General features: G+C 41.9%; 3 protein-coding genes and 2 long non-coding RNA genes across 7 annotated transcripts; 2 read left to right on the top strand and 3 right to left on the bottom strand.

The window, feature by feature from the left end:
* Positions 1 to 1,447: 1,447 nt before the first annotated feature.
* Positions 1,448 to 3,897, bottom strand: LOC114830025. Its single transcript, XR_003777762.2, has 3 exons — positions 3,774 to 3,897; positions 2,520 to 2,620; positions 1,448 to 1,600 (listed from the first exon to the last, which is right to left on the bottom strand). It is a non-coding gene; the product is annotated as an uncharacterized LOC114830025 (long non-coding RNA).
* An 8,260-nt stretch (positions 3,898 to 12,157) lies between these two features.
* Positions 12,158 to 13,469, top strand: LOC109615448. Its single transcript, XR_002196443.2, has 3 exons — positions 12,158 to 12,444; positions 12,557 to 12,701; positions 12,866 to 13,469. It is a non-coding gene; the product is annotated as an uncharacterized LOC109615448 (long non-coding RNA).
* A 302-nt stretch (positions 13,470 to 13,771) lies between these two features.
* gart (phosphoribosylglycinamide formyltransferase) lies at positions 13,772 to 77,129 on the top strand. 2 transcript variants are annotated; one of them, XM_010867251.3, is made up of 21 exons: positions 13,772 to 14,076; positions 23,379 to 23,528; positions 23,868 to 23,963; positions 29,626 to 29,800; positions 30,263 to 30,374; positions 42,578 to 42,646; positions 43,053 to 43,178; positions 47,758 to 47,845; positions 48,054 to 48,139; positions 48,319 to 48,487; positions 52,195 to 52,426; positions 52,765 to 52,859; positions 54,163 to 54,272; positions 70,321 to 70,519; positions 70,780 to 71,031; positions 71,511 to 71,663; positions 71,798 to 72,001; positions 72,180 to 72,338; positions 72,883 to 73,155; positions 73,589 to 73,704; positions 76,370 to 77,129. In XM_010867251.3, exons 2-21 carry the CDS (start codon positions 23,384 to 23,386, stop codon positions 76,565 to 76,567), a joined length of 3,057 nt encoding a protein of 1,018 aa, XP_010865553.1. In that variant the 5' UTR covers positions 13,772 to 14,076; positions 23,379 to 23,383; the 3' UTR covers positions 76,568 to 77,129. The 2 variants fall into 2 exon arrangements, with proteins under 2 accessions (XP_010865553.1, XP_010865552.1); XM_010867250.4 differs by having other exon boundaries at positions 13,773 to 14,076; positions 23,371 to 23,528; positions 76,370 to 77,060.
* Positions 77,130 to 77,440: 311 nt separating this feature from the next.
* On the bottom strand, positions 77,441 to 111,120 carry n6amt1 (N-6 adenine-specific DNA methyltransferase 1). 2 transcript variants are annotated; one of them, XM_013133084.2, is made up of 8 exons: positions 111,045 to 111,101; positions 106,304 to 106,411; positions 81,408 to 81,547; positions 81,140 to 81,226; positions 79,810 to 79,900; positions 79,658 to 79,741; positions 78,954 to 79,095; positions 77,441 to 78,879 (listed from the first exon to the last, which is right to left on the bottom strand). In XM_013133084.2, the coding sequence occupies exons 3-8, from the start codon at positions 81,536 to 81,538 to the stop codon at positions 78,773 to 78,775; spliced, it is 642 nt and encodes a 213-aa protein (XP_012988538.1). In that variant the 5' UTR covers positions 81,539 to 81,547; positions 106,304 to 106,411; positions 111,045 to 111,101; the 3' UTR covers positions 77,441 to 78,772. The 2 variants fall into 2 exon arrangements, with proteins under 2 accessions (XP_012988538.1, XP_012988539.1); XM_013133085.2 differs by lacking the exon at positions 106,304 to 106,411 and having other exon boundaries at positions 111,045 to 111,120.
* Positions 111,121 to 122,050: 10,930 nt separating this feature from the next.
* Positions 122,051 to 123,341, bottom strand: LOC114830056. The gene is made up of 2 exons (XM_029116781.2): positions 123,194 to 123,341; positions 122,051 to 123,061 (listed from the first exon to the last, which is right to left on the bottom strand). The coding sequence occupies exons 1-2, from the start codon at positions 123,336 to 123,338 to the stop codon at positions 122,262 to 122,264; spliced, it is 945 nt and encodes a 314-aa protein (XP_028972614.2). The 5' UTR covers positions 123,339 to 123,341; the 3' UTR covers positions 122,051 to 122,261.
* Positions 123,342 to 134,168: the final 10,827 nt, after the last annotated feature.

The raw sequence follows: 134,168 nt of genomic DNA on the forward strand, positions 1-134,168 counted from the left end.
CCTCATTTGAGCCCTTGCAACAAAGCAGAAATCTCCACCATGTAATTTTTCAGGTAATACAATAATGGTATCGGATATAATATTCTGTCAAACACGCCATTTTTGGTGCAAAGGTTTATTAAACAAACAAACAAGGGACTGGTTCTGTACCTGTACCTGAAAACTACAGATAATTTAATTTAAATGTGTAACTTTTGTTCTATTGTATTTACCTTTGCTTGTAACTAGTGTATTTGTAGTACCTCACTTGTATTTAATAATGATTTAACTTTATATATTATAAACCATGAGTTGTGTGTGATTGCTACACCACTAATTAACAGTTACTTATCACTGAATTGGCAGTATACCTGGTCCATATTGTCATAATTAAGGGTATTCTCTATCCAGGTATGGACAATTAATTACCATCTACCATACCATACCATCTTCTTCCGCTTATCCGGGGCCGGGTCGCGGGGGCAGCAGTCTAAGCAGGGATGCCCAGACTTCCCTCTCCCCAGACACTTCCTCCAGCTCTTCCGGGGGGACACCGAGGCGTTCCCAGGCCAGCCGGGAGACATAGTCCCTCCAGCGTGTCCTAGGTCTTCCCCGGGGTCTCCTCCCGGTGGGACGGGACCGGAACACCTTCCCAGGAAGGCGTTCCGGAGGCATCCGAAAAAGATGCCCAAGCCACCTCAGCTGACCCCTCTCGATGTGGAGGAGCAGCGGCTCTACTCTGAGCTCCTCCCGGGTGACCGAGCTTCTCACCCTTTCTCTAAGGGACCGCCCGGCCACCCTGCGGAGAAAGCTCATTTCGGCCGCCTGTATCCGGGATCTTGTCCTTCCGGTCATGACCCAAAGCTCATGACCATAGGTGAGAGTAGGAACGTAGATTGACCGGTAAATCGAGAGCTTCGCCTTGCGGCTCAGCTCTTTCTTCACCACGACAGACCGATACATCGACTGCATTACTGCAGAAGCTGCACCGATCCGTCTGTCAATCTCCCGTTCCATCCATCCCTCACTCGTGAACAAGACCCCTAGATACTTAAACTCCTCCACTTGAGGCAGGCACTCTCCACCAACCTGAAGTGGGCAAGCCACCCTTTTCCGACTGAGGACCATGGTACTGATTTTCATCCCCACCGCTTCACACTCGGCTGCAAACCGTCCCAGCGCATGCTGAAGGTCCTGGTTAGAAGGGGCCAACACGACAACATCATCTGCAAAGAGCAGAGACGAAATTGTGTGGTCCCCAAACCTGACACCCTCCGGCCCCTGGCTGCGCCTAGAAATTCTGTCCATAAAAATTACGAACAGAACCGGTGACAAAGGGCAGCCCTGCCGGAGTCCAACATGCACTGGGAACAAGTCTGACTGCATTTGATTTATGAAGAACTCAACTCTACAAAATAACTTTTGTTTGCACATTAATATGTTAAACAGCGAGTAAACATACCATATACAACCTCAAACAGTTTGAGCCCCGAAACTCTCGCTTTCCATGGCGGCCAACAAAATTGTACTCTCTTGATAGGGAGTGGTCTAAAAGGAAGGCCATCATTCTTCTGGTGGCTTCATCCAATGTTCTTCCTCCAATTTCTGCCACCACGCCAACCTAAAGAAAAATAGATTATCATAATGGGAATTAATTCTGATTATCATCAGAAGTAGTAATCTACTATTTGTATAGTGTATCGAGTCCCTAAATACAACTCTATTTTTCATAATTCCCAGGGAACACTCCCATAATACATGCAGTTGCTTCTCTAACAGATGTTTTATACTTGTACTTAAGTTATTAGCAAAAAAGCTACAGTACTGTGCAAACGTCTAACGCCACCATTATTTTTGTTTTAGAAATGATATAATGACCATATGCTAATTGTGGGAAGTATTTAGTGTGACCTCCCCTTACACTTGAGCAATTGATGGGATCATGAATGTGGAAAAGTACAGACAGGTTTTAATTTATAATGCCATTCCTTCTGGAAAGTGCCATATTGGGAATGTTTTAATTTTTTTTTAGCATGATAATGATTCCAAGTACACTGCTAATACAGTGAAATCATATTTGAAGAGAAAAACAGCTTTCCTGAATATATAGAGGCAGTATGGGGTCACCTAGACAGAATTTCTTTTTAATACGGCCTAAATCTAAAGATGAACTCTGGGAAGTGCAGAAAGCAGCCGAGGTAAAATATGCCAGACAATTACTTCAAAAAACTTAAGGGCAGTCCCCCCAAAAGAGGTGTGAGATGTGCTCAGTGCAAAGAGAGATTATACAAAATACTGACTTTTGCCTGAAGAAGCCTTTTTGTTATTATTTTGTGTACAAATTTCCTGTACTTTCTGTACATATTTCCTGTACTTTCTGCATCTTAATAAAGAAACCGAAAAATAAATGTGGGTGGTAATTAATACTTTGCTAAAACAACTAAGCTTGTGGTGGCCTAAGACTTTTGTATAGTATTGTATGTGCAAAAACATTAACGATCAGCCCAGTAAATCTGCTAAATGGTCATATTAGAACATACCACTTGTTTGTGGAAGGTGGGGTCTGCCAATTTCTGCTCCATTGCAGCAACCTCCAAGAGCGTCCTCAGGGGGAAAACAATATCTTCTGGAAGTGCTGTAACTGAAAACAGTAGTCATCACTAACTAAGCATTATCTATCAATGACTTCATTATGTGTGTGGACCCTCAAATAAAATGCTGACTAGTTCCTTTGAAACACTGATGAACAATATGGTGGCATAACTGTAAACAAAGAATCATAATCATGCGTAATAAATCATATTTCATGATGATGTAATGATCTTAGTTAATGTTTTAATTAAGGTGTTGTTCATCCATGAAGTTGTAAATGAAAAACGTTGAACTCGTGTTAGGCTAGTTCCTGATGATTAATGGAATATTAATGCATAATGCATGCATGAATTTATACATGAATTCATGATAATTCATGTACCCTGACCGTTAAGTGTTATAATAATATTTTTAGTAAAACTTTAGAATACTCTTCCATCATCAATTAATAACTACACAGGAACAAATAAGTAACACACTATTAACATTCTACTAATATTAACTAACAAGGAACTCTGATTAATGAAATAGTAATAGCACTCAGTTGAATGTGGTAGTTCTATAACTAATCAATAACTGCTATGTTTTTCATACCTCCCAGAAAACTACTAAGAGAACTACTATATGAGTTCATAATGCATAAATTAGGAAGGAATTGGAACAGTATTCTAAAGTGTAACGTTAATTCGGTATATGTTGTGCCATTTGTTAATTGAATTAGCACTAACTTTAAATAAAAAAAGGAAAAAATAGCACAGGCCGTGGAGATGGTGTTAAAGCTTCTTGAATCTCGAATGTTCTGTGATGAAATAGACATTTGTTAAAGATTTATAAAAAAAATTACATTTGAGAAGGGGATTTTTTCATTAAATGCGCACACTTTTAAAATAACAGCTAGCTACTGAAATGGTCGCTGTATGGCTTTGTTCTGTGATCACAAAATAATCGGGAGCAGACACGATTAAACAGGCTTGTCTTGTAATTGCATTCGAAAAATTAATAAGGAAATGCTTTCATTTTGGCTGTTTGATGCGCACATCGATCTTATACAAATTCAAAAATGGCGCCAGAAATAAGGGAAAATATGGCGCGATTTGGGGGAATTCGAAATTCTAAACTGACAAGAAGCTTTTGGTCAACATCGTGTTTTGAAAACAATGTATTTTAATTAACATTTATATTGTGAAATGTAACTTTCTTACCTTGACTTAGCCTTGACTACGAAGACAGCGAGAATCTTCCAAATCTCCTCCCGAAAATTACAGCAGAGTGTGAGTGAGACTGAGAGAGTGAATGGTGTCGCGGCCTCGCGAGCGCGAAAAGGGCGAGGGGGATGGGAAGTGTTGAATGAAATCTCGCGAGATCTATCATGCAAAGCTTTTAGTTTTTTTTGTGTCACCGTTGTACATTGTCTGTACCTTTAGGTGTCTTTTTGTAACTGTTTAAATTATATTGTGAGTAAAAGTGTGCATACTTTTGACTGCACCACTGTGACAGTATCTGCAGGGTCTTGATCCTTTTAATTGGCCGAAAATTTGTTAAAAATGCAATTGTGTTGGCATTTGTATAGATAAAAGCAATTTCAAAGGTGCATATGTGTGTACTATCTGTAAAAAAAAAAATTGTGTTTGACTGTTTGCAATTCCTCTGTAAACTGAATTAGTCCCCAAGTGTAGCCCATTTTCAACCCATGCACTCATTTCCCATTAGTGAACCACCTAGGCCCCACAAAGGGAGCCCAACTGGGTTTGCCCATGTTGGACTTACTCAGTTGACCCAAGTGGGCCCCAGATAAGAAGCCCATTTTGAGCCCATGCCCACTCTGTACCCCTGTCGCCCATTTGTAACCCATATGGGCCCCACATAAACGTGTTGGCTGGGTCAGAACACCAATATTACACACTTGATCCCTGGTTTTAAGGGCCAGAGAATCCAGCTCTTTACTAATACTTATTCTTTTATTTTTGTTGCCAAACAATAATCTATTTATGTGCTCTATACAGTGAAACAGAGAGTCTATTGAGCTGTTGTCATAGGGTTCGAGAGCCATATATACTTGAATATCATTGGCATAGCTGTGGTAGTTAATGTTGTTGTTCTGTATAATTTGGCCTAGAAGTAGCATATAGAGATTGAACAGAAGCGGTCCGAGAACTGATCTCTGTGGAACTCCGCATGTCAGAGCCACCCTATTAGATTCATGATTACCAATGGTGACAAAGTAACTCCGGCCATCTAGATAAGATCTGAACCAATCAAGGACTGTCCCAGAGAGTCCTACCCAATTTTCCAGCCTATCTATAAGTGTTCTATGATCTACAGTGTAAAATGTTGCACTGAGATCCAATAGAACTAGAACTGTTATTTTATCTGAATCAATATTCAGCCCTATATGGTTTAAAACTTTAATCAGGGCCATTTCAGTACTGTAGTGAGGTCGGAAGCCTGACTGAAATTTGTCTAAGAGACCGCTTGAGGTCACACAATTGCTGAGTTGATTGAAGACAACCTTCTCAATGATCTTGCCTATAAAAGGGAGATTTGATACAGGTCGATAGTTGTTCATTATAGATGCATCCAGAGTTCTCTTTTTTAATAGGGGCTTAATGGCAGCTGTTTTTAGAGACGTTGGGAAAATGCCTGATTACAGAGAGCTATTAACTATTTGCTGCAGGTCCATTGTTATAAAGTTAAAAAATTGTAAAAAAGACTACATGTAGAAGCTTTAAGATGTCGAACTGTTTCTTCTAGGGATTTTTGATCAATTGTATAAAATTGCGACATAATAACCAAGTTATGTTGTGGTGGTCGTAGTGACGGTACAGAGTCCTTGTTAGACTGTGTAGTTCTGATGGTCCGTCTAATACTTTTTTCACAAAAGAAACTTAATTACAAATTAATTACATTTCACAGTGGACATGAGTTCTGATGCTATCTGCTTTATTGGGTTTGTAAGCTTGTCAACAATGAAAAATAAAGTGTGGGTATTATTGATATTTCGGTTGATCATTCCCGATAAATGTTGCTGTTGCTGTGTTGAAGCTACCAAGGCTTTGTTTAAAGATGTCATAATGAATTTGAAGTTTAGTTTTCCTCCACTTATGTTCCGCTTTCCTACATTCTCTTTTCAGGGCGCTTACCATCATGTTGGTTCTCCATGGTGTTTTCTGTTTGCTCATAGTTTTCTTTACCTTTATTGGTGCAACACGATCCATGACATTCAATATTTTGGTATTAAAATTATCCATCAACTGACCATCAACTGACTCAGCACATATTGTTGGAGAGATACCTATGGCTTCCATAAACTGAGCATTGGAACTCTCATAAATGTACCCTTTCTTAACAGAAACAGAGTTTACTGGAACATTTGGGGTGATAAGTGATTCAAAAGATACACAGAAATGATCAGACAGGGCTATGTCTTTTACCCTGACAGAGCAAATATCGAGACCTTTTGGAACAACCAGATCTAGAATGTGTCCTTGAGTGTGTGTACGCTCTTTCACATGTTGATAAGATCAAAAGTGTCAAGTAGTGCAAAACGTTATTTGGCATTATTGTCCGTAATATTATTTATGTGGATGTTAAAGTCCCCTGTATAATAAACAAGTTATAATCAACTGATATAACAGAGTAGTTCAGCAAAATCATCAAAACAATTTGCAGAATATCGTTGAGGTTTGTACATTTTGGGGGTACATTTTGGGGGTACCCTTCAATGTAAAACAGAAGTATTCAAAATAAATAAAATTACCTAGTGTATTTTCTTTGCACTGGAATGTATCTTTGAATAGGGCAGCCACTCCTCCTTTCCTTATTCACATATTCACATAGCCAAATTTATCAGGTGCTCACTCGTTAAATTAATACTAATTACAGTTAGCAGGCACAAACTGAACCTGTGATTGTACAAATGACATGAATAAACATGAATAGGGTAATTAGCCTCTGGGGGCCAGTTACCCCTTGTGGGGGGGGGGGGGGGGGGCAGTTACCCCCAACACACTCATCCAACATATTACTAATTTATTTAAAAAGTATTCAACATTTTCTCTCTAAACAAGTGGCTTTACCACTTGTACATTAAAATAACTGTATAGATCTAACCTAATTGAAACATTTCTGGAAATCTTTACATTTCAACTTACATCAAAATCGTTTTATGGAAATATGTCCAAAAGTTGTGATGACACAGAGAACATTTTAGTTAAGCAAGACCAGTGGCAGCCAGGGAAAGTGTTGGGCAAAATATTTGGTCACACCTTGTGGGATTTTTGTGAATTACATGGGGCCTATATAAGCTACACCAGGGCTGTCGCAATTATTACGTAATTGCTAGATGTAAATAATTTTTATAGACAACTATCTTTTTACACAATATTTTGATTACAAAATTATGTTTCCAATCGGAATAAGGGATTTTGAAGCCAATGAAATAGCCTACCATGCAAATTATGTACATTTTCATAGGATGTTAGAGCGTTTGACAGCTCTATGGAAAGATATAGGCGCAGATCTTTTACTGAAACTCGTTTCCTTCTAAATTTCAGTAGGCTATGTTTAAATCTAGTTTAGAATTGTTTGACAATATTATTACAAACGCGTTTCAGACGCTTATTTGTCGATAAGTGATGTCGTGCGGGATGTTGAGCAAGGACTGACGGGTGATGAGGATGGAGGGCACGATCCGGAAAGACAGGAAAGTTGCCTGGACGTAAACATCCAGCTCATCCAGCTCTAGCTGTTTCAAGAGATATTGTAACCAAATCTCTTGAAACATTGAACTTTGTCACTATACCGAATAAACATCAGTTGACAGATAAACCGTTTGTCAAGTCTCTTTTTATTTAATTCTTCCCCACTTCTCATGTAAAAAAGAATTCATAATAGGCTAATAGTAATTTCTAAATATCCCGTTTCAAATATGAGCCTCACAAAAATATGTTTTTTATTTATTTCGATTTATTAAATTGCAATTAAAAATCTCACCAAAACATTAACAGTAGTGTAAGTAATAGAAATAAATAGTAAATAATTATAAACAGTAATGTAAATACAATTGCACTTTGAATATAACATATTTTCAATAACATTTTTATAACTAAAATATCGAATGTTTACTACATTGGTCAAAAAATTTAAGTATCAAGACCACTTTGAACAGCAAATCGCAGATATTGATGTTGCAAATGCTAGTTTGCTTGATACAATATGCACTGTCGATCATCCTCAGATGAAAATGTTTGCTCAATTTAATATATGAACAGTTTTTGCTATGCTTTCCTTCAATACATTTCATAGTTGACAATGTTGAAGAACAGTCCACTTCTGTTACCAGTTTCTGTAGAATTTATACAGTTGTTATTCCTGCTAGTATCCTAATAATAACAATGAAAAAAAATGATGTGTCCTTTACAGCCTTGTCGATTACATTACTTATTTAAAATAAACACAGAAAAAAACAATTTGCTTGGCTTTCATTTTTATTTACTATACAAAACATACAGCATCTGTAGGCAAACTTCTAGAAGACATGCCAAAACCTAAAGCCTTGTTCACACCAGACATAGCATAAAATTACTGTACGGTAACTTAACGCAAACATCGCAATCAATCTACGCAAAAAACGCAATCAATCTTCCGCATCTTCATAACCAGTATCACAAAGATAGTTACGAGTGATAACCAGTATCGCTCGTTTTGCCAGTGCCTAGCCACCCTTGTTTATATGATTCTTAATTTGTTATAGCTAGCTCACCATGCTGGCAACAGTAGCTCTTGTTTTTCACGTTAACTCTTGCTAGCCATGTTGTGTGGTAGAGAGCTAGAGAAAGCATGAGTGCATAAGATAATGGATTTTTCCCCCACTATTAGATGAGTGTAGGAAGAAATGGAGAAACATCAAGGACAGATACATAAAAGAGAAAAGATCAGAGAAGGAGAAAAAGAGGAGTGGAGTTGCAGGCAGCAGCCACCGTCCTTGGCGTTTCTTGCCAATTTTGTCATTCCTAGACCCTTTCATTATGTCATGGCCCACAAGTGAAAACATGACTACCAGGGACAGCCATCTGTATGAAGTGGATAGGACAGGGGTGGAGAAAGGAAGACAAGAAAGAGAAAGGTAGAAGAGGGGGGTACAAGAGAGATGAGGGGAGGAGAGTGGAAGATGAGAGTAGATTAGAGAACATTGAGCTGGAAAATGTTACTGTCCACGAGGAGCCAGTGTCTGATGAAGACTCATCTTCAGCCACAAGCACTTCACAAGCTACCAGCAACCCCATACACAGAGGCATCTGACAGGACAAGCCACCCAAACATGATGCCATTTCAGCAGTGCCTCCTGACTGCCATTGAGGTAGAAGCCACCATTCCATCAAGACCCGATGATGAGGATGAGCTTTTTGCTAAAACCATCGTGCCCTCACTAAAAAGACTACTAACACAGAAGGCTTATGCAAAAATGCAAATTCTCCAGCTGCTTTATGATGCAGAATTTTATTGTAAGTTCTATACATTGACACACACAATATCAGAAATACAGCTCTGGGAAAAAATTAAGAGACCATGGCACATTTATTTGTGAGGAAGAGAGCGAGAAAAGCGGTCTCAAAAATTCTTTGCAGTGCTGTATTTTTTAATACTACAACTACAGAATATTATTCTCTGTCTGTACATGTTTTGTAGTGCAATGTAATTTCATAATTGTTTGTCATTGCAAAGATTAAATGAAAATATGATGTCCCAGGATTTCCTTCTGCATGGTGCAACTGTTCCAGCCCTGCATCACACACACACACACACACACATACACAGACATTGAACCACATCACACAAACTCACTCAATAAAGTGCTTTTTTATTGTTGAAATTACATTGCTATTCAGTTAATAATAGTTATAATTAATTTAGTACAAATAAATGGTTATTTAGTATGCCCCAAATAATTTGTGTGGTACTGTGGAGGAGGACGGTCACCACTTTGTGTTGCCATGGGACTGCACAAGTTGGAGGAAAGAAGTAGGTCGTCAGGGTCTCCCTCACTTTATTTGCCTCCCTGGTGGCGTTGTTGGATCCAGCATGAGTTCTCGCAAGCTTTCACTTGGAACACTAATCTCTGTCTGTGTCGACAGGTGGCATGTTCTTAGGAAGTTGTGGAAGATGCATGTAGCCTTCACACAGACCTTAACAGTCTCTGGCTTTAGTGCAAGCACCCGTCGGTACATCCGCCACTGGGCAGAGAGGGACCCAAACGCGCACTCCACCATCAACCTGGCCCGAATAAGCTGGTAATTGAAGATTCTCTGAGGACTCCCTGGGGTCCTGCATAGGGCCTCATGAGGTTGGGCTAGAGGGAAGGCTTCGTCTCCCACAAAGACAAAAGGGACAGGTCCCAAATGATCAGCACCTGGGAGTGTGACTGGGATCCCCAGAGTTCCATCCCAGAAGGCTTGGGCCAAATGCAGTCCCTAAGAGTCCCTCCATCACTTCCCCTGCCATAAGCCCCAACATCAATGACCCTGAAACAATAGTTTGCATCAACAACCGCCAAGATGACAATAGAATAGGTCCCTTTATAATTGAAAAATTGGGACCCAGAACACGGTGGAGCCTGGCAGCGAATGTTACACTTCTCCTGGAATTCTTCTGCAATTGTTCATTCACATCGTCAATTGCCCAGAGTGTAAACCTTTTGTTACCATCTATTTTAAATGAACTGGTAGACAGTTGTTGTGGAAACATTTATCTTTTGGCCAAAAAGGATGCAACAACTCAAAAGGATGCAATAACTCAGGAGTCTGTGGATTCAAATTAGACTTTTAATGAGCAATCATAAAACCCGAGTTGACCTGCAGGAACAACTGTCTTGCCAACTCAGGACACACACATTTATATAGTTTTATCTTGCATAACTTTTTTGGCCATCCCCTTATGCTAATTCCTGGGTGGATCTTTCTCCCCATCCGCCACCATTGTTTTTTGCAACGTTCCAAGATCCGTTCCTTGTTAAATATTGGTGGCACATACTTTAGAAACTTGTATAAAAATAATAGAGCCATTACGGCCCTTTATATTCATTGTTACTTGATTACTGTACTTATTACCCATACATCATTATACTGTTACCATATTGGTTATTATAACATTGATTATTGATGATTATACTGTTTCAGATGATTATACTGATACATTATAAAGAGTGAGAGTTCAGAAATACTCCTATGACAAACCTCTTAGATTCTCCTATGACAAACCTCTTATATTTTATACAGGTCATGTAGAATTACCAAGTTGTCATGAAGTGCTTATACATACACCCAATATGCTATATTGAGAAAGCAATGCAGATGTAGAATCTCAACTAACTGAAGACAAATGGCGAGCCGTTCAGCTGGACTAATGGGCGCGCGGTAGTTGGTCTCCATCCGTGCGATGCTAGCTCTGATCTTGCTGAGCAACAGGTCAAACAGGCCCCGATCCAGCCGAAAGTTGGTCTGGAACTCCACCCCAAACAATCGTAGTTCCATGACCAGCTGATGGTACTCTCCATGCGGCGTTGAGCCCTGTAGCAGTAGGTGGGCCCAGAATGATCTGGGGTGCCGCTGGACACAGCTGATGTCCTCTAACAAGACGATGAGCAGAAGCTTTCTCAATTTAGGTTTCATTGTAGTAGATTAAATGAAAATGTCATGCAGGCTATACATACATTGTCCCTCAAATATTTAATAACCAATCGGATCTATGAAATGTCCCACTCAAATATTTAGCATATCAAACTTTGATCTGTGGTTGTCTACAACAAATAATGAGCTGTCAAATATATTTTTGCAATCCCATAAACTTCTTCTTCATCTTCATCCGCTTATCCGGTATCGGGTCGCAGGGGCAGCAGCTCCAGCAGGGGACCCCAAACTTCCCTTTCCCAAGCCACATTTGCTAGCTTTTTTCAATGATTCCTTTGTTATTTCATTTTTCCTTTGTTGCCATGGTTAACAGCCACACACCTGTAAACAATAAAACAAATATTTTGGAACAACCTTTGTTGCACTTTCAAAATTATTTTAAAACAATATAATGTACTAAATATTTTTAATGTACTAAAAAATCATTTGATTGTATACATTTTAAAATAACTGTATACTACTTTTTGTCCAAAAGTACAACACTTTAAGTATACTGCTTTTTACTTAAGGTTGCCTGCTGAGTGTAAACTGTTTAAATTAGAATGAGAACAAAAGACAAGTGTTAAGAACTAATTTGCATGTGCAAAGGTTGAGGAGTTTTCAGAATTGTCATGAGCTGACTTCTTACAACTGGTTAAAATCATTTTATTTAGCAACTTCTCTGTACTGGCCTTTTACCTGTCACCATTACAAAGATCTATACTTTTATGGACACACTCTGAAATAGCCTTTTTCATGCAGTGTCAGTGCTTAAACTCTGACCACAGATGACCCCCTTAGTATCCCTTGCTCATACCAAAAAAAGTCTCAAACATACATTTACCCTGTCTTTGTATGTGCATGATCCTGCACAGGTATTATTTTTCCCTCAGTTGTGTTATATGTGCATGTAACCCCTCCCCTCTTTCTCTCCCCCTCCCCCAGGTGCGACTCACACACAAGTAATTGTTGGGGCAGAGCAGGACAGTGGTTGAATGCTGGATTGCCACTTCCCACTCTACCCTCGCCGGCGGTTGATGTTGGTGCCCTGGCTGGCACACAAGGATTCAGAGAGGGGCGGTGCCTGCGGCCACAATGAATATGCAGCAGGCAGTCCCCGAGGGAGAGGAGGGGCCGGATGCTTGGCACCACCAATTTATTTTCGGGGTCGGACCCAATGCTCTTTACATGACCAACCCACTGGATGTAGGTAAGTACCTTGTGTGCGTATGTGTGTGTATGTTTGGTTTGAGAGAGAGATAATATATACCTTTTTATATAGAGTATAGCATGTATATGACATTCTGCATTCTGGGTCACAGTAAACAAGGAGGAGTTGCATCAGTGACTCTGCAGTGAATCTGTGTTGCTGATTCATCGTGAGGATGTACTGCAGAGATTGACAGCTGACGCCTCTCTGTCTAGATAATCATGTCGATCCATGATGGAAAGCCCTGGATGAGGAGGGTGAGAGACATTTCACCACTTTTTGTCACAGTTTTTTTCACATTTTCTGTGCCTATGCTTTAGAACACATACAAACAATTTACTTCTGCCTTAGCAAGATGTCAATCCAGTGTGTGTGTGTGTGTATATTTGTTTGTGTGAACATTTGTCCTTTACTTACTTAGGTCAAGTGAAGCTGGTGATCTGTGAGGAAGACTGTGATGATGATCTGCCTAGGATGAGCCACGTTGTGATCCCCGCAGCGTATAGTTCTGGGGTGACGTTCTTCACCATCAGAGACTCAGACTCAGGGCAGGAGCTTCTCCATGCTCCTGAACTCCCTTTGCTTTGAATGACTGGACAGTAGAACAAATGTTGCAGGTTTTAGACAATGCATCACTGAACCTCCCTCTTCAGTGTCATGCATTCAGTGTAATAAAACATTCGCACAGTTGCAGATAGAAATACCATGAATATACCATGAATAAAACTTTCCACAGCGTTGGACCCAGCTAAATCTGTATTTGTCTAGGAAGATGTGTTGGTTTTCGCCAATGAATGTGATCTAAGTTGTGTTGGGTTGAAACCAGGCTTACTGCAGAAGGTCAGTCAAGCCTAATATAATACTCTGTCTGGTGTGCAAATACATGTTAGTTATTTTGAAGATGCTCTTCAAACCAGCAACCTCATTCTTACTCAATACTCTAAACACTAGAACCACCCTTAATGCCAGATGAGCCCAATCAATGTGTTGTTGTGCTTGGGAAAGTGTTGCTGTGCCCATCTAGCTATAATGATTAGGTGTATAGCTGGGATCAACATTTGCTCACAAATTTGGGCTATCAGGAGGCTTGATCAGTGTATAAGAAACCACCCAAATATTACATTAATTATAATAGGAATTATTACTAACATTTATAAGTGTAAATGTTAGTGAACATTGGTCATGTTCACCAACATTTATTTGACAACCTCTTTCAATAAATTACACATTTCATAACATTTGTCTACCCTTGATAAAAATATATAATTGGTGAAAACACTACAACTCCCAGAAGTCTCTATGGTGTAGAACAATCTACAGGAAGTTAAACCTCTTCCACAAAACAAACTGCACTTGAAACTTCACATTGAAAATGTGTTTAAGGCACAACATCTGTTCACATTCCTTTAATATAACTTATATATGTCTATAATTTAACTCGAGTTCATAGCCAAACAAACGGTGTATATGGTTCGGTCCACGTGGTTGGTTTGAGGAATCGATCCAGTCTCTGTCTTGCAGCGTGCAAACTCAGGCAGTCTTCTCTAGCTGTGGACCAGGAAAGCACACCTGGACGTGGGCTCCGACAGTGACACGGCTAACTAAGCCACTATCTAAAAACGATTCAAATTGGTGAGTTTCACTATTATATACTGTTTATCCAAGTACTTTAGGGAACCTCGAGGAAAGCGCTGAGGGATTTTCGTTTGGTCATTGTGGTGCTTACAACTTGGAATCAATGGGGGTTAGCTAACTAAGCATGTTTCTTTCGTGATTTCTATGAGAATGCAAATATACAGTGTAGTCCGGCCAATTTACGAGTTATCAAAAAGGTTCCGCTAACTAGTTGGCTACAACAATCTCTGGACCAATTTTTTAATTATTGATTAGCTACAGTTCGTTTCGTCGTTACTTACAATACGGCTATCAATCTGGGTGACAAAGTTGTCCGTTGTACCGAGTGTACATAGTGAATCAATTGTTCAGTTAAAATGAACACTGAGTTGTGGAAAACAATATTTATACTTGGTACATATTCCTCTTCCAACGTTTCTCTCAGTCACGGGTCATAATAGAATTAAGTTCTATTATGACCCGTGAGTCACATGAGCGAGTGATTCCAATCAAAGGAGCGAGTTGCTAGACTAATTGGGAACCACTGGTATCTTAGAACTCACATTATTTATCGCCTTGCATATCAGATACGGGTTTAAACTCTGACTCTTTTTTTGTTTGTCTTTAGAGCTGCATCGGTTGCAGACGCATCACAGACCGCTCTACTAACTTTACCTACTTTGTTAACTCTACTCTTTCTAAGTTAAATAATTAACGTCGAGGCTATAGACATTTTAATACCCTGCCTATTTCCGTTCTCATAAAAAAATACAAGTTGATTCATCATATAGCCCACAATGTATTTTAATGCAAATTCTGCATTACTTTTAATGGGTCGCTACGCAGAATGGCCTCTTGGACAATGACAATGTTTTTATGGGTGCTGGGGTCTACTTACGTGACATGCGTAAAACTGGGCAATTTGAGTGCTAGGCCCCACCAAAAGGTCACCAATCATTCAGAGCTGACTGATGAGAAGGCCCTGGGTTAGGTCCTAATTTGCTGACCATAGGTCAATTTTCACATGCAATTAAATTGCTTTCTTTATGGATTTTAAATTAAAGTAAATTGAACATTTGGCACCCAGGTTAGTGCTTGTGGACTAACCTGTGTTGGATTCAGAGGGATGTGATGAACTGAATGTTGAATATAGCTTTTCACATTTAGAATTTGTCATTTAGCTGACACTTTTATCCAGAGCGACGTATATATTGGTGAGTGTATACATTTTTATAGGAAAGCTGAGTATGACAAGTTGCTAATAAGTCTATTTTACATAGTAGAACTCAACTCAATTCAACTGATCTCTCGCACTACTCAATTATTTAATTTTTCTATCACAATGTTTGTTATGCACAAATATAAATGGTTTCCCCAATTTTGCATTTTTGTTGTTACAGAACATACATTTTTTCACGTAAGATGATTATTTTTTGTATTAAATCATGTTAGTGGGGTGAGAGCAATAACCAGATAATGCTGCACTAGTGCCAGCTCAACCCTGGTCTCCCTGATGGTTAAGCGCATACAGTAGACAGTCCAACAAATGCATGATATTTGCTGTTATTCCTCTTTGATGTTTTAAGGTACTGTTGAATTAAATAACTAACAAATAAGGAACCTAAAGATGGCTCTAGACAGTGTTTGAAATTGATGTCATCCCGAGGCCAATAGAAATATGTCTGGGACAGTTCAACACAGACTTTGGGATGATTGCGGGACGATAGGACAGAAAATTGCGGGTCGATAGGCGAGAGCATTCTGACTAACTGTGCCACAGTGTGGTTTGGAGGTTGCTGCGTTGACGACCAGAAGGCCCTGCAACGAGTGGTGACTCCCAGCACATCATGGGTACCCAGCTCCCAGACATTGTAGACCTCCAGTGTAAGCGGTGTCTGTGCAGGGTGCGTGGCATCACCAGGGACACACACATCCATGCCACAAACTATTTGCCCTCTTTGTATCAAGCAGGCGGTACAGGTCTCTCTGTTCTCACACCAGCAGGCTCAGGAAGTTTCTTTCCTTCTGCTGTAACCCTGCTAAACTCTGTGACATCCCATCACTAACTATGCCCACCCTTTGTACTGCTGGACTTTGTCTGATAAGGTTTTTCTGTTATCTACAGGTACGTGTCATTGCTGCTATTCCTGTATTTAATTTGCACATGCTGACTTGCACCTTAAACTTCCCCACATTGCACATTTAGAACTGCTACTGTATATGCATTTTCAATTGTTACAGACACACGTCTACCCCGACAACCTCATTGCTGCTATTCCTGCGTTTCAGTTGCACATGCTAGCCTACTCCTTCAATTTGCCTCAATTGCAAATTCAGAATGCCATTAAGAATTGTCACAACTATTTATCTCACTTGTACATGCATTATACTTAATACCTGTACATTTTCAGGAAGTTTTCCACTGTACATTTAGAATTTCCGTATGTAATGCATTAATTGCACACCTAATACATTCCACATATACTTAATACTTGTACATTTTTCTGCGCTCCTCTATTTGCACTTCTGGTTAGACGCACACTGCATTTCCTTGTACTGTACTTAAACTTTGTCATTGAACAGTACAAGTTCCATACGAACATGTTTAAACACAAGGCAGATTAAATCATCACGTTTAGCTTAATAGTTAATAAACTATGAATAATTTAATTCATTATTCAGGCTCTGCAATAAGTTCATCTGGTAGATGGCACTGCGTTGAACTATAACATTTACTTTTCACATGCTTTTAACTGTCAGATCCCGTTGGTGATTTGGATAAGAAGGTCAGGGATACAGTATGGCTACGTTTCGGATCCGATAAATATCTAAGATGAGGCTAACATATTGGTTTTCTACAATTATTTTTGAAATTATAGTTATTCAGTGGATTGTGAAATCAGCTCTGTGATTCTCTTGTGCAAAAGTGATTCACTGATTGAAAGAATCTTCTAGAGCAGTGATTCAGTACACACAGTTTACTGAAAAGAACAAATCGTTCATGATTCGCACATCACTAGCATGAAGCATAAAGTATTGTCAATCTCATCTTAATCCGCTTATGCGTATCGGGTCGCGGAGGCAGCAGCTCCAGCAGGGGAACCCAAACTTCCCTTTCCAGAGCCACATTTGCCAGCTCTGACTAGGGGATCCTGAGGCATTTCCAGGCCAGTGTCGAAATATAATCTCTCCACCTGGTCCTGGGCTTACCCCGAGGTCTCCTCCCAGCTGGACGTGCCTGGAACACCTCCCTAAGGAGATGTCCTGGGGGAATCCTTACCAGATGCCCGAACCACCTCAACTGGCTCCTTTTGACGCAAAGGAGCAGCGGCTCTACTCCGAGTTCCTCACGGATGGCTGAGGTTCTCACCTTATTCCTAAGGGAGAAGCCAGCCACCCTTCTGAGAACCCATTTCAGCCGCTTGTACTTGCGATCTTGTTCTTTCGGTCATGACCCAACCTTCATGACCATAGGTGAGGGTAGGAACGAAAATTGACCGGTATATCGAGAGCTTTGCCTTCCGGCTCAGCTCTCTTTTCGTCACAACGGTGCGGTAAGGCAAATGCAATACCGCCCCCGCTGCTCCGATTCTCCGGCCAATCTCCCACTCCATTGTCCCCTCACTAACGAACAAGACCTCGAGATACTTGAACTCCTTTACTTGGGGTAATGCCTCATTCCCTACCCGGAGGAGGCACTCCATCGGTATCCTGCTGAGAACCATGGCCTCAGAGTTAGAGGTGCTAATCCTCATCCCAACCGCTTTGCACTCTGCTGTGAACCAGTCCAGAGAGTCACTTGCCGATGATGCCATCAGAACCACATCATCCGCAAAAAGCAGCGATGAGATCGCCAGGACACCGAACTGGAACCCCTCCCCACCCCGGCTACACCTCGATATCCTGTCCATAAAAGTTAAACAGGATTGGTGACAAAGCGCAGCCCTGGCGGAGGCCAACCCCCACCTGGAACGAGTCTGACTTACTACCGAGAACCCAAACACAGCTCTCACTTTGGACGTACGGGGATTGGATAGCCCTCAAAAGGGACCTCCTCACCCCATACTCCCGCAGCATCTCCCACAGTATCTCCCGGGGGACCCGGTCATACGCCTTCTCCAGATCCACAAAACACATGTAGACAGGATGGGTATATTCCCAGGCCCCCTCCAGGATCCTTGCAAGAGTAAAGAGCTGGCCGGTTGTTCAGGACGGAATGTGCGGTATTGTCAATCCTTGATTAATATTAACCTGTCAACCGGCTTATAGCCTAATGTACTGTACAGTACAATCCAACAGGCAACTTGATCTTAGTTTTGCTAAGCACCTTTCAGTTGAAGCTGCTACTAATAATTGCTTGGAAAAACGAATTTTGCTACTATAGGAACCCACCTGGTCTCATGGAGCCAAATTGAGGTCAAGTGTATTGACTGGAAGAAAATAAAAATGTAACTGAAATATTTCATAGTATGAAAAAACTAAATTCAATCAAGCTAAATGTTTCCAGTTGTCTTCATTACTGCATCTCTGCTATAATTAAGATGTTTTTATAAAGAAACACTAATAGCTTCACAGATATAAATACTATTTGTTTAAACAATTGAATTATCTTAAGAAATATTATAATACAAAGCACAGCTATTTGCTTAGACCTTGGTTTTGAAATATAGTATGAAGAACATGTCTTATGGCAATTTGTGAATTGACTTTAAAACTGGCAGTAGGCTATACTGTATACTCTGCAAATTTGTCAGACTACCTTTCAGTTCCACTTCCTGTTTTTTTCTTTCTACTAAGCTGAATAAAGCTTGAGAGTGAGAGTTCAGTTGTTGGAGAAACCAAATTATTATATTAGTATGACTGGCTTTTCACTGTTGATTTGGGCAAACTATAAAACCAAAAAGGATACTGTATATTTTGCATTAACACCTCAACTATATTTTCCAAAAAACATTTAAACATATAACCAATACAGGATTTACACTAGTCTAGAACCGCCAGGCCTTTCAGACCCCCAGTATCCATGTGGTTTAACTTCGTTAGCATTCACTTGTCTAAAAAAGAATGAATTACCGGATTTGTTTTAAATGTCAAATACATTTGAGAAATACAATGTGTTTGTATTTCAGGTTTTATGATAGGAATACGAAGAAAAAAAACTTCAAAGAACACACTAGCATTTTCATTCGTTTATTAGGCTATAAAAACAAATTAAATAAAAAAAAACATGTAAAATCTTCAGAATGAATCCAATAGTGTTGTTTTGGTTTTAGCTTATTTTGATGTTCACAGGCAGTGCTAAGGGAGTGTTATCTTGATTCATCGAGGTGCTGACACGAATGGCTTTAATGAGCACTAATGCGAGCTCCGCAGCTTTCTTAAAACTCAATGCTACGACTCTTGCTACTTCTATAGGAGATAACAGAAAGAGTTTTCACAATCCCAAACATCTAGGCCTAATACTCAAGGACTCAAACAAATCAGCACCATTGACAGAAAACGTGGTTAAACGACTTAACCAGTTTAAAAGAGCCCGCACTCCAGTTGACCCCTATATAATCTATTCCATTACGAGAATTGTGAATGAATGTTTTCTCATCTCATCTGATAGTCATAAATGACTGCCTTTTGTTTTTTGCTACTGTATTCACACAACACTTGAATGATTAAACAACATAATAGTATAAAGAGTACAGACTGTACATAAAGTAGACATTTTCAACAACAACAAATAACTGAATTACATGAAGTCTAGGCTTATAGACGGTATTGGTAAAATTATTTATTAAATATGAGAGCAAAATATATAGCATTTCTGATAGCTACACATGGATTCAGGAGGAACAGTGTGGTTTTCGTCCAGGCCGTGGAACACTGGACCAGCTCTATACCCTGTACAGGGTGATGGAGGGTTCATGGGAGTTTGCCCAACCAATCCACATGTGTTTTGTGGATTTGGAGAAGGCATTCGACTGTGTCCCTCGCGGCATCTTGTGGAGGGTGCTTGGGGAATATGGGGTCCTGGGTCCTTTGCTAAGGGCGGTCAGGTCCCTGTACGACCGAAGCAGGAGCTTGGTCCGCATTGCCGGCAGTAAGTCAGACTTGTTTCCTGTGCATGTTGGACTCCGGCAGGGCTGCCCTTTGTCACCGGTTCTGTTTGTAATTTTTATGGTCAGAATTTCTAGGTGCAGCCAGGGGCCGGAGGGTGTCAGGTTTGGGGACCACACAATTTCGTCTCTGCTCTTTGTGGATGATGTTGTCGTGTTGGCCCCTTCAAGCCAGGACCTTCAGCATGCACTTGGACGGTTTGCAGCGGAGTGTGAAGCGGTGGGGATGAAAATCAGTACCTCCAAATCTGAGGCCATGGTCCTCAGTCGGAAAAGGATGGCTTGCCCACTTCAGGTTGGTGGAGAGTACCTGCCTCAAGTGGATGAGTTTAAGTATCTAGGGGTCCTGTTCACGAGTGAGGGAAGGATGGAACGGGAGATTGACAGACGGATCGGTGCAGCTTCTGCAGAAATGCGGTCAATGTATCGGTCTGTCGTGGTGAAGAAAGAGCTGAGCCGTAAGGCGAAGCTCTCGATTTACCGGTCAATCTACGTTCCTACTCTCACCTATGGTCATGAGCTTTGGGTCATGACCGAAAGGACAAGATCCCGGATACAGGCGGCCGAAATGAGCTTTCTCCGCAGGGTGGCTGGGTGATCCCTTAGAGAGAGGGTGAGAAGCTTTGTCACCCGGGAGGAGCTCAGAGTAGAGCCGCTGCTCCTCCACATCGAGAGGGGTCAGCTGAGGTGGCTTGGGCATCTATTTCGGATGCCTCCGGAACGCCTTCCTGGGAAGGTGTTCCGGTCCCGTCCCACCGGGAGGAGACCCCGGGGAAGACCTAGGACACGCTGGAGGGACTATGTCTCCCGGCTGGCCTGGGAACGCCTCGGTGTCCCCCCGGAAGAGCTGGTGGAAGTGTCTGGGGAGAGGGAAGTCTGGGCATCCCTGCTTAGACTGCTGCCCCCGCGACCCGGCCCCGGATAAGCAGAAGATGATGGATGGATTTGCATTTTAATGAATTAAATATTTAATCCCCATGAAGCGAGCATGCTTGTTTGAGTTGCTCATGAGTGATATATTTTCCGTCTTTGTTCGTCATGTCTTTAAGCAACAAAATACTGTTCTTGTAAATGTATTTCAAATCAAATTGGCTTATTATTAATTAATATATTTGAGTTTAGCCATATCATTTGGTGTAAGATTTGTTCATACTGTTCAGGGGATGGTATTGAAATTGTAACCATCTTTGTATAGATTCCTTCATAAAGGTTGATGTTTCAAATGTACCATTGTCTATCAGTTTAAAATGGCACACTTTAATTTTCAGCCTGGCAAAGAGCCCTTGAGAGCCCTCAAAGGAGTATTCCCCATTCATTCATTGATGTCATTCGACGAAGGGTGACCAGTGCCTGGGTACAGATTAACGCCTGTTGGTTTGATTTTGACAGATTAAGTAGGATTTGGGTGTAAAAAAAGAAACGGGTAAATAGTCTCTAAAGGTATTCAGTTTGAGTTTTAAGAAGTTTGTCTATTTGTATAGACCCAGAGACATTGCTAGGCCAATTTAATATTAATTTGCCCGCCTAAATAAATCAATATGAGTCAACATTTTGTGATTTATTTTTTCAGCAACCGTTCCATTGCATTTTAACCTTCTCACAAATTGTATAGAATCGTGTTAATTTGGCTGCATGTTCGGTTGAGTTTGATATTTTGAACATAACTCCCTCATCTTAAGGGGGCTCTTTTCAGTAAATAGTAGCTAACGTCTCCCTACTATCGGCTTACCCCATTATCAGCTGTTTCTAGTGGTCAGATATGTAAATCCTTTCAAGTTTAAAATGTAAATGCACTGGAAAACTGTACGTTTTGCTAATCAATAGCTTTCACTTCCCCTTTTTCTAGAAATGTATAGATGTTAAAAAAAAATCTTTCCCCCAGATATTGAAAATGTCGTATGGAAATTCTTTTAGACAAGTTGCAGTTTGTGAAATTAGACTTGCGTGACAGTTCAGACATCATGTGGGCCGATTGACTGTGTGATCAGTCTTTGTTTTTTCGGGGGGGTTTTCTTACCGGAAGCCAAGAAAGCTAGCTACAACTTCCTAGTAGACTCGGTACAAGATGTTTTTCAAAATTGCTGTTGGATATGCTGATAATAGGGGGTTCTACAAGATTAGTTACCCAAGATGTTTTTGCTTCACTCTAACTGACAAATATACAAATCTGACTACTGTATTTTCCATTGGTTTTTAATTATGGTAGAAGCACATGCAACTTAAAAACATCTTAAAGTTGACAAAAAATACTACCCAGGCAGGCGCAAATCACTCTTAATGGGCGATGCCCCCAGATAAAGAATCGTGCTCTTTGCGGTTGAATGCAAATTCATTTAACTATGAGAATGAAGTGTAATGTAATTCATCAAAGGTATCACAGTAATTAATTATTAGTGAAACAAAGACGATATCCTTGGCTGTTTTGTAACTCTTTGATATTAGGTTAGCTTTATTCAAATCTTTTTACCTGTATGGAACTAGTAATCAAAAATTCTGATGGATTTATCTATCAAGAATTTAAATAAGGTGGATTTTCATTTTATTTAAATAATTTTGGCAGGGGGAAAAAACATTTAATAGGCTACTTTATAAAAATTCTGACATCTTAATTACCATTCAGTAATGTCAGATTGCTTGACAGTTGGGAGTTTTATCTATGCCGCATGGCACTCTAACGTGCCACAGTATACTGCAGTATATCATGGCATGCCCCATCGCGGACCGTCAACATGGTGCTGTAATTAGATGAGTGACATCTGTATCTACAAGAATGGGAACTCTTTTTTGAACTGAAAGTAACCCAAAAATATCCAAACAAATGTACATGTACAATGTATTTTGCTAATTTATTTTTAATATTATTTTAACAAATATTTGTAAATGAACCTTGCTTTAATCCAGTCTAATCAGTCATATTCTCCGCAATTCGGTTCATAAACACAGTACCAAATTGGAAAAAAGTTTGATAGAAAATAGTCAAATTTTTTATTTATGTTGCACCATTTTTCTTAAAATGCTCTCCGCAATTACTAAATCTTAGTCAACCGACCACTTACTGTCGACTTGTCAACTGAATGGGATCAGCCCTACTGCATAGCAAAGAAGCATGTTTGTTCCACCGTATATATTTCTATTAGAGTATTCCATGATGTGTTGTGATGTAATTATTTGTCCATTTTATGTGAGGGTTACTTCAATCTGCCAGTCTTTCAGTTGCCATGGCCGAACGTGTTCTGGTGATTGGCAATGGTGGGCGTGAACATGCCCTAGCTTGGAAACTGGCACAATCGCCACACATCCAGAAGGTCTTAGTGGCACCGGGGAATGCAGGCACCGACAACTGTGGAAAGATCTACAACTCTGGTGAGAAGAGGGTAACATTACCCTTTGTTACTTTTATTTGTTAAGGGTTTGTATGGTCTAGCCAATTTTAAACCCATAGTAAAATTATATCTAGACCATATTTATGTAATTTTGTGTCTTATAGGAATTAGTAGGATTTCTGTTTTCGCAAGCAAAAGTAATGCTGCCTTGTTTACAACATGATTGAGTTTAGCAGTTCTTAGAAGGACTCTCCTGCTTCGCCCATTTTGACTAGTCAAGGGCTAGCTTAAGAACGTCCTTGCATGTACCCACTTGCATCTGACGTGTGTGTGTGTGTGTGTGTGTGTGGTTTTCTTTCCCCCCTTCAACACTGCGCAGAGGTGTCTGTGAGTAACCACTCTATTCTGGCTCAGTTCTGTAAGGAACATAGTGTGGGACTGGTGGTTGTTGGACCCGAGCTTCCTCTGGCAGCAGGTGAGTGGCACCCATACTTATATATTACCCCAATCCAAATTCATTGCCTTCTGAAAAGGAATTTCCCGTCCCTGCATAACGTATACAGTGCTTTTGGAAGGTATTTAGACCCCTTCACCCTTTCCATTTTTTTCTCTGTATTTTGTTCTTCCTTCCCTCAATCCTGACCAGTTTTCCACTCCATGCCACGGAAACGTTTCCCCATAGCAAGATGCTCCCACTACCATGCTTCATGTTAGGGATAGTGTTAGCCTGGGGATGAGGCACAAAGCAGTGCCTTGTTTTCACTGGGTGTAGTGACTGGAATTCAGTTCAATTTGCGTCTCATTAGACAACACTTATTTTCCTAATACTCTGCCCTTCATGCAGCATATCCTATACCTTTTACTCAGGATCATCTCTTCTGTCTAGCTGCTCTACCATAAATGCCTGATTGATGAAGTGCTGCGGGGAGATTGGTTGTCCGTCAGGTTCCTCAAACTCTACAGAGAAACTCTCTATCAAACAAAAGGCCACTGGGTTCTTGACCTCCTCTCTGACCAAGCCCTGTCTTGCCCAGTTATTTAGTTTAGCCAGATGGCCTGCTCTTGTTGGTTGCTAACTTCTTCCATGTCACAATGATTTAGTCCACTGTGCTCCTGGTAGCTTTCAATGCTGTAGCAATAATCTTCCCAAGGAAACCAGATTTATACAGCTTAAATAAATAATAAAAATGAATTATATTTCTATAGGGCTTTTCATGGACCCAAAGATGTTTACAAAATGAACATGGAATAGGAACAAACAGTAAAATACAATGAGAAAACAAAGGAAATTAAGAGAATGTGATTGAGTGTAATGTAACTAGCTTAATTTCCTGTCTTTTACTGAAGCTTATAGCAGATATACATTGATGAGACAAAACATTATGACCATCTGCTTAATTATGCTGTTGATCCTATACAATGCGCCAGAACTGCGCCAACCGTCTGAGGCATGGACTCTATAAGAACCTGGAAGGTGTCATGTCATATCTAGCCCCAAGACATTAGCAGCAGATCCTTCAAGTCCTGTAAGTTACTAGGTGGAGCCGCCATGGATTGGACTTTTTGGTCCAGCACATCCCACAAATGCTCAATCGGATTGAGATTTTGGGAATTTGGAGGCCAGGGAAATGCCTTGAACTCTTCATTTTCCTCAAACCATTCCTGAACAATGTGTGCAGTGTGGCCATGATGGGGTGTACTTGTTCTCCAATGGACCTTATTCACCGCGCCTCCATCTTGAAATCCAAAACGAGGCTGGGGGGTACACTCTAACCGAAAGTTCATTGACCGAGCGCAGCAGCGGGCGTCTATCATCATGAAAGATTTGATGTCCACAAAGGTCTTCCCAACATAACAGTGGACTATGTCGAAAAATGGGCCAATAAGGACTGCATGATTCCCCGGGCTGTTTTGCTTAAAGGATACAGCAACTGGATCGACGGATATGTGCACGACGTGGACGTGGATGCACGGACGATCACAGCTTTTTTTCTGAAATCAGCATTAGTTAACGTTACTGTTGAAGTTAGCTTGTTAGCTAGATAAAACAACAGGACGTGACAACATTACAAGCTGATGCAAAGCATTGTTAAGATATATTAACCACACCAGCCTGACTTATTTTGTGTTAACAATAAATTATTTTGCCGACAGTCAAGAGGAGCGAGACAGTCAGTGTGAGAGCTAAGTCTTTTCGCTCAATGCAAAAAAACGAGGCACCTTACAACATTCAGGTATCATGACTGTGGATAAACTGCTCAGTTTGCGGAGTGGTGCCACTGCTAGAACAAATAAGCTTGCTGTTTATCCACTGTTTATACGTAGTTGTGTGCTTAACATGGTCTAGATTAGCAATGGTTATTATCATAAACAGGCACAGATCACGTCTTGTTTATATTTTGCTATAAGACACGCTACCCACGGCAGGACGTTAGCTGACCAGGCTAGTAAAAAGAGCAACTACTTCCCCCGAATCAGCCCTTTGCTTGTTATAACTTAAAAAGGACCGGTTCGTGGCTAATCAAGTCATGTCTATTTAGCCAGAAGGTTTAGCTAGCTATCTCTATGACAGTTAACATAAATATGGCTAACGTTAGCATCGTAAACTAATGTTAATATCTTACCTTGAAATGGCGACCGGGATCTCTTCTTATATTATGAATCCATTCACGGCAAAGTACAGGATCTTTTGGGAAACGATGGAATGTTTGACTTGTATAGGATTTCTTTCTCTTTGAAGATGTACATTTGGGAACACAACAATGTGGCGGCATTGTAGGTAACATTATGACAGATGGGCAGGCCAACGTTACTTCCGTACCCCACAGCCTCGTTTTGGTTTAAAGGAAGTGACGTGGGTGAATAAGGCGAATAATGTTTAGGTAGGTCGAATTGACATCCGCATGAAAGCAGCAGAACGTTGCTCAGAGCATCACACTCCCTCCACTGGCTTGTCTTCCCACATTGCATCCTGTTGCCATCACTCCCCCATGTAAACGGCGCACGTACATGGCTGTCCAAATTATGTATAAGAAAACGGGATTCATTGGACCAGACAACCTTATTCCACTGCTCCAAGGTTCAGTTCCGACACTCATGCCCATTGTAGGCTCTTTTGATTAGTACAGGGGTCTCCATCGGCACTCTGACCAGGCAGGCTGCAATGCGCTGTGTGTTGTGACACATTCTTCTGTAACCATTATTAACATTTTCTGTGACTTTTGCCACAGTAGACCTTCTATCTGTTTGGATCAGATGGAATAGCTTTCGTTGCCCTTGCGCATGGATGAGTTGCCGGTTTGTGGTTTGTCCCTTGGACATCTGGTGGTAGGGACTCACCACTCCTGACCGGGATCACCCAACAAGCCTCATCGCTCCAGAGATGCTCTGACCCAATCATCTGGCCATAACAATTTGGCCCTTGTCAAAGTTGCTCTGTTCTTTACACCTGCCCATTTCTCCTGAATGCAACACGTTGACTATGAGAACTGATTGTTCACTTACCATTTCATCTACCTAGACTTTTACATGTGACCTTCTTGGGAGATGACCACCGTTTTTCGCTTTACCTGTGAGTGGTCATAATGTTTTGGCTCATCAGTGTATAAAGTACCAGTCAAGAGCCTGGACACAACCACCCATTCTAGTGAATGTGTAAGTCTGTCCATTCGTCCGACTGGCACCTTCATACAACTAGTTATGGCCAATGAAACTTCATTAGCATTATTTAAGAAGCAGGATATTATGCTCATCTTTTAATAAATAATTTCATACATTTCTTTTGACAGTGACGACTTAACACAAGTATATTTAACAGAAACACATACACAGCATAGATTGCCAATATTTAAGTACATTACATTTAAGTATATTTACGTTTTAATTTTTCTCGGTTGCTCTCTCGTTTTTGCTCGCTCAATTCAATTTTAATGGCTTTATTGGCTTGCAGTGTGTTACTACATACAGTACAGGCCAAAAGTTTGGACACGTTTTGACATGTTATAAGACATGTTTTCAGTTATTTCACACTTTTTGTTAAGTACATAATTCCACATGTTCATTCATAGTTTTGATGCCTTCAGTGAGAATCTACAATGTAAATAGTCATGAAAATAAAGGAAACTCATTGAATGAGAAGGTGTGTACAAACTTTTGGCCTGTACTGTACATTGCCAAAGCAAACATCAATATATATTACAATTGTAAATGTGAACTACAATCACAGTTACTTGTAAGTAGGGGAAAGGATACAGCTATTACTGTAGTTTCATTATCCTGATATATTGTTAAGTTGGTTATCTTTTCGGGTGTGGCAGGAAGCTACATATTTTACCGCTATTATAGCACAACTGGGTTTTTCTTCTAGAATAACCTGCATTTTCTCAGTTTCTGTTGTCCTTTCAAAGTATTCAATTTTGTTTTGGGGAAAATATTTATTGTATATCTGCATAGTTTTTGCAGTGTAGGAGAAAATGTTTCACTGTCTCTACCTCTCTCTCTCTGGGCAGAGGGAGCACAACCTGCCTCTCTGGGTAGATTTGTCTGTGATGACCTGTTTGTTGTCAGTTTGTGCTCACTGCGTCTGTACATAGTCAGTGGTGTGTTTCCAATAGGTGATATAATTTTCCTTTTGTTTTGTAATAATTTGATTGGGCCAGATGTTCTGAATGCTGTCCTGGTGATTTTATTGGGTTGGTATTGGTTTGTGAACTTAGTTTCAGAATCAACTGGCCAAGGGGGCTCTTCTCTATGGTTTCCTCCTCGCTTTGGAGGGCTTTGTAGTGGTAGGAGTGGAGGTGACTTGTTTTTAAATTCTGAAATTTGGTGGCTGTTTTTTAGATATTAATCAGAAGAGTGAATTGATCTAGTTCTGCTCTGCCTGCATTGTTTGGAGTTTTTCTCTGGACTCCAGATGCTCTAGGAGTTCTGCATGTAGTCTTTTAATTGGGTGTTTGTCCCATTAGTCAAATTCTTGTTTTGAAAGCGGGCCCTCACACTTCACTGCCTTATAGTGCAAATGGTTCAATTATAGATTTGAATATTTTGAGGCAGATCCTAATTGGTGTTTAATTTGATATATATATATTTTAATGGTGTAAAAATCTCTCCTTGCCTTATCTGTTTATTTACGGCCAGGTTGAAATTCCCAGTGGAGCTTTTTTTTAGTCCCAAATGTGTACGTGTGTGTATTTTCTATGTGAATGGAGCCTAATAAAGTAATTGTTTTCTTGGCAACTGGATCTTTTCTGAAATAACTAACTTTGTCTTTTTTAGACTGCAACAGTTCTGACAGACCTGGGCACTGACAGTCAATCTAAATGATGCTTTAGGCCCTCTTTTGTTGGTGACAGTAGAACCAGATAATTTGTGTACAGGAGGCATTTTATTTCTGTGTAATTTAGTGAGTCCTGGGGCTGTTTATTGCATTTGAATCAATTCATTAATATTGATGTTTAATAGGCTTGAGCTTAAGTTGTTTCATTGTTTTCACGTCCTTGAAAATAATTCTGTGTTTATCTCCAATTTTCCCTGCGCCTTTTGTTGTTTGTGTACATTGGTTTGATAATGTTTTTACCCCCACCTCACTCAATTAGTTTTAGTAAAATTCCTTCATTCCAAATTGAGTCAAATGCTTTTTCAAAATATATGAAGCACGAGAATATATTTTTGTTTTGATTTATGTGTTTATCAATGACGGTGTGAAGGGTATAAATATGGTCTGAGGTTTGGTGATTTGGTTAGGAATCCAATCTGATTATTGCTCAGGACATTGTGTTCACTAAGGTAATGGATTAATCTGCTGTTTATGATGGCATAGTATAGTTTGCCCAGGTTGCTGTTGACACACATGCCTCGGTAATTATGATTACATTTGTCTCGGTTCCTGATGTCTGCAAAATAGCCTAGACTCAGGACTTTAAAAGGTTTGGGTATGGCTGTGTTTTGATTTATAATCTGTGTATTTGATAATTTTGTTTGATATCCTGTCTGTTCAATTTGTGTTATTGAGTAAATCTGGTTTTCTTTGATTGCAGATTCAAGTTTTGTTTTGTTTTGAATTCGTTATGTTTCTATGTAGTTCTTCAATGTGGTTCTGTTTGCGCGTGTGCATCTCTTTCATTAATTCCCTCCCTCAGGTATGGTTGATGACCTGCAGGCGGCAGATGTTCCATGTTTTGGCCCGTCAGCAAAGGCTGCCCAGCTGGAGGCCAGTAAGAGTTTCTCCAAGGCTTTCATGGATCGCCACGGCATCCCAACTGCCCGCTGGGGCTCTTTCACTGACCCAGAGGAGGCCTGCAACTACATCCGCACGTCAGTTGGGGGGGGGGGGGGTGAATTAGGTCTCTCACTGTTAAGAGTATGTCAATTGTTTGTTTTCTAGTGGAAACAATTAGCCTCCCCTTGTTTGGCTTTGTCTTACTAGTCTTCTGAATTATGTGAATTTGATTGGACCTGACCCTCACCCATACACTTGAATAGACATCCCATCTCTGTGTGAGCGTTGAAAGTGTTGTTAAGGCCATTTCCATTTAAAGTTTTCCATTGACTCTTTGTATAAGTTGGTGGTTGAACACTACGGACGTCCCAGTTAAATGGTCCGGTTAATCCCTCCTAAACGCTAAATCCATTAAAGTCTCACCCAGTTTACTACATTAAAATGTTGTATGCCCCTTAAATGTTGTTGTCCATGCTTAATACTCCATCTTCTTGCTCCCACCTTGGTTCTGTGGCTGTTTGTCCTTTAACCTCTGTCCCCTGTGATATTCACCCCAGGGCCACCTTTCCTGCTCTTGTGGTGAAGGCCAGTGGCTTGGCAGCAGGAAAGGGTGTCATTGTGGCCAAGGACCAAAACGAGGCGTGCCAGGCTGTTGTCAACATCATGAAGGTAGAGTTATGTTATTTAACTCAAGGGGCTATCCTTTCAATACATCCCAAAAAATCTAAAGTAAACAGTGTAAAGAGTGATAAATCCCACTAGTTTCATGGATGTACATAGTATTATTAAAGCTGACAGTCTTTCATCTTTTAATAATTATTTCATTTGAAATCCACTTTTCTTGAGAACAGAGCAAAAACATCAAAACCTGTTCACAATCCATATACTTGTGGACTAAACTGTTTAAATAATTTAAAATAAAATTGCAGCCTTCATAATATATATATATTTTTTGTCTCAAATCTATTTAACCAATTTATAAATGTTTCTCTTTTCTTCTTGGACATTTCTTTAACATTATTGGACCTCATAGAAGACCAGATCCACTCTCCCACATTTACGACATTATCAGCACCTCTGCCATTCCTCTTCCTGTCTTAACAGGACTCAGTACTTTTCCATTTAGCCCAGTACTAGAATTAGTAATTATTTATTCCCCTATACATTTGTAGAATTCATTAATACCAACATTTCTATTACACAACACCTGAAGAACAATTCTAATACTGGTTTGGATTTTATTGATTCCTCCATCCTGTCAAGGTTGCTGAGCCGTGATGAGAGTTCTGTAGTCATGCAAAGATGTATCCACTTACTATTTCTTTTCCCTTTAACACGTTTATCTGCTGGTTACTTAGGCAATTCTGACGGGATTCCAATACAATTCCGAGTGTACTGTTACCTGTAATGTAATCTCTTAGTTGACTCTTACCTTGATTTGGACTAGCACAATTACTTGGACTGCCTTGAACTGTTGTCGTGTTTTCTGTAGCCATTTTCATGGCTTGGCGAGTTGAATAGTTATTGCTGGAATGCATTCTCAATGCTATACTGAAAGGTTAGATGTTGATAAATAAAATTACCAACAGGAAAATGCATTAACTTTAATGAAGTGAAATTTTTTCTGAGTTTAAAAATGAAGTGAAGTTGTAGTGATTTTCAATCAATGGTTGCTGTAGTTTGAGAGTACGCAGGTGCACTTTGGCTGCCACTTCTCTACCGGGACATTTTGAAGTCTGTTTTCTGTTTGTTTTCTGTTTCATACTGGAATTCCTACTAGGACCCTGCTCTTACTTGCCTTCCCTATTGTACTGGATTACTTGCGGCTGGCTCACAACCCACTATTGGCTCTTTCATCCACACATTGTTGTTTTGTTTTCATTTTCGTGTCTGTGACTCTGCTGATTTGTCTGCGTCCCATTTGGTTGTCCTACCGGAGGTATTTTCTCCTGTGTTCCCCGGAGGGATCTTTAGCTTGCCTGTATGCTGACTACGTACCGACCAAATGTACTGGCAGGCCATGCCTCCCAAGGGAGTTACTTTTGCTTTGCCGGATGGATTTGTTTTGTTGCTAGCTGGCTAGGCTACCTTAGCTCAGCCAGCCTAGCTACCTACCACCAGTATCTGCTTTGAACCTGCGTTTGTACGTTGCTTGCTTTTCGGGACTCATCACTCTGTGGACAGCATCATGGCGACTGTCAACCTCTCGATGCTGCAAGAACTGCAGTGTGTTAGGTGCTAACTTGAGTAACCTCAAGCGACTATTCCTGTCTCCACTTTCTTGGGCCGCCTGCTGCACATCATGACGTTCAGGGATACTAAGAACATCATGCCCACCAACTTCCTAAGTCTCACTATTGATACTGGAGGCTGCTCCCCTTCCGAGCTGGTGACCTCCTACAACAAAGCCCTATCAGCAACATTGGACACCTTGGCTCCCCCTAAGACTCGCACTGTCATTTCCCCTCACTCTACTCCCTCTTATACACCCGAGCTTTGCTCCATGAAGGCCTGTGGTCACCAGCTAGAAAGGCTTTCTAACAGGACTGGCCTAACTGTTCATGTACAGCTCTCTTCAACATCTTACCACCTACAGATCCGTCCCTACTTTTCACTCCTGATTTTCGAAGGAAAAGGAAACCCCAAAGCCCTCTTTTCCACCATAATCAACTTTTGCTCTGGACTTAATTACAAATTTAGTCTCTGGTTCTAGACCGTCCACCTGTCCCCTGGACCTCTTACCAAACCCTTGGTCAAGACCGGCCTGCCTGTCCTCTGCCTCCTCATGGTGGACATTATTAACACATCCTTTCAAGTGGTTAAGTCCCTGCTGAACTCAAAATCGCCATTGTTTCACCAATCCTCAAGAAGCACTACCTGTCAAACAAGGGGTCCCTTAGGGCTCGGCACTGGGCCCGTTACTGTTCATTATCTGTCTCCTCTACCTGGGTCAGATAATCCGGAACCATGGCCTATACTTCCGCACCTATGCGGATGACACACAAATTGACTTTCACACCAAACCCTCTGCTGCCCTCCCTCCCCGCTCTCTCACCTCCTGCCTCTCTGAAATTCAAGACTGGGTGACCAACCTTCTCAAACTCAACAGCAATAAAACAGGAATCATGTTCGTGGCACCTAAGGCCCTCCTTCACAAGACCCCTAATCCTGTCCTCACCATTGACGGTAGCTCTTTTGGCCCCTCTCTAAAGGTCAGGAAACTTGGGGTCTTACTTGACCAAACTTTCTTTTGAAGCCCATATGCACTCAGTCACCAAGTCTTCCATCTTAAAACCATCTTCCGCCTCCGCCCCATTCTCCAAAATCCCTGCCGAAACCCTCATTCATGCATTTGTCACCTCCCGCCTCGACTACAGTAATGGGGTCCTGGTTGGTGTCTCCAAGAAGGCCCTGAACTGGCTTCAATATGCACAAAACTCTGCCGCCAGGATCCTCACCTGCAGTCCAACTAATTTCAAACCATCTCAGTTGGGTCGTCTGATGCCAGTGGGGAACCGTAAGGGCCCTCTATGCCCTCAGAGAGGGCCTAAAGATAGATACATCTATATATCATTTTTCTATTCATTGATTTAACCTTTTCTCTTAATTGTAATTATCTTTCTATTGAATTTCTTGAGGATATGTTGGAACAAGTGTTAATATGCAAGAGAAAAAAGTATCCAATCAGAATATTTCTTGGTAGAAATGATCTTGCTGTGCTTAACTCTCATTGGCTAGGCCCTCAGGCTTTGAATAGAAGGAACAATTAAATGTCACTGACATTAATTAGAGCAGCATTTTGGAAAGACCGTACAATCAACCAATCACACATTGTCTTGTAATCGGTGGGACAATTATATGATGCTTCAAGGCCCTCTAGAGGGCCTAAGTATATGTCAGTAATTCAGAGCCAAAGATTTTTGTATACATTTTTTCCACCAACAATTGACCATTATGGGCAAATAAAGAATATGTTTGACTAAGGTTTGGATATTGTGTGCCCTGTATGCAACATTAATGGCCTCTTCCAGTCACATACCTGTTTGTGATGAACTGCACTACCTGTGGTTGTGATTAAATATGGTAACAGACGTTTTATATTCGTGCTGCAATTTTCTGGCCTGTGTTAGAAAATGATCAACCTCTGTAACACGAGTGCTATGTGCAAATGAAGTTAACTCTAATGAACTCATCCTCTGCAACAGAGGTTAGTCTAGTTCTTCCTATCCTGTGGCAGTCCTCATCATAGTGCTTGATGATTTTTTGCGACCACACTTGAAGAAACTTGTTCAGGATTGACTGACCTTAATGTCTTAAAGTAATGATGGACTGTTGTTTCACTTTGCTGTTCCAAGATGTTCTTGCCATAATATGGATTACTATAGTACAGACAATGGTCTTCTTTACAACAAACCTTCGGTGTCACAATTGATCTGCTTGAACCCATTAAGAAGGAAATAAATTCCCAAACTTTTAACAAGGCACACCTGTTTATTGAAATGCATTCCAGTTCACTACCCCTTGAAGCTTTTTGAGGAAATGCAAAGTGTGCATAGCTATCACTATGGCAAAGATCACTGTTTTGACGAATGGGCAAAATGTAATGTATTTTGATCTCTTTAACACTTTTGGTTATTAGATTATTCCATACAGGTTGTTTCATACTTTAGATTACTACTATTATTTTGCAATGTGGAAAATAGTATAACTTAAGAAATACCCAATGAGGTGGTGTCCAAACTTCAAAAGGAAATGTACGTAAACATATAAAACAAAGCATATAGCTGGAAATTAGCAAGGCGTTGTATTAACTTTTCAATCTGACCATTTTATATAAAAACCGCTGCTGTCAAACGATTAAAATAACTGCGATTAATCAACAAAAACCTCTGTAGTTAATTGTGATTTGCCACAATTTTTAGAATGTTCTAATTTGTATAAATAGCAAGCAAGTTTATTTATACAGCCCAATTCATACATAGAAGCAATTCAATGTGCTTCTAAGAAATAGAGAAATATAAAAATACAATAGAATAAAAACAAATACTAGAATAACAACAAAAAACAAAGTGATGATAAAACCTCAAATAAGAAAATAGAAATAGAATGAAAACAAAAAAACATAACCAGTAAATTCTATAGTAGATTACATGAGGAAGCTATAAATGCTGTAAGGCTGTAAGTATGGTTATGTTTAACTGATCAGTCAGGCGCATGGAAAAGAGAAGGATTTTTAACCTGGATTTAAAGATGTAAGATCTTCTGGTAGTTCATTCCAGTTGTGTGCCGCATAACTGCTAAACGCAGCTTTGCCATGTTTAGTTTGGTCTCTTGGGCTCTACTAGCTGACCTGAGTTCATGGATCTAAGAGCCCTGCTCGGTTTATATTCTTCAAACATATCAGAAATGTATTTGGGGTTTAAACCATGCAGTAATTTATCGCCTAAAAGCACCACTTAAATCTATTCTATACCTGACTGGAAAGCCAGTGCAAAGATTTAAGAACCGGAGTGATGTGCTCTGTTCTCTTGGTCCTGGTTAACATTCTAGCAGCAGCATTCTGAATGAGCTGCGTCTGTTTTACAGTCTTTTTCGGGAGTCCAGTTAAGAGGCCATTACAGTAGTCAACCGTACTAGAGAGAAAAGCATGGATGACCTGCTCTTGGTCTTTTGGAACCCCAAGCCCTTGATTTTGGCTATATTTTTAAGATGATAGTATGCTGTTTTGGTGACCACTTTGATGTGACTGCTGTACGCTGCTTGCTACACTATTGCATTGTGAGATTGTTGACGTGCTGTACACGGTTTGCTGTTACCTACCTGGCCACCTATTTGAATGTTCTTTATATAAACTAGTGGTTAAATTCTATTTTAGGAGTTTACCAACATACTATTTTGATCTATTGACTTTTTACCCAACTTTTCTACACCGGGACTCTATTTTGAGATAATAAACGGAGCTAGTCGCCCCTGAACATCCGAAGCTAAGTACCTTTATGCCTCATCATTGTAGTTGTTGTAATTTCCACACGGAGGAGAGCTATGGTCTTCAGGTTAAGACAGCAGAGTTAATGGCTTGGCTTCAGACACAGATGTCAGGTAAGGATAATGTTAGTGTAGAAATGGAAAAAACTGTCCGTGCAATCCAAAATGTTTCTTTGATACTGTTGCAAAGTTAACAAAAATGCAATGATCGACAAGTGAAGTGGGTCTTTACTTCAGCAGTCATGAATACATTTACTTCTTTGATGAAAAGATCGATACCATTAGAAAACAAATAACTGACTGCTCCTTAAATAGGTATATTCCCCAAAATCTCAGTTGTCCTGGGAGTGTCCTGAACCTCCCTGACCTGGTGTCAATGGGGACACTTGAATTTTTTATCCTGTATTGTTCGACACGTTCACTTGATTAGTAATTAGTTCTAAACCCACAAATTGTAAACTAGACACGATTCCAACAAAACTACTTAAGGAGATAGTTCCGGTGCTAGTTCATGTTGAACATAATAAATTGCTCCCTATCCTCCAGAGGTGTACCAAACTCACTGAATAATCTGGATCCAACAACTTATTAAACAATTATACTCCAATGTCAAATGTCCCGTTCTTCTCAAAAATCGTAATGTTTTTTTCCCCCAACAACTGAATGCCTTCCTGAATACAAATAACATTTATGAAATGCTCCAGTCCGGTTTCAGACCCCATCATAGCACAGAGACCGCACTCGTGAATGTAACAAATTACCTTCTAATGGCCTCAGAGAAAGTTTCCGCAATCATTCTGTTGCTTCTTGATCTTAGTGCTGCCTTTTACACTATTGATCACTCCCTTCTCTTAGAGAGACTGGAAACCCACATTTGGTTACGTAGACATGTTCTAGCCTGGTTTAAATCTTATTTATCTGAAAGATCATCAGGTCATGCTTCTGAACTGGACCAGGTTTAAATGGATTCTAGACTCAGCCCACACCTATTTATTAATTATTATATTTGTAATCTGAATATGTTTACCTGGCACAGCCAGAAGAGCACTGGTCACCCCTCTGAGCTTGGGTCCTCTAGGTTTCTCCTAAATTTTGGCATTCTTAGGAAGTTTTTCTTAGCCCCTGAAATTCAACACTACAGTTGTTTACTCCTTGGGGTTTAAGGCCAGGTTTTTTGTAAAGGTGTTTTGTATCTGCTGATGTAAAAAGGGCTTTATAAATACATTTGATTGATTGAAGGTATCAGTTTGAATGTGTGAATGGCATATCCTCTAACAAATCAAAGGTAGGTTTTAGTGTTCCTCAAGGCGTGGTTTTGGGCCCATTATTGTTCTCACTATATATGCTGCCTCTGGGTGATGTCATCCAGAATCACAATGTCAATTGTCACTGTTATGCTGATGACACACAACTGTATATTTTGATGATGCATGGGAAGTCCCAAAGATGTGCTACTTTGGAAGCATGCATTTCAGATATTAGGAAGTGGATGACCGAACTTCTTGCTTTTAAACTCAAGAAAAACTCACTGTGAACCTCGATGGTTCTATGGTCATATCCCAAAATATATTTAAGTAATCTTGTCATTACCCTCAACCCTGACCTCTCCTTTGATTAACATAAAATAGATCTCGAGTTGCTTTTAATTGTACCTAGAATAAAAATATAAATAAAACAGCCGGAGGCAGGGCTTTCTCTCGTTGAGCTCCACTACTGTGGAATGATCTGCCAACTAAGGTTCGATGTGCATAGTCGGTGCAAACTTTCAAGTGTCTACTAAAGACTAGTCTCTTTAGCAAGGTCTATGATTAAGTGCAGTCTGGCCCAGGGGTGTGAAGGTGACCTGAAAGGCCTGATACTGTCCATCCTTGCTGTATTGTGAGGTGGGCTCTCATCGCCACAGGGATGTGCTCCGTCCAATGCCATTCAGGGGCGGAGTCACTGGCTTGTTGTCTCTGTTGTGCCCATTGTGCAATTGGGTTGAACTCAGCTGGCAGTGCTCGGACCTCATTTCAGGGTGGTTGCGTTTGCTGGGTGTCCCTTTGGTTGATGCTTGGCAATGTGGGTGGATTGATTTCCTGCCTGTTGGGCCCTGTCTGGGGCTTCCCCTGGATAGGGCCACAGTGTCCCTGGACCCCCTTCTCAGCCCCAAGGTCTTATGTTGCTATATTTAGTGTGCTGGGGGAGTAGGGTCAATTCTCCTTCTCCACTGTAAATCCTTGTAGTTCTAAGGAATGCACTTTCTACATTTTCCCCGTCTCCTGCCCTGTTTAAACTTAGGAGGACGACGTCTTGGCTCACACCTCCAGAAAGTACCAGGCTTGAAAAACTTGTTACTGTCCCTGTCCAGAGTCCTTCTGGTTGTGTTGCAGATTAAGTTGATACCTGACGATTTCAGCTTCCACTCTTTCAGCTATTAGCTCTTTACTAATAGTAGTTCTCATATTTTTGTTGCCAAACAATCTGTTTTATCTTGCTTTTGTCATACGATTTGAGAGCCATATATATTTGAGGATCATCTGCATAGCTATGGTAGTTAATGTGGTTGTTCTGTAGAATCTGGCCCACAGGTAGCATATCAAGATCAAACAGAAATAAATACTTTCCTGTTTAAAAAGCAGTGCATTATGTTAAAGCCATATTGTTCTATTGTAAACTATGCACAGTGCATGATTTGATATTCAAGAAGCATAGGAGCTGTCTTTCCAAGTTGGTCCAATTAAACGGTATGTCATGGCCCATTCATTGCACTCCTTAATCTGTAGCCCATGTAAATTGAAATGGAAAGTTGCTTGTCTCTGATCAAATAGTTCTACCATCTCCTACCATTGTGTTCTTGATCAAGGCACCAAGTACAATGAAGGCTATTTTAGGATTCTCTATAAAACTCATACAGTCATGTGAAGAAGTACACCTCTTTGGATTTTATGATTTTACGTATCAGAACAATTATCTGTTCCTTAGCAGGTCAAAATATTTGGTAAATACAACCTAAGTACACCTTATGATTCAATTCAGTATCTTGTAGAACCACCTTTGGCAGCAATAACTTGAAGTAATCGTTTACTGTATGACTGTCAATCTGACATTGTTGTGGAGGAATTTTGGGAAACTCTTCTTTACAACATTGCTTCAGTTCATTGAGGTTTGCGGGCATTTGTTTATGCACCGCTCTCTTAAGGTCCTGCCACAGTTCAGGTATGGACTTTGGCAGGGTCATTGCAACACTTTGATTATTTTCTTTTTCAGTCATTGTGTTGTAGATTGTGATGGCAATTTCTAAAGTGCAAAACAGTTCTATGAAAATGGTAGGTAAGACAGGAGAAATCAATTGCACAATAAACGGTTTAATATACTTGCAAGGAGAGAGTACGCAGGTTACAAAGTAACAGTGAATAGTCTCTAAATAAAAACAGGCAATCGACAGTATTTAAAGACATGAGAGGGGTGTGACAAATCCTGCACATTCCAGCTCAATCAGGACACATTCCCTTTGTTCCATTATAACCTAAACATCACACAATGGACAGCTCTCCTTCCTGCCATAAATACCTTCTTCAACTCTAAGGGTTCCAACCGAACCCAAACAGACAATAGATGCCCTGATGAGTTATACAGATAAGGAGATAAAGAGTAACCATTTCATCAGCTGATACCAGTCAATGATACCCCCTTGGCAAATACCAGATCCCCCACATTCCTCTACCTATCTAAACAATGGGACTCAGTCCTTTAATCAGTGAGAACACATTGTATTGGGATCCTTCTCCTGTTGCATAACTCAATATCGGCTAAGCTTTAGCTGTCGGACAGGTGGCTTCAAATTTGACTCTAGAATACTTTGATATACAGAGTTCATGTTCGACTCAATGATTGCAAGGTTCCCAGGTCCTGTGGCTGCAAACCAAGCCCAAATCATCACCACTCCACCATCGTGCTTGGATGTTGGTATGAGGTGTTTGTGCTGATATCCTGTGTTTTGTTTTTTGCACAGCAACGTGGTGCTGTGCATTATAGCCAAACATCTACACTTTGGTCTCTTCTGTCCAAAGGACATTGGCATTCATTCATGAAACAGGCGTACGATAACATTTGATCTTAAATTGTATGTACGATAATTTCACAGGCAGAGCTGGTATTCATCTATATTATCTTTGTCGTATACTTATGATCAAACTCATGTCTGGTCGGAGACCGTGTAAACCAACATCGAAATACAAGATTTGCAATAAGACCACCATTATTACGTAAATCAACAATCGTAACAGCCTCAGTAACAACCACAATTATTATTATAATTATAGGTAATATAAGATGATGAGGAATTTTTATCTTTCTGTTGTTCATGCATTTGTAAGGTTTGAAATGCCTTTGTGTTTGCAATGCTCAAGACAAACTTGCTTTGCCTTGCTTTTCACTCAGTCTGTATTGACATACTTGGAGATCATAAATGGTTGTTTATAATTTCAGTGACTGGCATCTTGATTAGCTAACAGGTCTTAAATTGTGTGAAGTGAGAAGATAAACCAGTGGTTCTGGGTCGAGCAGTTCCCCTAATGATGGCAAAGCTTGCTGTTTTTGATTGACAAATGGTTATTTAGCTGTTTCAGGCTATAATTTATGTTGAAATCTGTCAATTCATAGGCTGCTGATCACATATGTAATTAAGGATAGACACAGGGCGTTATCGCATCCACAGCTTTATCCAGTTTATCAATCTGCAGTGACATCTATGCTCATTTCAACCAGGTGTGACAGTTTCATAAATCACACTTAAAGATGATTGTAAGTCTCTCCCAATGTTCAAATGTGAGATTGTCAGAGAATTGTTCATGAATGAGGCCCATTATTTGTTATTAGTTCAGATGCGTCTTTGAGAACCTAAGCCGTGCTGCAATATTCTTTGCAGAGAGAAGAGGCTTTCTCCTGGCAACTCTTTCAAACAAACCATGCTTGTTGAGTCTCTTTCTAATTATACTTTCAAGCACTTTAACGTGCCAACTGAGACCTGTAGAGTCTGAGATGTAACTCTTGTTGTTTGCTATTTCTCTGAGAATTTGCCTGGGACGTCTACTCCTGAATCTTGAATGTTTTCCACTTTTGAATCTTTTTCACTGTAAATTGTTTGGAAATGGCCTTATGACCATTCCCAGAATGATAGGCTGCAACAATTGCTTTTCTGAGATCATTGCTGATGTCTTTCCTCTTTGGCATTGTGTTAACACATGCTTGAATGCTCCAGACCAGCAAACTGCTAAAACTTTTATGGTGGTGGTCACACTTGCTAATGATCAGTTAATCAAGGGCATTTAATTAGCATCGCCTGTCTGCACCTGTCTGCTACTTAGCATCCTGTGGAAGCGGTAAGTGTGTACTTAGTTTTTCACACATGGCTTCTCCATTTTGGCTTTGTTTGTTAAATATTTCGTGACATGGTGTAATATGTCATGTGTTGTTCATCTGAGGTTGTATTTACCAAATTTTTTGACCTGCTGAGGAACAGATGATTGTTTATTTCCTGTTGTGTAAAACCATAGGATTCATAGAGGGTGTATGTTTGCACACAACTGGTATCAGCCCCCCTATCTGGAAAAGCTGCAGACACTGAATCAAACATGTGCTTTTTGTGGTTTTGGCCTTTTGATTTTTGGGCTAAAATGTGGTTCGAAACAGGGTTCATGTGAGGACCTGGAAACTTTAAATGTTTTCCCAATTCAACCAAATGCAATAAGGTAGGTTACATAAATAGCCAAAGGCATAAGGGAGTCAAGGTCATTGATGTTTATTAACAAACATTTAACAGGACCTATTTGTAATTTATGCACTGCCGGGAAGTTATCGATTCCGCTATTATATTTTATTGGAAATGAGACTGGTGACGGCATTGTTTTGGTTAGGCTAGCAACAACATAAAATAAGCAAGATGCTAAAAGCAAGATTAGCAGATGGATTTTCACCCACATAGCGTCTCAAGACCAGTTTCAGAAAAGGGTAAGAGGGGAGGCACGGCTGTTATTCTCATAGATATTCCAATTTCCAACAAATTGGAACTGCGCAGACTGTGTTCTAACGTACAAGTAGGTAACGTGCTGTTAGGCAGAATTCACTAACAAGTGGCGAATTAGCATGATTCACAACAGGAATGCATAAGCTAATCTTTGTTGTATATCGAAAAAACGTAATGTGAAGTGCTCCGGACAACCAACGCAAGTCAAGTGTCAATAAAGTTACCTATACACAGTTGCTAATCAGTAAGTAACAGATCTCGCCCATGTCAAGCACTGGATGGATGATTCTGAGGCTGAAACAGGAATGTTATTAATGGTATGTTAACACGTTAACTATCACCGACAATTAAAACATTTACTGTCTTACATATGAGTTGAAATTGTTGTTGATAGATACACAGATACAGCTATGTGAAAAAATAAATACACCCACCCTGGAAAATTCTTCTCTATCTACAGTATCTCGCGAAAGTGAACACCCCTCACATTTTTGTAAATATTTGATTATATCTTTACATGTGACAACACTGGAGAAATGACACTTTGCTACAATGTAAAGTAGAGTGTACAACTTGTATAACAGTGTAAATTTGCTGTCCCCTCAAAATACCACAACACACCATTATTGTCTAAACCGCTGGCAACAAAAGTGAGTCTCAGAGCTCCTGTTTCGACAGAATATCCCAGTCCAACCTGCATTTCATTGCCAGCAGAGTGGGTTCTTAGTAGGATTCCCTCAGTATAACCATTTTCATGAATGTCCCTAAACCTTGGAATGATGCTTTTCTAGGGAGTTTTTGAGGAAGTGTCACCTCCTGTCAGAACTTGGCATACCCATTTTCCATTGCAAAGATGCAGCTGTGTTTGTGTGTGTTGCAGGACAAAACGTTTGGCTCTGCTGGGGAGACAGTGGTGGTGGAGGAACTCCTGGAGGGAGAGGAGGTGTCTGTGAGTGTCTGTTCATTTTTCATTTCTTTCTATTCCTGTCAAAATGTGTGTTCATGCCGCGGGGAAACAGTTATCTGCATCTGGTGGTTTAATTCTATTAAATGTGCCATTTCCCCTTATAAGCATTTTCTAACTCAATCAAATGTATTTATAAAGCCCTTTTTACAACAGCAGTTGTCACAAAGTGCTTTACAGAGACACCCGGCTTTAAACCCCAAGGAGCAAACAACAGTAGTGTTGAATTTCAGTGGCTAGGAAAAACTCCCTAAGGTCGAATTTTAGGAAGAAACCTAGGGAGGACCCAGGCTCAGAGGGGTGACCAGTCCTCTTCTGGCTATGCCGGGTGAGATATTAAGAGTCCAATTGGAATAATAACTACTTGTTTCCTGTCCATTTCCCTGTGTAGTGTTTGTGTTTCAGTGATGGCTCCAGTGTGTCCCCCATGCCCCCGGTTCAAGACCACAAACGCCTGCAGGATGGGGACCTTGGACCCAACACAGGTGGCATGGGGGCTTACTGCCCCACCCCTCAGGTAAGCATGCGCTCCCTCTTCCTAGTTCATGCATGGTTTATGCCAATTCTTTGTCCATTAAAATAACATCAAATTGATCAGAAATACTGTGTAGACATTAATGTTTTAAATGACTATTGTAGCTGGATAAGGTTAATTTTCAATGGAATACCTACATAGGCGTACAGTGGCCCATTACCAGCAACCGTCGCTCCTGTGTTTCGATGGCACGTTGTGTTTTCTAATCCAAGTTTATCATTTGAAAAGGCTAATTGGTCATTAGAAAACCCTTTTGCAATTGTTAGCACAGCTGTACATGCTTGAAATGGACAGAAGCAAATAACTTTTCTTCTGAAGCTTGTCAGTCTATTCTTGTTCTGAGAAATGAAGGCTATTCCATGCGAGAAATTGCCAAGATACTGAAGATCTCGTACACTGCTGTGTACTACTCCCTTCACATAATAAACTGCCTCTAACCAGAATGGAAAGAACAGTGGGAGTCCCCGGTGTACAACTGAGCCAGACGACAAATGCGTGTCTAGTTTGAGAACCAGACACCTCACAGGTCCTCTACCGGCAGCTTCATTAAATAGTACCGGCAAAAAAGACCAGTCTCAGTCCAACAGTGAAGAGGCGACTCTAGGATGCTAGCTTTCTAGGCAGAGTTGCAGAGTAAAAGACAGTAAAAACAAAAGGTTGGGCGAAAAAAACAAAAAACACTGGACAGAGGAAGAACTCTGCCAAGAGGGCCAGCATCCCGGAGCTGCCTCTCTTTACTGCTGATGTTGAGACTGGTGTTTTGTGGGTACTCTTTAATGAAGCTCCCAGTTGAGGAACTGTGACGCATCTGTTTCTCAAATTAGACAGTTATGTATTTGTCCTTTTGCTCAGTTGCGCACCGGGGCCTCCCACTGTCTATTCTGGTTAGAGCCAGTTTGAGCTGTGAAGGGAGAATTGCACATCGTTGTATGAGATGTTCAGTTCTTTGGCAGTGACTCTCATGGAATAGCCTTCATTTTGCAGAACAAGAACATCTGTGTAGATTCACTATAGTTACAAAGGAACTGCTGTATTTGTAATCCATTTTAACCAGTTGGAACCACTTCTACACTTTTGGTGTGGGTATGTGGAAATAGGGCTGTAATTTGAAGCAGAGTCTGTTCCCTGTGATGGCAATTCCATCGATCGACACTCTTAAAGGAGGAAATACAGAGACGAAATTCTCTTGGCACAATTTAACAGGTTTATTAATTATTTGCAAATAAGAGAGACGCGTCAAACGCTTACAAACATAATTGTCCGAGGAGTCTGACTTAACACATGAACAGTCCGTATTTATTACAGTTAAAAGGGGTGTGGTAAGATGCTGCCCATCTGTCTCGTGTCATATAGGTTTTGCACAAAGGGCAAACTATCCTCCCCCACATGGGTGACCTCTTCAACTCTAGGAGAAGACTCACAGCATCTGGACAAACAACAGATGGACACTGATGGGTTATACAGATTTACTATTAACGAGTAACCCTATAATCTGCTGATATCAGTCAATAATGACCCTAAACACCTGATCCCACTCTACTACATTCCTTTTCTTATCCAAACATGGGTACTCAGTACTTTAAGTAGTAACTCATTCATACATGTATAGGACAAAGTATACATCAGTTCAAGAATTTCCACAACATCCCACATAGATATAGTGTTGTTGCAATTTGCAATTATTTTTCAGTAGGAAACCTCCCTAAAGGCACCCCATAAAGAGAGGGGAAACTAATACCAAATGTTCTCTCAGCTCCAACATGCCAGTAGCAAGTGCTAGCGAGACGGAGATACGGCCGTCTTTCAAATTCTTTTTATGGGAACATTTTGGATTCAGCCTTCAATACATTAATTTTGGTGTTCTTTAGATCGTAGTTTTGTCAAATTTTTATCATTTGAATAATAATTTAGTCTAGTTATTGTCAAAAAGACAAAAACAGTGAGCCATTTTTGTCAACAAAATGCTCTTAGGTTTTAGTCACATTTTAGTCAAATCAAAAATATTGCCTCATTAACCTATAGTAAACATCACTGACTGCCATGTACACAAACATACCAACCCGCTTCCAAAAAATGTTGGGACACTGTACAAATTGTGAGTAAAAAAGGAATGGAATAATTTACAAATCTCAAACTTATATTTAATTCACAATAGAATATAGATAACATATCGAATGTTGAAAGTGAGACATTCTGTAATGTCATGCCAAATACTGGCTCATTTTGGATTTCATGAGAGCTACACATTCCAAAATGATTCTAGTCTCAAATTGGTGGAAGAACGCATTAATCTGCAGCAGATAAAGGTTATTTTAACAACTCAAAAACACGAACGTATTAATGTATTTGACCCATGAAATCAGTTCCAAGTGTTGACTGGAAATCAGACAGAAAAAAATTATCCTCTGTGAATATAACTCCCACAACATATTGTAGCAAGCTAGCATAATTATTTTTGTAGTGGGGCTAAACACTTTGAGTATTGGGTATATACTGCTTAATTCCATACTTATCTGTGTCAATAGTTTATGGGAGCTGTACATAATATCAAGTAAGACTGATGGAACATAACAATGTTTACAGTATTTATATAGCCTACTATTATTTAACGCAACATTGTGCATTGTATGGATACGTGTCAAATTTCCAAGATGTAATTAGCCAGTACAAAATGCATACTGCACGTGCATTATCATTTGAGCAGTTTAATTGTCATGGATGGAAATATCAGTTGGAAATATAAGAGGCGGAACAGAAGATTCAAAAACTTTCAATACTGTAGATGACAAGTTGGGGTATACCCACTTCTGCAGTCAGCGCATCACTAATTCTACCTGTGAGTAGGCTGTTAGGAGTGGGTATTGGCAAGTACCTTCTGATATTATATATTTCACGTTACACGTTGTTAGAAATTGGCGGTTTCGTATAGTGGTCAAATAATGTAGAACCTGTATCAAATCGAGGGAGAAGCTCGCTCAAGTTTATTGGAAAATTGCAGCACAGATGTCATTCAGTGAACGTTCCATTATCTTCTCACTGCAAAGTTGGTTACCAGCTAGCCTATACATTAAGGGCGTTTCTAACTAAGACCATGTCTTTAGAATGCCATATGACCATCGTAAACATTCCTACAGAGAGATAATCTAAACAGAGAGGTTTCTGTTGTTCTCGTTATCTAGGCACATGCACTTCCAATGAAATGTACATTCATATTGTAATTGTTAATGCTCAGATTCCACAACGTTACGATTCAATACATCATGATTCATCATGATTTCACAATGCTTACTAATTTGCTATAGAAAACCTCAAATATTATTAGGCTATATACTTGAAAGTGCAGTCTTTAGCTAATCGCTATTAATGACCCCTAATAAAAAAGAAACACTCAATTTGAAATGTCTTGACCCAAATATAATTCTAGAATGCTGCTGTAGATTACTGAGAATTCTCAAAATGACTAATATTTTGTCACACATTTCAAACATACATAGCCCAAAAACCAACAACGAATTACAATTACAAATGAACTTGTTTTACAGAGCACATACTCTTCTTTAATTTGACAACACATTAATTAAACTTATAATTATTATCCCATTAACAATAAGTAGAAAGAACGATGAACATCTGTTTGCATAAAATGAACAAGATTGAGGCCACAATTAAATTAGGTCTGTACAGCTAATTTAATCATGGTAACACTACTTGAAGTGTAGTGACATAACATGGTCATAACTCTGTCATAACCATGTCATGTGTCATGTCAGCTGACATAACATGTCCTCCTGTCAAAACAAGTCACGACACTCTAATGACACATATATTTTGAAATATTATGCCATATTGCATTAATTTATGTCTGTCAAAGTATAACTCACCATTCTGTTATGCATGAAGTGATGTCAGATATTTACCTTCACCAATTCTTCCTCATGACTAGTGTTAGAAATCGTCCGTTTCGTATAGTGGTTGTAATAATTTGCATACCCGTTTGTCAAGGGAGAGAGAAATTATATTATTTATTGCAGCATTAGAGTCTTGTTCATGAGGTTACGGACCTGGTCTTCCTTACACAACCTCAATCTATCTCAGTCTCGTGTATAAACTTTGTTGTTATTCATGCCTGCAGAATTTGCCAGCAAGATGGCCCCCACCTATCCATTCTCTATGGTTACTCAGAATTTTGTAAGAATGTGAACAGTATTTCCTTGGCTTCCCAAGATGAATGTTATTCATTGACGTTAGGGTGCGACCGGTAGTCTAACGATTAGAGCATCTGGTTAATAACCTAAAGGTTGTTGCATTGAAATCAAGAGTCAGCACAGTTGAAAGTTTCTGTTCCTAAGCAAGGAAGTTAACCACAATTCCTCCCCAGGTTTTTGCTGCAAGTGAGAATTTGTTCTCTGTAAACAGCCGGTAAAATAAAATAAAAAGTTAACGTTTGAAAGAAAATGCTATTTTTTTCAGGCTTTTTAGCAAAACTGCGCTGCTTGCTTGTGGTTTCAATTAGTCTAGGATTCACCCTGTGTTATTGAACGTGTGTTCTCTGTTTGGCCAGGTGTCTCATGAGCTGCTTCAGCAGATCAGAGAAACTGTTCTCCAGAAGACTGTGGATGGCATGAGAGAAGAGGGTGCCCCCTATGTGGGTGAGTCAGGAACTGCATGCACACAGTGTAGTTCAGAGAATAATTGTTTGGTTCTATTTTCACCATTTCTCTCCTTATAAACCTTTCACACCTTTTCTCTTTTTTTGTATTTCTATTGTGTTCTCTTCTCTCTCCCAATTCCCCCCCATTCTTTCTCTCACTCCTTTATCTCCCTGATTTGTCGTCATTCTTTCGGTCTCTTTCTCAGGTGTGCTTTATGCTGGTCTGATGTTGACCAAGCAGGGGCCCAAAGTCCTGGAGTTCAATTGTCGCTTTGGTGACCCTGAGTGTCAGGTGTGTATGTCTGTCTGGGTGGTGAGGACATTATTGCCTGACTGCTCTGTCTTCATCAAAGTGATGAAGTGTATCCCAAAAACTGTTTTTCACTTCACTAACACATTAAAATTCCTGAATGGGATTCCCTGGAAATCTATAGGTTTGTCTTCCTACTGAATGTGACCCCGTCATTTCAGGTGCTCATGCCCTTGCTGAAGAGTGACCTATATGAGGTGCTGCAGAACACCCTGCAGCGAAATTTGGCTTCCTGTGCCCCCTCATGGTGCCAGGAAAGCTCTGCAGTTACTGTGGTTATGGCCAGCCCTGGATACCCTGGTTCCTATAAGAAAGGTGTTGAGATCATGGGTAGGTAATGTTATGCCTTTTCTCCTAGGCTTGATGCCCATGATTTGGGCTGACTGTGATACTTTTTCACAATATTTGGATTCCAGAATCATATATTTACATTGAAGTAAGGGTATGTTACACCAATATTTTAAATGTTGCAGCAAATAGAATGTGTATTAGGTGCGTCTCCAACACTTGAATTTCTCTTCTATGGATGCAGCAAAATCAAGTGTCTCTTTGCATTAACTGTCTTGAACCTATTTTGTTGTTATATAGACCTACACAATACTTAAAAGTTATTTAAATACTTCCTGTTGTGTTGAGCGAGGTGAAACATTACAACGCGCATGCAAACGCGCCGGGTCAGTAAATAGTCAAGTCAGTACTAATAAAACTAGCAAGTCACTCAAAATAAATTAATTGAAAAGAATCATTGAATTATAAACTCAACATCCTCTAGTTTTTTCGTAATCTGACACACACCCAAACACTACTCCTGTTTCGTAGTCCTAGTTATCTTGACACCTCTTACGAATGTTGCCAATTCCAGGCCAGTCGTGAGAACTACAGTCTTTAATTACTCAACACTCCAAAGCTGGTTTATGTCACGACTTTTCACGAAGAGGAACCGCAAAGGAACTATCAACAGTCAAAGACCGTTAGAATCCTGACTGGCAACAGCTCCAGCATGGGACATTCTTCTACTCTTCCCTACCTTTTAAGGAGTGAGGTATTAACATATCAATGGAGGACAGCTTGTGACTAGCAATGATTCCAGACCTTGACTTTTAACGTGTGTCCACCAATCAAATGTATTTATAAAACCCTTTTTACAACAGCAGTTGTCACAAAGTGCTTTTACAGAAACACCCGGCCTTAAACCCCAAGGTGCTAACAACAGTAGTGTTGAATTTAGGAAGAAACCTAGAGAGGACCTAATCCATGCTTTTGTTCCATCTAGACTAGATTACTGCAATGCTCTACTTTCCCGTTACCCTGACAAATCAATGTATAAACTTCAATTAGTGCTGCACACGGCTGCTTGAATCCTAACTAGAACAAAAAAAATCTGAACACATTACTCCTGTACTAGCCTCTTTAAACTGGCTGCCTGTTAGGGTTAGGGCTGATTTTAAGGATTTATTGTTAACCTATAAATCCTACTTACCTCGCTGAAATGATCCATACATACCTACAGTGGGGAGAACTAGTATTTGATACACTGCTGATTTTGCATGTCTGTCATCTTTATCATAGGTACACTTCAACTGTGAGAGATGGAATCTAAAACAAAAATCCAGAAAATCACATTGTATGTTTTTTAAATAATAAATTTGCATTTTATTGCATTACATTAGTATTTGATCACCTACCAGCCAATAAGAATTCTGGCTCTCACAGACCTGTTTTCTTTAAGATGCCCTCCTGTTCTCCACTCATTTCCTGTATTAACTGCACGTGTTTGAACTTGTTACCTGTATAAGACACCTGTCCACACACTCAATCAAACAGACTCCAACCTCTCCACAATGGCCTAAACCAGAGAGCTGTGTAAGGACATCAGGGATAAAATTGTAGACCTGCACAAGGCTGGGATGGGCTACAGGACAATAGGCAAGCAGCTTGGTGAGAAGGCAACAACTGTTGGCGCAGTTATTAGTAAATGGAAGAAGTTCAAGATAACGGTCAATCTCCCTCGGTCTGGGGCCCCATGCAAGATCTCACCTCGTGGGGCAGCAATGATCATGAGGAAGGTGAGGAATCAGCACAGAACTACACTGCAGGACTTGGTCAATGACCTGAAGATAGCTGGGACCACAGTCTCAAAGAAAAACATTAGTCGCACACTACTCCGTCATGGATTAAAATCCTGCAGCGCACTTAAGGTCCCCCTGCTCAAGCCAGCGCATGTCCAGTTTGAAGTTTGCCAATCACCATCTGGATGATCCAGAGGAGGAATGGGAGAAGGTCATGTGGTCTGATGAGACGGCAATTGAGCCTTTTGGTCTAAACTCCACTCGCCGTGTTTGGAGGAACAACCTCAAGAACACCATCCCAACCGTGAAGCATGGAGGTGGAAACATCATTCTTTGGGGATGCTTTTCTGCAAAGGGGGCAGGACTACTGCACCGTATTGAGGGGAGGATGGATGGGGCCATGTATCGTGAGATTGGCCAACAATCTCCTTCCTTCAGTAGGAGCATTGAAGATGGGTCGTGGCTGGGTCTTCCAGCATGAAAACGACCCGAAACACAACAACTAAGGAGTGGCTCTGTAAGAAGCATCTCAAGGTCCTAGAGTGGCCTAGCCAGTCTCCAGACCTGAACCCAATAGAAAGTCTTTGAAGGGAGCTGAAAGTCTGTACTGCCCAGCGACAGCCCCAAAACCTGAAGGATCTGGAGACGGTCTGTATGGAGGAGTGAGCCAATATCCCTGCTTCAAACCTGGTCAAGAACTACAGGAAACGTATGATCTCTAATTTCAAACAAAGGTTTCTGTACCAAATATTAAGTTCTGCTTTTCTGATGTATCAAATAAAATAAAATCTGGATTTTTGTTTTAGATTCCGTCACTCACAGTTGAAGAGTACCTATTATAAAAATTACAGACTTCTACATGCTTTGTAAGTGGGAAACACTGCCGATTTTGCAGGTTATCAAATACTTGTTCTCCCCACTGTATGTCTATCTCTTGGAGTGTTCTTCACTTGGCTCGATTTGCAGAGCTGACCAGTGTGTTCTTTTTTTCTCAGAATGTACCAATCTAATGTTCCTTCTCTGATCTATTTTTGTTTTTTCCTGTTTCACTTGCATTGAGAGCTCCTTTGACCAAATAGTGGGTTCACGGCGACAGCTTCCTAATGTGAATACCTGGACTCAACTCTAGACCTTTTACCTTCTTAATTGATGAAGAAATAACAAAGGACTCGCACATATCTATTCATGAAACAGCTTTTGAGTCTGTTGTCCAATTACCTTTGGTCCCTTGAAAAAGAGGGGACTACATATTAAAGACCTGTAATTCCTAAACCCTTCCTCCAACTTGGATGTGAATCCCCTCAAATTAAAGCTGAGCGACTGCACTTTAAGTCCATATTCATAATTTAACTATCCCTGAATATATTTTGATAAACAGCCAAAATAACAAAACTTGTCATTGTCCAATTATTTCCAGCCTAACTCTATATCATGATGAAGTCTATGATTTCATGAAGCAGAAAGTATAAACTGATCAGTGGTGGACAGCTAGCTAGGATGCTCTGTAGCGCTTGATTCAAGCAGCATTTCACTACCATTGCCCTTCTTTTGCTGCCAAATACCATTGCAGCTGCAATTTTTGTGTTGCATTGTGCTGTTTTTGACTTATAGCCTATAAACTAGTGGTAATCAATGAACACAATTAAATCGTTAATAAAAAAATAAAAATTGTATGACAATGAATTGTCAACTGAAATGTCATGATTGTGACAGCCCTATTCCCCCCCTGAATCTCCACTTAATATCCGTTGGACAAATTCGGATGTCTAATTTGACCAGATCTTCTGTCAAGTCATTATCGCTATTGTATTTAAGTACTTAATTTAAGTAGGGGGAGATTAGAGACACATCTGTTCTATGATCCAGAGTTGTTTTACGTTTTCTATTCTTCTGAATCTCTGTCTTTATTTTCCTTTTCTCCCCTTTTCTTTCATACAATGACGTTCTCATTCAAATTTCGTCTTTCAGGTCTGTCTCAAGTCGAAGAGAGGGGGGTGCAGGTGTTCCATGCCGGCACGGTGCTGAAAGAAGGGGCTGTGTTGTCTAGTGGAGGGCGTGTCCTCACTATCACTGCGGTGAGGCCGTCGTTAGAGACTGCCCTCCATGCAGCCAATCATGGTGTGGCGGCTGTGGGATTCCCAGGTGCCGTGTACCGACGTGATATTGGCCACCGAGCCATCGCCCATCTCACCCAGCACAGGTGTGAGGGGGACAGGGTGGGCACATGTCAAACCTAAAGTAACTGCCACATTCTAAACCTGTTGTTTTATAATTTCCCAATTTAAAGGGGTGTGTATTTTGTTTGTCATGTTGAGATTATCTAGTGACTTTTAATTTAGTCTTGTATTCCTTATCAATGAAAAGTATATATTCATCAGATTTTTGTTTCCATATTTGAAGGATTAGATTTTGGGTCCCCCCAATTTGAAAAATGTACAATGCACTGAAAAACTGAAAATAGCTTTTTTGAATTGTGATTTGAGTGACATTTGTCTCACCATAACCTCTGACCCTTTCTGTGTGTCTATCTCCCTGTAGAGGTCTGACTTATAAGGACAGCGGAGTGGACATCACTGCGGGCAACCGATTGGTGGAAATGATCAAGCCGTTGGCCAAGGCCACGTCTCGCTCTGGTAGTCAACCCCTTTTCGTTATCTTATCACAACTACAATTGGATACATTTGAGACTAGAGAGCAGTTGCATCGTTAGGCCTGGGTGTCTGGGGCTATAACCTCGGATCTTTTATGAATAGCCCCAGATCTCAAATTGACCAAAAACTATAATAAAAAAATAGCCCCATATTCATATATAATTCTAATTACGCATTATGACAATGTAGACGTGTAGGCTGCTAGCGTGTACATCGATATTTTCCGCGTGTACATTCAAAACCCTGTACTTTCTGTCCCAGACGAGACGGGTGGTGGGCTAAGCCCCGAATGTATTGTGATCCTAGCAACGTCTCTCCTCGAGTGATCCAGATCAGTACCAAGACAATGCATTTAATGAGAGGCTAGGTGATAAGTTTCCTGACTGGTTCAAAAAGGTGGAATTGCCTGGTCAAGATCTGTGTAAGATCTTGTGAATTCATTGTTTTGCAAGTGTTGCTGAGCCAATTCCACCTTTTTGAACCAGTCAGGAAACTTATCACCTAGCCTCTCATTAAATGCATTGTCTTGGCACTGGAATAGATTAACTGAACGGAATGGGTTAGGGTACTCAAGGTGAGATTTGGGAAACACTGGTGTGCACAGTATGGCAAAGAAACATCCCCTCAACCAATTGTTAGGCTGTGTGAAAAGATCTGATATGATGAGGGGGTAAATGCCATTTAACTACATGCCTTGCTCTAAAGCCTTTTGGCCTTTCAAAGTATCTATTGTTTTACCTGATCCCACCTATCACAAAACGTCAGGAATTTAAATGACTTTCCTCCCCTCGTTAAGTGAACCAGAGGAAAGAAATTAGGTTGTTTGTCTTGTTGTCCTTATTTTAGTGTTTGATAATGAAAATGTGATTAATTGTGGTTCCTAGGACTTTAGCAAATACCTAACATAACAGGCCAGTGCTACAGTTTTCTCTGAGCAGAAGTCGGAACAGTTTCCTCCATGTCATCAGTACACATTGCTGTAGGAAGCATACATTTGGTTGTTTCCTGTTAAACTGTAGACGGACAGAAACATTGGTTGACCGATATAATTATGAACTGATTAGATATAGTTGATAAATGAAAGAAATTAATCAGATACACATTTCACCCAAGATAATTGCTCATCGACTAATGAGAGGTATTGCTCATCGACTAATGAGAGGTATAGTTCACAAAATTGCAAAAAATGCATATTGGTGTACCCTGTAACCAACATGCAATTTTGTAGTATTAATAAATCAATAAAATTCCAACGTGTTACTGTTATTCCTCTGCTATCCACTAGGGTGTAACTCTGAGCTGGGGGGATTCGCTGGGCTTTTTGACCTGAAGAGTGCAGGCTTTATCGACCCCATCCTTGTTTCTGGGACAGATGGAGTGGGGACCAAGCTCAAGGTAGGCATGACTTTTCACAATAGAAACTGTCTGACACATTGCAACACTCCTAATACAAGAATAAGGCACAAATCATTATTTTGTCAGTATTTTGGCCCTGTGCATGTACATCAGGAAATGCATATCTCCTTGTGAAATTTGATTTGCAGATTGATAAAGTAGAATAGGTTTTGTGCCTTTTTGTCTTTACACATTAATAACGATGTGATGGAAACTATATTTTTAATTAGCGCTTTTTAAACAAAATTTAGGTAAGGCTTAGTGGACCTTCTTTTGGAGCATGCAGTGAGTAATAAACCTTTTTTCTGTGTTAATGCAATGTCTGACTTGGTAGACTGCATCTGTTACTATGGGTTTGCTGATGTCATCATACAGGTATCTGTAATCGTATCCGTTTATTTGTAATTTTAGCAGAAAAAATTTAATGAGATGTTCTCCACCAGTTAAATAAAACAAGTAGTCAGGAACACTTCGGGTACTGGCAAGAGATTTTTCAAGTAACTTATTTAAGGATCCGGGCGGAAAATAAATCTTACAGGTACTGACATGTGGGTACAAGAACTTCCATGTGCATTTTATGTGCCTTATTAGCTAAGGATAGGCCTATTTGATGTGTCGATCCTTTATAATAAATTTTTAATTATAACAGCTCCCTGTTATTTTGTGCGCATCATGCATTGTGCAGATTATGCAGATCGGCAATGTTAGTATGGCCCATGCAAATTATATCCTATTTGTTTTCTCATTTTCAGGAAAGCGTTAACAATTAGCCTAAAATATAAACAAAATTATAATTAGTTAAATGTATCATAATGTATATCCTATTCCTATTTTCTACAATTTGCTGTTTGCTAACAGTTTTTTTCTGCATGCATCTCTCGTAGCCTTATGACTTCTAGGATAAATTTAATTGGTTTGTTTGAGTTCAGCATTGTTTCAACAGCTTGTATTCCGCGGTAATGGAATGGACATGTATTTGCATATAGCGGGAAGTAGAGATGTGATTGGAATCTTTTTTTTGTAAGCTACTAAGTGTAGTGGTTAGACTGTTGTAAAGGAATTGTTGGAAAACTAGTTTATTCTTTGTATCGTTCTCCATCTCAATGAATAGCCTAAAACACTGTTGACTGTGTGTGAGGTGATAATAATATAGAAGCTCTGAAACTCTTAAGGGACGTTCATTTTAATTAGCCTACTATCAGACACCCCACACACACCTTTTAGCCTACACATTTACACAGGCCAGTTAGGCCTAATTCCTGCTCAATCTCCTATTCAACAAATAAATTCAAACGCACTCATTAGTGGGTGAGCGAGATACGTTTATAATACACACTTTCTTCTTGGCTCCACATTTTAAAATAGGAATGTCTTTAAAAAAATCTGAAACTGGCCCAGCTATAATATAAAAATGCAGGTGCAACATCAATGGCCACTGCCATACAGGTTAAAACAGTTAAACGGACTTAATGCAGCCTTTTTGTCTTTCGGACACATTTTGGTCTGGTATCCTAATTATCCATAATAAGTTAAGATCTGATTATTTCTTATCCCAGGCATATTTCAGATTGGATATTGCTGACTCTAGATATCAGTCGGATTGGGTATTGATTTTACAACAAATCAGACCGAGGTTTTGGGTATGCGATAAAATGTCACGGATACAGTTCGACCGGGATATATATTTTGTGATCCCACGAATATCTCGACCTTGGGACCCTTTCTTGGCAGACAGTGAAGCACATTCAAGTGGTTCTAAGACGTTTATTCTTGTGCATCCTCCAGGAAGAGACCAATAATAGGCTGATGGAAATAATGGGTATTTTCGTTATTTAAGATTGCATTCTTGCAATGGAGAGTTTGGAAAGTATTTTTTATCTATAAAATACAATTAGTGAGAGATGCGCTCCACCAATTTTATAAAGCAAGTCGTCAGGAACACGTCGGTGACTGGCAAGAGATTTTTCAACTCACTCCTCACGGATCAGATGTGAATATTTGCAGTTTAACAAATTTTTTCTGCATGCATTGTAGCTGCATGTCTTCTAGGATATCATTGGTTTGTTTGAGCTCAACATTGTTTCAACTGCCTTTTTTCCATGGTAATGAAATGGACAGGTAATTGCATATAGCGGGAAGTGGAAACTTGATCGCAATTTGTTTTTGTAGACTACTAAGTGTAGTGGTTAGACTAGCACTGTTGAAAAGGACAAAATTATTCATTCATTAATTATGTACCCGAGAAAACTTTTAAACTCTTGATTTATATTGTAAGCATGTAAATTGATTTTAAACTCTTGATATTGTGAATAAATTCTCCTCAACCTTTTCTATAAGTGTCTGGTGCATACTTTTGGAATAACCATAATAACGAGAATTAGAAGCATGGAGCAGTTAATGAAAAAAATATATATTTTAATCCCTTTCTTTTGGAGGAAAGGAGCTATTACTCAAGAAACAGGAAGTAGTATAAGTGACGGATCTGTAACTGATTGGCTGTCCAGCCAGGATGCTTATACTCTCCATAAGCCAGTGAGAAAAACCTTACCACTCAAAGCAGATTTTTTTTTTTTTGCTGATAAAAAATTATGGAAATCGCTACATGTTAATGATAATAGAAATTTTCTCAAAAGTAGCTTTTGTGAGAGTGTTAAAAAATAAGAGCGGGGCTGAAGTGACTAGGGCTTTTGCATCTATTTTGAAAGAGTGGAATTCCCAAGAAATTCTGGAAAGGAGTTCTTTAATAGTACATTTAAAAAAGTTATGAACAAGCACAATATTATCCATTTTGCTTGTTTTAAAAGCTTTCGTTGTTGAACGTTATAACAGGACTTTGAAGGAAAGGATGTGGCGATATTTTACAGCTCATAACACAGGCTGTTTTGTCGACGTGATTCAAGACCTGGTAAATAGTTCTAACAGAGCATACGTATGACATCGTTACAAGTAAAATCCGAGAAACACACTTGAAAAATCTTTACGGTTGGTTTCCCCTTCGTAAAAAGAAAGCCATTGCTTTTAAATTAAAAAAGGCGATATTGTGCGTGTCTCAAAGTTGCAAGGTGTTTTTGATAAGAAATATGAACAAGGTTACTCTGACAAATTATTTTCAGTGACGGAATGCGTACCGTGTATACCGCCTGTTTATAAGCTAAGCGATTATGATGGAGAGTCTATCAAGGGGTACCTTTTATGAACAAGAGCTTCAAAAAGTGAAGATTCAGTGGGTATAGAAAAGAATCACCACTCTTTAAAATCACATGTTGTTGCTTTGCAGCCTTAAATGAAAATGGACACACAAAAAATGTTTTATTCAGCTGTATTTACAACTTATAACATCCAAGTGAAAGATATAATACCAACAATTTTTTTTATTACAAATTAAAAAACAGAATCACTGAGTTGGAAAAATAATCACCTCCCCTCCTAAAATTTATAAACTCAACCAGGTGTAGTTAATCACCCTCTCAATAGCACACAAAGCCAATTGACTTTCAACTGTGATCAGCTGTGGTCATTTTGATTAGCTCAGCCTGAAACAAGCTTTTCCTGAAGCATTTCAGTCCTTGGTAGCGCAACTGAAGAAAACAATCAACTATGGGTGGCAAGGCATTGTTGAATGATCTCCGGGATAAAGTTGTGGACAGGCACAAGTCAGGAGATGGATAAAAAAAAAAATATATATATATAGGCTTTAATAGTGCCTAGAAGCACAGTGAAGTCTATTATTAAGAAGGTATTTGGTACAACACAGACCCTCCCTGGGTCAGGACATCGCTCCAAACTGGATGAAAGAGCCAGGAGGAAACTGGTCAGAGAGGCTACCAAGAGGCCTACAGCAACTCTGAAGCAGTTGCAGGAATTCATGACAAAGAGTGGTCATTGTGTGCATGTGACAACAATATCACAAATTCTCCACAAATGTGGCTTGTATGGGAGGGTTGCAAGGAAAAAGCCACTCAAGAAAGGCCACATGCAGTCATGATTGAGCTTTGCCAAAACGCACCTTGAAGATTCTAAGGCCACGTGGAAAAAGGTGTTATGGTCAGATGAGACTAAAATTGAATTATTTGGCCTCAATGCCAAACGATATCTCTGGCAAAAATCCAATACAGCTCACCATCCAAATAACACCATTTCTACAGTAAACCATGGAGGTGGTAATATCATGTTACGGGATTGTTTCTCTGCAGCAGGGACTGGAGCACTTGTAAGGATAGAAGGAAATATGGATGGGGCAAAATACTGTCAGATTCTCGTGGAAAATCTGCTGTTCTCTGCCAGAAAGTTGTCAATGGGAAGAAGATTTACCTTCCAACATGACAATGACCCAAAGCACACAGCAAAACTGACCACACAGTGGTTGAAGGAGAAAAAGGTGCATGTCCTTGCATGGCCTAGTCAGAGCCCGGATTTAAACCCCATTGAAAACTGTGGAATGACTTGAAGACAGCAGTCCACAAATGGTCACCATCAAATTTAACTGAACTTGAGCAGTTCTGCAAAGAAGAGTGGTCAAATATTGCAACGTCTAGATATGCAAAGTTAGTAGAGACATATCCCAACAGACTAAAGGCTGTAATTAAAGCAAAAGGTGGTTCAACAAAATACTGACACAAGGGGGTGATCCTTTTTCCAACTCAGTGATTATTTAAAAAAAATTCTGACATGTTGGTGTTATCTTTCTCTTGGATGTTATAAGTTGCACTGAGTAAATACAGATGAATGAAACAAACTGTGTCTGTCTTCATTTCAGGCTGCAAAATATATTGTGGGTGAAGTTTTACTAACGTTATGAGTAGACGTACAGCAGCAGATCCTGAACAACAAAGAGGATCCGGTGGACTCATGATGTTGGTTTGCAGAACTAAAGAGACCCCCTGATATGCAGATACCTCCCCCTAAAAAGCTAAGGTCAGCGGATAAATAAAATCAGTAAGGCAGAAGCGGCGCAAAGGCAGGAGGTCTGCCAAAGTAATAGGTAAAAGTATTACAAAAAATGACTTTTTCATAGAATGTCAGCTGAAGCAATAAAAACAGAGCTCGACCTTTTTTCGGCCCCCATGACAAAATTTTCTATAGAGTGCAAATTATGTTTAGATCATTACATTACAGAGAACAGCCCTATAGAATTATTTGTCCCTGGTCACAGTGAGCAATACTTGGACCTGAATAACACGTCAGCATCAAAGTGACCAAGAAAGTTGGCGGTAATATTCCAGCTGATGCCAAGGTGGCTCTCATTAATTATCCTCTGGCTACCTTCTTTTCACAAGTGGATGTGACATTAGGAGATCGGCTCATCAGTCAAAGCAGCTCTACCTACCCCTACAGGGCAATAATGCAATGTTTACTAAATTACCCTGTAGACACACTAAATAAGCAATTTGCAGCCAGCTTGTTTAACAAAGTGGTCCGTCGACCACACGGTCCTTCCGCTGGATGCAAATATAGGGCTGATAGTTCAATCTGGTTACACTAGAAATTCCCAAAGGGTGGACCTTTTGGGAGCAATACATCAAGATTTTCTTTCAAGAGCGTTTACTCCTAAATACCGTTGATTTTAAGAATCAAGTTATGAAGAGCAAAAGATTAACGGACATCAAATTCCTGCTAAGGCCTTCCGACCGAATTTCAACAATGGTCTATGCATTAGAGAATTTTATAATCTATACCTGACTACGGGGAGACATTTAAAAGATCTGGCTTTGCCCGTTGAGAGAAAAGATTACGCATCTGTCTATACCCTGTTCGCTTTCAACTTATCCCCGGATGATGACAACACAGGAAACTTGTCACTGGTCTCCACAGGCAGCCTGCGACTGGAAATGTGCTTCCGGGAACCCTTAGACCATATGGGTACTATGATCTGTACGCTTGCTCCGATTCCATCTTGGAAGTAAACTCCCAAAGACAAGTCTTGGTGGATTATTATTAATTAAAATAAAGATGAACACCCAAGAGATTGAGTTTTATGCAACGAATGGTCGGAGTTAAATATCTAAAGTGTTTAAATGTACTCCCTTTAAAACTGTGTGCATGTTCAAGACAAATGTTTAAAGAAGGCCATAAATGCTAAGTTTTTTTCAAATGTATATTTATTGAAATAAAAATCTCATTACATTACAATTATCGACTGTGTATTTATTTCCGAAAATGTTAACCAGTCTTCGGTAGTCTTTTGGAGGGAACCGATTTAATATTTTCTATCTGCTGATTAATTTTCATAATTAGCCACAACTGCCAGAGGTATATTGAGATCAGCCATGGTCTTAAGAAAATGGGTCCATCCTAGAGGTCTTCTTTCTTTGGATATCTTGTGTGAGGATAAATTTTTGATCGAGTCTATCATATTTGAGCCTCTTAAAATTTTACCAATACTGATTAATTCACCCTTGTCATTCCAGCCAGCTCTTCCTTTTGACCCCTTTATTTTATTCATAATGTATACCAAAACATTTCGGCTATGTGCTGGGGTATGCTCAAGCATGTCACTCATAACATCATCCTCATCTATGGTGTGATCCTATAAGATCCCTGGAACAAGAGGTTCTGTAGACTCTGTTTCCGGTAGGGAGAGGGTCAAGTGTCCAGAGTTATTTTCATCTTGTTTCAACAAAGACAAATACCTTTGTATGAGTTGAGTATTTTTTTGCCTTGTCATAAGGGTTCATTCCTTTCATGTTCAATACATCCTTCATATCCGTATCCAGATCCCTTTCAGCCATTTGTCTAATAGTTTCAAGACTATGTTGCTTAAGTTTATCCAGCTGATGTTGAGGCACTTGTGATGGCAATTTCTAAAGTCCAAACGATTTACGGAAATGGTAGGTAAGACCGAGGAAAACTCAAATGCACAATAAACAGTTTATTCTTGCAAGGAGAGAATACACAGGTTACAAAGTAACAATGAATAATCTCTAAAGTAACACAGGACAAGCATCATCATTTAAAGGAGGAATAAAGGGTGTGGTATGATGTGTGTCAATATAACATATTCACATGGTTAACCTCTTCAACCTTTTAGGAGCCACAATGTCTGGACACCCAAGGATAGACCCTAAAAGTGTTATACAGATTTACTAATTTACGAGTATCTAATCCACTGGTGCCGGTCTAGGATGCCCCCTTAGACATAAACCAGATCCCACTTTAACTACATTCCTTTACTTATCTAAACATGGGGACTCAATGTTTAGATAAGTCCTTCAATCAGTTTAAGAAATTTCCCTTACAGCACTAAGTACATTTTGTTAGACATTAAGCTCCCACTCCTGGGGGTGATTAGGTTAATGAGGAAAGGGAGGGCTACATTTATTAGGGGTAGGAGGAAATAGCCCGTTTGCTGTATGGCACGTCTCTTTTTTTTTTTTTTTAAATACTGGTCCTTTTATCTGCAAATAGCTTGATTACTGCCTTTTGCCTCTCTAGTTTTTTTTCCATTGTTCCTGGCTGAGTGGGATGCGCCCTTTGAAAACATTCAAAGCAATCTCGCAGAGGGTCAAAATAAGATCTGACGAACAATGGACCAAGGCAGACTTGCGTTCTTTAGGGCTGGCTACGACTAGAGCTCTCAAGAAGGGCAAATTTATTTTTAAACGTGCAGACGTTTACTTTTTCTTTGGAACATAAACTGTTGGCCACTCCCACGTAGACAAACCTGTTCTGGGTCTTAAATGTTCTTTAAGGTCTACCAGTAAATAGGCAAATGCTTCTTTTGTTGCGTCTTCGTAACTTTCTGTGAAAAATGCTAGTCTCCTTGCATACATTTGCTCGGCCAAAGTGTTAATCTGCAGTTTGTCTCTAGCATTTTTAAACAAAACCATTTAATTGGAGTTCAGGCTAATGGTACCACTATTTTTTCCCTGGTGAGACACATTTTGTACCAAATAGAGCACAGATGAGTTTCGATGATGAGTACATTGTGTAAAAGCTCTGGCAATTTCAGGATGTTCACTAAAACAGCATATCATCCAAAACTAAAAGATTATTTCTGTTAGGAGGAAAGAGTTGATCATCGTTCAATGATTCAGGCATCACTTCAAAATGATTCAGGGATTACTTGAATGTTTTATTTTCTTCAACATTTCATCAAACACCGGTTGATAGCAACTGTAACACCACACTATATTGTCAAAGTTCTGAGTTAATACATGTTCAGAATTTTCAAAAAAATAATAATTACAAAACAAGTTTTTCCACTGCTGGAAGGTCCAATGACCAGAGCTGAGAAAGGTAAATGCAATCTTGAATCAAAACCTTCTACAAAGTCCATCTTATCTAATCAGAAGACAAAAGGTAATACGGTACCGTCTGCTAAAAGCACTCTCTTGTCATACACCACACTGAACTTTGTGCAGATGGAAACCTTTTTTATCCCTGACAATTATTTTATAGGAGGTAGTTTTGTCTTTTATGAAACCCTCGACCAAATGTGTGAGTCCCGGGTTACCTTTGGGGCGTTTTCATAGTTTTGTGTGATGCCTTTGACCTTCAAGACTATTGTCTTTAGTCCTAAACCCATAACTCTCTGGGCCACACGATGACCATTCTGTGATATGATCCCCATCTTCAAGCATAAACATAAACTACACAATCTGTGTCGTGGTATAGAACTCTCCTCTGTAGCTGTTGCATAAGATTGTACAATTCTAGACGGCCGTAAGCTGCAATGATTACATTGACATTTCCGGGACATCTCAGGTAATTCTTTTTATGCCGCCACTGTACCAGAGCAACCTCCTGATTCAAAGCTCTTTTCACCAAAGCTCTCTTTGGTTAAACCACACATTTCCTGTGGCAAAAAGCAGGATGTACATCTGTGAAAGAAACATCTGTTGTACTCAAAAGCTGTCTTGACACCGTTGATGAACTTTTTTTCACCTCCCTTCACGGCAGGCTGAATTAAGATGTTTTTTTGTCTGTCGGGTACTCCAACCATTGGATGGAACCACTAGAATGATTTGTACTGCCTCCTATAGTTATCAGGTGAAAGAACGGCTGTAGATTCCTCTAGCATAAAATTAGTATGATCGGGTTTCATACAAGCCGATGCAATAGTTATACATCTCAAGGGATTAACGCCTGCGTCATTGAATACTTCCTCTCTGAACTTGAGACAACCTTCACGCAAGATAGCCACATTGTCACAATACATTTCCATCTCTATGAAAATCAAAGGTCTCATGACGGACTGTCTCATACCATGTCATAAACTTCTCTCTCTCTTTGACTGTTATTTGACCTGCTCAATACATTTCAGGACCCGGGTAAGGGCCGATGTAATTGAAATTCTCAGAGCTGAGAAAATGTGGAAACCAACCTTTAACAGCTGTTTCAAAACCGAGAGCATCGGAAATTTGAGAGTTTCATGGAAAAGAAGCTAAGACTGTTAATATATTGTTTATCAAATGCATGATCTATAAAACACAACACCTTGCTTCCTTGTGTTATAAGAGTGGGAGTTGCGCCTTGCACTATCAAGGGGTTTAAAAGAAGGTAGGAGTCATAACCTCTTGAATTATGGGCTATGAAAGTGCACTTTCTATATTAGTTTTTCCAAAAGTGTTTTAAAAAGAGCATGACACAATCCTGTCCCTTAGCCGTTGACTTTTTACCCTCAAAGGTCATGCTAGACACAAATACAGGTATGTGTAAATCTGTTGTTATTCTGTCGGGTTTCAAAGTCATAATTCTCTTCATTCAAAGATCGAATATAACATTTGTGGACCTTATCAAACATTTGTTACACCGTCATCCAAAAGCCCTTTACATATTGGACAATGTTTTCTGCTACATTTGTGTGGTTCAGGGTTATTAAGTTTTAGATTATAATTGACATGACATAAGGGAAATCTATGTCACACCAGCTGGCAAAATTACCTGCCACAGGATGCTATAAGGCAGGGGTGTCAAACCGGTTCAATCAGGTACAAGGTGAGAGCGAAAACCTGCAGACACTCGGCCCTCCGTGGAACCGGTTTGACACCTGTGCTATAAGGCCAACTTGTTTTTCATAACAGTAAGCTGAACGACATGTACGGTTGCAGTCATAACACTTTATTAGCTGCAGGGGCTGATATGGGCAGTTCACGTCAATGCTTACAGCACAATTATACCGACAGGAGTGCCCTCCTAATCGCATAGAACCGTTATGACATGACCTACAGATGTACGCTACACCCAAGAATGTTCTTAATACCATAATAATGATTGTCTTCATCATCATTTTCTTCCACTTATCCGGGGCTGGGTCGCGGGGGCAGCAGTCTAAGCAGAGATGCCCAGACTTCCCTCTCCCTAGACACTTCCTCCAGCTCTTCTGGGGGGACACCGAGGCGTTCCCAGGCCAGCCGGGAGACATAGTCCCTCCAGCGTGTCCTAGGTCTTCCCCGGACGGGCCCGGAACACCTTCCCGGGAAGGCGTTCCGGAGGCATCCGAAACAGATGCCCAAGCCACCTCAGCTGACCCCTCTCGATGTGGAGGAGCAGTGGCTCTACTCTGAGCTCCTCCCGGTTGACCAAGCTTCTCACCCTATCTCTAAGGGATCGCCCAGCCACCCTGCGGAGAAAGCTCATTTCGGCCGCCTGTATCCGGGATCATGTCCTTTCGGTCATGACCCAAAGCTCATGACCATAGGTGAGAGTAGGAACGTAGATTGACCGGTAAAACGAGAGCTTCGCCTTGCGGCTCAGCTTTCTTCACCACGACAGACCGATACATCGACCGCATTACTGCAGAAGCTGCACCGATCCGTCTGTCAGTCTTCCGTTCCATCCTTCCCTCACTCGTGAATAAGACCCCTAGATACTTAAACTCCTCCACTTGAGGCAGGCACTCTCCACCAACCTGAAGTGGGCAAGCCACCCTTTTCCGACTGAGGACCATGGCCTCGGATTTGGAGGTACTGATTCTCATCCCCACCGCTTCACACTCTGCTGCAAACCGTCCTAGTGCATGCTGAAGGTCCTGGCTTGAAGGGGCCAACATGACAACATCATCCGCAAAGAGCAGAGATGAAATCATGTGGTCCCCAAACCTGACACCCTCCAGCCCCTGGCTGCGCCTAGAAATTCTGTCCATAAAAATTACGTAGTTGGAACACACCCTCCGGTCCCCCTTCTTAAAAAGAGGGACCACCACCCCGGTCTGCCATCCCAGAGGCACTGTCCCCGACCACCACTCGATGCTGCAGAGGCGTGTCAACCAAGAAAGCCCCACAACATCCAGAGACTTGAAGTACTCAGGGCGGATCTCATCCACCCCCGGTGCCTTGCCACCGAGGAGTTGCTTGACTACCTCAGTGACTTTAGCCCAGGTGATGGACGAGTCCACCTCTGAGCCCTCATCCTCTGCTTCCTCAATGGAAGACACGACAGCGGGATTGAGGAGATCCTCGAAGTACTCCTTCCACCGCCCGACGACATCCCCAGTTGAGGTCAACAGCTGCCCACCTCCACTGTAAACAGCGTTGGTAGGGAACTGTTTCCCTCTCCTGAGGCGCCGGACGGTTTGCCAGAATCTCTTCGAGGCCAGCTGATAGTCCTTCTCCATGGCCTTACCGAACTCCTCCCAAGCCCGAGTTTTTGCCTCCACAACCACCCGGGCTGCAGTCCGCTTGGCCTGGCGGTACCTGGACTAGATACCACCATCCTGAACAATTTCCGCCCGATATCCAACCTCCCCTTCCTTGCCAAAACCCTGGAAAGGACGGTTGCCTCTCAACTCCAACAACACCTGCTTCACAATGACCTGTTTGAACCCCTCCAGTCAGGTTTCCGCCCACTCCACAGCACAGAGACTGCACTACTCAAAGTTGTCAATGACCTCCTCATCTCTGCTGATGCTGGTTCCCTCAACATCCTGATTCTCCTGGATCTGAGTGCCGCATTTGACACCGTGAGCCACCAGATCCTCCTCACCAGGCTCAGGGGTCTGGGTGTTGAGGGAACCGCACTCTCCTGGCTGCAAACCTACCTCACAAATCGAACCCATTACATCTCCCTCAGTCACCAAAAATCTGAAATATCTACAGTCACGCAGGGGGTCCCCCAGGGCTCTGTTCTGGGTCCCTTACTCTTCATTATTTACATCCTCCCCCTTGGTCAGATCCTCCGCCACTTCAACCTTAATTTCCATTGCTACGCTGATGACACACAGATTTATCTCAGCACCAAATCTCTCACCAACCCACCTCTGGCCCATATTGAATCATGTCTCTCTGAAATAAAAATATGGATGCATCACAACTTCCTCAAACTCAACAGTGAAAAAACAGAACTTCTCATTGGCACCAAATCCACCCTTAGTAAAACTGGCACATTCTCTCTCACCATTGACAACACTGTAGTTTCTCCTTCCCCCTGTGCTCGCAACCTTGGGGGCATCCTTGACTCCACCCTATGTTTCGAGCAACACATTAAACAGACTGTCAAATCATCTTTCTTTCATCTTCGTAACATTGCAAAACTCAAATCCTCCCTCCCCCCACCTGCAGCTGAAACTCTGATTCATGCATTCATCTCCTCCCGTCTTGACTATTGTAACTCCCTCTTGTCCGGCATCAACTCCTCATACCTCCATAAGCTCCAAATGGTTAAAAACTCTGCTGCGAGGCTTCTTACTCATTCAAAGTCCTGGCAGCACATCACCCCCATCCTCTGTGAGCTTCACTGGCTCCCTGTCAAACAGCGTATTGAATACAAAATACTCCTCCTGACTTACAAAGCCCTCCACAAACTTGCTCCCCCCTACCTCTCGGACCTTCTTCAACACTTTTTCAACCTTCACGCTCACTCCGCTCTTGTACAGCAGGCCACCTCATCATCCCCAGATCCAAGCTACGGAGCTTTGGTGACAGGGCATTCTCCAGGGTTGCTCCCCGGCTCTGGAACTCACTGCCACAATCCATCCTTGACTCTGACTCTCTTAACACCTTCCGCCTCCGCCTTAAGCCATTTCTGTTTAAACAAGCCTTCCCATAGCCCCTTTGTTGTTGTATATTTTATTTCTCAGTGTTCTTTGTTTTGCTTGTTTTTGTAAAGCGTCTTTGGGTCATTGAAAAGCGCTATATAAATCCCATGTATTATTATTATTATTATTATTACCCGTCAGCTGCCTCAGGAGTCCCACAAGCCAACCAGGCCCGATAGGACTCCTCCTTCAGCTTGACAGCATCCCTTACGTCCGGTGTCCACCACCGGGTTCAGGGATTGCCGCCTCGACAGGCACCGGAGACCTTACGGCCACAGCTCCGAGCGGCCGCTTTGACAATGGAGGTGGAGAACATGGTCCACTCGGACTCAATATCTCCAGCCTCCCTCGGGATACAGTCGAAGCTCTGCCGGAGGTGGGAGTTAAAGATCTCTCTGACAGGAGACTCGGTCAGACGTTCCCAGCAGACCCTTACAGTATGCTTGGGTCTGCCGAGTCTGTCCAGCTTCCTCCCCCGCCCTCGAATCCAACTCACCACCAGGTGGTGATCAGTTGACAGCTCCGCCCCTCTCTTCACCCAAGTGTCCAAGACATACGGCCGCAGGTCAGATGAAACGACAACAAAGTCGATCATCGACCTACGGCCTAGGGTGTCCTGGAGCCACGTGCACTGATGGACACCCTTATGCTTGAACATGGTGTTCGTTATGGACAAACTGTGACTAGCACAGAAGTCCAATAACTGAACACTACTCGGGTTCAGATCAGGGGAGCCGTTCCTCCCAATCACAGCCCTCCAGGTGTCACTGTCATTGCCCACGTGGGCGTTGAAGTCCCCCAGTAGAACGATAGTCCCCAGTCGGAGCACTTTCCAGCACCCCTCCCAGAGACCCCAAGAAGGTTGGGTACTCTGCACTGCCGTTCGGCCCGTAGGTACAAACAGTAAGAGACCTATCCCCGTAGGCGCAGGGAAACGACCCTCTCGTTCACCGGGGTAAACTCCAACACATGGCGGCAGAGCTGGGGAGCTATAAGCAAACCCACACCAGCCTGCCGCCTCTCACCATGGGCAACTCCAGAGTGGTGAAGAGTCCATCCTCTCTCAAGGAGTGTGGTTCCAGAGCCCAAGCCGTGCGTAGAGGTGATCCCGACTATCTCTAGTCGGAACCTCTCAACCTCACGCACAATCTCAGGCTCCTTCCCCGCCAGCGAGGTGACGTTCCACGTCCCTAGAACTAGTTTCCATGTCCAGGGATCGGGTTGCCGAGGCCCCCGCCTTCGACTGCTGCCCAATCCTCTACGCACCGACCCCTTATGGTCCCACCTGCAGGTGGTGAGCCCGCAGGAAAAAAGCTAAAAGTCCTCTGCATGAATCACTACTACCCTGTAGCACTCACACCAATCATCATAAAGTGCTTTGAGCGGCTAGTTAAAACACACACCACAGACTCCATGCCTGTAACACTTGTCCCGCTACAGTTTGCCTACAGACAAAACAGATCCACAGAGGATGCCATCACTCTGACCCTCCACTCTGCACTTTCTCATCTGGACAAAAGGAACACATATGAGAGAATGCTGTTCATTGACTATAGCTCAGCCATCAACACCATTGTGCCCCACAAGCTGGCGGTTAAGCTCAGGGATCTGGGTCTCAACCCCACTATGTCCAGATGGATCCTGAACTTCCTGAAAGGCAGACCCCAGGTGGTGTGGATGGGCAATGCCACCTCCTCCTCACTGACTCTCAGTACTGGTTCCCCCCAGGGCTGTATGTTGTGCCCGCTCCTATACTCTCTCTTCACCCACGACTGCCTGGCAACTCATGTTTCCAACACCATTGTTAAGTTTGCTGACGACACCACCATCATAGGCCTGATCTCTGACAATGACAAGTGAGCCTATAGAGACGAAGTAAGGTCATTGACTTCATGGTGTCAGGATAACAACCTCCAGCTCAATATCAGCAAAACAAAGGAGATGATTGTTGATCACAGGAAGCAGCGGCGGGAAGACCACGCCCCCATACACATCAATGGGTCTGCAGTAGAGCGAGTCCACAACATCAGGTTCCTCTGAGTCAATATCAGTGGTGACTTGACCTGGTCTCATCACTCTAACGTCGTGGTGAAGGAGGCCAGGAAACGGCTCTTGTTCCTACGCCGATTAAGGAGATTCCAGGATACTCACCAACTTCTACAGATGCACTATCAAGAGTATCCTGACCGGCTGTGTCACCACCTGGTATGGCAGCTGCACCGCCCTCGACTGCAAAGCACTTCAGTGGGTGATTGTAACAGCAGAGAGCATCACAAGGTCTGACCTGCCATCCCTGCAAGATCTCTACACAGAGAGGTGTAGGAGGAGGAGAAAACGGGTCATAACAGATCCCTGCCACCCATGCCACGGACTGTTTACAAAGCTGCCATCAGGCAGAAGGTACAGGAGTATTCTGTCCAAAACAAACTTTCCACAGGCTGTAAGGCTGCTCAACTCGGGAACCCCTCTTCCTTTCCATCCATAGTCCATGCACACCTGTCACTTTTACATTGCACCATGGTTGTATAGTTATTATTCTTGTGTGTTTGTGTATAGTGTTATTACTGATTGATTGTGTTTTCTTATTTTTTTTTATTATAATTATTTTAACTTTTAACTGCACTGTCGGGAGTAGGAAAACCAAGCAACTTGTTATCGCAAATTACAAACCTTTTGAACTTCAACTTAACCAACGATAACAATAAAAAATGTAACTGAAACACTAATAACTACAACAAATAATATCTTGTCTTCTAAACAGGATGGTAGCACAAATGTTCTGGGGTTATGTGCTGGATGATTTGCAAGTGAAGATGTAAAGGCATTTTCTGCTTTATTCCACAGGAATGTGGTGAAATACACATAATTTGCAGTAGGTCTATTTGAACGCATGCTGCAGCAGTGTATGTGCACCTGAGGAGGCAGCTTCGACCGCTGGACCACCTTATGCTACACTCCTTGGTTATCATTGTCCTTTTGAAAAATTAGGCCAGAGAAAACTGAGATGATTCGGGAGTTGAGCAAATGTAATTGATGGAAGTCCACATTCTACAACTTGACCTGTGCCCTCTCTAGATTGCCCAGGCATGCCAGCAGCACAACACTCTGGGACAGGACCTGGTGGCCATGTGTGTCAATGACGTGCTGGCCCATGGGGCAGAGCCTCTCTTTTTCCTTGACTACTTCTCCTGTGGAAGGTTGGATGTGGGTGTGGCCTCTGCTGTGATCGGTGGTGTGGCCGAGGCCTGTCGGTTGGCGGGCTGCGCTCTCCTAGGTGAGGAAGGGAAGAAAGGTGTGGATGGGTGGGTGTGAGGCTGTGAAAAAAGATGCTGGCTGTACATTGGGGTGGTAGCGAAAGCAGCATTGGAGGCTTTTAGCCACTACACATCTGTTCTTGTTCATGAGCCACACATACTTTTTTGTGTTCTACATTTATGTGTATGTGAAAACATATGTGTGCTTGATCAAATATTTGTGTGTACAATCATATTGTTTTAACAGCAGGGGGGTGCATTCTGTTGTTCCTTCATCTAGGTGGTGAAACGGCGGAGATGCCAGGCGTGTATGGTCCCGGCGAGTACGATCTGGCTGGTTTCTGCGTGGGGGCGGTGGAGAGAGGCGCTCTTCTCCCGAGGCTGGAGGACATCTGCGAGGGGGACCTGCTCATAGGGGTGGCATCCTCTGGGGTACACAGCAACGGATTCAGCTTGGTCCGGAAGGTCTTAGAGAGGGCTGGGGTCACCTACAGCTCCCCTGCTCTGTTTGGGAAAACAGGACAGACTGTTGGTAAGTCTGTAATATATAAAACCCATTGTGTAAGAATTTTGGAAATGGCAAAATACAGCTTGTAACCAGGTTTTCTAATCCTTTTTAATTTAGCTGATGACCAAAAATGTCTTCTAACATTGTAGAGTACAAGCCTTTTTAATATAGTATCTTGCCAAGTCTTTCAAATATCCAAACATTGTTTGTCAGTTAAACTGTCACCAAATGTTAGTGATCAACTCATTTGTAAAAACAGTGCATGAATTAACATGTCATCCCCGGAAAAAGTGTCACTGTAAATGACACATCTGTATGGTAAAGCAACACCTTGGCTCAGTCAAATCAAGACCACTGGTTTCCAAGATCTATGGGGGCACAATTCGTACTTGACAATGAATGATTATAGGGCCACTTGACCCTTAGAATGATAGGTATACTGTCTTTTGGAGGTCCAATATATCTTAAAGTCCATACTCCTCCTCTCCCCTGTCGATTAAAAGGCGAGGTTCTACTGACACCCACTAAGATCTACAGCCGCCTGCTTCTGCCAATCCTACGCAGCGGAGCCATCAAGGCCTATGCCCACATCACTGGGGGTGGCCTACTGGAGAACATTCCAAGAGTGCTGCCACAGGAACTCGCCGTTGACATGGGTGACACACACACACACAACATTCATGAATGATGTGAAATGCCTGATGCTGTTTTGAAATGCCCTTATTTGAGGTATAGTTGGTGGTAACGTAACTATGTGCATCCTGCTTTGTATCTTGCATCTTTCACAAAGATGCATCCCGATGGACCATACCCCCTGTGTTCTCATGGCTGCAGAAGGAGGGAGGCCTGTGCGAGGAGGAGATGGGGCGCACCTTCAACTGCGGCCTGGGGGCCGTACTGGTAGTTGCCTTTCCGGATGCCCAGAGGGTCCTGAGGCAGATCCAAGCCCATGAGGAGGCCTGGGTAGTGGGCTCACTGGCCTACAAGCAGCCAGGTGTGAGACAAGTAAAAGCATTGAGTACTGTACTTCAGGAATTCCTTTTTTTGTTCACATGAAATAGTGTGTGTGTGTGTGTGTGTGTGTGTGTGTGTGTGTGTGTGTGTGTGTGTGTGTGTGTGTGTGTGTGTGTGTGTGTGTGTGTGTGTGTGTGTGTGTGTGTGTGTGTGTGTAGGGGCCGAGCCAGTGGTGATCAGGAACTTGCAGCACAGCCTATGTGTAGGTACCTCTTCCTCTTTAGTAGACTTTGGGCCCCTGCAGAATGGAGCATCTTACACCAGCAGCAACATCCCCCGCAAAAGGACCAAGGTTGGGGTCCTCATTTCAGGCACAGGTAAGAGCGTTATTTAAAGAACAACTCCAGACACCTAAACACCTCAAAAAAGTTTTGCTGATCAGGTTTCCCACATGTAAGACTGTGAAAGCAATGAGTGCCTAGCTTAATATGAATGCATAGATCATCTAAAGTTCTGTTATAAGCTGTGAATTATGACATTACCAGCATGTTCCTGAGACATCAGAATGTCAAAAGGCTTGTTTAGTGCACCTCCAGTGTGAGGGGTTGGTAGGCTAAAGGAAATTTGTTTCACTAATGTCAGAAATGTTCTGCAATTCTGAATTAGTTAACCATGATTGTGGCTGAGCCGTAGCGGAGCAGAATTGGAGACATATTTGTTTTTGATCTTTCAGGCCAGAATAGAATAATTTCACCAGCTTTTTATATTTTATCAGCCAAAAGCAGCTATAGGCAGCCAAACAATTCTGTTTAGAACATTAACCTACATTATGCGTATTCTAGTACTCCATACCTAATAGCACTTCTTTAGAATATTCTGTATAGCAGCATGTACTGCATTAACTGTGTGTTTGTGTGCTAGGTACCAACCTGCAGGCTCTGATGGAGCAGGCCAAGAAAGCATCCAGCTCGGCTGAGATCGTAGTGGTCATTTCCAACCGGCCGGGTGTGTTTGGCCTTAAGAGGGCCTCTCTGGCTGGCATCCAGACACGCGTGGTGGACCACAAGCTGTACGGCAGCAGGGCAGAGTTTGACGGAACCATTGACCGCGTGCTAGACGAGTTTGGTGTGGAAGTGGTCTGTCTCGCTGGCTTCATGCGGATCCTCACGGGTCCCTTTGTCAGGAAGTGGAACGGTAAGATCCCACAGCTGTGTACACATTGCTGTCGTGGACCACTATGTCCTAGCAGGATAGTAAAACAAGGAAAATGCAAGGAAAGGGGATATTGTTACTAAGACGAAATACAATTTAGGCTGAAAGTAACAATTGGGGGTTTGGATTTGGGTTAGTGGTTATGTTTAGGGTTTTACGTTTAAAGTTTGGAATTGTAAAATGTCTGTCAATATTAGGTATGAATGTATTTTATCTTACATAAAAACAATTATGCAAAAACAAATATTTTCTCTCTCCAGAAGTTACAAAGTAAAGAATGCTGTTTTGAGTAATGTAAATCCTCAGTTATGTACCTAATTTATTTAATTTAATAAAGCTGTGTAATAACTATTAAAATGTAAAATGTTAATTGTATACTTGCTTGTGTGAAAGTTTTGTGCATCTTGTTTTCTAGGAAAACTGCTCAACATTCATCCATCCCTACTGCCCTCCTTCAAGGGGGTGAATGCTCAGAAGCAGGCTCTACTGGCAGGGGCACGTGTTACTGGCTGCACCGTTCACTTTGTGGCTGTAAGTACTGCATTTAAGAGATCCTGTCTTGGCTCCCTAATAGGGGTGGGACGATATGAGAATTTCCTGCCACGATTGTCCTTGCCAAAATTATCCTGATTTACGATTTTATCCCAATTAATAACAATCCCAATAACAACTCTGGTTTCTACATCAAAATGGCTGATCGAATATTCTTCCACTACATAAATATTGTTCTAATAATATATATATATCAAAGAAGGTTTTTAATAATTAATACTATAATAACAAGTTAATCTCTAAATGTATATGGTTGCCATCTTCTTTGACAATACATTGCAGAGGATGTTTAGTGGCATTTAGAATTTCCGTTTGTACTGCATTTGCCTTCATTGCACATCTGTATGTCACATCTGCCCTCTTCTATACACACTTCTTGTTAGATGTTAACTGCATTTCTTTGTACTGTACTTGTGTTTGTTCAATGACAAAGCTGAATCTAATCTAAAAAAAAGCAAGAGATTTTTCAAGTCACTTATCTGAGGATTAGGGGTGAAAATAGATTTATTACTGGTACTGACCTGTGGGTGCATGCACTTCCGTGTGCATTTTATGTGCCTCATTAGCTAAGGATAGGCCTATTTGATGTGTCGATTCTTTATAATAAATGTATAATTCATTATAACAGATCCCCGTTATGTTGTGTGCATTATGTATTGTGCAGATTATACAGATCGACGATATTATTATGGCAAATTATATTCTATTTGTCTTCTCTTGTCATTTTCAGTAGGAAAGCGTTAACAATTAGCCTACAATATAAACAAAATGATAATTAGAAATAGTTACAATGGGGAGAACAAGTATTTGATACACTGCCAATAATGCAGGTTTTACTTACAAAGCATGTAGTGGTCTGTAATTTCTATCGTAGGTACACTTCCACTGTGAGAGACGGAATCTAAAACAAAATCCAGAAAATCACATTGTATGATTTTTAAATAAGGAATTTGCATTTTATTGCATGATATAAGTATTTGATCACCTACCAACCAGTAAGAATTCCAGCTCTCACAGACCTGTTAGTTTTTCCTTTAAGAAGCCCTCCTGTTCTCCACTCATTACCTGTATTAACTGCACTCGTTACCTGTATAAAAGACACCTGTCCACACACTCAATAAAACAGACTCCAACCTCTCCACAATGGCCAAGACCAGAGAGCTGTGTAAAGGACATCAGGGATAAAATTGTAGACCTGCACAAGGCTGGGATGGGCTACAGGACAATATCTCACCTCGTGGGGCATCAATGATCATGAGGAAGTTGAGGGATCAGCCCAGAACTACATGGCAGGACCTGGTCAATGATCTTCCTATGATAAAAATTGCTTTGTAAGTGGGAAAACCTGCAAAATAGGCAGTGTATCAAATACTTGTTCTCCCCACTGTAGGTACTCTTCAACTGTGAGTGACGGAATCTTAAACAAAAATCCAGAAAATCACATTGATTTTAAGTAATTAATTAGCATTTTATTGCATGACATAAGTATTTGATACATCAAAAAAGCAGAACTTAATATTTGGTACAGAAACCTTTGTTTGCAATTATAGAGATCATACGTTTCTTGTAGATCTTGACCAGGTTTGCACACACTGCAGCAGGGATTCCACTCCTCCATACAAACCTTCTCCAGATCCTTCAGGTTTCAGGGCTGTCGCTGGGCAATACAGACTTTCAGCTCCCTCCAAAGATTTTCTATTGGTTTCAAGCCTGGAGACTGGCTAGGCCACTCCAGGACCTTGAGATGCTTCTTATGGAGCCACTCCTTAGTTGCCCTGGCTGTGTGTTTCAGGTCGTTGTCATGCTGGAAGAACTACCCACGACCCATCTTCAATGCTCTTACTGAGGGAAGGAGGTTGTTGGCCAAGATCTCGCGATACATGGCCCCATCCATCCTCCCCTCAATACGGTGCAGTCGTCCTGTCCCCTTTGCAGAAAACCATTCCCCAAAGAATGAGTTCAACATTGTTTCAACGGCTTATTTTCCACTGTAACGGAATGGACAGGTAGCGGGAAATTGTAGACTACTTTTTTGTAGACTACTAAAAAGTATAATGGTTAGACTAGTTACGTTGTAAAGGAATTGGAAAACAAGTTTATTCTTTATCATTACAATACAATCCCAACTCATAACGACATGTAAGAATTTTATTTTGATTTTTATTGTAATCAACTATTTTCTTATTTTTAAACTAGCAGAGACATTCGGCTCCATTGACCATACATTGAAGAGGATGCTTAGTGGCGTAGTACAATGTGAGATGTGCGCTCCACTTAAAACAAGCAGTCAGGAAAACTTCAGCAACTTGCAGAACTTTTTCAAGTCACTCATGAGGATTATCGCGATTTACGATTTTCCAGATTATGAAGTTTCTCCACAATTTCATATTGGTATTTTCCACCGCAATTAGTACTAAAATCATCTATCGTCCCATCCCTACTCCCTAATGTGCATTATAACTGAGATCAGACCTTAAACGCAAACACACTTTATCATGAGTCCCTGTTCCACAGCAAAAAAGTGTGGGATTTTTCAATTGAAATAAAAAAAAACTTGCTTGCTACACTAGTGCCTCAGGTTAAAGGCAATGAGTTTTCTAGCACAGGATCTGAACATTTTGTTCTCTTTAACTTTTATCCACAGGAAGAGGTTGATGCTGGAGCCATCATTGTGCAGGAGGCGGTTCCAGTCCTGATGAATGACACTGAAGAGAGCCTATCGGATCGTATCCGGGAGGCGGAGCACCGGGCCTTTCCAGCCGCCCTGGAACTGGTGGCCGGGGGGGTCGTGAAATTGGGGGACGACGGGCAGATTATCTGGAACACCAACCCACAGGGCTAAACACTATCCAGCACAGTACCAATACCTTGGCATCCAATTCCCAATATACCTTACACCCCATACTCAAAACACCCTAGCCCCGACCTCAAACATGGTTTAACAGATCTACAGAATAAATGGACTGCTGCGCACTAACAAATAGCCTTTTGCTGAAAACAGGAGATATTTCGCTAAAACCACTAGGCTTACTATGGCATTCTTTGTACACAATTTACTCTCATTTGTACCCAGATACATTCACCCTTGTGTCACTGTAGAAATTACAGAAAACAAACATTCCTGTTGTCCATGTGGTAGGAGTATATTATAATGAGAAAATGTTAGTAGTGTTTTATTTTGTTAGACGTTTGCATGAAAGGTCAGTTTGCAATGCTAAATGGGCAAGTCTTTGTTGTAGTACAATTATCCTGAAATTGTTCACTTTAACTTTATTGATGACACAAACTGTGAAATTACTTCCTTCTGTTACTATAAACCTCCACTGTGGATCAAGTATTTCTTTGTTTTTTATCAGCAAACCAGTGTGGGCTTAATCAGTACAAAATTAAAGTAATTCTGATCATGTTCCTTGCAGAATTAATGTTTTGTGATATAACTAACACCTGAGTTACTTTTTAACTGTTTGAAAGTGCATGTATACCTTGAAGTCCAGCATGTCCAATCATATCTATGAGTGATTACTTTCAAAGTGTGCCCTGGATTTTTCCAAGGCTGCACCTTTTCAAAGCACAATGGATCAATGCAATGCATTTACAAATGATGGACAAAAGACAAGAAACCAAGGTAATTGAAAAAAGTACAACATTAAAAAGCTCTTACACTTAATAGGGAGCTCTTACACTTGTGGTGGAAATTACTATAAATGTAGAAGTCTAAATGCCCAAATTGAACCTTTATTCACTCTGCATACCTAGAGGAAGCAACCAGCACAAACTTTCTTCCATGGTTTAATAGGATCCAGTGGGTGGGGAGCCACCCCCCTTCCCAGGGCACTAAATGTCCATTGCCAATTATCTTTTAAAGACAGAGGGGCTACATGATTCCATCTTAAAAGAACAGATAAAAGGCCTTCTCAGGCCTAACCAATCCCCCTTTAGCAGATTTACAAAGCCCAGTTGACCCAGTTACTCAGTTGAATCAAGAGGCCTATTTGTACATGCTCAGACTTACTCCTCCACAGTGGTTTTTGGAACAGGTTATGATCCATGAAGTCCATAGTGATGGTAACTTCTCATGGTTACCAAAGCTGCGGTCCCCATCATTATCTATTAAAATTCCAATCTGTATTAGTTCAGTGGACTAGAAACGTAGAACAGGTTCCAGATTCAAATGTTATTGGTGCCCTGAAAACAAGTATACCTTTATTTGGAAATGTTGCACTCAACTTTGAGTGTTCCTCACTAAGCCAAGGAAAATGCAATCCATGGTTCAGTTTCCTTAAGACAACCATTAAACTTTAACCAATGCTAGCTAAAATTTGGAAGTAATGAGGGCATGTGAGCATGTAATAAAACACTCATTTGGTTCTATCAATATATTATTAAAGGCATTTTATGCTTTATTGGAAAGGAAAGTTAACTAAAGAGGGTTTTGCTGAAAGCAGTAGGTCAGATTTGAACCCATGATGCAGCCATCCATAATAACCGAATAACAAGCACCGGAAATGGCTTATTTAGCTATTAAAAAATAATGTTCTATTTAGCTAACTAGTTAAGTGTAGTCTAGAAAAATCAATCTCAATGGAGATCACAGTTGACCATGAGTCCTGAACTAGGCTTAATGTCTGTGAAACCGACATAGTTACCCTTCCTATCCACAGTTTGCACCCACTGTTGTGTAGCAATGTGGAAACCAATAGCTCAGCCAACTAAGATAAAAAAAAATTCTAAGAATCTTTGGGGCACATTCACATCATACTGGACATGTTGATTTAGCAGGCTGTTATACAAGGCGACCTACAGTAGTGAGTGCAAACAATTTAATTCTGGTACGTGTCGTCGATACTAACTGGATTCTCTCCAAATATAAAGCGTTGACACACCATAACATGGTCACTTGTTGGACCAATGGTCAAATGAAACCACAGTGGCTTTCACTCAATATACAGTTCTGCCCTTGGTGGTAACGTTCCTTGTTCTTGCTGAAATCTGCTGCATTGTGCTGTCCTGTGATCCTATTGTAGTCATGGAACAGGGAGGGTGCAGGTTATATTTTGTGGAAGCGCAGCACGGACAGGCTCTCAGGTCCAGTTTGTCTGGAGAGACAGGGTGTCCCTTGCAGGCCAGACTTGCCAAGCAAAGTGGCAATCTCCTCTGGTGGAAGAAATGACGTTACAGCATGGTACTGTTCATTAGGTATTCAATGGGAGGTCGGATGGGGCGGTCACCTGGGTTGTTCTCTGCTACGGTGACCAGATAAAACAGCCCCTGATCGGACAGTAGCTTTGGAAGCAGGGGGAAGAACCTGTCCATCACCTCTCGGCCCCGTCTCCCTCCAGCCCAGGCTGCCTCGATTCCACGGCTACCCACCTGTCAGAAACATGTTACAAGGTGCAATTGCACATAGAGAACAAATACAACAATCACAACAGCAGTGGACGAGAGGAACACAAATTAATTGTACAATTGTCCATTGCTTTTGTTGATAAACCGTATTATTATTGCTGCCTAAAGAAAATTGCTTTGACAATAGTGACAAACATTTTATAATTTATGCAAATTACCTATGTTTGTCAGTTCAGATCACAATATTTTGGTTTTCTAATCTTAACCAAACATAAGCGTTACAAAACCTAAACCCTAACCTTAACCATTATTTTGGGAGTTGGGGCTACTACGCGCATTTGACAGTCCATTTTATTAAGAGTGTAGAACGTACTGTGAGCAAGCAAAGGGTGATTTTGGCATGTATTACATGCAGTTCAACATTTAGTTTTGCATGGTATACATACGCCATATGAACAACAAAACTGCAAAAAGAAAAATAGCCATAAAACAATAGGACATCACTTACTGGAGCATATTTGACCAAATTAACAAAATTCTAAGCAATCATCCGATACCTACTTCCCTAGCTACTATATTTCCTTACCTCTTCTGGTGGTGTGACAACGTAAGGTGGGTTGAATAAAAGAACGTCCACTTTTCCCAACAACCTCGGCAAAAGAGAGTCCACCTAAAACACATGTGAATTTGGGTATATTGTATATACTGTTCATGTCTAACAAGGGTTTAGTGTCTCACCAAGTCAGTGATGACAGGCTGCAGTTGAACTCCATTGCAGCAAGATGTCACTTGTGTACACTGGGCTGCAGCAGGATTCACATCGGTACAGCTGGGGAGGACATGCACACACGTCAGATATACAAGCTCTCATCGCCACTGGGATGCCCTCCCAGCAATGCCATTCAGGGGTGGTGTCACTGGCCTGTTGTTGTCTCTATGTTGCGCACATCGTGCAATTGGTCTGAACTCTGCTGGCAATACTCTGCCCTCATTCAGGGTTGGTGGGTGTCTCTTTGGTTGATGCTTGGCAATGTGGGTTTATTGATTTCCTGCCTGTTGGGCCCTGTCTTGGGCCTCCCCCAGATAGGGCCACAGTGTCACTAACCTGTCACTGCCCCAAGGTCTTACGCTGTTATATTCTTGTGCCGGGGGAGTTCTCCTTCCCCACTGTAAATCCTTGTAGTTCTAAGGAATGCATTTTCAAAATTTTCCATCTCCTACCCTATTTTAAACTTAGGAGGACATGAGGTATTGGCCCACACCTCCGGAGTTCCAGGCTTGAAAGACTTGTTGCTGTCCCTGTCCAAAGTCCTCCTAGTTGTGTTTACAGATCAAGACAATACCTGATGATTTCAGCTGCCACTCTGCTGACCCCCACCTGGGTTGTCCCTGTCCCATCTGGTCATGCTTCCGACCTGGACTAGGTTTAAATAGACTCTGGACTCATGCATTTATTAATTATTACAACTTGTACTCAGTCTGTTCACGCGGCACAGCCAGAAGAGGACTGGTCACCCCTCTGAGCCTGGTTCCTTTCTAGGTTTCTTCCTACATTTCAGCCTTCTTAGGGAGTTTTTCCTAGCCACTGAAATGCAACACTGTTGTTGTTTGCTACTTGGGGTTTAAGGCTGGGTGTTTTGTAAAAGCACTTTGTGACAACTGCTGATGTAAAAAGGGCTTTATAAATACATTTGATTGATTGACAAGCCCACTTTTACAAAACTAAGCCCCATATACAAAAGTAGCCCAATACGAAGTGTGCACACATTTTCGTACAATCGTGAGGACTTTTTGAAGACAAAAATTGATTCCATTTTTTTTTACCATAACCCCAAAACTCTAATCCTAAATCTTACCTTAACCCCCAGTCAGAAATAGGTTTTTTGCCCCCGCGACCCGGCCCCGGATAAGCGGAAGAAGATGGATGGATGGAGAAATAGGTTTTCAAACAAATGAAAACCAGACAAATGTCTTCACTTCATCAGATTTTCCATGGACTACTGTACCTGTAAGGACTTCAGGTGCTCATGAGTACAATATGCATATTTACATACACACACCTACTTACAGGTATAGAGCTGTAGGTCCGATCACTGAAGCCAGAAAGGCGGATACCACCCCAGAGCCACTGCCCACCTCTAAACACACAGAGGGACTGCACAAGGTCAATGGTCAGTATCTGTATTGTTGTAATTAAGAGTAAAACATATTTTAGCAGACACTCATCCAGAGAAACTTACAGTAGTGTGTTCATATATCTTCACACTTTGTCGCAACACTGTTACTACAGCGTGAAGTAATAAAATACGACCCGGTTATTGTCAAGAGCAGCTCACCTAATTTTCTTCAGTCTGTCAACATCCTGCTCCAGGGTGTCGATCAATAGAAAGGAGTCCTCGGATGGCTCGTACACATCGGTGAAGGGCCCGTGGCCGGCGTGAGAGTACAATGGGGTAGGATAAGACATCGGAGACCACTGGCGCGCACAAACACACACACACACAGACGGTCAGAATAATGACATGCGCCACATCAATACGTCTTCCTGTCACTGATTTGGCCCAATGTAGATAGATGGACACAGAACTACACTGACCAAAACGATTGCATGATTTTACTGAGTTTCAGTTCACATACAAATTAGTCTTAATTAGGGGTGGGACGAAATGAGAACTTCATGCCATGATTATCCTGGCCAAAATTATCCCGATTTATAATTTTATCCCGATTAATAACTATCCTAATAACTCTGGTTTCTAGCGCAAAACGTCTGATCGAATATTCTTCCATTACATATATATTGTTCTTGTGCACTTAAAAAGCCATTACAATAGAATAATATCAAAGAAAATGTTTAATAATGAGTACTATAATAACAAATGACAATCTTTAAATGTATATGGTTGCCAGCTTCATTGATAATACATTACAAAGGATGTTTAGTGGCATATGAAATTTCCATTTGTACTGCTTTTGCCTTCATTGCCCATCTATACATTGCACATCTGTAACATATATTATACTTAATAAAGCACATTTTCTGCCCTCCATTCACACTTCTTGTTCACACTTCCAGTTAAATAAAACAAGTAGTCAGAAACACTTCGGTGACTGGTAAGAATTCAAGTCACTTATCTGAGGATTAGGGGTGAAATTAGATATAATTTCTTACCGCTACTGACCTGTGGGTACATGCAATTCCGTGTGCATTTTATGTGCCTTATTAGCTAAGGATAGGCCTATTTGATGTGTTGATTCTTTAAAATAATTCATTTTAAATTCATTATAACAGCTCCCTGTTATGTTGTGTGCATCATTAACAATTAGCCTACAATATAAACTAAATATTTAGAAAATGTGAATAATGTATATCCTATTCGTTTTTTCTGCATGCATTGTAGCTGTATGTCTTCTAGGATATCATTGGTTTGTTTGAGCTCTGCTTATTTTCCGTGGTAATGTAATGGACAGGTATTTGCATATAGCGGGAAGCTGAGACAAGAAGTTTATTTAGTAGACTACTAAAATATGTAGCGGTTAGACTAGTACTGTTGTAAAGGAATTGGAAAACTAGTTTATTCTTTACATCATTACAATACAATTCCAACTCATAATGACATGTAAGAATTTAATTTCTATTTCTATTGTAATCAACAATATTCTTCTATTTAAGCGAGTAGAGCCATCCGGCTCCATTGACAATAAATTGAAGAGGATGTTTAGTGGCATAGTACAACGTGAGATGGGCGCTCCACTTACAAAATAAATTAAAGCTGCAAGCAGCATTTATCGGGGTTCAAGCTGTTAAGGCCTTTAAGCACCCAAACATCAAAAGACATTACGTTTTATTTAGCAAGCATTTAACCACTGAAATAATAAATGGAAAAGTCCATTCACAGCCAATACAGGCATTGTAGCATTGGAAATGTACGTTTTTCAAAGCTTTTTGACAGTTATAGTTGCACCTATTGTCTGATCTCCACAAAACTCTGCATGCTTCTTCACTATGTTATGACACATATGCTCATCTATTTTTGTGAAGTTTGGGGTTTTTCTATGGGATTTATTGGCTTTTGAGTGTATTTTGTCCTGCCACTTGAATAAATTATCCTGTTACAGCCAGGCAATTGGAAAAAAATCGACTTTTTCTTGATAATTATTGATCTAGAGAGTCCAGAGAATCATCGTAGACCGAATTGGTTCCGAAAGGCCGAAAGTCCAGGTACTAGTTCGCGAAAGTAGGTTTTTAACATATTCGCGAATATTAAATGAACAGTTTGATTGACAGTAGTGGTTCTTGAGGCAAAGTTTTTCAGCATGAGGAGATCTATCAAGTGATATGCATTTTTTGACAAAATTTGTAACAACACGTGATTAGAGAGCCTTAAAACTCGTTAGCGCCAACTAGTGGCCGATTTCTTTCAAAATTCTTACAGACCTCTAGGACCTTGTGCCAAACATGCCCACCAAGTTTCGTTCTGATCAGAGTATGTCAACCTGGTTTAATAGGTGCTCAAATCTCATTGGCCAATGGCGGCCATGTTTTTTGAGATACGCCAATATCCTCTTAGGCATACATGGCCCCTTGGGCAAAGACACTGCATACCAAATTTCAAGTAATTTGGACAAACGGTCAGGTGTCTATACGTTTTTCGTATTATAGTGCCACCATGTGGCCAATCGACGCAGTTTTTTTACTGTGACCTCAGACTGACTTCTAACACATGTATACCAAGGTTGGTGAAGTTTACTTAACTACTTCTTGAGTTATAGCCTTTTTAGTAAAATAGGCTCCTCCCACAACTTTAATTTTGCGCCCCCTAGCGACCATGAATCGAAATTTAAACTTTTTTTTGATAATTATTGATTTTCAGACTCCATAGAACATTTCTACACTGGTTTGGTTCCGATCGGGCGAAAATCCAGGGACTAGTTCGCAAAAGTAGGTTTTTGACAAAATTCAAAATGGCGGAAAATCTATCATGGCGGAAATGAAATCGGAGATATACGTTTTGTTCGTCTTGAGCCAAGTATTACAGGGATATAAGACACTACGACATACGGTCTAGGAGATTTTCCCGATATATGATTAGACCAATTATTATTTCTCCACGATTTCATAATCATATTTTCCATCAGGTTTAGTACTAAAATCATCTATCGTTCCACCCCTAGTCGTAATGTGGGGATGCCAAGAACCAAGGGTGATAGCTCGCAATGACCAGCAAAGGCAACTTTTTCAATAAATGATTTTAACCAATCTTCGCCATGATACAGCAACATTACAAGACCCGAGCATATCGGAAAAACAAAACATACTGTATGAAAATAAACAAAAGGAGCCTCAAACAGGTCCTAAGTGGTAAACAGTTACAATCATGCTGTGAGTAGCCAACATTGTTACTTGGTGAAGGGTAGTCTCACGAGGCCACACCTCCAATCTCTATGGCCTCCTTGGATTTCTGGAAACTTGCCTATTAAAAAATGTAGGCTAAGTTTTTTAGCAGCAATATTTCTATTGGATGTTAGTTTTCAAATAAACCTCCACTTACAGGCTGAAGGTAGGCTTAGCGTGGCTTCACTATTTCTTTGAAATGGATACAACACATTCCTACCTAGATTGTAACATATCAGAAACAAAGCAAAGATTGAGGAAAAACTTCATTCTGTTTTGGAAAAACTGTCGTCTTTTCATAAGATTGAGTCAATAATGCCAATACATCTTCTTTGCTTAAATGCTGTTCTGAAAAAAATATATGTTTTCATGTGCCTTCTGAAGTCTATGGTAAAAGTTTAATTCATTAAGCATGGCCGACAGTCTGCGATTTATTGAAATTGAAAATGTACAGGTCAATGATACTAGTGGTTCCTCCTCTGATTTCAATAATCGAGGATCAGGTTCATGTTCTGAATGCAAAAGTAATCGCAGCTACAGGTCAAAACGAGGAGGAAGACGAGAACATTTGTTTGGCGAAAATCTTTTGGTACATCTGGGGGTTCACACTGCGCACGGATAGGACGAATGAACATGAAGCTCCAAAGCATCGTTCAGTTTTCCGAGCTCTACTGTTTCAATGCAGTGTACCAGAAGCTTGTATAACACCGCGTGACCAATGACGTTCAAAGCTTTGGACATCACAAAATCACCTTTGAGTTCCAACCTGGCCCAACAGGTGTCGTTTATGGAATGGCTGTTTTGAAACTGTGTGCAGAAAATGTTAATGAAGGGTTGTAGGTAGGAGTTTAAGACACACATGCAAATGGAAATTAGAGAGAAGGATTTGAAATAGCAAGTCAGTCAAGAGCGAGTAATTTGATAGTAGTCATAGAACAATAATTTGAGAGTCATTAAGTATTGGTTAGCTATTATTTGAGAGTCTAAAAACTGAGACTAGACGAAACAGTCTTATTTAACTACCATAGTTAGAAAGTAGGATTTTGTAAAGAGGTTCTCATAGTTTTTTGTGAAGATGTGCTTTCAGATCAAAAGACTTCTGAAAGCGCATCATCCCAATATATACGCACAGGCAAAGACATCAATGTGGTGCCTGGAGACGTGGGTATACCCTAATATGTTAAATATCAAAACGTTTTTGAATCTTCTCCTAATGTTAACATATGTGGGCATAAAATACATGTGTTCGTGTAGTATGTGCACACAATGAGAATGTGGTGTACCGCCACTTCGTCACAGTCAGTCCTCACTTATGGAATACAGTGGGGAGAACAAGTATTTGATACACTGCCGATTTTGCAGGTTTTCCTACTTACAAAGCATGTAGAGGTCTGTCATTTTTATCATAGGTACACTTCAACTCTGAGAGAAGGAATCTAAAACAAAAATCCAGAAAATCACATGGAATAATATTTCAATAATTAATTAGCATTTTATTGCATGACATAAGTATTTGATCACCTACCAACCAGTAAGAATTCCGGCTCTCACAGACCTGTTAATTTTTCTTTAAGAAGCCTTCCTGTTCTCCACTCATTACCTGTATTAACTGTATAAAAGACACCTGTCCACACACTCAATCAAACACACTCCAACCTCTCCACAATGGCCAAGACCAGAGAGCTGTGTAAGGACATCAGGGATAAAAGTGTAAACCTGCACAAGGCTGGGATGGGCTACAGGACAATAGGCAAGCAGCTTGGTGAGAAGGCAACAACTGTTGGCGCAATTATTAGAAAATGGAAGAAGTTTAAGATGACGTCAATCTCCCTCGGTATGGGACTCCATACATGATCTCACCTCGTATCAATGATCATGAGGAAGGTGAGGGATCAGCCCAGAACTACATGGCAGGACCTGATCAATGACCTGAAGAGAGCTGGGACCACAGTCTCAAAGAAAATCATTAGTAAAGCACTACGGCGTCATGGATTAAAATCCTGCAGCGCACGCAAGGGCCCTCTGCTCAAGCCAGCGCATGTCCAGGCCCGTCTGAAGTTTGCCAATGACCATCTGGATGATCCAGAGGAGGAAGGGGAGAAGGTCATGTGGTCTGATGAGACAAAAATAGCTTTTTGGTCTAAACTCCACTTGCCGTGTTTGGAGGAACCACAAGAACACCATCCCAACTGTGAAGCATGGAGGTGGAAACATCTTTCTTTGGGGATGCTTTTCTGCAAAGGGGATAGGACAACTGCACTGTATTGAGGGATAGGATGGATGGGGCCATGTATCGCGAGATCTTGGCCAAAAACCTCCTTTCCTCAGTAAGAGCATTGAAGATGGGTCGTGGCTGGGTCTTCCACTACGACAACGACCACAGCCAGGACAACTAAGGAGTGGCTCCGTAAGAAGCATCTCAAGGTCCTGGAGTGGCCTAGCCAGTCTCTAGACTTGAACCCAATAGAAAATCTTTGGAGGGAGCATATTGCCCAGTGACAGCCCCGAAACCTGAAGGATCTGGAGAAGGTCTGTATGGAGGAGTGGGCCAAAATCCCTGCTGCCGTATGTGCAAACCTGGTCAAGAACTACAGGAAACGTATGATCTCTGTAATTGCAAACAAAGGTTTCTGTACCAAATATTAAGTTCTGCTTTTCTGATGTAACAAATACTTATTTCATGCAATAAAATTCAAATTAATTACTTAAAAATCATACAATGTGATTTTCTGGATTTTTGTTTTAGATACCGTCACTCACAGTTGAAGAGTACCTATGATAAAAATACTTCTACAATTCTACAGACACGAGCCTAAGCAAGCTGTTGACCGAAATGTTAACCTTGTTGATGAAATTTTGGATAATGTGCCTGCGAGGCATAGGAAGAATGTTGAATATAATTCTTAATAGAATGCACAGGTCTAAAGATTTGACTTCATGGATTCAAATTGTGAATTCATTTTCAAAGCAAGGGTTCGCACCAGTTGGATCCGGTTAAAAGTGTGACAGCAACCAATAAGATTGCTGAGACTAGAAGGCCATTGGGGTGGGGGGTGTTTTTAGAGGCCATGACATGTTTCAACAAACCTTTTAAAACTATTCCAAATGAGCTTGTAAGGCGTAAAATCAATTTGTATAAACAAACGTCTGGAAACACAATAGATGATTTAGCCACTCCCCCAGCAACTGGTTATCAATCAACCAAAGCTTTCTTTGTACCCCCTACCACCGACCCCACAAAATGGCTTCCATGTTTTTATTTTATGCTTTTTTTATCTTTTGTGATTCATTGTCAAAGTGTATGTTTTATCTTGAATATTTTTGTATGAAAAATACTATGTAAACATGGATGTGGTTTTACAATTGTTTTTATTTTTGAATAATAAAGTTGACATACACACGATTTACTTTTCTATTAATTTCAACAACCATGACACAAATTAAACGATTCACAAAACTGAGCATGTGGTATACAATTAAACATTTGTTTATCACACTTACTCTGGTACATCTTCGATACAAACTGTGAGACTAGCACATACCTTTTTCATAAATCATCAATATAAAAGGACACAGCATCTTTATAACACAGACCACTTGTCACACACAATGTTGTCCACATGTGGTTTAAATCATGTCATGGACTTGTTCTGAACTGTATTCCACATTCTCACAGGTTTGCCGAAAGGCAATGATTGACTTGGTAAAATACATAAAATCTGGGGTTTTTCCAAAACTGTCAGAAAACCTTACAATGCCATAGTCTGTTATGTAAATAGCCAGCCAGTGCTCCCCGGGGTGATTGCTCGGGTGTGTATTAACAATCATCACTGATGCAACATCTCGGACTGGTCCACTAGGTAGTTGGTCACATGCCAGCACAACATAGAAATTGGTCCTAGATGAAAATTGGTTCACCACCCCGGTCAACTCTGCGGTATTCATTTCCACACCGTTTTCCTAATAGTAGTCAACCATGACCTGTCGCCGATTTAACACTTCGATAATGGAGTCAAACATTTTATAAACAACCAAATTAATTGTGTGGGGCAGTGTACATCTCAAGTCGTACATTCCGTGACTTGATCAAGGATTGGTGCTGACCGCATTCCTCATCCAGCGCGCAGTGGAATGCATAGAGGGCATAGCCGTGTAAGAAGTCAGACCTGTCAATAGCCAAGGCCTGGTCCTTTGTGCTTTCCTGAAGCTAAGGCCAATTGGTAAAATTCACGCACTGCTGACACCGTTGTGTGATTTGGTTGGAATGGTTTGCTAGGAAACTGCTGACCATCTACATACATAGTCATAAACTCCAAAGTATAATGTTTGAAATTAAATAGATTTTTTGTGTTACTTCCTATCAAACTGTCATTGTCCACCAATCCAACAACAAAACATTTTGGTAGAGGTCCTAAAAGTAGGTTTTCTTGGTTGCAAACTCGCCCCCCGCTGGTGTGGAATCTGTGAATTAACAATTACAATATGAATGTACGTTTCATTGGGAGTGAATGTGCCTAGATAATGAGAACAACAGAAACCTCTCTGTTTAGATTATATCTCTGTAGGTTGTGCTCTGATAACCACAGGAATGTGGTAACATTGGGGTAACTGTCTTGGAAACCTGATCTTTGCTAAGCCAACGTTTATATTAGCTTGTAACCAATATTACAATGAGAAGAGATTGAGTGAGATGAGATTGTGTAAAGAAGACCAGGTCCTTAACCTCATGAACAAGACTATCTAATGCTGCAATAAATAATTGAATTACTCTCTCCTTTGACAACCGGGTATTCGATAATTATTTCAACCACTATACAAAACGGCCGATTTCTACCACATGTAAACTAAATGTCTTCATACACACTTGTTTGTTACTTTGCAGTGGTTTTGAGTAGTGCTTGAGCATGTCCAAGTTTCACGGCTGGTGAAACAGACACTTTCTTGACAAATAGTGACGCAGATAATATATTCAAACGATAATCCACATCCCCTGCCCCCGTAAGACAGAACTCGTCTTTACCACAGACAATCCTTACCTTTATGTCAATGCTGTTTAACATGAGTTTCTCTTGAAAGAAGATATCACTATGAACGGGACCGATAATGTCAAATTTTGTACTATCCGCTGAATAGGCAGCCCTTTTCATGAGTCCATCATTCTAGCCTGCAGGGTCAATAACATCCATGTGACCTGCTGCGTCCTTTTAAAACAAACCTGCTGAAAACTGTGTCTTTAATGTATCACATCCATAGTTCAGAATGCTCTCTATAACGGCTCTGTAGGGGTATGTGTTGCTACTCATTAAACGATCACCCAAGGAGACAAGCACTAGTGAAAATAGGGTGGCTATCGGGTAGTTGATAACCCCAACACATGCTCCGGCATCAATATTAATTCCGTCCGGTTAAGTGACTTTTACACGTAGGTACAACTAAGTATTGTTTAGATCAATGTAGTCTTAGCTATTTCCTGCAATAAGGAACTCCAGAGGGTCTGCATCTGATATTGCTGATAGGGTTGTTATTTCAATGTACTGGTGCTGGTCATACAATTAGAATATCATCACAAAGTGGTTTTCGTCCAGGCCGTGGAACACTGGACCAGCTCTATACCCTCTACAGGGTGATGGAGGGTTCATGGGAGTTTGCCCAACCAATCCACATGTGTTTTGTGGATTTGGAGAAGGCTTTCGACTGTGTCCCTCGCGGCATCCTGTGGAGGGTGCTTCGGGAATATGGGGTCCTGGGTCCCTTGCTAAGGGCTGTCAGGTCCCTGTACGACCGAAGCAGGAGCTTGGTCCGCATTGCCGGCAGTAAGTCAGACTTGTTCCCTGTGCATGTTGGACTCCGGCAGGGCTGCCCTTTGTCACCGGTTCTGTTCGTAATTTTTATGGACAGAATTTCTAGGCGCAGCCAGGGGCCGGAGGGTGTCAGGTTTGGGGACCACACGATTTCGTCTCTGCTCTTTGCGGATGATGTTGTCGTGTTGGCCCCTTCAAGCCAGGACCTTCAGCATGCACTTGGACGGTTTGCAGCCGAGTGTGAAGCGGTGGGGATGAAAATCAGTACCTCCAAATCCGAGGCCATGGTCCTCAGTCGGAAAAGGGTGGCTTGCCCACTTCAGGTTGGTGGAGAGTACCTGCCTCAAGTGGAGGAGTTTAAGTATCTAGGGGTCCTGTTCACGAGTGAGGGAAGGAAGGAACGGGAGATTGACAGACGGATCGGTGCAGCTTCTGCAGTAATGCGGTTGATGTATCGGTCTGTCGTGGTGAAGAAAGAGCTGAGCCGCAAGGCGAAGCTCTCGATTTACCGGTCAATCTACGTTCCTACTCTCACCTATGGTCATGAGCTTTGGGTCATGACCGAAAGGACAAGATCCCGGATACAGGCGGCCGAAATGAGCTTTCTCCGCAGGGTGGCTGGGCGATCCCTTAGAGATAGGGTGAGAAGCTCGGTCACCCGGGAGGAGCTCAGAGTAGAGCCGCTGCTCCTCCACATCGAGAGGGGTCAGCTGAGGTGGCTTGGGCATCTGTTTCGGATGCCTCCGGAACGCCTTCCTGGGAAGGTGTTCTGGTCCCGTCCCACCGGGAGGAGACCCCGGGGAAGACCTAGGACACGCTGGAGGGACTATGTCTCCCGGCTGGCCTGGGAACGCCTCGGTGTCCCCCCGGAAGAGCTGGAGGAAGTGTCTGGGGAGAGGGAAGTCTGGGCATCTCTGCTTAGACTGCTGCCCCCGCGACCCGGCCCCGGATGAAGCGGAAGAAGATGTATGTATGTATGTATGTATGTCACGTTTAGGCAAGAAAAAACTTCCGCATAGGATACACCTGTGTATCCTCTAGGGGTGGAACGGTACACAGAAGTCACGGTTCGGTTTGTACCTCGGTTTAGACTTCATGGTTCGGTACGATTTCGGTACAATGGAAGGAAAAGCAAAACAAAAATGCAGAAGGTATTTTTATCAATTTCTTAAGCCTTGTACTAAAAAAAAAGTTTTATTAATAAGGGCATAGAACCAGTTTATTTTTAGTCCACTGACAATAGTTTTATATAATTAGTTTATTAATTAAATTAATAAAAAAGACAAAAAGACCTTGCAATATGTTTGGTAATATTACCTTAATGAATTAAAAATAATTTGCTATATTTCAGATCAATATATTTGTTTTCCTTAATTCTAATTAACTCTAACTTTATTTTCATCTGAATTATAGGTTAATTGATTTCTGTATAAAATATTACTAACATTAAAAACACATTTGATTTTCTTTTTTAGTCAATGTATGTGTAGCTTAAAAATAAACAGATTAGTGCTCCGAGGACAATAAATTAAAACCAATGCAATTAAAACCCACAGACTGTTTTGAAATGGGGTTGGATATATGTTTTGCAAATTAAAACAGTGTGTGTGTGGTTGGGTGACAGTTGTAGTTTGCCGTTTTAATGATGTCCTGTATGAAGAAAATGACGGAAAATGTTTCCACTGTTAGAACAGCTGGAGGAAGTGTCTGGGGAGAGGGAAGTCTGGGCATCCCTGCTTAGACTGCTGCCCCCGCGACCCGGCCCCGGATAAGCGGAAGAAGATGGTATGGTATGGTATGGTATCACAAAGTTTATTTAATTCAGTAATTCCATTCAAAAGGTGAAACTTGTATAATTTATACATTCATTCCACACAGACTGATATATTTCAAGTGTTTATTTCTTTTAATTTTGATGATTATAACTGACAACTAATGAAAACCCCAAATTCAGTATCTCAGAAAATTTTAATATTGTGAAAAGGTTCAATATTGAAGACACCTCTAATCAGCGAATTAACCCAAAACACCTGCAAAAGCCTTTAAATGGTCTCTCAGTCTAGTTCTGTAGGCAACACAATCATGGGGAAGACTGCTGACTTGACAGCTGTCCAAAAGACGACCATTGACACCTTACACAAGGAGGGCAAGACACAAAAGGTCATTGCTAAAGAGGCTGGCTGTTTACAGAGCTCTGTGTCCAAGCACATTAATAATAATAATAATAATAATAATACATGGGATTTATATAGCGCTTTTCAATGACCCAAAGACGCGAAGGGAAGGAAAAGATGTGGTAGAAAAAAAGTGTACAAGCAATAGGGATAACCGCACCCTGGAGAGGATTGTGAAACAAAACCCATTCAAAAATGTGGGGGAGATTCACAAAGAGTGGACTGCAGCTGGAGTCAGTGCTTCAACACATACAGACGTATGCAAGACATGGGTTTCAGCTGTCGCATTCCTTGTGTCAAGCCACTCTTGAACAAGACACAGCGTCAAAAGTGTCTCGTCTAGGCTAAAGACAAAAAGGACTGTACTGCTGCTGAGTTATGTTCTCTGATGAAAGTAAATTTTGCATTTCTTTTGGAAATCAAGGTCCCAGAGAGGAGAATCCACGTTGCTTGAAGTCCAGTGTAAAATTTCCACAGTCAGTGATGGTTTGGGGTGCCATGTCATCTGCTGGTGTTGGTCCACTGTGTTTTCTGAGGTCCAAGGTCAACGCAGCCGTCTACCAGGAAGTTTTAGAGCACTTCATGCTTCCTGCTGCTGACCAACTTTATGGAGATGCAGATTTCATTTTCCAACAGGACTTGGCACCTGCACACAGTGCCAAAGCTACCAGTACCTGGTTTAAGGACCATTGTATCCCTGTTCTTAATTGGCCAGCAAACTCGCCTTACCTTAACCCTATAGAAAATCTGTGGGGTATTGTGAAGAGGAAGATGCGATACGCCAGACCCAACAATGCAGAAGAGCTGAAGGCCACTATCAGAGCAACCTGGGCTCTCATAACACCTGAGCAGTGCCACAGACTGATCGACTCCATGCCACGCCGCATTGCTGCAGTAATTCAGGCAAAAGGAGCCCCGACTAAGTATTGAGTGCTGTACGTGCTCATACTTTTCATGTTCATACTTTTCAGTTGGCCAACATTTCTAATGTATTGGTCTTAAGTAGGGGAGTAACGAATCATTTTAACAACGATTCGATTCGTATCACGATTGTCGATATGATTCAAGGCCGATATTGGTTCATTTAGAACGATACGATCCGAAACGATTCAGTGACTTGAAATCGATTCAGTAACTCTTTAGGCAAAAATTCAACCAGTGTGACTGAAATAAATACCTGGATACTGGACAGTGCAGGTGAAGTTTCCTAGATTCCTGTTGTTTCTTGTAAGGGAATCAGGTATCAATTAATTATGGATATGAACAAACAAGTAAACAACAATTAATGGCAAATGCACATTTTATTTGAATTAAGTGCAAATAAAATGTGTTGTGTGAAATCCCATGGCGCCTTAGTAGGTGGTTGGAGAGATTTGTCGTGATTTGTACTTTACTTGATTTTTACATATCCTACAAACAGCGAGCGACTTATTTAGAACATGCCCGTCTTTGCAAAAGCCAAAATGTTTCCACACACTGGACCGCAATGGTGGCTTGATAATTTCTCGCTTGTCGGCTTCTCCTCTGCCATCTGCCATGCTATGTTTTGTTGTCTTTGCGCTGCTGCTGGCGCGGGGGACGTCACGGACAGGCAGACTGAATCGAGTAACGTTTATCGTCTTTATCATTAAAAGTGCTAAGAAAAAACATTCATATAAAGTCTGGCCTACTTAAATCCAATGGGTTATTTCCTAGTATCGATACAATCAATTGATTACATTTTAAAACGATGTTAGATCGATATATGTCGTCCGGAAGGCCAACTTGCTGAGCACAGATCGATGTAGTTGGATCATAGGAATATAAATTGATACATCGATGTAGTAGATGGATCGTTACACCCCTAGTCTTAAGTAATATTCATATTTTCGGAGATACTGAATTTGGGAATTTCATTAGTTGTCAGTTATAATCATCACAATTAAAAGAAATAAACATTTGAAATACACTCACCTAAAGGATTATAAGGAACACCTGTTAAATTTCTCATTAATGCAATTATCTAATCAACCAATCACATGGCAGTTGCTTCAATGCATTTAGGGGTGTGGTCCTGGTCAAGACAATCTCCTGAACTCCAAACTGAATGTCAGAATGGGAAAGAAAGGTGATTTAAGCAATTTTGAGCGTGGCATGGTTGTTGGTACCAGACGGGCCGGTCTGCGTATTTCACAATCTGCTCAGTTACTGGGATTTTCACGCACAACCATTTCTAGGGTTTACAAAGACCCCTTAATGATGAAGAACATTTTGTGTTCTGTGACGTCGCCCGGCATGGCGCAGCCAGGGCCCCACCCTGGAGCCAGGCCCGGGGTTGGGGCTCGTTCGCGAGTGCCTGGTGGCCGGGCCTTTACCCATGGGGCCCGGCCGGGCCCAGCCCAAATGAGCGACATGGGGCTGCCCTCCCGTGGGATCACCACCCACAGTAGGGACCATAAGGGGCTGGTGCGGAGAGGATCAGGCGGCAGTCGAAGGCGGGGGCCTAGACAACCCGATCCCTGGACACGGAAACTAGCTCTAGGGACATGGAACGTCACCTCGCTGGCGGGGAGGGGCCTGAGATCGTGCGTGAGGTTAAGAGGTTCCGACTAGTCGGGATCACCTCTACGCACGGCTTGGGCTTTAGAACCACACTGGAGTTGCCCATGGTGAGAGGCGTCGGGCTGGTGTGGGTTTGCTTATAGCTCCCCAGCTCTGCCGCCATGTGTTGGAGTTTACCCCGGTGAACGAGAGGGTCGTTTCCCTGCGCCTACGGGTCGGAGATAGGTCTCTCACTGTTGTTTGTGCCTACGGGCCGGACGGCAGTGCAGAGTACCCGACCTTCTTGGAGTCTCTGGGAGGGGTGCTGGAAAGTGCTCCGACTGGGGACTCTATCGTTCTACTGGGGGACTTCAACGCCCATGTGGGCAATGACAGTGACACCTGGAGGGCCGTGATTGGGAGGAACGGCCCCCCTGATCTGAACCCAAGCGGTGTTCAGTTATTGGACTTCTGTGCTAGTCACAGTTTGTCCATAACGAACACCATGTTCAAGCATAAGGGTGTCCATCAGTGCACGTGGCTCCAGGACACCCTAGGCCGCAGATCGATGATCAACTTTGTTGTTGTTTCATCTAACCTGCAGCCGTACGTCTTGGACACTCGGGTGAAGAGAGGGGCGGAGCTGTCAACTGATCACCACCTGGTTGTGAGTTGGATCCGATGGCGGGGGAGGAAGCTGGACAGACTCGGCAGGCCCAAGCGTACTGTAAGGGTCTGCTGGGAACGTCTGGCCGAGTGTCCTGTCAGAGAGATCTTTAACTCCCACCTCGGGCAGAGCTTCGACTGGATCCCGAGGGAGGCTGGAGATATTGAGTCAGAGTGGACCATGTTCTCCACCGCCATTGTCGAAGTGGCCGCTCGGAGCTGTGGCCGTAAGGTGTCGAGGCGGCAATCCCCGAACCCGGTGGTGGACACCGGAAGTAAGGGATGCTGTCAAGCTGAAGAAGGGGTCCTATCAGGCCTGGTTGGCTTGTGGGACTCCTGAGGCTTGGCTGTCTTGGCTGACACGCCTGTGCAACATCACGTGGCAGTCGGGGACATTGCCTCTGGGATGGCAGACCGGGGTGGTGGTCCCTCTTTTTAAGAAGGGGGACCGGAGGGTGTGTTCCAACTATAGGGGGATCACACTACTCAGCCTCCCCAGGAAAGTCTATGCCAGGGTTCTGGAGAGGAGAATACGGCCGATAGTAGAACCTTGGATTCAGGAGGAACAGTGTGGTTTTTGTCCAGGCCGTGGAACACTGGACCAGCTCTATACCCTCTACAGGGTGATGGAGGGTTCATGGGAGTTTGCCCAACCAATCCACATGTGTTTTGTGGATTTGAAGAAGGCTTTCAACTGTGTCCCTCGTGACATCCTGTGGAGGGTGCTTCAGGAATTTGGGGTCCTGGATCCTTTGCTAAGGGCTGTCAGGTCCCTGTACGACCGAAGCAGGAGCTTGGTCCGCATTGCCGGCAGTAAGTCAGACTTGTTCCCTGTGCATGTTGGACTCCGGCAGGGCTGCCCTTTGTCGCCGGTTCTGTTCGTAATCTTTAAGGACAGAATTTCTAGGCACAGCCAGGGGCCGGAGGGTGTCAGGTTTGGAGACCACACAATTTGGTCTCTGCTCTTTGCAGATGATGTTGTCGTGTTGGCCCCTTCAAGTCAGGACCTTCAGCATGCACTTGGACGGTTTGCAGCCGAGTGTGAAGCGGTGGGGATGAAAATCAGTACCTCCAAATCCGAGGCCATGGTCCTCAGTCCGAAAAGGGTGGCTTGTCCACTTCAGGTTGGTGGAGAGTACCTGCCTCAAGTGGAGGAGTTTAAGTATCTAGGGGTCTTGTTCACGAGTGAGGGAAGGATGGAACGGGAGACTGACAGACGGATCGGTGCAGCTTCTGCAGTAATGCAGTCAATGTATCGTCTGTCGTGGTGAAGAAAGAGCTGAGCCGCAAGGCGAAGCTCTCGATTTACCGGTCAATCTACGTTCCTACTCTCACCTATGGTCATGAGCTTTGGGTCATGACCAAAAGGACAGGGTGAGAAGCTCGGTCACCCGGGAGGAGCTCAGAGTAGAGCCGCTGCTCCTCCACATTGAGAGGGGTCAGCTGAGGTGGCTTGGGCATCTGTTTCGGATGCCTCCGGAACGCCTTCCTGGGAAGGTGTTCTGGTCCCGTCCCACCGGGAGGAGACCCCGGGGAAGACCTAGGACACGCTGGAGGGACTATGTCTCCCGGCTGGCCTGGGAACGCCTCGGTGTCCCCCCGGAAGAGCTGGAGGAAGTGTCTGGGGAGAGGGAAGTCTGGGCATTCCTGCTTAGACTGCTGCCCCCGCGACCCGGCCCCGGATAAGCGGAAGATGATGGATGGATGGACAAAGAATGGTGTGAAAAGGGAAAAACATCCAGTATGCGGCAGTCCTGTGGGCGAAAATGCCTTGTTGATGCTAGAGGTCAGAGGAGAATGGGCCGACTGATTCAAGCTGATAGAAGAGCAACTTTGACTGAAATAACCACTCGTTACAACCGAGGTATGCAGCAAAGCATTTGTGAAACCACAACACGCACAACCTTGAGGCGGATGGGCTACAACAGCAGAAGACCCCACCGGGTACCACTCATCTCCACAAATAGGAAAAAGAGGCTACAATTGGCACGAGCTCACCAAAATTGGACAGTTGAAGACTGAAATAATGTTGCCTGGTCTGATGAGTCTCGATTTCTGTTGAGACATTCAGATGGTAAAGTCAGAATTTGGCATAAACAGAAATAGAACATGGATCCATCATGCCTTGTTACCACTGCAGGCAGGGTGGTGGTGGAATGGTGTGGGGGATGTTTTCTTGGCACACTTTAGGCCCCTTAGTGCCAATTGGGCATTGTTTAAATGCCACGGCCTACCTTAGCATTGTTTCTGACCATGTCCATCCCTTTATAACCACCATGTACCCATCCTCTGATGGCTACTTCCAGCAGAATAATGCACCATGTCACAAAGCTCGAATCATTTCAAATTGGTTTCTTGAACATGACAATGTACTGAAATGGCCCCCACAGTCACCAGATCTCAACCCAATAGAGCACCTTGTTGAATCAATGCCACGTAGAATTAAGGCAGTTCTGAAGGCGAAAGGGGGTCAAACACAGTATTATTATGGTGTTCCTAATAATCCTTTAGGTGAGTGTATATCAGTCTGTGTAATGAATGAATATAATATACAAGTTTCACTTTTTTAATGGAATTACTGAAATAAATCAACTTTTTGATGATATTCAAATTTTATGACCAGCACCTGTATGTATTCTTCTCAATAGATGTCTGTGTGAAAGGAACTGTGAATAAATCTGTTTTCATACATTCACCAGACGGTGTAGGAGTGCCATCTTCTTAAAATATATTCTTAATTAACTTTGCGGAGTTCCATTTGAGTGTCATACTTTTAACAGTGGCTCTTGTTTTTGTGTCATTCTTGCACTGTTTACTCTTTGGTAGGCTCCTCGTACCAGGTGGTCTCTTTCTAAAACCTCGAGTCATCCGTCCTGCTGTTTTGTTTGTAGTGACATAACACTGCTGACAACTTCGCCAACTATATTCCTCACTGCATTTTTCAGATGTGGTTTTGCTATTGAGAACCCACGTTTCAGCAAAGGTATTGCCATCCGGAAAAGCCCTCGAAACCATCATACCCTGGTAAACAATTACCGGCCTGTGTTGTGTAGTTTTCAACGTACCTTTGAGGATCATTGTGGAGTTTGAGGCTGCATCTTATAGTCTAAAAGATTGTTTGACGGGTCTGTAGTGTGTAGATGTAGTGATTGTATAAGTTAGTGAACTGTTATAAGCTGTTGTAACCAATGTAGATGTATTGATTATATAAGTTAGTGAACTGTTATAAGCTGTTGTAACCAATGAAACAAAATATTAAATGTCTGTAATATGAGCCGAAACTGAAGGAGCAAGTAGGAGAATAGGAAACCCTGGTTAAGCAGTTGCCGGGGAGAGAAAGATTTAGTATGTCTGTTTTGTGAGAAACAGGACACAGGTTAGAGACACACACACACATAGTCTGACAGGCCAGACAGATACCAGGAGGAGACAAGAAGATACTTGCAGTTATCCTATAAGGAATAAAACTGGGATTGGGCCAATGGCACACACTTTGTAAGTTAACGCCTCTATCTTTTGGGCGTAGTAGAAGTATAAAAATGATGTTTTGAATGTTGATCCTTAGACATTGTGCGGCGACACGTGTCTCCAGAAGCTTCTGTAATAAATGGACGTATAACTACGGTAATTGCCCTGACTCCCTGTGTTTTATTCTCCTTTCCAACAAACCAACTCGGGGAAGTGTTATACTTCAACAAGTGTAATTTTGCAATCACCTTCCCCACTATGAATGAAACCAGCTGATTCTGATCAGATTTTATTTCAATACAGATCTCATCAAACTAACTCTTACTAAGGGTCTTACTAAGGGTTACGCTTGTCATACGTCACTGTGACAACTTCATTATTTTTCCCTGCAATATGTACAGTTCTCAACAGTAAGACATGACTGTCACCAACTCGTTGATAATCAATTATATCTGTGTAGATGTATATGGTGTAAACCCTGCCAGAATATCTGTGGGGAATGGCCCGTACCATGGGGTGTACCAACCGATCGCCTGGTTTTAAGCCTAATAACTGTTCGAGTTTTGCACAAAATTTCAAACTAAAATGGGGCTCTCCTTTTAGAAACATTTTATTTTTTAATTAATCGTACCCCGCCCATACACCATGTGGTTTTATATAAATGTTGATGTCTGCCGTTGTAATAACCGGTGTTAAGTTTATATTTCCAAGTTGTTGTGTTTCGAGTCATGTAGTTCAAATATGTTGTTTTCTCCCCATGTAAAAGTCTTCTATGTATGCGGGTATTGGAATTCTATCAAAGATGCTTCCCAATCACCTTTCAAATCTATACCTTTGGCAAATTGTGTATTTTTGTATAACTCCAAATGGAATTGTTCGGATAGACATGTCTCGACGAGTTACTAGGCAGAACGCCGTCACCCACGCTGATTGCAGTCTGTGTATCCTGCAAATCCTGGAGTTTTATCCAGTTTCTATGTCAAGGACTTGTCCGATGGTATCCAGCTGTTGAATATCTCATGCCAACCAAGCCATTTCACAAGACCCATTTTCTTCCCCTTCTGTACTTTCTCATCCAGAACTGCTTCCACCTTAAAACTTTTATTCTTAGCCACTATTATTTTCAGTAATTCCTGTTCAGAAAAGGTCCCAACTATCACATCACCATTGTAATATTTTAGTCTATATACAGGAGTTACCTGCGGAATGCATTCTGTTATTTTAAAATATTCATCTGTGTAACATTTTTCATAGCCTTTTGTAAACGCTCCTCTCAACTTTGAGAGCCTCACAGTATCCTCAAACCGAAACTTGTAACTTTGATTACCATTTCTCATTATTGTTGTACCATACATGTTCTTGAAAAGTAGTCTAACATTTTCTTCACAAACTTCAGCAGCCTTCATCTTAATAGACCGATGGTAGCTATGGTTGTAACCATGAACAAAATCCTGAATAAAATCAACATAGCGATGAGTGTTGGCAGCTGTGAGATACCGCCACATTCATGATTTAATGGTTTTATTAAATCTCTCAACAATACTCGCTTTGACATAATTACCTGTTGTACTTCTTGTGAATTAAAAAAACTCCTTCCCCTTGTCTGTTTGAACTTTTTGTGGTGTTCTTCCTTCTTTTAATATCAATAGCGCTTTTATTTCTCAGCACACTAATTCATGCGTATTTGCTTAATACATCTATGCATGTTAACATACATTTAATGTTATTTTCCACACTAAGCACTCATGTCAACCAAATCCAGCTGAAATTGTGAATTTATATCATGAACAATAACTATTTCTTTGAACATGTATAGCTACAGGCCTGTGTAGCGTGTATGTATCCTTGGCGAGTAGCCAGTCTTTTGCCTTGCCATTTTTGAGGACCTCCCGGTATTCTCAAAGCACAGTCTTTTCAAACCCTCTCCACCCACATAAGCACTAGGGTTTGCCAGGTCGTAGTAAATACTTTTCATAACATGTTCAAACTTCGTACAGCATTTGGGCAATAATGAGAAGTAATACATGTTTAACATTGTTTTATTTGAGTTTTCCAAATTACCCGTCATCCAAGAAATTCAGAAAGGTTACACAAACATTCAGATTTCTGCTGAATAGAAATTCTGTAAACAATTAAGAATTACATTCTACATCCACAAACATTTTACCACACAATCATCTGTTATATACGTAAACAAACATAACAGGTTCCGAATTTTAAAGTCTTTGTTATAAGCATTTGAAAATGTTAGTGGTTTATACATTAAGTTGTTTAGAGCCTTTGATTCAACACATTTTGACAACAATTGCATCCAATCATCAGATGTGTTTATTCTGTCCCTCTGTGTTCTATAGTATGGTAATAATTCGTTGGTGCACTTCTTTATTTTCCCACTAGAGGTCAGTATCTCCGTCAGTGTTTCTTTGGGGTTCCTCTTCTATTATATATTGCGTGCGCTACACGGAGCTCTGTGGTGATGTGCAGAGGCAGCAGGCTAAAAGTTTATTACACGCAGTGTAAGAAAATGTCCAGAGGTGCTGACATGCTTCACTTCTCTCATACCTCTTATATCTTTGGGAAGCTTGACATGCCATAATCTGTAAGTAATTAATAGCTAATCTTGTTTTCTAAACGTTTTGTTACCTTTCTGTTACTTAAGAGGTTATTTTAACTCTTACAAGCAAAAGGTTGCTAGTGATCTTAGCCAAGCTAATGTTGCTAGCTTCTGTTTAGTATGTGGTCGATACTAACACTGCTTTTCACACTATACAGGTCGTTAGGTTGTACATTCAGGTTGTCAAAAGTAAAACAATTAGCTTTGTTTTACGTGTAGCTTTCACCAAGGGTTGCTGAATTCATGTTCTACTAAATATAACTAAAGAGTAAAGTCCTGTTATACTTTTACAGTAACAGCAATAAATGTTGGGATTACAGATATGTTGAACAGTATTTTGATCTTCCTGTGAATCTGTGTGCTGAAACTGCAATTAACTGTAGCATATTCTGCAACCACATGGTAGCAAGCTGACACAAACTTAATTATTTAAAATGTAATCTTGTGATCCTTATATCTTGAATTTTGATCTTTTCCAGCATTTGAATTCACAGCAATGTGTCTTGGTTTGTTAAATGTATTTTTAACACATTTGTTTGTATGTTCACAGTTTTACAAATCAATCAAAAAAGAGAGGTCTTCAGTAATGGCACTAAGAAGAAAACTGTGTTCTGTCATTCCTGGAATCATCTTCTCATATTGTATGTTTAGCTCGCTGCATAGGCTGAGTAGCCATACACTCAACCGAGGGCAGAAGAGTGTTCCTGACCATTTCCATATGCAGTTGTTGCGGTTATTGTGGAGAATAACCACAACAACGTTTTCCAGAATCATAACCATAATCATAATTTTGCTTTGATGATCTTTAAAACTTTTGGTGCAAGGCTTTTGGTGTCCAATTTGTGATAACTCTTGTTAGCATTTGAAAGGTATGACAGATTCAGAGGTCCTAGCTAATCACCAAACCAGTCAAGCCAATGGTAGTTTCTTGTTGGGTATGCTGGGGAGATCGAGCTGTCGGGGTCCGGGGGTCCGTAGAAGGCTTCAGCATTTCATCCCAGCAGTCACACAGCCAATCCTCAGCCTTGGGTTCTTCAAATCTCGGCTTGGTTGTAATCTTGAGACATGTTTTGTGAATTCTTCCGACTGATTGATAGTCACAGGAGGTCTGTCTGTTTTTATGCTGTGTTGAGGACTGTGTTAGCTTAAGGCGGAGATTCAGGGTCTTACGTCAGTTGAACAGTCTGCAGTTGCAGTCACTATCTAACCCGCTGACATTTTCCGGAAATAGTTCCAATCTAACAGAGTCATACTGCTTCATTCCCTCGACAACTTTAAACAGTACATCTACCGTATTATGTGTGCCCTGTTTTGGCCCCAAATAAAACACTTTTCGAAAGGTGTTCCATAAACTGGCATTAAAAACCATTTGATCAGTCACACCGGCCTTAAACTCTTGGCCTTTGGGTAATTAAAAAAATGCAACCTCTGGTATCTCTGGGTTGAAAATGTATCCACATGAAATGTTAACACCCACCGGTTGTAGGACATCTGTTGTAGCACTTATCAGAACATAAAATGCTGGGGGTTATAACATCGCTGAACCCTGGCGCCCTTTTGTTGAAAACCAAACATCTTGCCTCTGTTATAACACTTATTGCCTGGGAATTTATCATTCCAGAACTAAGACCCCATTGTTAAACATCAAACATATCGCACCTGTTATAACACACATCCGGGGTGCACATTGTAAAACATCAAACATGGACACAGCAGTCTAATCATAAATTACAAAGTCACCGGACATGCATACAACATTCCAGAAGTTCTGCACTAACACATGTCATACAGGAAGTCCATACGTCACACCGGAAGTCCCACCCAGCAAACCGGATGTCCCGCCCACCTGTCAAATCAATATGGAAGCCCCGCCCACCAAAGTGACACAATAAATTACCAAAGTGACACAATGTACCCTACATTTACTACTAGTATAAGCTATGAGAAAACGTTTTTGATAGTACAGTAGTTTTTGGACACGTATTTGAATTGAACTGCTCGAGCTCTGTATTTCACCACCTAAGTAATACAATCCTATAGTAAAACTAAATTACACAAATTCCAAAATAATCCAACGGGTGGCAGTCTAAATTCCCAGTTAACAGATGATATATTGCATACAAGGCAAAATATGTTAAATTTCCCTCTAATGGATTCTTTTGAAAAAAAAATCTGATTAGCTAGAATAAGTTCTAGAATGCATATTGATTTCTAATATCGGGACAGTAGAATGGACATTCATTTCTGATACATGATTGATTTTGTGACTGACTGTCTGACTACTAAGGATGCACAATGATATCGTCACGACATCGGTATCGGCAGATAAAAGCTTAAAATGACCTTCTTCGATATTAATATTCCTGCCGATGAGCCTTGCCGATAGGGTGGCGTGTTTACTATGCGCACGTGACAATCGTGAACGTAGCATAAGTGCCAGCATCTTAGACTGTTGGCTGAGTGGAATTATTTAGAGATCTGTAAAACAGATAACAAACTTGCTATTTGCAGTATTTGTGATGCGAGGAGGCGTAAAACAACACTTCAACACTACAAATATGATTACACATCTTAAGAGCAGTCATCCTGAGCAGCTCCAAGACTTTTTGAAAAGTAAGAAGGAAAAAACGCCAGCAAAAACCCATCAGCAGCCTCTACTTCAGTCCTTTGACAAAGCTAGAAAATACAGCAGCGACCACCCAAAGGTAAAAGAGCTTAACGACAAAATCATTGAATTTATTGCTCTTGATAACCAGCCATTCAGCGTGGTAGAAGACGTTGGCTTCAGCAGGCTAATGACGTACCTAGAGTTGCGGTATGCTATGCCTAGCATGCGCTACTTTTCTGATGTGGCCTTACCTGAACTCCAGAGTGTTGTCGCCAGTCACATTGAAAGGCTCCTCGCCAGCGCTAGTCACATTAGCTTTACCACGGACATTTGGACATCAAGCTTGTGTCCTGTTAGCATGTTGAGCCTCACTGCCCAGTGGATAGACAAAGACTTCACCCTTAAAAAAAGCTGTCCTACAATCACAGGAATGCTCCGGTTCTCACACAGCAGCTGCAATTGCACCCGCATTTGATAATATGTTTGGGAAATGAAAAATAGAAAGAGAACCAGTACATGTCGTGCTACGTGAAAATGCCCAAAACATGGCTAAAGTCATGGTGGAGTTTGGTGTGGCAAGTCTACCGTGCATGGCACACACGCTGCAACTAGCGGTGCATGAAGGTGCCGTGTCAGATGGTGTGGCCGTGGGAAGGAGAATAGTTGGACATTTCAAGCACTCCCAGCTGGCATACAGTCGGCTGTAGGATGTACAGAATGAGCTCGGAACGTCGGTAAAACGACTTCAACAAGACGTCGCTACCAGATGGAATTCGACATTTTACAGTGGTGCAAAAAAGTATTTAGTCAGCCATCAATTGTGCAACTTCTCCCACTTAAAAAGATGAGGCCTGTAATTTTCATCATATGTACACTTCAACTATGAGAGACAAAATGAGAAAAATATATCCAGAAAATCACATTGTAGGATTTTTTATGAATTCTTTGGTAAATTCTTCGGTAAAATAAGTATTTGGTCATCTACAAACAAGCAAGATTTCTGGCTCTCACAGACCTGTAACTTCTTCTTTTAGAGGCTCCTCTGTCCTCCACTCGTTACCTGTATTAATGGCACCTGTTTGAACTCGTTATCAGTACAAAAGACACCTGTCCACAACCTCAAACAGTCACACTCCAAACTCCACTATGGCCAAGACCAAAGAGCTGTCAAAGGATACCAGAAACAAAATTGTAGACCTGCACCAGGCTGGGAAGACTGAATCTGCAATAGGTGAGCAGCTTGGTGTGAAGAAATCAACTGAGGGAGCAATTATAAGAAAATGGAAGACATATAAGACCACTGATAATCTCCCTCGATCCAGGGCTCCATGCAAGATCTCACCCTGTGGGGTCAAAATGATCACAATGATCACAATACTTTTTTACCCCACTGTATATGATGTGAAGCTTGGTCGAGCAGAAGAGGGCACTAGGTGCTCATGCTGCTGATTTTGAGCTTCCTGCAACTTTGACAGCAAATCAGTGAGGAATTCTAGAAAATATGATGCCCGCTACAAAGACCGGTACTTTGACGTGGAAAAAAAGAGGAGTGCTCGCGACCTGTTGCTAAAAATTTTGGATGACATGAGCGACAGTGCAGCTTCCAGCACAGAGGATCCCCCAAAGAAGAGAACCAAAACAGGATCACTGCTGAATATGTATGGAGAAATTCTGGAGGAGAATGTCATGTTTCTCCAGAATTTCGGGGGCGCGTCACAGGTAAGCATCTAAACATGCCCAAATGTAGTATTATTATTTCACTTTAGACCAAAAGCATCCTAATTAATAATTCTAATTTCTCGATTATTATTATGCAATGTCATAACATAAATAACAGTCTATCATAAGTCAGCCTGTGTATTAATAATACACGTGCAACTAATAAATCATTATTTCTGGAGAAGAAAAACAGTGCTCTGTTAATGCCTAAACAGCAATCTGTTAGTGATATTTCGGTATTGTGTTACTTAATAAGTCATCTCATACCTGGCCGAACCCACAATTCCCAGGAACGACAGTCCTTTGGAGTACTGGAAACGCAACCAGGCCCGTTTCCCTGCCCTCGCACCTGCTGCACGCAAATACCTGTGTGCCCTGCACAAGCGTTGACAGTGAACAGCTGTTTAGTGTAATAAGGTAAAGAGTACAGGAGAGAGACTTGAATTTCTCTTCAGTAAAATTAAAGTGTATATACATCAGGGGAAAAATGTGTATATATCGGTATCGGCCTCGACCAAAATGAGTCTGAAAATATCGAATATCGGCCAAAATCCAATATCGTGTATTCCTACTGACTGCCCCTTGTTAAATAGCGTAATGGTTAGAGAAGTGGACTTGTGAACTGTAGGTCCTGAGTTCGTATCTCCTTGCAGGCTAAAAGCAAGGTACACATTGGCCCTCATTTATCATACTTGCATAGAAACGGGCGTATATGTTGGCGTAAGATTTTGCTTACACTCCTCTCACCGCCTGATTTATGAAGATGTGCGTACCTTTAAAATCCAGGTGTACGCAATACCTGCCCTTGATAAATGCTGCGGCTGAAAACAATCGCCATTAGAATAACACGCCCCTATATATTCAAGTCTCCGCTTCCCCCACGCCCTCATTTTACGCCATGGACACACGGAAGACGGCAAAAAAGAGAAACTTCTCTGACGTGGAGATTGAGACGATCACCAGGGAGGTAGAAAGAAATAAAATTGTTTCATTTGGCAGTTTAAAAAGCGGAATAAAAGATGTGATGTGGAGTACCATTCATTCACATTAATAATTGCATGACAATTTGTAATATTCGTCTTATTATTTCATGATATTTATTAATGACGTTTGTTATTTAGAAGAAGAATGTCGTTATTATTATTATTTCTATTATTATTTAAAAGAAGAAGAATGTCATTTTTATTATTTTGTCAGTCTGAATTATATTTTGGTAATTTAAAGCCTTTTATTACTGAACCCAGTCCATGCGCAACTGCCAGGCCTAACCCTGAAACATCATGTAAAGCGCACAGGCTCGCATTTGAAGGAATACATATAAGTCAAATGCTTTGGTAAAGTCACACAAATGAAACCTTGAAGTCCATGTTGCACAAAAATAAACACTGAAGTTTGTAATTATGTTGTTGTTTTTTTTACATTGGGTCATAATATATATCTTTTAGTTTGTCAGTGCATTAAGATTTTTTTTTCTGCGCATTTCCGCACTAACTCAAAACGTGCGTACACCACCTCCTGAGCTGGCGTAGGATTTGGGAGTGCCGTACGCCAACGTCCATATTGATAAATCTCAAAGTCACCGTGGTTTTGGGTGTACGCCAGGTGTACGCTGGAAATTTGGTGTACGCACTTTTGATAAATGAGGGCCATTGTGAATTATTCCGTATTGACGTAAACTTTGCTGTCTAACACCGAAACCTGAAATTGTATACAGTTATATTGCGACTGTTTCTGCCATGGAAAAGTTCATCTTCAGTCTCGCTAGCAATTGCTCAATTCTTATGATTATTCCTAAGAAGTTAGTAGACACCAGTAAGCCTATTACTGGCTAATAAGCTGTTCAAACGGCAGGTGGCAAAAGCTAACAGCTCATAGACGCTATTTCTGGTGGAGATACTTAAACTTAATAAGAAACGTTAGTCCGTTTAACACAATGCTCAATAGCGTTTAGCAACTGGTGAAATGCATAATGCCGTGGCGTTATGGTTAAAGACAGCGCCTCCCACATGGAAGGCTCAAGTTCAAATCTATTGTGAACAACAACATTTATTTATTTTCACGCTTCTCTCATCGTTTCACAAGTTAATTATCATCACCTTTCTTGATAGTTATTGTATCAATGTCATTCACGAATGAAAGAAAAAAGTATGTTGTTATGCCATGAAAGAAAAAAAAATTCTTATGCCATGAAATGAAATAGCTTTGACAGGCTCGCTAGCAATTGCTCAATTCCTATGACTATTCCAGTAAATTAGTAGATACTGGTAAAGCCAGTTAGTAGATACTGGCTAATAAGCTGTTAAAACGGCCAGTGGCAAAATATGATTTTTTTCAAGATAGAAGCTATTCTGACACACGTTTTGAATGTAGAGTTCTCTGGAGTAGTGGTTAGCGACACAGCCTTTCACGTGGGCAACCTGGGTTTGAATCTCCAGAAGGCAATACTTTCTATTGGGTTCCGGCTGAACTAGGCTTGCCTTGTTTATTGTTATTAGTTGTATCAGCTAAAAAGTTCAATAAAACGTATAAACATGAAAGTAGTCAACATTTTAATAACACAAAGGAAATCTCACAGATTTTTTAAAAGGTTCCTTGCAATTATTTTTCAAATACAGTTCAAGATTTATAGGTACATAAGTAATTAATAATTAGGAAAAATAATTTTCTTGTGTGTTTGGTAATTATTTAACCTTTATTTTAGTTAAAATTGTAATGTCACACCAGAGGAAATTTTTAAGGCACTGGTTATGGAAACCGGTTATTAAACAGAATATAAACTTCAAATTGAAAGTAGCCTCAAATTACTTAGTTTATTGCAATTATATATTTTTTTCCCTTGGAATTTTAATACATACACTGTGTGCACAATTATTAAGCAAGTGAGTATTCTGATCGTATTATTATTTCTGTGCACATTTTCCAACTCCAAACCATATAAACTTGAATGCTCATTGGATTTAATAATTTTCAGGTAATACGTATTTTTGTAATGAGGGAGGGTGTGGCAAAAGTGAATAACACCTTATATCAAGGTGTGCATAATTATTAAGCAGCTTCATGACCTCAGGTATAATGGGCCTACAAAAGAGATTAAAACTGACACTGAAAAGTCAATTTGTAAAATGCCTTTCTGACGGATGCAATACTATTGAAATAGCTAAACTATTGAGGCGTGAACACCGGACTCTCAAACTTTTTGTTGCGAATAGTCAACTGGCGTGCAAAAAATGCATTGAAAAGAAAATATGCAAATTAACTGCAAAAGACTTAAGAATAATTAAACATGAAACTACAAGAAACCCATTATCCTCCAGTGCCACCATATTCCAGAACTGCAACCTACCTGTCCAGAAGTACAAGGTGTCAAGTGCTCAGAAACATGGCCAATGTCAAGAAGGCTGAAAAAAGACCACCACTGAATAAGATTCACACATTGAAGCGTATAGACTGGGCAAAGAAATACCTGAAGACAGATTTTCATAGGTTTTAGGGACAGATGAAATGAGAGTGACTCTTGATGGACCAGATGGATGTGGCTGTGGCCATCACTAATGGACACAAGACACCACTTTGAGTCAGGCGCCAGCAAGGTGGAGGAGTGGTACTGGTATGGGCTGCTATCATTAGTGATGAGGTAGTTGGACCTTTTCGGGTTGAAGATGGACTGGAACTCAACTCCCATACCTACTGCCAGTTTCTGGAAGATACTTTTTTCAAGCAGTGGTACAGGAAGAAGTCCTCTGCATTCAATAAGGCCATGTTTTTCATGCAGGACAATGCTCCATCACATGCATTCAAGTACTCCACTGCTTGGCTAGCAAGCTCAAAGCCTCAAAGATGCCCAAATAATAACCTAGCCCCCTTACTTACCTGACTTAAATCCAATTGAGAACTTGTGGACCCTTCTCAAACGTGAGATTTACAGTCAGGGAAGACAATACACCTCTTTGAACAGCATTTGGGAGGCTGTGGTTTCTGCTTCAGCGAAAGTTGATCATGAACAGATCAAGAAACTGACATACTGCATGGATGGAAGGTTCATGGCAGTTATTGAAAAGAAGGGTGGCTATATCGATCACTGAATATTTTAAGGCCAAAAATGTTATTTAATTTTTTTTTGTGTGTTACTTATTTGTTGTACTTAGAAATTATTTTTGTAATTTAATTACCTAATAATTCTACACAATAATAATTGTGTAGAATAATTGTGCACACTTGTATTCCCCTAAGAAAGATCAAAACTAATTTTCTCTTTGTTAAACATTCAGGTTAGATGTTCAATTATATTTTGGATTGACTGAGAGCATCGTGTTTGTTCAACAATAAAATAAATCTTGAGGAAAACGATTTGCCTAACAATTTAGTTAGTGCAATATGACAACTACCCATATAAAGCTAAATTCACCGCAGTTACAAAACGTCTCGATTGTCTCCGTTTTTCGCAAAGCCTCGTTCTGCCTATTACTACATCACAATGCAGGGAGCGTGCAAGACCAATACAAATGACTTCACAAGTTCGAGCAGCACGAGAGAAAGTACCCTTCAGTCGATTCTAATGAAAGGGTTGTAAAAGCTATTCAATCCGTAAAAAATGAACGGACCTATCTAACTACACTGCTGAAATAGATTTGTACTCTAGTTATTTCTTGGGGTACAGTATTTCAGCTTGTCCAATCTTGCCTAAGTTTCGTGTTCTGGTACAAGCAACAAACCAGCAGCGTACACCGAAAATACAAATGTCCAGGACGGCATGAATACACCTAGATGTACAATGTTTTAAAATGTTATTCTGGTGTATATTAGGGTTAACACTGGTTTGTTGCTTACAACAATAAGACAAAAGCTAAAATACTGTACCCCAATTAACTACAGTAGAGGAATACACAGGTATTCCTTTCAAAGACGCAGCAAAAATATTTAGCCAATACATTCAAATGCTAGATTTACCGACAATTAATAAATGTTGGACCGGATGTCTAATTTTATAATATATTAAAGTTGCATTTACCTGAGACGTTTGGTGGTTAATGTTGAAGTTGATCAGATCAACGATCTGCGTCTTGTGAGCAACATTAAAGAAACACTTCCGGGTCACGAAAATCTGGAATTTTTCAAAATAAAAGAGACCAACGAATTACTTAAAAACTGAGATAAATTGAGTTTATTAATTGTTTGAGAACATGTACCTCTCAAAACATTGACAACAATTCAAATATGATCATATTTCAGATTAATTTCGATAAAAAGTGGGTGTTAGTGGGTGTTAAAACACGTTCCAAGGGTAAAATTCAGACAATGCCAATGACAGAATATGGAATACATATTGCCTCATAACTAATAAACTATTGAATATTCCACAGAGAAAGCAGTGTAGGAAATGTCCAGGAGAATGTGTAGAGTAAGACAAACCTGTCAAATCATAGGGAACAGTGTGCTACATCTAGCAACACAATATTTCCACACCCTCTTTTTCCACAATGCAACTTAATGGATATCAAATACATATTGACTCATACAGAAAAAAATATTCTATACGCCGCAGTGAATGTATTGTAGGAAATGTTCAGGAGACTCTATAGAGTAATTATATGCAAAGAAATCAAGGGGCACTCTGTATTTGCAATTGTTGCTGGTGTTTTACTCCGCCCACCCCATTGGCCACAATGCAACTCAATGGATATGAAATACATATTGGCCTATAAAAAAAAAAACGATTCTACACGCCGCGGTGGATGTATTGTAGGAAATGTTCAGGAGACTCTATAGAATGATTATATGCAAAGAAATCAAGGGGCACTCTGTATTTGCAATTGTTGCTGGTGTTTTACTCCGCCCACCCCATTGGCCACAATGCAACTCAATGGATATGAAATACATATTGGCCTATAAAAAAAACTATTCTATACGCCACGGTGAATGTATTGTAGGAAATGTCAAGGAAGGTGGATAGGAAGGTGGATAGAATGTGGACTGTCTGCAAAGGGAGTTGGTCCTACTAACCTGGTTATATATTACAGGCCTATCAAATGAGAGATTTGTGAACGAGATGCTACCTGGCAACTGAAAGGATGATTTGGATAACTATAGCACAAGTTCATTTTATAGTCGCTGGGCAACACAGACTTTCAACTCCCTGCAAAGATTTTCTATGGGGTTGAGATCTGGTGACTGGCTAGGCCACTCCAGGACCTTGAAATGCTTCTAACGAAACCACTCCTTCGTTGCCCGGGCGGTGTGTTTGGGATCATTGTCATGCTGAAAGACCCAGCCATGTTTCATCTTCAATGCCCTTACTGATGGAAGGAGGTTTTCACTCAAAATCTCACGATACATGACCCCATTCTTTCCTTTGCACGGATCAGTCGTCCTGGTCCCTTTGCAGAAAAACAGCCCCAAAGCATGATGTTTCCACCCCCATGCTTCACAGTAGGTATGGTGTTCTTTGGATGCAACTCAGCATTCTTTCTCCTCCAAACATGACGAGTTGAGTTTTTACCAAAAAGTTATATTTTGGTTTCATCTGACCAAATGACTTTCTCCCAATCCTCTTCTGGATCACTCACATGCTCTCTAGCAAACCTCAGACGGGCCTGGACATGTACTGGCTTAAGCAGGGGGACACATCTGGCACTGCAGGATTTGAGTCCCTGGCGGCGTAATGTGTTACTGATGGTAGCCTTTGTTACTTTGGTCCCAGCTCTCTGCAGGTCATTCACTAGGTCCCCCCATGTGGTTCTGGGATTTTTTCTCACCGTTCTTGTGATCATTTTGACCCCACGGGGTGAGATCTTGCGTGGAGCCCCGGATCGAGGGAGGTTATCAGTGGTCTTGTATGTCTTCCATTTTCTTATTATTTCTCCCACAGTTGATTTCTTCACACCAAGCTGCTTACCTATTGCAGATTCAGTCTTCCCAGCCTGGTGCAGGTCTACAATTTTGTTTCTGGTGTCCTTTGACAGCTCTTTGGTCTTGGCCATAGTGGAGTTTGGAGTGTGACTGTTTGAGGTTGTGGACAGGTGTCTTTTATACTGATAACGAGTTCAAACAGGTGCCATTAATACAGGTAACGAGTGGAAGACAGAGGAGCCTCTAAAAGAAGAAGTTACAGGTCTGTGAGAGCCAGAAATCTTGCTTGTTTATTGAAGACCAAAAACTTATTTTACAGAGGAATTTACCAACACATTCATTAAAAATCCTACAATGTGATTTTCTGGATTTCTTTCATAGTTGAAGTATACCTTTGATGAAAATTACAGGCCTCTCATCTTTTTAAGTGGGAAAACTTGCACAATTGGTGGCTGTCTAAATACTTTTTTGCCCCACTCTAATTACATGTTGGTGTTTTCAGTAGTAAAAACATTTGGTACTGTTCTGATGGAGCTAAAAACTGGAACAAAAACTTCTTACAGAGAATGCAAACATACCCTTTCTTTTCAGTATCACATTCACACATTAAACATTAATTTTATAATTGCAAATACACAGTGCCCCTTGATTTCTTTGCATATTATCAATCTATAGAGTCTCCTGAACATTTCCTACAATACATTCACTGCGGCGTATAGAACAGTTTTTATTTTATTGGCCAGTATGTATTTCATATCCATTGAGTTACATTGTGGCCAATGGTATGAGCGCAGTAAAATGCCAGTAACAATTGTAAATACACAGTGCCCCTTGATTTATTTGCATATAATCAATCTATATAGTCTCCTGAACATTTCCTACAATACATTCACTGCGGCGTAAAGAATAGTTTTTTTTTTATAGGCCAATATGTATTTCATGTGCATTGAGTTGCATTGTGGCCAATGGGATGAGCGCAGTAAAATGCCAGCAACAATTGCAAATACATAGTGCCCCTTGATTTCTTTGCATATAATCACTCTATATAGTCTCCTGAACATTTCCTACAATACATCCACTGCGGCGTATAGAATAGTTTTTTTCTGTACAGGGCAATATTTATTTAATATCCTTTGAGTTACATTGTGGCCAATAGGATCTAGGATGGGTGGAGTAAAATGCCAGCAACAATTGCAAATACACAGTGCCCCTTGATTTCTTTGCATATAATTATTCTACCCACTCTCCTAAACATTTCCTAGAGTACATTTTTACAATATACACTAAGCAAAGTGTCAAAATTGATACATTTAATATTATTAAAATTGCGTTTTACCGCAGACTTCTATTTTGAAGGCAAAATCCGAAAATCAGAAGTCTTATTGTTGCTACAGAATCTCTAATGTTGCCAGCATTACGCTAATCCTGACTTATACCATCAGCGTCTTGTGAGCAACATTAAAGAAACACATCCGTGTCACGAAAATTAGGAACATTTCAAAATAAAAGAGGCGAACGTATTACTTCAAAACGGACATAAATATTATTTTTTTATTATTGTTTAAGAAAATGTACCCCTCAAAACATTGAGAGCAATTAATATTTGGTAATATTTAAGAGTAATTTGACTAAAAATGTGGGTATTAAAACACGTTCTAAGGTCAAAATTCTGACAATGCCTATGAGTGAATACGGAATACGTATTGCCTCATAGCTCAAAAACTATTGAATGTGCCACAGAGAAAGCAATGCAGGAAGTAAGACAAATGTCTAATCACAGGGAATGGCATGCTACATCTAGCAACACAATATTTTCCACATTCTTTTTAGCCTCATATAGAAAAAAACTATTCTATACACCGCAGTGAATGTATTGTAATAAACATTCAGGAGACTGTATAGAGTGACTATATGCTGGAAAATCAAGGGGCTGTATGGAATTGCAATTGTTGCTGGCATTTTACTCTACCCATACCATTGGCCACAATGTAGCTCAATGGATATGAAATACATATTGACTTAAACAGAAAAAAATTATATTCTATACACCGTATAGAATATAATGTATTGTAGGATGTATTAGAATGCCGATTATCTATAAGTTCTAAAAAACACAAAATCACCTTTCATTGAGTGTTTTATTCAAATGTGGGGAAAAGTCATTGGTTGTAGTGTCCCATGCACAGATCAAAACTTTTAACTTAAGAATGGGCGGTTGGAACAGCAAGAAAGATTTTGAATAGTGTGTCCACTTTTCAGAAACTTTCTCCCTGTAATACCAATTTGGTCTGACCTTATGACAGAAGATTTACAGAGGTTTTCAGAATCATGTGAAAACCAAGACAAAATAAGAAAAGAACAGCTATTAGAGGGAAACATGCAAAAAGACAAAGGTTATCTTCTTTGATGATATAAAACATAGAATTGACAAATGTATAAGCAAATTGTATACTCTGCATAAAGCTGGCCAGAGAGACGTAAAAAAAATAATACTTTGAAATCCCAAAAGGCAACATTTATTGCTGCAACCCGAGGAAAGCTGGCAGAAAAAAAAAAGCACCAGCATCTTCATAGGTCTTTTCAAGTTCCCTCACCTATAAATTTGTTCATTCTTAATGACAAGAAAGGGATGACCAATGATCAGAATGCAAAGGAGTAAAATTTGGCCAAAAAGTCAAATTCTCAGCAGGGTTTTATGAATTAACCAAAATCACCAACCAATTGAAGGTTGGATTCAAACTTGCACCAAAAATGAAAGTAACAATTGAAATCACAGACTGTTCCAACTTGCGTGAATTTCATCACGGCAACTCATAATTTGACTCAGTTGTGTGTATGGCCCCCACATGCCTGTATGCACTCCTGACAGCGTCTGTGCATGCTCCTGATGAGACAGCAGATGGTGTCCTGGGGGAATCTCCTCCCAGACCTGGATCAGGGTATCAGTGAGCTCCTGGACAGTCTGTGGTGCTATTTGGCGGCGACGGATGCTCCGATTCTTAACGTCCCAGAGGTTCTCAATTGGATTCAGGTCTGGGGAACATGAGGGTAAGCCAATGGCATCAATGCCTTCATCATCCAGGAACTGCCTACCCACTCTGGTCACAAGAGGCCGGGGCATTGTCCTGCACCAGGAGGAACCCAGGACCCACTGCACCAATGTAGGATCTGACAATGGGTCTGAGGATTTCATTCCAGTACCTAACTGCAGTCAGGGTACCATTGGCTAGCACATGGAGGTCTGTGCGAACCCTCCAAGGATAGGCCTCCCAAGACCATCCCTGACCCACCACCAAACCGGTCATGCTGGATGGTGTTGCAGGCAACATAATGTTCACGGCAGCATCTCCAGACTCTTTCACGTCTGTCACGTGGACAATGTGACCAAGTTAACAATGGTTGTGTTGTAGCTGTTGAGTGTAATGCCTTTTGCTTTGAGACACATCAGACCTTTAACGGTATTGTACGCTCTTTCAAAGCGTACACTCTTTCACATGTTGAGTGAGATCAAAAGTGTCAATTAGTGCAAAAAGTTATTTGGCATTATTGTCTGTACTATTATATATGTGGATGTTAAAATCCCCTGTAATAATAAACAAGTTATAAGCAACTGATATAACAGAGAGTAGTTCAGCAAAATTATCAATAAAATTTGCAGAATATCGTGTAGGTCTGTAAATAGTTAAAAACAAAATTTAGGGGGTACCCTTCAATGTAAAACAGAAGGATTCAAAATAAATACAATTACCTAGTGTATTTTCTTTGCACTGGAATGTATCTTTGAATAGGGCAGCCACTCCTCCTCCTTTCCTACCATTTCGACACGTATTCATATAGCCAAATGTTTCGGGTGCTGTCTCGTTAAGAATTACAGCACTAGAATCTTCTGTTGGCTATGTTTCCGTGAGAAATATAAAATCTAGGTTGTAGGATATTGCAATGTCATTTACCAAGAATGATTTGTTGGCGAGAGATCTGATATTAAGTAAAGCCAGCTTAATAGATATGATTTACTGTATGATTTACTTTTCTATTTCTTCAACAACCTTGACAGAAATTAAACGATTCACAAGATTGAGCATGCTGTATGGAATTAAACATTTGCTTATCACGCTTACTCTGGTACATCTTAGATACAAACTTTGAGACTAGCACATAATTTTTTCATAAATCGTCAATATAAAAAGACATAACTTCTTTGTAACTCAGACCTCTTGTAATTAGATAAAGAACACACAATGTTGTCCACACGGGGTTGAAATCATGTCCTGGACTTGTTTAGAACTGTAATCCACATTCTCCCATGTTTGCAGAAAGGCATTGTTTGAAATATGTAAAATCTGGAGGGTTTCCAAAACTGTCATAAAACCTTGCAACGCCATCGTCTGTGATGTAAATAGCCAGCCAGTGCTCCCCAGGGTGATTGCTCAGGTGTGTTTTATCAATCATCATTGACGCAACATCTCAGACTTGTCCACTAGGGAGTTGGTTACATGCCAGCACACCATAGAAATGAGTCCTAGATGAAAATTGGTTCACCACACCAGTCAATTCTGCGGTATTTATTTCCACACTGTTTTTCTAATAGTAGTCAACCATGACTTGTTGCCGGTTTGACACTTCAAGTAATGAAGTCAAAAATATAATAAACAACCAAATTATTTGTGTGGGGCAGTGGTTGTCTGAACCTCATCTCAAGTCGTACATTCCCTGACTTGATCAAGGATAAGTGCTATCCGCATTCCTCCAGTTGAATGCATAAAGGGCATAGCTGTGTAAGAAGTCAGACCTGTCAATAGCCAAGGTCCTTTAGATGTTTTCCTGAAGCTAAGGACAATTGGTAAAATTCACTCACTGCTGACCCCGTTGTGTAATTTGGTTGGAATGGTTTGCTAGGAAATTGCTGACCGTCTACATACATAGCCATTGTAACGACTGTCGTTGGTGTCGTGTTGGTTAGGAACCAGGCGCAGGCAGTACTCTCGTTCGTGGGTTTTATTAAAACAACAAACAAACCAAACACGAACGGAAAAACAATACTAATGACTGAATGAAATAAAAGTGCGTCTTAACAATTAACATTCAAACAGTACATTCAACAACACTCACCGATTAAATGAACAAACAGCAACAATGACAGCGACAATGATCCACAATGTGGGAAGCAGAGGGGAAACATATATACACATACAAACGATACAAATTGGGACCTGGTGTGGAAGATTGGAAACATGTGACAGTCCGGGATGTGTTTGTGAGGTATGGGAACTGAGAAACTATGGCACTGCTGCTCACCGTACCATGACAGTACCCCCCCCCCCAAAGGCCCGGCCACCGGACTGGGCAAGACGAACCCCAGCCCAAGGGAGGGGGGGCAGGGCAGCGCAGAACCCCCATCGGCACACATCCGCCGAGGGGGCGGAACAGCCGAGACTAACCAGGGCGGCGGAGCCGTCGGGACAGGCCGGGGAGGCAGAACCGGCTGAAGATCAGGAGCCGGCGGAGGGTCAGGAGCCGGGAGAGCCGACGGAGGGTCGGTAGCCGGCGGAGGGTCGGTAGCCGGAAGAGCCGACGGAGGAGGGTCGGTAGCCGGAAGAGCCGACGGAGGAGGGTCGGTAGCCGGAAGAGCCGACGGAGGAGGGTCGGTAGCCGGAAGAGCCGACGGTGGGTCGGTAGCCGGAAGAGCCGACGGTGGGTCGGTAGCCGGAAGAGCCGACGGTGGGTCGGTAGCCGGAAGAGCCGAAGGAGGGGCCGGAACAGGAGAGGGCGCCGGGGCGGCCGGGACAGGAGAGGGCGCCGGGGCGGCCGGGACAGGAGAGGGCGGTGGCGGCCAAACCCCGGCAAGCTCAGACGGTGTGGGCCACTCCTCCTCGGCCTCAGGCGGCAGAGGCCACTCCTCCTCGGCCTCAGGCGGCAGAGGCCACTCCTCCTCGGCCTCAGGCGGCAGAGGCCACTCCTCCTCGGCCTCAGGCGGCAGAGGCCACTCCTCCTCGGCCTCAGGCGGCAGAGGCCACTCCTCCTCGGCCTCAGGCGGCACGGGATGCCGCTCCTGGCACGTAGGAGGCGCTGGCTGCTGCTCCAATGCAGCAGGGGGAGCTGACTGCCGCTGCTGACAGGTAGGAGGCGCTGGCTGCTGCTCCAAGGCAGCAGGGGGTGATCGGCGCCGTGGCGCAGGGACAGGGGCGGCGGACGGCCGCGGAGCAGGAATCGGTGTGTGCCTAATGGCCAGCCTACAGCCTGGCCAGCCTGCACGGGGTCGAGGAGACACCGGACATAGAGGGGGCACCGTCGGGACTTCCCTCGGGCACCGACTCAGCACCCCCCCTAAAAATTTCCTGGGGGGGACCTCGGACCGAGCGTTGGGCGCCTCGCCCTTTTCTTCCTCCGGCCTCTCCTGCGTCCTGTCCTTCCTGCCTCCTGCAAGTCCTGCAGGAGGCCCTTCACCAGCTCCCCCTGTTCTTTGGTGAGGGGCTTGACCACTCTGCACTGGTCCATGCCCCACAGCGGCACCCCAAACCCATCTTGGGGCAACCCCCAGCCTTGCGCCTCAAGGGGATCCTCCTCCACTCTCTTGTAGACAGCTTCATCATCATCCGAGGAGAGGGAGTCAGACCCCCAATCGCCCCTCCAGGTATACACCCTCTCTGGAGGGACTGCCTGCTGGTTCCAGTTGCGGTGGATCATTCTGTAACGACTGTCGTTGGTGTCGTGTTGGTTAGGAACCAGGCGCAGGCAGTACTCTCGTTCGTGGGTTTTATTAAAACAACAAACAAACCAAACACGAACGGAAAAACAATACTAATGACTGAATGAAATAAAAGTGCGTCTTAACAATTAACATTCAAACAGTACATTCAACAACACTCACCAATTAAATGAACAGACAGCGACAATGATCCACAATGTGGGAAGCAGAGGGGAAACATATATACACATACAAACGATACAAATTGGGACCTGGTGTGGAAGATTGGAAACATGTGACAGTCCGGGATGTGTTTGTGAGGTATGGGAACTGAGAAACTATGGCACGGTGGCGCTGCTGCTCACCGCACCATGACAGCCATAAACTCCAAATTATAAAGTATGTAATTAAATAGATTTTTTGTGTAACTTCCTGTGTAACTTCATTTTCACCAATCCAATGACAATACATTTTGGCAGAGGTCCTAAAAATAGGTATTCTTGGTTGCAAACGCGACCCCCCTAAAAGTCTTCAAACACATTATTTCAATTGGGTACTTGGCCGTGGTTGTGAGTAACGCTTGAGCGTGTCCAAGTTTCACGGCTGGTGAAACAGTCATGTTCTTGACAAAGAGTGATGCAGATAATATATGCAAACGATAACGCACATCCCCTGCCCCCATAAGACAGAACTTGTCTTTACCGTGTACCATCCTAACCTTTATGTCAACGCCATTTAACATGAAAATTGTGTCTTTAATGTATCACATCCATAATTCAGAATGCTCTCTATAACAGCTCTGTAGGGGTATGTGTTGCTACTCTTGATAATTAGATGATTACCCAAGGAGACATCCACTTGTGAAAAAGGGTGGCTATCGGGTAGTTGATAACCCCAACATGTGCTTCGGCATCAATATTAGTTCCGTCCGGTTTAGTGACTTTTACATGTAGGTACAACAAAGTATTGTTTATGTCAACATAGACTTTGCCATTTCCTGCAATAAAGAACTCCAGAGGGGCTGTGTCAGATATTGCTGATAGGGTCGGTATTTCAATGTATGAATTTTTCTCAATAGAACTGTAAATACATCCAACTCTGTTTTCATATGTTAACAAGACATACGGTTTAGGAGTCCTAAAATATGTTCTTTATCAACCTTGCAGTGTTCCCTTTGAGTGTCCTACAAGCTGTATGACTTCATACTGTGGCTCTTGTTTTGTCTCATTCCTGCATTTTTTACTGTTATTAGGCACCTCTTACCAGGTGGTCTCTTTCTAACACCTCGGGTCATAACCATCAATCCAGATCCATCCTGCTGTTTTGTTTGGAGTGCTATAACATTGCTGACAACTTCGCCAACTATATTCCTCGCTGCATTTTTCAAATGTGGTTTCGCTATTGAGAACCCACGCTTCAACAAAGGTATTGCCATCCGGAAAAGCCCTTGGAAAAGGCCCCTTAGACCAGCCCCATACATTGCAGTGCTACCATGGTACCCTGGTAAACCGTTACTGGCCTGTGTTGTGTAGTATTCAACATACCTTTGAGGAACATCGTAGAGTTTCTGAGGCTGCATCTTGTAGTCTAAAAGATTGTTTGATGGGTCTTTCCCACTACGAATTAAACCAGTTGATTCTGATCAGATTTTACCTCTATACAGATCATGTGGTAGTCGCGTGACAACTTTCTTATTTTTCCCTGCAAAATGTTCAGTTCTCAACAGCGGGACATGACTGTCACCAACTCGTTGATAATCAATTATATCTGTGTAGATGTATAGGGTGTTAAACCCTGCCAGAATATCTGTGGGGAATGGACCATACTATGGGGCGTACCACCGATCGCCTGGTTTTAAGCCTAATATCTGTTCCAATTTTGCACTAAATTTCAAACTAAAATGGGGCTCGCCTTTTAGAAACATTCTATTTTAAATTAATCATACCCCGCCCATACACTGTGTAGTTATTATTCATGATATAAATTCACAATTTCAGCTGGATTTGGTTTACCTGAGTGCTTATAGTGTGGAAAACAGTAACATGAAATTTATGCTAACATGGATTAAGCAAATACGCATGGATTCATGTGCTGAGAAATAAATCGGTAAAGCAAGCATTTGAAGACATTAAAAGAAGGAAAAACACCACAAAAAGTCCAAATGGACAAGGGGAAGGAGTTTTTTTATTCACATTTAGAAATTTTAATGAAGAAGTACAACATAAAACATTTTGCTACAGGAAATGATGTCAAAGCAAGTATTGTTGAGAGATAAAATAATTAAATCACGAATGTGAAGGTATCTCACAGCTGCAAACATTTATCACTATGTTGAGGTTATTCAAGATTTATTTAATGGATACAACCATAGCTACCATCGGTCTATTAAGATTAAGCCTGCTGACGTTTGTGAAGAAAATGTTAGACTATTTCTCAAGAACCTGTATGGTATAACAATGATGAGAAATGGTAATCAAAGTTACAAGTTCCGTGTTGGGGATACAGTGAGGCTCTCAAAGTTGAGAGGGGCATTTACCAAAGGCTATGAAAAAGGGTAATCAGATGAATATTCATCATCCTACGGTTGTTGTGTGACATTCAAATGAGTTGACGTCATCTCGGTCAGTGGACAATAGTTTTTGCCCTCGGCCAGTATGTGGCTTTGCTGTCCCCAGCATCTGTTGCTTGACCTTCTTATGAACTGCTGCTCTGGATCGTAACATTACACCACTGCAAGGGGATCTCTCCAACGTTCACCACGGGTTTCTGACTGGTGAAGCGGAAACAGGTATATCCCCCTCCCCCTTTATGGGGAGTGAACGGCCCCGTCCTGGTGTCGTTAGCTATCGGAGGAAACACCCTTGCCAGGGTGATGCAGTTCACAGGGGAAGCGCTATGTGTAAGAGCTAACATGCACTGATATCCCCAAGGGTCCTCTGAATACAAAGGAGCCGGCTCAGTGTATAGTTGAGGTCGGGCGGCGGCACATGCCACACAGTCCCCTAAATCTTGTTCTTTGGCATTTTGCAACATCCAATCAAGCCAGATATTACTCTCGTGATACCCCGTGGCTTTCTCGATCACCTCTAACGGTTTCAATTTGGTATAGTCAACCCCTACCACTTCCCCAGGTTGCACCTTACCTGCTGAGGTGTCCACAGTCCCCGTGACTGCCACAACTGGAGAGCTAGTGGTCGGCACCCTAATGTTAATCTTAATAAACGCTTTGGTGTCTGTTCCTGCATGCTCCACTCCGAGAACCAAATATGTTTTGTCCGCACCTCTGTATAGAGAGGTGTCCCAACCTCCGACAGACAAGGTAAGTGGATTCTGGGAGGAGCTGAAATCTCGTTGGAACTTAAACAAGCTCCACATAGTGGCATTTGGTCCCCGCGGGAGTCCGGGCTGCCACTGTCCCGTATACGCTCGGACCTCGTCCCATCCCGGGCACCACCTCTCACCCGGCAGACGTCCCATCAGGCCACACATCATATCTACAAATGGAGTGTGACACACATACAGGTTGTAATCCCTCCACGAGCCATTATATCTCCTGCAAGCTATGACCGAGCATAAGTCAAACGTGAAAGCAGTATGTGACCCTTTGATATAATCCAATTCAATACCCCCTCCCTGCTTCAGGCAGGCGTCCTCTTTTTGTGTCACCTGCCTTCTCGCTGTGGAGATGGAGACTCGACGCCAGCCAGGGAAACCTGTAGCAACATACAACACACATATCATTATTCCCCCAATTCCCATATACCATTTCATTCTACTATCATTTCCCCAGACCTTTCTCTGTAACCCTGTCATCTTGGTACGAGTGGTAGCCACTCGGTGTCCTATACCCCCTTTTGTTACAGTATTCTTCAGTTCTTTCCCCTAAGAGTCTATTCCCCTGACGCCGTCCTCTGTCTCCTTCACTCGCTCGTGGTCCCGCCGTGTCCTGGGATCCGCTCATGGCACCGGTCCGGCTGGTGTTGGTCCTTCTTCTGTCCACGCTGGGGAAAGCTCCTCCTTCCCGGTTTGGATGAGGTCCGTTAACGACCTTCCTGGCTCCTGCGCTGGTGTACACTGGCTCCAATGGTACCACGTCTCTCCTTTGTCCCTCAGGCGGACCGCATGACTCGTTCTTTCCACCACCTGATGAGGACCCGTCCACCTTGGCTTCGACCACTTTCGCTTGAACACCCACTCCACCTGGGGCAGGTTCTGGTCCAGCGGATGCAGGTCCCTCCGTTCTCCGACTCTATTGGTGAATTCTGAAACGAGAGCTCGCAATTCAACAAAATACACTTTATGGTCTTTGGGCCACTTTTCCCCTTCCGGGACCGCAGGCCCCGCGGCTGGTCCTGGAAACTGTCTCCCCATCAGCAGCTCGTATGGGGTGAACCCAGTGGTCTGATTTAACGAGCATCGAATCGTCCTGAGTGCCAGTGGCAGTGCATCTACCCAGTTCAATTTAGTCTGTGCACATATCTTAGCCAACTTGTTTTTTAAGTTTTGGTTCATCCTTTCTACCTTTCCCTGGGACTGTGGAAGGTACACAGTGCCAAAAGCATGTTTTAGGCCCAATAAGCTCTCTAAGTCCCATTGTCTGACCTAATTTTCTCTGGGAAGCCGTGTCTGGGAATGTACTGGTTCATTAAACACTTGATCACTGTCTGACTGTCCTCCCTTCTTGCCGGCCAGGCTTCTGGCCACCCTGTGAACGTCCACACACACTAACATGTAGCGGCACCCCCGTACAGTTTCCCCCATGTCCGTGTAGTCTATCACTATCTCTTGTCCAGGTCTCGTCGTCATGGGGAACGCCCCCATCTCAGGTTTGATCGTCGGTTTTGGATTGTGGTGAGTGCAGATGGTGCATGTCCTAGTGTAGTTATGTACCATGTCTACCATAAACGGGTGCCACCAATGGCACAAGTTCCTCAACATCTGTGCTGGCCCTACATGGCCCAACCCATAGGCTTCAGCAAATTTTATCTCCCAGCATGGCTGGTGGAAGTATTACTCTACCGTCTGGCCCTCTCCAGAGCCCGCTCGTCTCTGTTGCTCCTCTCTGTTGCCAAATTGTTTTCTCTTGTGGGGAAGCCCCCTTTTGATGTCTCACTAGCTCGTCTCTCTCAAGGCCTTCTCCCCACCCCACGTCCTCTTCTGCTCTTACCACCATCACTCACGGAGTGTACCCTGCTGCCTGTTTTGCTGCTGTGTCTGCCGCTTGATTTCCCTGAGCTACTACACTATTTGAATTATCGTGTCCTTTGCATTTTATGATGGCTACCTTTTCGGGCAGGTCTAGGGCCTCGGCTAGTTCTCTCATCTCTGCCTCGTGTTTAATCGGTTTGTCTCCTGCTGTTCTAAACCCCGCTTTTAACCACTGTCCTAGCTCCACATGCGCTGCGCCTACTGCATATGCCGAATCTGTGTAAATGTTTACTCTCCTTCCCTGGGCCTGCCTGAGGGCCTCTATCACTGCTCTCACTTCTGCTCTCTGGGCTGATTGCATCCCCTGGAGCCTCTCTGCTTTCAGTGTGACTAAACCCTCTGGTGTTAGTTTCACTACCGCAAACGCCGCCCTCAGCCCGTCTTGTTCGTGTCTGAAACAGCACCCATCAGTGAAGAAGTCCTCTGCCCCTGGGAGGGGTTCTGCCTCCAGATCGGTTCGTGTCTTACTCACCCGCACTACCTGTTGCGCGCACTCATGTGGTAGCCCCGTCCCCATTCGGTCTGCCATATTTATCCCTTCATGTGTGAAAGTAAAATTTGGAGCCCCGAGAATTTTGCTTAGGTGTTGTTGCCTGAGGGAAGTCATAGTGAACATCTGTGAATTTACATACGCCACTACACTGTGTGTTGTGAGTATCTGAAGGTGATGCCCCATCACTGTGTGCGCATTTTTGAATGAGTCTCGCTACCCCCGCTGCATGGTGTGTGCAGGTGGGGTGCCTTTTTTCGGTTTTGTCAAATCCTACGCTTATGTACATAAGGATGTGCCTATCTCCCCATTTTTTCTGAAACAGGACCCCGTTCATGACTTGTCCTGTTTCAGAAACATCTAGAAAAAAGGGTTTTGTGTAGTCAGGTATGGCCAGATCAGCTGCGGTGGCTAGTTGTTGTTTCAGCAAAATGAAGGCCTGGTCGGCTGGGCAAGTCTAATTGAGAGTGGCTTTAAGTTTACGCATTCCCTGCTCTTTAACTAGCGCTCTAAGTGGCTCTGTGAGCCCTGAATAGTTAGGGATGTAATTGCGGCTGTACCCCGTGAGCCCCAGGAATGATAGCATTTCCTGAACAGTAGTGGGTTTAGGATGGTAGAGGATGGTTGTGCGGTGAGCTGGGGAAAGCCCCGCTCCTTTCTGCGAGATTACTCTGCCCAGAAAGGAGACCTGCGTCCTTACCAGCTGTAGCTTTTCTTTTGACACCTTGAACCCTTTCTCATCCAGTCTGGTGAGGACCGTCATCGTAGCTTGGATGCAGGCGGCCACCGTCGGGGCTGCCAGCAGCAGGTCGTGTACGTACTGGACCAAAGTTACCCCTGTCGGCAGGCAGCATCCCTGCAGCGCTTCTCTCAGTACCTGGTTGAATATGCCAGGGGAAAGCGCGAACCCCTGTGGTAGTCTCGTGTATCGCCATTGCCGACCCCTATGTGTGAAAGAAAAAATATCACGAAGTTCCTCTGCTAGTGGGAGACAGAAAAAGCGTTAGCCAGGTCAATGCAGGTGAACCATTTTTGATCAAATTAGTGAGTGCTACATACGGGTTAGGTACCGGTATAGTGGGTGTGAGTAAAATGTTGTTAATAGCTCTGAGATCATGGGCCATACGGTACTTCCCCGTCCCTTTCTTTTCTACCGGGAGGATAGGCGTGTTCCACGCGGAACCTGACTCCTCCAACACCCCTGTGGGCCACAAACCATGCAATGTCACATCCAACCCTTCCTCTGCCTCTGGTTTGTGTGGGTATTGGGGCAGCCATATGGGCTCTCCCGGTCTGATTTTTATCAATCGGTGAGCCCCACGTCCGTGGGGCCCTTGGACCACAGTGAGTCAGGTAACTCATTAAGTCTGGCTGTGGCTACAGGGTGATCCATCTTTTCCCTACCATGATCCCGAGTTATCTCCCTTCGCTCTAAATATACCCAATCCGTCCCTTGTGCCTCTAAACGATATGTCTTACAGCTGGGTGAGTACCATACGTTTGGCGCCTGAGTGAGTGTCCAATCAGTGCATTCGACCGCCCTTTTAACCATGGGCCCCAGGTCTTTTGCTTGATGTTTAGCATGCAGAGCCAGTGACACATGTGGGACGGACTCCTCCGCCATCATGTACCACTGATCCTGCTCCTCTGTCAACTGTACATCTCCCGCTACCCCTTCAGGGCCTACATATATGAATTTAGACCCGACCTGCCACGTGTCCCCACACACTACATCCCCAAACCCCTCTCTATACACCTCATCGCCCTGCCGATCATAAAATAGGGTTACATGTGGGGGGTCTGGCGGAGGAAAGTACGGCTCGAGGAGGGAGATCCACGGCCTCCACTTGAAGTACTGGGTTAAAATACCCTGTTTGTCCGGCTTTTCCGGTATCAATAGTCCCCAGTATATCTCCGCTATTTCACCCTTCACTGGTTGGTACTGCCCTTTGCGTGTGGTTTCAGGTCTGCACACCGCCGATGTCCCATCTGGTAATGTGACAGTTAGTCCATCTGGAGAACATAAGATATTAGCCCCCAGTTTTATCAACAAGTCTCTCCCCAATAAGTTCACTGGTGTGTTTGTCGACACCACATACGGATGGCTGAGGGCCTGTTTACCCAGTATTGTTTTAAGAGGAAATGTCACAGGCAAAGTCTGTCCCACTCCTTCAAACCCCACAACTTCCACTGTCTTGGAGGATAGTAGTCCTGTGACGGGAGGGGCGGTGATGGTGGAAAAAGTGGCATCTGTGTCAACCAGAAAGGGGAAATCCTTCCCGTCGACATTCAGGGACAGCATGGGGTCTACCCTTCCCCCGCTGTCCCCTCCCCTCCCCTCCCTGTAGACCGTCACGCCTGGTCCCACCCTCCCTCATAAGAGAGTGGGTATTGTCCAGGTGCACTAGGTGGTGGGACGGCGTGTGGGTTGGGAACTGGAGCTGCCCCCTGGTTTGGGTATCCTCTGCCCCTTGCAGTGTTCTGTGGGCAGTCTCTGGACCAGTGGTTCGGGTCACCACACGTAAAGCAGGCTCCGTATGGGACTTGGGCTCCTGGAGCCCCTCTGCCTCTACCCCGCCCCCTCCCCCTACCATAACCTCCCCTCGGAGTCCCTGGTCGATAGGGCGCGGTGAATGCCCCCCGGCCACTGTGAGGTTGGGGTGCCCATGTGGGAACAGGGTATAAATCGGGTGTGTCAGGTTCTCCTGAGCCTAGGGCTGCCATCTGTCTGTGTTTCTTTTTCCCTTCATTCAACCTCACTTTGGCTTACCCAGCTGTAAGCGCAACAGGTTCTCTTTCAGTTCCTGTATCTGTTTGTCTCTCTGTCTCCTCATCTTTAGCCCTCTGTAAATGATGCACTATGTGTCTTTCCCATACGTGTGATTCACTACCCGGCAAGTCAGGATTTGCCATCATTGCCTCTTTTATTTTCTCTGGAAGTCCCTCTAAGACTGCCCTTCTAAACCACTCCTGCTGCAGACCCCCCTTCCCCGGGTGGTGCCCTGTGTGTTTGGCCCATGTTTCTTTACATACTTCTAGATACTGTCTAGGGTGTTGTTCTTTTTCCCAAGGTAACTTGGGCATAGGGGCCCCAGCGGGCAAGGGAAATCGTTCCCTCAGGGCCGTGGCTATGCGCCCGACCACCTGACTGAAAGGGGTGTTGTCAGGGCTCCGCCTAGTGGCGGCCCCTTTTTCTATCTCAGTCATAGCCTGGGCGGACACGGCTCGGGCGGCTACTGCCCTCCAGTCCCCCAGTGCCAACATTTGACCAGGTGTGAGTTTATCAAATTGTGACAACCATAGTCCACCTCCCTCTCCCATCGTTGGTAATTTATCTACCAGTGCCTGTACGTCTCCCAGCCCCAATGGTTTATATCGCGGTTCGCCGCCTCTCACTCTAAAGAGAGGCAGCTGAAACCCAGCACAACCAGCTTCCCCTGCTTGTGACCGCGTATACATTTTATTTTGAGTCTTTTGAATTGATTCTACTGCGTCATGGTGTAGTTTATGTTCTGGTGGGGGCGTACGCGGCAGAGGGTATACGTCTACGTCTCCCTTACTCCCGTCTCCACTACTGTCTGCGTCGGGGTCTTCGTCTGAGTCCGTCCATCTCCCTACTGCATTGCCCGTGAGTACCACCTGTCCTCTATGTGAATTCCCTTTGTTCTGCCTAGTTCTGGTCCTTCTCACTGTGTCACTATCGTCCGACCCCGACTTTGAGTCCTCACCTAACCTGCCTTTAGTACGGCCTGACCTTTTCTTTCTGGCCCCTGTAATCTCATCCTGTTTATTCTCTCCTAGTTGTCTCCCTTTCTCGCTCCTCTCCTCGTATCTTCCATACTCTCTCCCTGCCCTTGCCTTGAACGGTTTCACCTCCCCCTCAGCATCTGTCTCGCTCTCGGACTCCGCCTTCCTACTCAACTTTCTCTTATCTTGTTTTCCTGTGAATTGAGTTATGGGCCTGCTGTTCTGTGTGTCTAAAGACACACAGAACTTCTCTAAACGTAACACTGGATATAATGGTGCACGCTCTGTACCAAGTACCAAGTCATCTTCATATGCTGGGGGTTCTATCTCTGCTCCCTTTTTCTCATCCTTAATTTTCTGTCCTTTTTTCTCTTTGTTCAAATGGTCTATGCCCTGACACCACACTGCTAATTTACACCATTCTTTTCTGTGCTTTTCCCATTCCTTCTCCTTTTCTCTATATCTCCCTCTCTTGACCAAATTTGCTGTTTCCTTCTTGTTTCTAACTCTATCTCGATTTTTGGAACAATCCTTCTCCTTATTCCACAAAATAACATGTAATGGTCTCCTTTCCTCCATCCTTAATCCTGCCTCACTCACCACTTGTCGCAATTTCTCTTCTATCCCTTCTTTTTCTTTCTGAATTGGGTCCATCCTGCCTACAACCGTTACATTTGCCACCTGTATCCCCAATTGTTTCCACTTTCCCGTGCCTGGACCCCACCCATCGTCATCAACTTCTCTCTCAAACTCCCCGTCCATTTCAAACTGACTTATGTTACTGTGAGTCCCAGACTCAGAATGATTAACAAATTAACGGGTCCCTGACCCAACACTTTTCGGGACTTGAACCCAGTTCTCTTATAAAAATTCAGGGAGTTCCGAACTCCCTGGGCCTCTAACCCAGCTGAAGCTTTACACACAATAAGTATTTAGAGGTGTCCCTAAGTCCTCGGGCCTCTAACCCGACTGGTTGCCAAGACTCTTACTCGCAACTCTCCACCGTCCCCGTCGGGAAGTGGCGTAGGGTAGTCAACCCCAGAACGATTAACGGGCCTCTAACCGGACTTACAGTGAGACTCTAACTCACAGACCGTTCCTCTGACCCCCTGATTTTAAACCAGTCCCACTACGTTTTTCACAGGTCCATAATTTAGTTCACAGCCAATATGCAGATTTAGATATAATAGGCTCTGCTTACCTTTATCATGAGCCGGCTCGGAACCTGTGAATCTCGCGTAGGTTGTCTGGACCAGATCGAATTCCTTCTCCTTTTTCCAATCCCGGACCGAGCCCCCAAAATTGTTGAAGTCTAACACTTCCCCGAGTTGGTTTGTTGGAAAGGAGAATAAAACACCAGGAGTCAATTATCATACCGCATATTCTGTTTATTACAAAAGCTTTTGGAGACAAGGGTCGCCGCACAATGTCTAAGGATCAACAGTCAAAACATCATTTTTATACTTCTACTACGCCCAAAAAGATAGAGGCGTTAACTTACAAAGCAAGTGTGTCCTTCGCTCTTTTCCATTGGTGAAAACTGAAGCCGCCAGTGTCCCGATACGGCGCTGACATCTTGGACTTGCGTCTGCGCAGATAGCGATCTTGGGTCCAGTTCTGCGCAGTAGTTATGCGCAGTAGCGAGCAGGAAGTAAAGCCGCGAAATCAACCGCCCCACCCCTGTGCCCCGCCCTCACTCTTCCTCGCAGAATGCGCATACCGTAATCAATCGAAGTCCAAGTACAGTACAACCTTTGCTTGTTAAACCTAGACGATATGTTATAGCCTAACTTACATCATGTTTGTCCTTAATTTAGAATAGGCCTAATGCAAAAATAATTGGTAACTTCTAGCTAACGATCACCTGCTAGCTATTAACATGGCTATTAACGAGGCTTGTTGTCTTTTAGCTAACGTTAGCTAGCCCATTACATTTATTTACTAATTAAATAGCTTATAAATTTAACTTACGGAAAAAAATTCAAAGATCGATTGGAAATGCCAGTTCGGTTAGCACAATGTACTGCAGAACAACCCATTATGTCCGTGTGAAATTATATCAATTATAGAAATTTAGAGATTAAATGTAAAGCTCCAATCTCCTCAGTCCTCCGAAGATCGCGAAAAAAGCCTGATGTTGCTTCAGTGGCTCCTCGGCTCAGATAGCTGTCAATCACAGCTGTGAATCACGATGTCACACCACCGTTTTTAGAGTATTAAATAACTAACTAAAAACCAACTTATTTTAAAAACAAACTCTTGAATTTACATTAGCGTGATACAAACTACAGTAAATGACAGAAACCAGCTTCGAAAAAAAGATATTTGAAGGGTAATTTAATTGTTTAGTTGGTCTCGCGTCCCATTGAATAACATGGGGTTTATGACCTATACTGGGACCACTCACCAGGGGGCGATTGAGACATTTTGGCTTCACTTTTCAGGGCTTGTGCGGCACGCTTGTGTCCAACACGCTACATCATATCGAGCAGGAGATTGTGGCACAAAGCTAGCCCCAACGATTTATCCGGACTCGGACATTGCCAAGAGGATGGCCTGTGGTCGGACGAAGGCAGAAGCCATTGTCACGGATGCGCTTGCCCCTGCCTCCGTCAAAGATTTCTTGAAAGGCCTCAGAAGACCACTGAATGAGCAACGAGAGGCAACAACCAAAGGTAAAGTTAAAATTATGTTCATGGATGTAACATTGTTGTGTGTTAGCTAGCTAATGTTAGCTAATCGTCTTCTTCTACTGGTATGTTAAAAATCAACTTTTCCTTCAGTCCACTGAAATTGCATCAGTAGCTAACGTTAGCTAACATAATGCTGCTCATCCGTGCCTTCGTGAAACCAGGCTCTGTGTATCCTTACATGATTGTGAGCAACATTTCACTATTCGTTATCTCCCAAACTAAACAAACAAAAGCAACTATAATTTTTGAAAAGGTATAAATATTTCTGTAGACAATATTTATATAAAATCAATAATGATCAAAACAGTAAAGCAGTATCTTGTATTTTTTATAATAATCTGTTTTCAGAGAATCTTTTTTAAGTTCATCCCATCTGTGTGTGTCTTTGAATCTTTACTTAGAAAAAAATACACATTGGTTGGCCTATTCATGAGCATACATCAGCAATTACACATGTTTAGGGGAATATGGCATTATTAATATAATGTAAGGTGGTATGTGCTAGAAATGGGTAAACCACTATCAGTGAGTCTGCCCATGGGGTGGGGGCAGCGCCGCGGCAGGCAGTGTCCCTTGGGTTTATTAGCAGGTGGTCACCCTAAGCTGTATATACACTCACCTAAAGGATTATTAGGAACACCTGTTCAATTTCTCATTAATGCAATTATCTAATCAACCAATCACATGGCAGTTGCTTCAATGCATTTAGGGGTGTGGTCCTGGTCAAGACAATCTCCTGAACTCCAAACTGAATGTCAGAATGGGAAAGAAAGGTGATTTAAGCAATTTTGAGCGTGGCATGGTTGTTGGTGCCAGACGGACCGGTCTGAGTATTTCACAATCTGCTCAGGTACTGGGATTTTCACGCACAACCATTTCTAGGGTTTACAAAGAATGGTGTGAAAAGGCAAAAACATCCAGTATGCGGCAGTCCTGTGGGCGAAAATGCCTTATTGATGCTAGAGGTCAGAGGAGAATGGGCCGACTGATTCAAGCTGATAGAAGAGCAACTTTGACTGAAATAACCACTCGTTACAACCGAGGTTTGCAGCAAAGCATTTGTGAAGCCACAACACGCACAACCTTGAGGCGGATGGGCTACAACAGCAGAAGACCCCACCGGGTACCACTCATCTCCACTACAAATAGGAAAAAGAGGCTACAATTTGCACGAGCTCACCAAAATTGGAGAGTTGAAGACTGAAATAATGTTGCCTGGTCTGATGAGTCTCGATTTCTGTTGAGACATTCAGATGGTAGAGTCAGAATTTGGCATAAACAGAATGAGAACATGAATCCATCATGCCTTGTTACCACTGTGCAGGCTGGTGGTGGTGGTGTAATGGTGTGGGGGATGTTTTCTTGGCACACTTTAGGCCCCTTAGTGCCAATTGGGCATCGTTTAAATGCCACGGCCTACCTGAGCATTGTTTCTGACCATGTCCATCCCTTTATAACCACCATGTACCCATCCTCTGATGGCTACTTCCAGCAGGATAATGCACCATGTCACAAAGCTCGAATCATTTCAAATTGGTTTCTTGAACATGACAATGAGTTCACTGTACTGAAATGGCCCCCACAGTCACCAGATCTCAACCCAATAGAGCAACTTTGGGATGTGGTGGAACGGGAGCTTCGTGCCCTGGATGTGCATCCCACAAATCTCCATCAACTGCAAGATGCTATCCAATCAATATGGGCCAACATTTCTAAAGAATGCTTTCAGCACCTTGTTGAACCAATGCCACGTAGAATTAAGGCAGTTCTGAAGGCGAAAGGGGGTCAAACACAGTATTAGTATGGTGTTCCTAATAATTCACTAGGTGAGTGTATATGCTTCATAGCTTGCTACACCTAAATGACAGCACAGCCCTCGCCAGGCATAATATCTATTAAAACAACCAGAAGCCACTGAAGGAATAACACCAGTGTACTTTGTCTTGTGTTATCTGTGAGCCTCTTGTTTTGTCTGTTCTCTGTGTCTTTTTTTGTCTATACTCTGTGTTTTATTAATCCATGAATCTAAATTGTATTTCTAAACATGTATATGCAAGGCCCAGCTGTAAAAGAGACCTTGGTCTCAGTCTGTGTTCCTTGTTGAAATCAAGGTTTATTGATAATAATCCATTTAGCCTATTATGACAATTTGAAATATATTTTTAAAAATATATGTTGTGATAATGTGAAAGTTAATTCAATGACCTTCCTCAAGAATATGCTAATAGTCCCATAGATTGTCTGTAAATGTCAAATTTTGGTTTAAGCAGGATTTAATAACAAAATCTTGAGCAGGCGAGAAAACAAAACATGGTCTTTGCCTGTGCGTATATATTGGGATGTGTTTTCAGAAGTCTTTTGATTACATCTGAAAGTGCATTTTGAAATAATACCACTGAGAACCTCTCTTTCAAAAATCTTCTTTTCCAACTATGGTAGTTAAATAAGACCATTGTCACAAGA

The sequence above is a fragment of the Esox lucius genome, chromosome 22, assembly GCF_011004845.1.
Source record: "Esox lucius isolate fEsoLuc1 chromosome 22, fEsoLuc1.pri, whole genome shotgun sequence".
Lineage (NCBI taxonomy): Eukaryota > Metazoa > Chordata > Actinopteri > Esociformes > Esocidae > Esox > Esox lucius.

Coding starts and splice junctions, on each gene's coding strand:
- n6amt1 (XM_013133085.2), bottom strand. CDS start 81,538: ATGTCTTATCCTACCCCATTGTACTCTCACGCCGGCCACGGGCCCTTC. Junction 81,227..81,407: donor GACAGACTGAAGAAAATTAG/GTGAGCTGCTCT, acceptor GACCTTGTGCAG/TCCCTCTGTGTGTTTAGAGG. Junction 79,096..79,657: donor TTGTCACACCACCAGAAGAG/GTAAGGAAATAT, acceptor TGTTTCTGACAG/GTGGGTAGCCGTGGAATCGA.
- LOC114830056 (XM_029116781.2), bottom strand. CDS start 123,338: ATGAAATGGTATATGGGAATTGGGGGAATAATGATATGTGTGTTGTAT. Junction 123,062..123,193: donor CTGCCTGAAGCAGGGAGGGG/GTATTGAATTGG, acceptor CTCCATTTGTAG/ATATGATGTGTGGCCTGATG.
- gart (XM_010867251.3), top strand. CDS start 23,384: ATGGCCGAACGTGTTCTGGTGATTGGCAATGGTGGGCGTGAACATGCC. Junction 43,179..47,757: donor CTTACTGCCCCACCCCTCAG/GTAAGCATGCGC, acceptor CTGTTTGGCCAG/GTGTCTCATGAGCTGCTTCA. Junction 48,488..52,194: donor GAAAGGTGTTGAGATCATGG/GTAGGTAATGTT, acceptor TTCGTCTTTCAG/GTCTGTCTCAAGTCGAAGAG.